General features: G+C 40.3%; 1 protein-coding gene and 1 non-coding gene across 2 annotated transcripts; one reads left to right on the top strand and one right to left on the bottom strand.

Moving 5' to 3' along the window:
- Positions 1–16,747: 16,747 nt before the first annotated feature.
- Positions 16,748–16,888, top strand: LOC126107008 (U4 spliceosomal RNA). The gene has a single exon (XR_007523439.1). It is a non-coding gene; the product is annotated as a U4 spliceosomal RNA (small nuclear RNA).
- Positions 16,889–43,178: 26,290 nt separating this feature from the next.
- On the bottom strand, positions 43,179–123,855 carry LOC126106627 (GILT-like protein 1). Its single transcript, XM_049912982.1, has 6 exons — positions 123,702–123,855; positions 90,016–90,207; positions 66,122–66,295; positions 65,541–65,687; positions 54,555–54,617; positions 43,179–43,480 (listed from the first exon to the last, which is right to left on the bottom strand). The coding sequence occupies exons 1-6, from the start codon at positions 123,759–123,761 to the stop codon at positions 43,430–43,432; spliced, it is 687 nt and encodes a 228-aa protein (XP_049768939.1). The 5' UTR covers positions 123,762–123,855; the 3' UTR covers positions 43,179–43,429.
- Between the last annotated feature and the right edge of the window lie 1,059 nt (positions 123,856–124,914).

The following is a 124,914-nucleotide window of genomic DNA, read 5'->3' as shown; positions in this document are numbered from 1 at the left end:
TTTTTAACCAATTCTTTTATTAATATACATAATTCAGTTACCAGTGTCTAGACAGCATCAAAGCCATTTTACATATCCATAATAATAACTTAATTTTCACGCTCGTGCCGCGAAATGAATAACAAAATTACAAATTATAACTACATCTACATCTACATTTATACTCCGCAAGCCACCCAACGGTGTGTGGCGGAGGGCACTTTACGTGCCACTGTCATTATCTCCCTTTCCTGTTCCAGTCGCGTATGGTTCGCGGGAAGAACGACTGTCTGAAAGCCTCTGTGCGCGCTCTAATCTCTCTAATTTTACATTCGTGATCTCCTCGGGAGGTATAAGTAGGGGGAAGCAATATATTCGATACCTCATCCAGAAACGCACCCTCTCGAAACCTGGCGAGCAAGCTACACCGTGATGCAGAGCGCCTCTCTTGCAGAGTCTGCCACTTGAGTTTGTTAAACATCTCCGTAACGCTATCACGGTTACCAAATAACCCTGTGACGAAACGCGCCGCTCTTCTTTGGATCTTCTCTATCTCCTCCGTCAACCCGATCTGGTACGGATCCCACACTGATGAGCAATACTCAAGTATAGGTCGAACGAGTGTTTTGTAAGCCACCTCCTTTGTTGATGGACTACATTTTCTAAGGACTCTCCCAATGAATCTCAACCTGGTACCCGCCTTACCAACAATTAATTTTATATGATCATTCCACTTCAAATCGTTCCGCACGCATACTCCCAGATATTTTACAGAAGTAACTGCTACCAGTGTTTGTTCCGCTATCATATAATCATACAATAAAGGATCCTTCTTTCTATGTATTCGCAATACATTACATTTGTCTATGTTAAGGGTCAGTTGCCACTCCCTGCACCAAGTGCCTATCCGCTGCAGATCTTCCTGCATTTCGCTACAATTTTCTAATGCTGCAACTTCTCTGTATACTACAGCATCATCCGCGAAAAGCCGCATGGAACTTCCGACACTATCTACTAGGTCATTTATATATATTGTGAAAAGCAATGGTCCCATAACACTCCCCTGTGGCACGCCAGAGGTTACTTTAACGTCTGTAGATGTCTCTCCATTGAGAACAACATGCTGTGTTCTGTTTGCTAAAAACTCTTCAATCCAGCCACACAGCTGTTCTGATATTCCGTAGGCTCTTACTTTGTTTATCAGGCGACAGTGCGGAACTGTATCGAACGCCTTCCGGAAGTCAAGGAAAATGGCATCTACCTGGGAGCCTGTATCTAATATTTTCTGGGTTTCATGAACAAATAATGCGAGTTGGGTTTCACACGATCGCTGTTTCCGGAATCCATGTTGATTCCTACATAGTAGATTCTGAGTTTCCAAAAACGACATGATACTCGAGCAAAAGACATGTTCTAAAATTCTACAACAGATCGACGTCAGAGAGATAGGTCTATAGTTTTGCGCATCTGCTCGACGACCCTTCTTGAAGACTGGGACTACCTGTGCTCTTTTCCAATCATTTGGAACCTTCTGTTCCTCTAGAGACTTGCGGTACACGGCTGTTAGAAGGGGGGCAAGTTCTTTCGCGTACTCTGTGTAGAATCGAATTGGTATCCCGTCAGGTCCAGTGGACTTTCCTCTGTTGAGTGATTCCAGTTGCTTTTCTATTCCTTGGACACTTATTTCAATGTCAGCCATTTTTTCGTTGGTGCGAGGATTTAGAGAAGGAACTGCAGTGCGGTCTTCCTCTGTGAAACAGCTTTGGAAAAAGGTGTTTAGTATTTCAGCTTTACGCTTGTCATCCTCTGTTTCAATGCCATCATCATCCCGGAGTGTCTGGACATGATGTTTCGAGCCACTTACTGATTTAACGTAAGACCAGAACTTCCTAGGATTTTCTGTCAAGTCGGTACCTAGTATTTTACTTTCGAATTCACTGAACGCTTCACGCATAGCCCTCCTTACGCTAACTTTGACATCGTTTAGCTTCTGTTTGTCTGAGAGGTTTTGGCTGCGTTTAAACTTGGAGTGAAGCTCTCTTTGCTTTCGCAGTAGTTTCCTAACTTTGTTGTTGTACCACGGTGGGTTTTTCCCGTCCCTCACAGTTTTGCTCGGCACGTACCTGTCTAAAACGCATTTTACGATTGCCTTGAACTTTTTCCATAAACACTCAACATTGTCAGTGTCGGAACAGAAATTTTCGTTTTGATCTGTTAGGTAGTCTGAAATCTGCCTTCTATTACTCTTGCTAAACAGATAAACCTTCCTCCCTTTTTTTATATTCCTATTAACTCCGCCACCGGTTGCATGCAATCTATCCTTTCTAAACACCGTCTGTGCCTTTGTAAAAATTTCGGCAGAATTTATCTCTGGCTTCAGCCAGCTTTCTGTACCTATAACGATTTCAGCTTCGGTGCTTTCTATCAGCGCTTGAAGTTCCGGTACTTTACCAACGCAGCTTCGACAGTTTACAATTACAATACCGATTGCTGCTTGGTCCACGCATGTCCTGACTTTGCCCCGCACCCGTTGAGGCTGTTGCCCTTTCTGCACTTGCCCGAGGCCATCTAACCTAAAAAACCGCCCAGCCCACGCCACACAACCCCTGCTACCCGTGTAGCCGCTTGTTGCGTGTAGTGGACTCCTGACCTATCCAGCGGAACCCGAAACCCCACCACCCTATGGCGCAAGTCGAGGAATCTGCAGCCCACACGGTCGCAGAACCGTCTCAACCTCTGATTCAGACCCTCCACTCGGCTCTGTACCAAAGGTCCGCAGTCAGTCCTGTCGACGATGCTGCAGATGGTGAGCTCTGCTTTCATCCCGCTAGCGAGACTGGCAGTCTTCACCAAATCAGATAGCCGCCGGAAGCCAGAGAGGATTTCCTCCGATCCATAGCGACACACATCATTGGTGCCGACATGAGCGACCACCTGCAGATGGGTGCACCCTGTACCCTTCATGGCATCCGGAAGGACCCTTTCCACATCTGGAATGACTCCCCCCGGTATGCACACGGAGTGCACTTTGGTTTTCTTCCCCTCCCTTGCTGCCATATCCCTAAGGGGCCCCATTACGCGCCTGACGTTGGAGCTCCCAACTACCAGTAAGCCCACCCTCTGCGACTGCCCGGATCTTGCAGACTGAGGGGCAACCTCTGGAACAGGACAAGCAGCCATGTCAGGCCGAAGATCAGTATCAGCCTGAGACAGAGCCTGAAACCGGTTCGTCAGACAAACTGGAGAGGCCTTCCGTTCAGCCCTCCGGAATGTCTTTCGCCCCCTGCCACACCTTGAGACGACCTCCCACTCTACCACAGGTGAGGGATCAGCCTCAATGCGGGCAGTATCCCGGGCAACCACAGTCGTAGTCCGATCGGGGGATGCGTGGGACGAGCTGGCCGTCCCCGACAAACCCCCATCCGGACCCCCACAGTGATGCCCATTGGCAACAGCCTCAAGCTGTGTGACCGAAGCCAACACTGCCTGAAGCTGGGAGCGAAGGGATGCCAACTCAGCCTGCATCCGAACACAGCAGTTGCAGTCCCTATCCATGCTAAAAACTTGTGCAAAGAACGTCTGAACTAATCTACAGAGAGCGCAAACAAAACGACACAAAATTGAAGCGGTTATTAAAATACAAGATTGCCTAGTAAATGCAGTAATGCTGCCACTTGTGCACTGCTGACACACTGCTCGGCGGCGGAAGGAGACTACGCGATTTAACACTATTCGAGTACTAAAACGTGATGCTACAACTCTCAAATACTATAATACGCCCGAAATTTATGAATTAAACAATGCAAGTACCAAAAACACGCAAAGAAATTAAGAATTAAACTATGTAACAAATGAGTGAGCTAGGAGTATACGACTTGCTGCTGCAGCTGCTTATCCAACGGCGGCAGGGAGCACACTGACTGTGACCAACCGACACTGGCCGTTCAAAACAAAAACAGTTGACAGACAACTACGCGAATTTACACTATTCAGGTACTAAAACGCGATGCTACAACTCTCAAATACTATAATACGCCCGAAATTTATGAATTAAACAATGCAAGTACCAAAAACACGCAAAGAAATTAAGAATTAAACTATGTAACAAATGAGTGAGCTAGGAGTATACGACTTGCTGCTGCAGCTGCTTATCCAACGGCGGCAGGGAGGGAATCAGTTCCTGGTGTCTATACTAGAATAAATAAAAGTCGATAAAATGCTGCACTGAACTATGTACTTGCAGTGAGACAGTTGCAATTCCTGAAATCCATCGCCCGTCACCTCTGGCCTGCCGAGGAGCACCGCAGTCCTGGGTCCTTGGATAAACCATGAAAATCCACCACATTATGCCACACACAAACGGACGCAGCCTGTGGCCAGTTCAGTGAGACCAGATTTGACGGGCAGGGCTTGCAAATTAGTGGGAAATGATGGGCTTCAGATTGGCAGTCCCAATCCATTAGACATACCTGCAGAAAAGGCCTGCAGTTTTAGCCCATCATGGAAGTCCACTCATGTGGCCAGCTATTCAAGTGTCACAGACACCATGTTGATTAAATGAGACCTTGGTGATCAATCCATGCAACAGATAACTTATGCAAATACACTGAGAATCAATACTAATGAGGAAAGGTAGCAACTCACCATAAACATGATTGCTGAGCAGCAGACAGGCACGCAGAAAAGATAATCACACTCTCACAACTAAATTTTCCGTCATAGCCTTTCATCAGAAAACAAGAGCACACACATATTCACACAATCACTCAGACACAACTCATGCACACATAGTCACCACTGTGGCCGCTGTATCAACAATCTCTGAGAATCAGATCCAAACAAACCACTCCTCAACACCTCCCTGCCTCTCGTTCGCAGCTGATAGACTAGCAGGAATAAGTGGTGGCAGCACTGACTGCAAGCTGAGGTGAGAAGGAGGAAGTGGAGGAGCAGTAAGAGTAAAGGAGTAGGGACGCTGTGCAGATACTCGGCTGCGCCCAGACAGTGACAATGCGTGACATCTCAGCAAACAAACCATTTCATTTACTGAGACAAAACAAAATTTTTCCAGTGTTTCTTGTTTTTCCAAATTTCCCTCATACGTTTCAAATACCCTGATATTCCCTGATTTTCAGTACTTATGGCAACCCTGCAGACTGACAACATATGGCAAATTTTTGGACTTCGAATGCGGTCATGTGGTTTGGTGTCATACGAGCTCCTAAACATCCTTAGGTCCATTGTTTCCGATGTGACAGTGAAGTGGAAATGTGAAGGGACATGTTCAGCACAAAAGCGTACAGGCCGGCCTCGTCTGTTGACTGACAGAGACCGCCGACAGTTGAAGAGGGTCGTAACGTGTAATAGGCAGACATCTATCCAGACCATCACATAGGAATTCCAAACTGCATCAGGATCCACTGCAAGTACTATGACAGTTAGACAGGAGGTGAGAAAACTTGGATTTCATGGTTGGGAGGCTGTTCATAAGCCACACATCACACCAGTAAATGCCAAATGACGACTCGCTTGGTGTAAGGAGCATAACATTGGATGATTGAATAGTGGAACAACGTTGGGTGGAGTGACAAATCACAGTACAAAATGTGGCAATCCAATGGCAGGGTGTGGGTATGGTGAATGCCGGGTGAACGTCATCTGCCAGCGCGTGTAGTGGCAACAGTAAAATTCGGAGGCGGTGGTGTTATGGTGCGGTCATGTTTTTCATGTAGGGGGCATTGCACCCCTTGTTGTTTTGCATGGCACTATCACAGCACAGGCCAACATTGATGTTTTAAGCACTTTCTTGCTTCCCAATGTTGAAGAGCAATTTGGGGATGGTGATTGCATCTTGCAATACGATTGAGCACCTGTTCATAATGCACGGCCTGTGGCAGAGTGGTTACATGACAATAACATCCCTGTAATTGACTGGCCTGTACAGAGTCCTGACCTGAATCTTACAGAAAACCTTTGGGATGTTTTGGAATGCCGAGTTTGTGCCAGGCCTCACTGACTGACATCGGTACCTCTACTCAGTGCAGCACTCTGTGACGAATGGGCTGCCATTCTCCAAGAAACCTTCCAGCACCTGATTGAATGTATGCCTGGGAGAGTGGAAGCTGTCTTCAAGGCTAAGGGTGGGCCAACACAATATTGAATTCCAGCATTACAGGTGGAGAGCGCAACGAACTTGTAAGTCATTTTGAGCCAGGTGTCCGGATACTTTTGATCACATAATGTAACGTTCTCACAAATATGGCTGACGCAAAGGTGGTGAACATGACATTTGTGCATCACACAATTGCATTACATGCCTAGTATTTTTATACAATAATTTACTATACAATATGCAAATCTAATTTTATCCTTATCCTAATGTCCCCAACCTTTAATATTTTGCTGTTGTCAAGCCAGGTATTTAAATTTAGTTACAGTTTCTGAATATTTAATTAGCTGTCTACTGGAAAAAGATTTTAATACTGCCCCTCTTGAATGCGAGTCCATACTGACCACAGCGCAAATACCTCAGTGTGACACACCTGAGCTGGTTTTGTTTGCATGATGCGGACTTTCAGATTTTGTTAGCAACACACAAAATTACATTTTTGCACATTGTTTAGTAAATGACACTTCGTATATAATGTTGCACACTCAGCCATAGGTGGGGGGAGGAGGGGACAGGGGGCAAGGTGGGTGAGGGGGTATGCTTAGAGCAACTGAGTTCAGTCACAAAGGATGCTCTAACAACAGGACTTTATCAACTCCTCTACCCTCTTCTTTCTTAATAGTTATAAGACGTGTTCATCAGTGCCCGGACACCAGTTATTTATTTCCTAAAGCATTACGACATAATTCTCAAAAACACTCAAAACTCTCAATTCTGAAGTTTTCCAGATACTATTAAATACATGACATTTCAACTTATGTAATTACATTGTCCAGAGCTTAGTACATAGTGCTCTAGCCACACAATCATTAGATCAGTGGTTCAATTTCAAGTTTGATGCAGACTTTCGAAACGATTATTTGAATTACTGAGAAAGGTAAATTAACAAATATGTATATGTGAATCATGATTTTTAAAGCAAACTAGCATTTTCATTATTAATTAATAACTATATGAAATGGTGAGTATTCAAAAATGGTTCAAATGGCTCCCAGCACTATGGGACTCAACTTCTGATGTCATCAGTCCCATAGAACTTAGAACTACTTAAACCTAACTAACCTAAGGACATCACACACATCCATGCCCGAGGCAGGATTCGAACCTGCGACCATAGCGGTCGCGCGGTTCCAGACTGGAGCGCCTAGAACACTCAGCCACACCGGCCAGCTGGTGGGTATTCCTAAAGAATTAAAATTCGGTACAAAAATGGGAAATATAAAACAATAATTAACATACTCCGAAAAGTGCACGTACAATGCTACTATTGCTAACTATTAGCATGATAAATGATGGAGAGAGTTGGTTGTCAGTACATCAAAATGATTTTTTGTAATTCCCTAATTATGATACATCCAGTATACAACTTTTGCACAATGTGCAGATGGTAGCAGTATAACTGTCCACACACACACACACACACACACACACACACACACACACACACAACCACACACACACACACACACGCACACAGGATGGCCGTACGCGAATGCACACTTCCAGGTCATGGGGAGACAGATCAAATCTGCCTCGCTGATTCATGAGGGATGGAGGGCTGGCCAGTTTAGATGTGGTTTTTAGATGGTTTTCCACATCCAGCTAAGTAAACAACTGGCTGGTCCCCATTTCCTGCTTCAGCCACATGCTACATGAACAACTAGAAAACAGATCTGTGGCAGATGTAGACAACTGAGGTACACAGATCCTTCCTGGAGGGGTTGGTGACATCAAGAAGGCAATTGGCCACCATATGACAAAACATTGCCAACTCTATAGGAAAACAGGAAATTTCAAAATAATAAAGATTTGGGGGAAAAAGTTAAAAATAAAACAAATTTATAGCAGTGACAGAATATGTGCATAGGCACAAAAGAAATTATCAACAACATTGCATCTCATGTCAGTTTACATGTAGGACTGCACATACCATTCTGTGAAATATTCTCTCCTGGAGGATTGGGAATCCAATGGTGAGCTTCCACTTTACGATGCTATGCTCACATACAAGTGTTTTCTTTTCCACTTTTTTATTTAATTTAACAATGTACACAGCCAAGCTGTAGAACTGGAATCTGCCATCAACACTGTTCACCTGTGAACTTTCATTCCTACTGTGACATACTAAATACCCATGCTCGGCTTCATTATAATAATTTTATGCATAAATTGATTTATATGTAAATTGCGTGAATTTCTGCTTTCATTTTACACAGACAGAAAAATTTTGCAGTTAATTAAGGAAAAACATAAATACGTTAATTTTATAAAGTTAAAGTATAATGTTCTCACTAAATTTTGTAATATTTACATTAAAAATTTGTTTAAAGAAAAATTTAAATACTTTAATTGCCAGCTTTGTAAAGGATTAGGTCCTTTGCTATAGTTGCAGTATCTATCTCATGCTTGGTGGGAAGAAATGTTGTAAACATGGGTTATTTGGAATCGCAGGGAAATGTATTTCTGCGAAAGTTGGTTTATCGTTGTGAGTCACACTGCTTACTTACTAACACAAATACAGTAGACAAAAACTTATTGGAAGTCTTGTTATATTCAAGCAGGAGCTACACTGGTAATTGGAATTAAACTTTGTAAGTAATTTCTTCCAACTGACAAAGCCTGTGCCAATACTCATACTCCGAAAAAGGCAATAAAGCCGATGTGTTGCTTTGTCTTGACTGGTAGAAAATGAGTTGGCATTACACCACTCTTCGATTTTAACCGTTGTTCACTCTTAATTCATACCACAGTATCTCGTTGTTTCTGGTGTTACACAAACAAGATCACCTGAAAGTAGTTAATACCAGATTTATAATCCATCAATGTAGACAGGGCTACTGTCAATTTTACACAAAGTGACAAATATATGTAAAAATTTATTTGTAATTTGTAAATATAATCCCTATTAAAAGATCACGTCACACTATGAAAGTTTAACTGTGATCAATGTTTGCACTCCTTTAGTGACCCAAACAAATTTCACAAGATGGTTAAAGACTGCATATCCAGGCATAATAAGCAAAATTGAGAACAGGAGGACTAACACAGAGGTCTAGTTTCCTCAGAGAGAGTTACCCTTATTCATTTTCCACATCACTTCCTCGTTACAATTATCTCAAAATAGTTTGGAATCAATTGTTATCCCAAGGACATTAATAGCACTTACATCCTTTTCCAATTGCATGTTACAATACCACACAAACACTTTGTCTTTACTGGTAGAAAGGGAGTTCAACTTTAACAGATGTTCATTCTTAATTCATATCACAGTTCCCCCGTTGTTTTTGGTGTTACACAGGCAACAAGATCACCTGAAAGTATCTGGTTCAGGTAAGTTATACAGCAAGTCATTAACATATACAGGCAAGGCTGGACCGCGGACAGACTTGTGAGGAGAGACACCAACTTGCACTGGTAGGTACTAAGAATGTGCCATTAACTTATGGCATCTGCATTTTATTACTTAAATAAAACTGCATTAATTAAATAGAATCTCCTCTAAATTCATAGATGGAGGTCTGTGCAGTTCATGACATAAGTTCATGGCTTGTAGAAAATAAACTAACTCTTCATACAGTAAGACTCAGTTTTTACAGTTCACACAATTCAACAAAACCTGACATTTTAAATTTCACAGAATGGGCATTTGATCAGTGAAACTGAACAGTTCAAATTTATAGGTGTTCACATGGATAGTCAACTGTCATGGAAAACCCATGTTCCAGGTCTTGTTCACAGGTTTAATGCTGCCATTTTTACTATTCAAACAGTATCTGAAGTAAGAGATCGTTCGACATGAAAATTAGTCCACTTTGCTTGTTTTCATTCGCTTATGTCATATGGTATTATATTTTGGGATAACTCTTTCCATTCTAAAAGGATATTTTTGGCTCAGAAGTGGGCAGTTTGGCCAATAAGTGGTGTAAGTTCGCAAATCTCTAGTCGACCCCTGTACCATAGTCTGGGTATTCTGACACTGCCGTATCAATATTCTTTACTGTCGTTTCTTGTTACCAATATCAGCTTATTCCCAAGAATTATCAGCTTTCACTCAGTTAATACTCGGCAGAAATCTAATCTGCATTTGAATCGCACTTCCTTAACTCTTTTGCATAAAGGTGTGTAGAATACTGCTGCATTCATTTTCAATACGCTACCACAAGAATTCAAAAATCTTAGCAGTAATCCACGCACTTTCAAATTGAAACTGAAGAGTTTCCTCATGGTACACTCCTTCTATTCTATTGACGAGTTCCTTGAAACATTAAGCTGATTATTATGTTTTATTGTTTGAGTGCATTTACTTACTTAGGGCTTGACTTTTTTTAGGTTCATAAACATAGGTTCATAAACATTTTATTTTATCTGCTATTACTTTTATGTTGTAATTTCATGTATGGACACATTCCATCACCTTAGAAATTTGCTCCTCAGTTTGGTCCTACAGAACTAGATGTGTAAATAAAATAAAATAAAAATAAGGGAAATGAGATTTGTACATATCCTCAAGTCCTTTATCCCATATCTGCACTTACATCTACAAGTCTTTTAACCACATATGTGAATATTAAAATGTCATAAAACATTTTAACCTGTTTGGAATGTTGGAAGTCTGGCAATAGAATTGAACCTGGTCTGAAGTTTTAGTGAACTTGCCACTCACAATTTAAATTCCATAGATTAAGAAGTCAATTATGAATACATTTTAAAACAACATAGCCTGTCTTATTCTTGATACATTTCATAAGTTAGAAATTTCTGTTGTACAAAGGGCGTTAAAAAAGTTTTGAACTCTCCTCTCTAATTTTTTTTTTTTTTTATTTTTCACAGGAGGATAATGAATTTTTTTTTGAACACACTTGGAACTTTTAGCTAGAAGGTGGCATATAAAAGAATTTCTTTTTATTTACAGGTGAGCCATATCGGATCATGAAGTAGATGTCAGGTTGTGACAATGGTCGGTGATGGAGTTCCTCTTCAAGACTGACGATGACTCTGCCACCTCGATTCACAGGAAGTTGCTCCCTGTTTATGGGGAGGACACAGTGGATTGCAGCAGTATTCAGAAGTGGTTGCAGAGGTTTAAAGAAGGTGATTTTTCTCTACTGGACAATCCACAATGCGGTAGCCCATCGATGGCAGTGAGTGATGTGAATAAGGAGACCATTGATCAAATCATCCACAATGACAGACATGTGACAACACGACGGCTTGCTGAAATAACTTGTTTGTCACTGGGTAGTGTAATATCACTGGTACAGTCACTAGGATACAGAAAAATCTGTGCAGGTTGGGTGCCTAGATTATTGACAAGAGAAATGAAAATGATGAGGAAGAATGTGTGCAAGGGTCTCATGAAGACCTTTACTGAAGAGTGGAAACCGTGTTTTGATGTCATTACCCAGGATGAAACATGTTTTTTTTGTCCAAACCTGAGAGCAAAACCCAATCCATGGAGTGGCTCATCTGGGTTCCTCAAGAAGAAGAAACCAAGACTTTCACGAACAGCGGGCCAAAAGGTGATCGCCTCCTTCATTGCCTTTTTTGGAACCTGGCTCCACAATTAACCAGGACCATTACTGTTTGTCACTGGACAAGCTGCGACGCGCCATCAAGACCCACAGACTACAGCTTCAGGGTCATCTCATCAGACTACACCATGACAATGCCAAACCCCTCACAGCCCTTATGACACAGGAGAAAATCAGACTTGGCTCCATCTGATTTTTACCTCTTTGGTCGTCTGAAGGCCCACCTGCACAGTAAAACATTTGATAGTAAGAAAGACCTTATTTCCTGCGTCAAGCGATGGTGTAAAAGTTAATCTCCAGAATTTTACCACAAAGCATTTACATCATGGAAAGAACATTGAGCCAGATGCGTCACAGTTGATGGAGGCTACATTGAGTATGCTCAATGTATAGCTAAATGTTCCAAGTATGTTCACAAAAAATTTCATTCTCTTCCTGCAAAAAATAAAAAAATGAGAGACAACTGTGCAAAACTTTTTGAACGTCCTTTGTAATTACTGAAATCAGTTTTGTGAAATTTTCTGCCGAACATTTCTTTAACATTGAGAAGCCAAATGGAGTTGTGTTAGAAGTTGTCATTGTACCTGGCATACAATTACAAGTTATTCATATATTATTCGTGTAGTGTGTTTACAAAATTCACCACAATGTTACATCAAGTTAATGCGCTACACTTCTCAACATAATAAGCACTGCTTTGTATACTTCTAAACATGTTTAAGAAGTATTTTGATAGATTTACTGATTTTACGCTGAATATCATTTGTAATATATGTGATGCACAAACAGGGATCGGACTATGACACAAAGATTCCATTGGATGGATAGTCCTCACACAGCCTTCATGCCCATTCGTGAAAATTTGGTAACTGCATAAGTGATCTCTGTTAACTAAAAACAAACTGACAGATCTAAAGTAGCTGCTGGTATGACAGAAGCAGGATGCAAGTCTGACTGTGTGAAAAATCAGGAATAGAGTGTGTCGCCATCTTCAGTGTTTGCCAACATAAACAAAAAATCTATCATCTCATGGGCACCGCTCAGTCAAGCAATACAGCTATGGCGAAAAATAAAAAATAAATATCCATTTGGGTTTTGTTCGTGTTAGTTCAGTTCAGTTTGGTATCATAGGTACTATTTCACTTGCATCCTGTAATGTGAGTCACGGTGTTCTGTTAAAGGATTACCTCTTTTCCAATGAATTTGGCCTGTACATAATTTCAGTCGTCGTGTAGAATTTTGTGGACCAGCTATGCTGTGCCACACCCATGCGAACTCCTCCGAAGCATCTTCTCTGCTGCAGGAAATTGCTAACAACTTACACCACATTACAAATGAAGACTGAACATGTATTTTCACTTTTAACTTCCATTTCCAGAAGTTTAGTGCATAACTGCATTTACAATTCAGTCCATTAACTTGATGTTAATACAATCTTTCTCTATGGGAACTCAAACAAGAGTGCTGCTGATCCAACAGCAATACAAAAGCTTTCTTACATTACAATCAAAAAACATATTTTTGTTTTTCTCCTAAGAGATTCAATAATCCCGTTTCTTCTGTGTGCGTCTTCTGGGTCCATGGACCACATACCAGATGCCCAGCAAGTAATCAACATTCTCCTGGCTTCCACACACTGTAGCTATATCTTTCCTCATACGCCCTCTCTGTAGGAACAGATACGGTATACACAGTAGGTCTGTGATATTTAACCCCCCTACTTTACTTAAACATCTCGAACACCTTTAGCTGACACAAAAATTGTTCATATAGCAAACAAGAATTTACCCACATCGTCCTGTTCACTACGCAGTGTCACTCCTCCCCAAATGGATAATAATAGTGTGTTATTCCTATCGATGGAATGCAACACATATATGTGTGGATATGAACATGTGTGTGTGTGCGCGCGAGTGTACACCCATCCCTTTTTCCCCCTAAGGTAAGTCTTTCCGCTCCCGGGACTGGAATGACTCCTTACCCTCTCCCTTAAAACCCACATCCTTTCGCCTTTCCCTCTCCTTCCCTCTTTCCTGATGAGGCAACAGTTTGTTGCGAAAGCTTGAATTTTGTGAGTATGTTTGTGTTCGTTTGTGTGTCTGTCGACCTGCCAGCACTTTCATTTGGTAAGTCACATCATCTTTGTTTTTAGGTGTGTGTGTGTGTGTGTGTGTGTGTGTGTGTGTGTGTGTGTGTGTGTGTGTGTGTGTGTGTATATATGTATATATATATATATAGAGGGCAACATTCCATGCGGAAAAAATATATCTAAAAAGAAAGATGATGAGACTTACCAAACAAAAGCGCTGGCAGGTCGATAGACACACAAACAAACACACAAAATTCAAGCTTTCGCAACATAACGGTTGCTTCGTCAGGAAAGAGAGAAGGAGAGGGAAAGACGAAAGGATGTGGGTTTTAAGGGAGAGGGTAAGGAGTCATTCCAATCCCGGGAGAGGAAAGACTTACCTTAGGGGGAAAAAAGGACATATATATATATAAAATGTGGTTTTTTAAAAAATAAATCTGAAAAAGACTTTGTCAGATAGCTTAGTTTATTTTAACTATGCTGTTAAATGTCCCTGTCTGCTGCTGAATACCTACTATATATAATGAATGAATATCAATCTATCCTACTTCATATTGTTATTCCATCACAGATTTTCCACTTTTTTAACATAATATTACAGGGCATGACGTAGCTAACAGGTTACCCAGTAAAATCAGCACATAACTTTCTGAAAGAGGCAAGATCTTGTTGAATACCCTGCCACCAGAATACATCTCTTCATTCTGATCCCAAGACAATGTGGCACAGTGTACATGAATAGCTCCTTCTTTGAAACTGAATTTAAGTTTTTTGAAAGTATCAGCTTGTTAGCACTGAAGCACGAATGTGTGGACTGAAGATTGGGATCAGTAGCTGTACACGCAAAATGATCCATGGAACATGTAACAAACTAGTAGCTACACAAAGATTCCTTAACACCACTTATACTTACACTACTGTCATCAGAGAACAGCATGATATTGGTTTCATTGTCCGAGGTCTGGAGGTTGTATCATCTGTTAAAATGGAATTTGAAATAATTGTATCACAAGATAGTGTGGTATTTATATAATGTGGTAAGACTTTTTACCTATCTTAATGTTATCTCTGCTTTCCCAATCTCTTGGCGTAATGACAGTGCCAAGCATGTACATCTATAACTGTCTAATATATGCCAGAGAAAATCTCAAAAAATTGAACATGAGATGTGATGTGCATGCACCTGCTGGACTTGCCTTCCACAAGACTTGCTGTAGTCCATAATAACTATAAGTACTTAAGCATAAAGTTTTTCAATAAGTTACCATGCTCAGCTCGTACAGTACCACTAAATAAATATAAGAATACATTGAAAACCTGGCTAAAAAACAACGAATTCTATACAACTGAAGAATTCTTAGAAACTAATCACCAAAATATATGTTTTACCTAAGTTATGAAGAAAATGTTTTGATATTATATAAGCTAGTTATTTACTGCGATTCTTTTCTTATGTGTCTATTTAATTACTGTATAAAACATTGTTTTACATAATGCTGAAGAAAAGGTCTTTAGTTCCTTTTCTCCCCTTTCTATAACTATTTGAATATCGTACTGAAACTATACCCTCTGTAAACTTTGACAAAGCCAATTGTATGAAAAATACTGAAAGGCTAATAAAAACATTCTATTCTATTCTATTCCAACCTTCACATCTCTCATCTCTTCCACTTTTTACAATTTCTCAGGGAGATTTTGATTTGTTGTCTGATGGTTTTATTACGCTATCGTTCCTCAAGATATTGCCTTTGCTAGTATCCTTCAGTGTATATTTTTATATGTCTTTACTTATTCTACAAAGGTGAGACTACATTGACTTTTTCGTCAGAGAAGTCGTTTTTGAGCATCTCAAGAATTTTTAAAGCTGTTGTAATCTCGATTCATGATTTGGTGACACTACATTTAGATGGATAATCTCCCACTCAAGTCTTCCTAATACATATACCAAAAAATTTGTGTGTCACTGTGGAGTTTTCTTCCTTGCCAATTTGTAAAAACAGGCATGAAGACTCTAGTTTTTGTCAAGGACACTAGGCCTACCTAAATGTCACAGTTTATTATGCCCTATTACTTCTGGACAACTCTATCAACCTTTACATTACCATTGTGTTTCTGTAGATTATGTTCGTCAAGGATTTAATTACATTTGTGTCGCCTGGCAAAGGTACGGTATCGGCAATTTTGGTGTCCTTTTGGATACCAGCGCTGATTAAAAAGCCCAATGGTTGTTCCACTACAACAGTCTCTACGCATAAGAAAAATGGGGATAACTCGGGATACGAATGTGTATACTGAGACGCAATCCATGATACCAACATAATTAACACTATTGCGGCTGAAAATGAATATATTCATAGTGACTTAATTTACTACACCAGCTTCTTAAACTAATCACATTATGTGCGAGAGTAGCGATAATGAATCGGGAAACGTGTGTCCGATGCTAAATTAATTGGGCGCTAATAACTTCGGTGTGAGCGCCCTAACCTCAAATGAACCAGCCAATACATTAGTTACTGGGAGCAAATTAACAGCATGACACTGTAAGCCCAGACGCACCACTGACTATAACGATCTTTGTCATAATTCCACACACCATCAATAACATATTAATTAAAAATACAAGATGTTCATGCATTCCAGCGGACGATAGTTTTCTAAACCCGTTGAATGCCGGGAAATGACGCAAGCGCCTCTTCCGTACTGTCACTGAATCACGACTGCAACACTACAGTTTGCTACACCAGATGGCAGGACACACCTCAGCAACATTGGTCTCTATTCATTCCCTTATAGTTTATTGTTTACAAACTAAAATTTCATTTTAGTAAATTAAAAACGATTTTTTTCCAAAAGCTTACGAGCTGAGATGGTTTTATAATCCTCGTTGCATATATCCAACAAATTTCTGAATACTGTACTCGTCAAAAATAGGTATTGCCTTAGGTCATAAGTAGTGGACAGCAGTAGACTTTGATTACCTTTGCGCAGTGGCAATATCGTAACCAATGAGGTTTATCCGAGGTGCGATTATTGCTAGTTGAAAACTTTTACCAATACCCCGCCTAGTGGACGTGAAATACCGTCCGCTACGGCAATTTTTGCACACTCCTCCGGGAGTATAAATGTAACTCAAACATATGTCTTGCACCATGCAAAAATGAAATACTGCGGCTACTAATAGTTATTACGACTTATCGCCATGTGGAAACGCTTAAAAGAAATGATTTGGGTTCATTTCTTTCTAATATGTTGCCGTTTAAGATGCGTCCAAACGAAGCCTTTTTTCTGTTCGACGTTGCGCGTACGTATTCATTTCCAACAGCTCAACTACGCATGCGCATTTGTGTATGCGTTATTTCCTCTAAATGTAGGCCGTGCGTAAGGGCCTCCGTTCTAGTAGAGACTGGAGTCTGTGGCATTACCGCATTTGATGGGTACGAGGACGTTAATAACTAAACAACGTTTTATAAAATAAAATACCATGAAATAACCTTTACAGAACGACTTGGCGCCTCACGTAAGTATTTCTATTCCAGGAATAATCACTGAGATGCTTTATTTCGAGAAACGTATTAAATAGGTCCACCTCGTATACAGGGAAATTTTGAACAGGAACCAATGTCGGTACAATGGTTTCCATTCAGATGTTTTAACTCATGCACTTTTGCTTGAAGAACTGAATTAGGTGTAACGCAGTACAATTATTAGTTATTAATTCAAATGGAAACATAACGAAACAGCCATTTATCACTTAAGTGTATTAACACTTCAACATTATGTGTTTACATTATTCCAAAACAAAAAAAGACCCAGCGTACTGTACGTACAGAACAGCACTAATGCATTAGATCAGGTGACTGTGTGACGTAGTGCGCGTCAATTTGTCTACCCTACTGCATACCAGGACATGCAACTTCTCTTTTTCTCTCAACAGACGCGTAACACATCTGAACTGAGACATGAGTTCCTATTCAAAATATTATATACTCACTCCTCTCTACAAGTCCTAGAAGTTTGTAACGGAAATTTCCGAACACCCTGTATAAGTCGCCGGTTGCTAGCTAGCGAATTGTTATGGCCAGCCTTATCGTTGCAGTTCCCTAAGGAGTAAATATACAATATCGCAGTGAATTACATCTGAAATTTGGAAACTAAACGTCGCCATCACTTTTCGTTTGTCGTATCTCTGTTGTTTTGATACAGTTTTACACATAGCCACATTGTGTTTTCTTTTGTGGCCTTTCTCATCACAATAAACGCAGCACAAATTGCGGAGCAAAGAAATATATACATACCACACTGCTTGAACAATGAGCAAAGTGTAAATACGAATACCCAACTCGCGTTCATTCTACAATTTTTGTGCCTGCGCTTGCGTTCATGAGCGTCAGCGATTGCTCACAAGGAAAGGGGCAGCATGTTGAATACGACTGTAACTTTACACCCGACCTCATTTACTAGAATTCTATCATCGGAGCACGCAGTCAGTCATAATTTAATTTTTAAACAGGCAAAATACGGCGCTGCGATCGGCAACGCCTATATAAGATGATAGATCGGTTACTGCAACTACAATGGCAGATTATCAGGATTTAACTGAATTCTATCATCGGAGCACGCAGTCAGTCATAATTTACTTTTTAAACAGAAGAATACGCCGCTGCGATCGGCAACACCTATACAAGATCGGTTACTGCTGCTACAATGGCAGATTATCAAGATTTAAGTGAATTTGAACGTAGCGTTATAGTCGGCGCACGAGCGATGGGACACAGCATCTCCGAGATAGCGATGAAGTGGGGATTTTTCCCGTACAACCATTCCACGAGTGTACCGTAAATATCTGGAATCAGGTAAAACACCAAATCTCCGGCATCGCTGCGGCCGGAAAAAGATCCAGCAAGAATGGGACCAACGACGATTGAAGAGAATTGTTCAACGTGACAGAAGTGCAACTCTTCCGCAAATTGCTGCAGATTTCAATGCTGGGCCATCAATAAGTGTCAGTGGGCGAACAATTCAACGAAGCATCATCCATATGTGCTTTTGGAGCCGAAGACCCATTCGCGTACCCTTGATGACTGCACCACACAAGACTTTGCACCTTACCTTGGCCCGTCACACCGACATTGGACTGTGATGACTGAAAACATGTTGCCTGGTCGGACGAGTCTCGTTTCAAATTGTATCGAGCGGATGGACGTGTACAGGTATGGAGACAACCTCATGTCAGCAGGGAACTGTTCAAGATGGTGGAGGCTCTGTAATGGTGTGGGACGTGTGCTGTTGCAGTGACATGGGTCCCTTGATATGTCTAGATGCAACTCTGATAGGTGACACGTACGCAAGCATCCTGTCTGATCACCTGGGCCCATTCATGTTTAGTGTGCATTCCGACGGACGTGAACAATTCCAGCAGGACAACGGGACATCCCACACGTCCAGAATTGCTACAGGGTTGTTCCAGAAACACTCTTGTGAGTCTCTAAACCAGGGCTTAACAACTGGCCGGTTTTGAGCGCGAGTACTCGAGTCTGCTCAGGCACGTGCTCGCGAGCAGGTGCAAGGGGGAGGAGTAGGGAGGGAGGGGAAATGCGCGCGCACGTTTGTATAGGGCCGCAGCTTGCCTATTGAATTCGCGCCGACTGTGTAACGTTTAAAGTACTACGATCAGCTCTAATACTCGCTCCGCTGGTTAAGAATCATGTCAAGTCGCCGTTGTGTAACCCCAACCATGCTTTCGAAGTTCAACACCCATTGGGAGGAATTGTATCTGTTTACAGAAAAAGAGGGTGTTGCAAAATGTTTAGTATGTCACAAAACGCTGAATTCTTTCAGGAAATTTAAATTGCAGCGACATTATATGTCGTACCACGCGAAAGACTACGGAAGTGGATAATGTGATGGACCATATCGTGCACAGGAAGTTATTAAACTTAAAAGGAAGCTATCCGAAGAAGATCTGGACGGCGAAGAAAAATCAACTGAAGCAGCTCTCAGAGTGAGTTACAAAATTGCTTTGCTTTTAGCAAAATCCCTGCGCCCCTTCACTGATAGCGATTTAATAAAAGAATGAATGGTAGCTAAAGCGGAACATTTGTGTCCATCTCAAGTTGAACAGTTTCGGATTGTGCCATTATCTAACATGACCATTATGCGTCGCATACAGGACATGACAGACGACGTCCAGAGCCAGCTTGCAAATATCTGTAAAGATTTTATGGCGTATTCTCTAGCTCTGGACGAAAGTGTTGATATCACTGGAACAGCGCAGCTTGGCATATTTATTAGAGGTGTTAATAGAGATCTTCAGGTGAGGGAGGAGCTCCTCGATGTAGTAGCCATGAAGAACACTACAACCGGAGGTGATATTTTAACTAGTGTTGAAAATATAGGATTGTCGTGGAATTATTTAGCTTCAGTGTCCACAGACGGTGCACCAGCGATGACAGGGAAAACATCAGGTTTCGTTGCGCTGTTGAAGGAGAAAATGCAAAAACTGACCGTGCCGAATGAATAAGGGGCGTTCACTGTGTGATCCATCAGGAAAACTTATGTGCAAAGAGTATCACTCTAAAAATGTGATGAGTCTTGTTGTTCGTACAACCAATTATATAAGGAAGCATGGGCTACAACACAGGCAATTTAAAAGCTTTCTTGAGGATGTAGAAAGCCTGCCTTGTTACAGCGAGGTCCGCTGGCTTAGTCGTGGCGAATTATTAAATCGAATTTTTTTGCCTATTAGATGAGATAAATATGTTCATGGAAATAAAAAAAAACATGTGTGTTCCTGAATTGAAAGAGCCTTCATGGAAATGTGATCTCGCGTTCTTAGCAGATTTAATTAGCCATCTGAATGCTTTAAACATTTCCCTACAAGGTAAAGATCTGCTAATTACTCATTTCATAGATCGAATACGAGCTTTTAAAATGAAAGTGACACTTTGGGTGAGTCAGCTGGAAACAGGAAATCTAGCTCATTTTCCTAAATTATCATCCATGCAAGATGTTCACAAAGATTGTGAACGTTATTCACATAGTTTAGTTGCCCTTAAGGAAGAATTTGATCAAAGCTTTCAAGATCTGACAGCACTAGACAGTGATTTTTATCTGTTCTCCTCTCCATATTCAGCGAATATTGAAGAGATTCGTCCTGAGCTGCAACTAGAAATTATTGACCTGCAGTGTGACAGAGAATACAGAGACAACTTTCAGAACAAGAAAAACATTTTGGAATTCTACAGACACTTCCCTCAGGATAGATTTCCTCGTTTGCACACTGGCGGCTACAATAATATCAATGTTGGGTTCCACGTATGTTTGTGAACTGTTCTCTGCAATGAAATGTAACAAGACGCGCATGAGAAACGCATTGTCTGATCGAAATTTAAACTGCACGCTCCGCCTACAATGCACAAGAACAATTACTCCGAACATAGACGCAATTGTAAAGGGCAAAAAGTACAAGATAACCGAGAATACCACACTTCAGTGACACCTTTTATTGTGTAACAATTCACAAATTAATACGAATGTAGAGGCATACACTGTTGTTGTTGTTGTGGTCTTCAGTCCCGAGACTGGTCTGATGCAGCTCTCCATGCTACTCTATCCTGTGCAAGCTTCTTCATCTCCCAGTACCTACTGCAACCTACATCCTTCTGAATCTGCTTAGTGTATTCATCTCTTGGTCTCCCACTAAGCTAATAAAATTATGTGGCACGTGTACATTCTCCTTTACTTGTTTCATTTGTCGCAGTAATAATTCGTGAGTGATATCCCTGCAGGTGGCCGCGGATTTACATTGACTGACGGCAGCTGTTGTGTGCCTCACGTGACTCTCCCCACTCTCCGCTCTGGTCCGGTAGTGGGGGTAGCGTGCTCGCACTGTTCCGTGCTCGCGCCTTGCTGCTCACAGCTTGCTCCGCAAGCACTTATGTTGTGAAGCCCTGCTGTAAACTCTTCCGCTGGCCACCAAACTCCCCAGATATGAACATTATTGAGCATATCAAGGATGCCCTGCAACGTACTGTTCAGAAGAGATCTCCACCTTGTCGTAGCCTTGCGGATTTATGGACAGCCCTGCAGAATCCATGACGTCAATTCCCTTCCGCATTACTTCAGACATAACTCGAATCCATGCCGCGTCATGTTGCGACATTTCGGCGTGCTCGCGGGGGCCCTACAAGATATTAGGCAGGTGTACCAGTTTCTTTGGCCCTTAAGTGCTTCGATAAGGGCCGAGGTTATAAGGAATACCACTCAATCCAGGATAAGAAGATTGCAGCACTGCGTTGATACCAGTGGTCATCACTCCGAACACTTTCTGTAAATGGACGTTCATGCCACCTTTTTGATCTTCGTTGACATTCAAAGACCTTACTGTTACACATCACTGGATTCGTCTCGATAGTCGCTATCAGAAAATTGGTACCAAACTATAGTATCCCATTTATAAAAACAAAGTTGACCTTCATGCCTCTGAAGTGACCCCATCAAGCAACAAAAAACCAACATCATATTATGGCCCCCGTTGTCCCATGCAACTTTTTCTGCTCCTATCACACTTTCGGAGTTATTCTTGGTGGCAATAGTTAGTGACTCACACTGTACAACAAATTTGAAACTGTTCGAACAAACTTGTACTGGGTCCATTTATGATGATGTTAGGATGTCCTTCGTGCACCGGGGAGCATGTGTGGTCGTGCATATATATCATAGACTCGCTGTACAGAAAAATGCTACCGTCTTTTGGGGTTACTTGATAAACTTTTAAACTTGGAAGCCTTCCTGCATCACAATGAATGGAAACACAATAAAATGTACTCCAAACTTTGAGGCATGCTCCCAATTGAGCTTTGCAAATGGTAGTAGAATTTTAGTTCAATATTAATGATTACGAAAAAAAGGGAAATATGAGCGTTTCTTTCATGTTAACCTTGGTAGGGAATTTCATGTTTCTGACGTTAGAGCACACGGTAAAAACATCACGTGTACCTAGTAACGTTGTAGAAACTTTTTGAAAACTTACACAAATATTTAGCTGTAAAGTTATTAATTACTGTACTTGAAAGTTTGAGAAATCTAAGAAAGTAGCGATTGCACACTTCAGTAATTCTGTCTTATGTGGTGGTACGGCTCTTTAAACTGCTCCATACCGCTGAAGACAAGAAAGTGGGAAGTTCCAGTCCGCAAATGTTATGAAAGACAGCAATATTCTTGTCTGAGTAGTACCTGATCCACACCCTGATCTGATTCTACGACCAGCAGTAAGTCTTATTTCTGTATCCTACTTCCATTTCGCTTGTCAATCGCAAATAATGAAGTAAAAGACTTCTACCGAGTTTCACTAGAATCTTGCAGTAATAGTAAAGCGATTGCCTCTGGTCAGTGTCAGCGGGGAGATGGTGTGAAATGCGTAAATTCGTGTTCAGTATAAGGAGACCCCCCCCCCATGAACCGTGGACCTTGCCGTTGGTGGGGAGGCTTGCGTGCCTCAGCGATACAGATGGCCGTACCGTAGGTACAACCACAACGGAGGGGTATCTGTTGAGAGGCCAGACAAACGTTTGGTTCCTGAAGAGGGGCAGCAGCCTTTTCAGTAGTTGCAAGGGCAACAGTCTGGATGATTGACTGATCTGGCCTTGTACTGCTGTGCTGTGCTGGTACTGCGAACGGCTGAAAGCAAGGGGAAACTACGGCCGTAATCTTTCCCGAGGGCATGCAGCTTTACTGTATGATTAAATGATGATGGCGTCCTCTTGGGTAAAATATTCCGGAGGTAAAATAGTCCCCCATTCGGATCTCCGGGCGGGGACTACTCAAGAGGATGTCGTTAACAGGAGAAAGAAAACTGGCGTCCTACGGATCGGAGCGTGGAATGTCAGATCCCTTAATCGGGCAGGTAGGTTAGAAAATTTAAAAAGGGAAATGGATAGGTTAAAGTTAGATATAGTGGGAATTAGTGAAGTTCGGTGGCAGGAGGAACAAGACTTCTGGTCAGGTGACTACAGGGTTATAAACACAAAGTCAAATAGGGGCAATGCAGTAGTAGGTTTAATAATGAATAGGAAAATAGGAAAGCGGGTAAGCTACTACAAACAGCACAGTGAACGCATTATTGTGGCCAAGATAGACACGAAACCCACGCCTACTACAGTAGTACAAGTTTATATGCCAACTAGCTCTGCAGATGACGAAGAAATTGAAGAAATGTATGATGATATAAAAGAAATTATTCAGATAGTGAAGGGAGACGAAAATTTAATAGTCATGGGTGACTGGAATTCGAGTGTAGGAGAAGGGAGAGAAGGAAACGTAGTAGGTGAATATGGATTGGGGCTAAGAAATGAATGAGGAAGCCGCCTGGTAGAATTTTGCACAGAGCACAATTTAATTATAGCTAACACTTGGTTTAAGAATCATGATAGAAGGTTGTATACATGGAAGAACCCTGGAGATACTAAAAGGTATCAGATAGATTATATAATGGTAAGACAGAGATTTAGGAACCAGGTTTTAAATTGTAAGACATTTCCAGGGGCAGATGTGGACTCTGACCACAATCTATTGGTTATGACCTGTAGATTAAAACTGAAGAAACTGCAAAAAGGTGGGAATTTAAGGAGATGGGACCTGGATAAACTGAAAGAACCAGAGGTTGTACAGAGTTTTAGGGAGAGCATAAGGGAACAATTGACAGGAATGGGGGAAAGAAATACAGTAGAAGAAGAATGGGTAGCTTTGAGGGATGAAGTAGTGAAGGCAGCAGAGGATCAAGTAGGTAAAAAGACCAGGGCTCTTAGAAATCCTTGGGTAACAGAAGAAATATTGAATTTAATTGATGAAAGGAGAAAATATAAAAATGCAGTTAATGAAGCAGGCAAAAAGGAATACAAACGTCTCAAAAATGATATCGACAGTAAGTGCAAAATGGCTAAGCAGGGATGGCTAGAGGACAAATGTAAGGATGTAGAGGCTTATTTCACTAGGGGTAAGATAGATACTGCCTACAGGAAAATTAAAGAGACCTTTGGAGACAAGAGAACCACTTGTATGAACATCAAGAGCTCAGATGGAAACCCAGTTCTAAGCAAAGAAGGGAAAGCAGAAAGGTGGAAGGAGTATATAGAGGGTCTATACAAGGGCGATGTACTTGAGGACAATATTATGGAAATGGAAGAGGATGTAGATGAAGATGAAATGGGAGATAAGATACTGCGTGAAGAGTTTGACAGAGCACTGAAAGACCTGAGTCGAAACAAGGCCCCCAGAGTAGACAACATTCCATTGAAACTACTGACGGCCTTGGGAGAGCCAGTCCTGACAAAACTCTACCATCTGGTGAGCAAGATGTATGAAACAGGCGAAATACCCTCAGACTTCAAGAAGAATATAATAAATCCAATCCCAAAGAAAGCAGGTGTTGACAGATGTGAAAATTACCGAACAATCAGTTTAATAAGTCACAGCTGCAAAATACTAACACGAATTCTTTACAGACGAATGGAAAAACTAGTAGAAGCCGACCTCGGGGAAGATCAGTTTGGATTCCGTAGAAATACTGGAACACGTGAGGCAATACTGACCTTACGACTTATCTTATCTTAGAAGAAAGATTAAGGAAAGGCAAACCTACATTTCTAGCATTTGTAGACTTAGAGAAAGCTTTTGACAATGTTGACTGGAATATTCTCTTTCAAATTCTAAAGGTGGCAGGGGTAAAATACAGGGAGCGAAAGGCTATTCACAATTTGTACAGAAACCAGATGGCAGTTATAAGAGTCGAGGGGCATAAAGGGAAGTAGTGGTTGGGAAGGGAGTAAGACATGGTTGTAGCCTCTCCCCGATGTTATTCAATCTGTATATCGAGCAAGCAGTAAAGGAAACAAAAGAGAAATTCGGAGTAGGTATTAAAATCCATGGAGAAGAAATAAAAACCTTGAGGTTTGCCGATGACATTGTAATTCTGTCAGAGACAGCAAAGGACCTGGAAGTGCAGTTGAACGGAATGGACAGTGTCTTGAAAGGAGGACATAAGATGAACATCAACAAAAGCAAAACGAGGATAATGGAATGTAGTCGAATTAAGTCGGGTGATGCTGAGGTAATTAGATTAGGAAATGAGACACTTAAAGTAGTAAAGGAGTTTTGCTATTTGGGGAGCAAAATAACTGATGATGGTCGAAGTAGAGAGGATATAAAATGTAGACTGGCAATGGCAAGGAAAGCGTTTCTGAAGAAGAGAAATTTGTTAACATCGAGTATAGATTTAAGTGTCAGGAAGTCATTTCTGAAAGTATTTGTATGGAGTGTAGCCATGTATGGAAGTGAAACATGGACGGTAAATAGTTTGGACAAGAAGAGAATAGGAGCTTTCGAAATAAGGTGCTACAGAAGAATGCTGAAGATTAGATGGGTAGATCACATAACTAATGAGGAAGTATTGAATAGGATTGGGGAGAAGTTTGTGGAACAACTTGATCAGAAGAAGGGATCGGTTAGTAGGACATGTTCTGAGGCATCAATGGATCACCAATTTAGTATTGGAGGGCAGCGTGGAGGGTAAAAATCGTAGGGGGAGACCAAGAGATGAATACATTAAGCAGATTCAGAAGGATGTAGGTTGCAGTAGGTACTGGGAGATGAAGAGGCTTGCACAGGATAGAGTAGCATGGAGAGCTGCATCAAACTAGTCTCAGGACTGAAGACCACAACAACAACAACATATAAGGAGACAATCTGTATATTGTTTCAATGTCCTGCCATACTGGTTCTGATGGTAGATGCCGGAAAAAGTGTCTACGTTCGTACTGTTTACAGGTTCCCGGTTAAAACTGACAGCGAGACACAAAACTAAAACCTCACAGTGTCATAATTTTATAATATTTTAAATGTTTTTTTCCCCAAAATAACCACATCATGTATAATTTACGTAATACACAGTGTTTTTGAATACATAAAACAGTTAAGTTTATCCATGATTAATTCCGATTTATAGAATATAATGAACCCTCCTCCTTGTGCGACGACGTGCACAGAGTGGAAATATTCATGGCTGACTAGAAATACCTATACTTCGTTCATCATAAGAATAAACCTAATGTAAATACACACAAAAGCGATGACGGTCAACAGCTGTAGCTCTCGTGCACAGATGTTCCGTTCATGGAAGTAGGTCCAACTTTTATGTATTGGATATCTTATTACTACGTCACTGTGAAAGAACCTTTCAAAGACATGCTGATGAGTTAACGCCATCAACGTGTTTCTTAATCATACTTAAGCAAGTAATTTTACTTAAAAAATACCGTACAGTCACAGTCTCTGTAAACGCTACTTCTGCTCTGATTGTCTCGCTGTTCATGAAAATGATGACACTACTTCCTGCTGCGTACTGAAACACGCGCGCCGAACACTGTCAATGGCGAGAAACAAGGTGTTGTTTACGTTTTTTACAAGGATGCAGCGAAAGATCAGCGTTGTTTTTAAACGGCATAACTGGTAGCGTCGTAGAGCGATATTCGTATATGCTGGCGGGCTGCGGTTCGAAGCTCGCTATGAACTATAATTTTTGTTTATTCGGTTTGAATACCTATATCATTTAAATATGAAATTCATCAAATATATGTTAACTCACTTTACCATCATTTTTGAAGAAAAATCCATGTTTTCTAGTTTCTAGTTACATATCGCACGCGAAATTCTGGTTTTCATTGCAAACATACATTCTTAATTATCGATATTTTATGAAAGATTATTAACATTACACAACATTATACAATTAATATTTTTGGAGAAAAATGAAGAATCAAATACTCTTTATCTGAATATGCACATTGTTCTTCGACAGACGTGGTGATACACGTCGTAGAAACATGGAAACTATTTTCGCGGCGTCACTGTACAAATACTGCATTTTTACAGTCGTCGCCGTAACACTACAATCTGAACCCAACAGAATTGATCTGGAACCAAATTAAGGAATTTGTCGCGAGAAATAACAAGACACTTAAACTGCCAAACGTACTGGAACTAATGCGCGAAACTTCGTGGCACGTCACTGCCGAACGATGACGACATGCAGATCAGCACATCATGAAAGAGGAGGAAATGTGGATTTTTTTTTAGTGGCAGCTGCTGATTGACTCGTTATCAACGTAGCTGTACTGAAATGTACCCTATTCATCGGAGTCCGATATGGAATGATGTATGAGATTACCAGACGGCTGACTGTAGTACCTTCAGTGGCTTCAATATTTAACTACATGGGAAATCTGCAGTGCGGTTTTACGCTATACATACCTCACGCAGAAAAATTACCCTTGTTAAAATCAGGAATTTTCATCACTCTTTCTTTTAGTTACTATACTATATTAGCTATGATCGACAGCATGTTATGTTTTCCGTCCGGTCACCTAAGCGTAACGCCTGTTTTGCCATGTATTATTTCCTTCTGTTTGACAATTAAATGACATTTAAAGCTATATTGTTTCTCGGTTCGTCTCTTTTCGCGTCTTTACTGCAGCTGTTCACATCATTGCAGGTTAGGTGATTAGTGATGGGGAGCTCGTGAATGAGTCGTTCAAATGAACGCTTCACTCCAGTGAAGTGTGAACTAACCACTCAATTTCAATGAACTGGTACTTCAAACTCTTCACAGATAGCACACTCTACACTTTTTTCTAGTTCACTCACTCACCCCTCTCCCTCCCCCACTACATCGGCTCTACGTCACTCACCCTCCCTTCACTTCAGTCAACCTTAAGTCCTCCTCTACTGCCTGTCGGACGAATCGCGCGGTGTTTGTGGGGAACGATAGGTTTACAAGGGGTTGGGTGGGTGAGGGGCGAGGGGAAGGCAGCGTCAGCTGCTTCCTGTAGTGCCGACATCATTACCCGTGACTATTTGTGCAGTTAAACTTCGCGTCTACGGGTAGCCTACAGTTGGCTGCGCTTTCAGACAAATGAATATTAAAGATACAAACGAAGAGGGTGGCTGTGTGAGCACGCACAGCCAATATGAAAATAAAAGGTTTACTAATAACACTAAAAGAGGGATTTTACCTGAAATCGTACCAACGACTACAGGTGACAGTTTACGTTTTGAATCTGGAGGATTATTATTCTCAACAAAAATAAAATCTACAGGAATACTTCTGAATAATTACTTATCTTAGGTATATAGATTTTGTGACAGTGGTGAACATACTCATTCTATTTTGGATTAAATTTTAAAACGAACATAAAATTGTACTGCATTTCGTTGGTAGCCCTAGTTTTCAGTCCATGAATACAACAAATAATATTTCATTTGGCAGATGAAGACTATTTTGGGCGCTTCATGAGAAAATGTCGAGCAAGATTAAATATAATACCTTCTTTATATGTGACAGGCTTCTCTGCTTATCTTTCCTTTGTCCCCTTCGACCATGCTCTATTTAAGTTAACTCAGACGCTATAAGAGTGTACAACGTTGCGTGCACGTTACTGCATAGTTCAGCCATCTGTTGGTAAAATTATGAAGTATTACGAAGCTTTATTGTATGAGCGAGGCGAAGCGAGCGTAGCCGCGGCGAACTGGGCAACTTCGCCAGGTCTCCGTACTTCATGAATGAACTACTTCGTTTGAACGCTTCACGGCAAAGAGTGAAATGAATGAAGTAGTTCACGGGAATGAACGAGTTCGACCCATCTCTATTAAGGTGATCACTTGCCCGGCTAGCGCTGTCCAAGTTAAATGCGCCGGTAAAGCTGTTGTCCCGTATCATCGCTGAGTCGATACACGCGTAAAAAAAAAAAAAAAAAAAAGACAGCCTAAAAAGGATCCTCATTTTGTACTTACTCGAGACAGCTTGGCTTCCACGCCACGTGAAACGAAATCCAATGAGGTTTCAGCAAACGCGGTAGAATGCATAGAGTAACGTTTACATGAGGTTTATTCTTATGATGAACGGAGTCGGACAATGGGAAATATCCATGTGATGCTATAGCTACCCGTATGGAAGTAGTATCCGCTGCCAAAACTGATGGCAACACTCAACGCTGTGGCTGACGGGAGCGACCGTAAAGACATTTCCCAGTGTTTTTTTTTTTTTTTTTCAAGTGCAAAACAAGTGAACTGGCTTTTTTATTATATTTCTGAAATTTTTAGTGCAGTACCCCTAGTGCTTCGCTTCGTATAGGATTAATGTCTATTTCTGCTACCTGTACGAATATATTATTTGAATCAGCGTAATGTTTCTGTGAAGTTGTCAACGTGTTCAGCTACCTTATTTATTACTCTAGGACGGTTTAGTTTGCGTTCTGTGGCACAAACGTTCACTCTTTTTCTTAGTGTCTCTGTATACCCAGCTGCGTAGATACAATGGTCATGGACATGGAACGGAAAGTCTGGACTTTTAATTTAAAATCCTAGGTAGATAAATGACCTGCAAATGTATTTCTGCCATTCCATGGCGATAATACAGCCTGCAATAAGGACTAATTGGCTGTCGTAACTCATTGCTTTCTAGCCGTGTCTTGTAGGACTACTCTCAATACACCTAACTGCGCGAAGTATCTAGTATCCTGTCAATGTCACGCTATGAATTATTACTAATTTAGCCTAAACACATAACAACACATTTATGGCTATTTTGGGTCCACGTATACCACAGACGCCTCAGTGCTGCAGCACCAAAAAAGTTGCTACTACCAGACAACAATATAATGCGACGCTTTTCTGCACTACATAATCGAAATAAAGTCAGTTTGCTGCTTAGATGCGCAATATAACTTTTGAATGCCCTGTTAAATAATCGTATTATTTACACCATTCTTTGCGGTGCTACAATTTAGGAAGGAATGTGAGATTTTAAGATCTCGACTACATTGAGGTCATTTGTTTGCAGATTAATACAAGGAAGTTCTAAATTTGGGTATAGGGTGCAGACACATTCTAACATTCGATGAGGTTTTGGGATTGCAGCCGGAACATGTTGACTTCTTGGCAATCGTCCAGCCATCTTCAGGTGAATGTCCGCCAACAGAAATATTGTGGCAAGAAGACAACATGATCCGGCTTCAATCCCGAAACCTCATCGAATCACAGTCTCTAACATATATGTTTTCTGATTGCGGTGCAGATTTGACCTAGATACGTAAGATGATCCACGATAATTACAACATCGACAATGCGTATAGTTACGACGTTTTTGAAGCATAGTAAAATCGACGTTGAAAATAACGTAAGGGCCATGAATGTAAAAAAAAAAATAAAAATAAATAAATAAACTTATTACGACTGACAACTATTATCTGCAGTTCAAAGTAAATAAAAGCATTTGCGCGTAATACCATTAAATCGCATGCCGAATAAAAAAAATCTGGCACGCAATCAAAAAGTCAGTACGGTAAATAACTGAATAATTAACCTAGTTCACAAATGGCAAATACCCAATACTACGGAAATGGAGATAATTAGTTACGAGTTTAGGAATGAGTAATACAAATTAGTTATAAGTGTAAATGTGAAGTGTTTACTGTTGTAAAAATAGTACAACTGGAGCCCCTATTATAAACTGAGATGTTCGCCTGGTAAATATATATATGCAGCCTGAAGAGTAACACGATTACAAATTAAAACGCACTTACTACAAAGTGAACATTATAACATTTTAGCCATATCAAGACTGCTCGATCACACATTCACGAACCCTAAAGGTGCCTCAGCAAGTTCAAAAGCAACCAAAACCATCAATGAGCTGCTTGTTGCTGTTGACACACTATTTGCAAGGATTAACAATCTTATAAACACTACACGAGTAAATTACATGTTTTATTGAAAACAAAAGGCTGGATGAGAAATTGTACTCTGTGTGGTTGAAAACGAGTTAGGTCCTCCCAGCTTTCCACCATTTCTTGGCTAGTATTCAGTACTTCGTTTTCTGAATTTACCTCGCAGCTGTTTTGCAACCTTAAGCACGTTACATATGCCGCGAATGTAGACACCGGTGGCGTGTTGATATTCACTGAATACTCTGTGGTCCAACATTAATGATAGGGTGGTACACTGCACACTTAATAATTAGTTTAGCTTCGAAATTGATGCCGAACGCTATACTGTATTCAATATCACGTTTCTTCTTTGAATCTTACCTCAAACTGACGGCCGACACAACACCAGGGTATGTTAGCGTACTAAATTGAGATAAATGTGGCCGTCCCGGGCACGTTCCTAATGTTATGTGCTACGAAACTTACCTCAACCTGACGACCGACGCAGCATCAGAGTACATTGACCCAATAAACTTACGTAAATGTGGCTTGTTCTTGAGCAAGTTCTTTAGAAACAACTGTGCTGTGTAACTCTCACAATACCAAATACGCAACAATACACGCCAATCAAAACATTGCGTATTAGCCGCAACAATAACCAAACTCCCGTTTGCATCCAGTTGTTCGCTGTACTTTTCAGTGATCAGGCTTACCAACCACCGCGAAATTATTAGCAACGCGTGCAATTGTGAGGCGAAAGATTACTAGCTCCGGCCCGACGCTCAAGAATTTAAAATCAGCAGTGTACTGAGGTATCGTCAGCAGAAGAAATTTCAGTACTGCTCAGTTAGGAAAATAAAGAAAATCACAAAACCTGCTGTAACTACTGTGAATGTCGTGACAGAAAAATAATTTCTTTATGTTCGAGTTAGTGTTTTTTTGTCTGTGGGCATCGGCTTCACTAGAGAATAAAACTGAAAATTCATTTCGAAATTTTTGAAAGGAAATACGCACAATGAAACGTGTGGACCTTTCTAACGCTAATTTGTAGCGTTGAGGGCAAGTGAGTGCATTATCTTTCACGTTGACGATTTACTGTTTGCCCTATTTGGAAGAAACGCATCGTTTTTACGTAGCTTGCTGTGTTAATGGTTTCGTCCTGAGACGTTTATTGTACCGATAACTTACATGTATTTTCCTCAACTGGTAGCCCAACTTACGAACAAAACTGTACATCTGCATGTGTATCCTGTGAATTCAGAATAATTCAGGTGACTCCGCCCATCGGAGGGTTGGAACCCCTAGTTTTTCTCTAGGAGTGGTTAGCCTAACTGCTCTCAGATTGCTGTCATTGTTTGGGTAAAGTTTTTGCGTTCCCAATTTTCCTCTGTCGTCTTTCGTGCCACCGCCGCCGTTGCACGTGTCATCAGTTCAGTTGCCGCTTCTAACGTCTCCAATGGCGTAATCGTTAGCTGCAGTCTGCACTGTATAGCGGTACCGATATCTTGTCACAGTCATTGCTTCTGATTACCAGGTACCTTCAACATCATTTTCCACCAAATCTTTCAACAACTATTCCTCATCGCCATAGTTGAGTCTTCTCCATTGTCAAATCATCAGCCTATCAACAACCACTGTAACACCGTATCCCTTTATCCACCTATTCCCTCTCCATTAGTTTTTCCGCCTCACTGCAGTGAACACTTCATGTTGTCACGCGACAACTACTCAGACATCATCCACCATCAGTCATACTCCTCATACAATACGGGAATGGAATGGGAAGAAACCTTTACAACTTTTACAATGGGATGCACCCTCTGCCACTTACTTCATGGTGGATTGCAGAGTATGGTGGATAAAAATGTTGCATGTTGTTAAACTAGCAGCTTCCTACAGCAAAAGCAATGTGGAGAAGGAAGGAGTTGTGATGTCTGTGAACAATAATCACAAATTTAAGACTATAGAGACAGACAGTTTGGGTTAATGAAGTCTGCAATTGTACTTTGCCAACTTGTGTCAGTGACCTTTCAACCTAAACTAGACATGGGGCTACCGGTACACTATGCATCAGTTATTCTTTATGTCTCAGGATGTGTCCTAGGAATGTATCCATTCCTTTAGTCATAATGTGATGTAAAACCCTTTTCTCATCAATTTGTTTTGGCGCCTCTTCCTGGTTCACATTTGTGTGCAGGCTAACTGGGTATCATCCTAGAAGTCTGCACCACAGAAATACGAAATAAAAGGTCTTTGTCTTGAAAGTGTAATTTGTGTTCTCTTATAATCGTGAAAAAGTAAAACAACAAGAAAGATATGAATGTTCAGTTAACACAACTACACAACCAGAAAGATTTGTAAGTTCAGTAAACTAGATAAAAAAAATAGAGAGTGTTGTATGTCAACGAGAGAATTAAAACTTTCAGCACAGAGCAGGAGCATGTAGAAGAACTATGGCTTAAGTTTAAAAGAATAGTTGAGCAGTGACTGAACAGATATGTACACAATAGAACTGTTCGTAATGGTAGGGACCCTCCATGGTATACAGTCACTGTAAAGAAATTTCTAAAGAAATAGCGATTACTGTGTAATACAAGTGAAACCAAGCTGTAGGACTATTTACAGAGAGATGCTGAATGAAACACATTGGGCTGTCAAGAGAGCAATGTGTGGTGTCTTCAGTGACTACTGTAGCAGAATATTGTCAAAATGATATTTCACAAAATCGAAAGAGATTCTGGTCATAAGCCTATGTAAAGGATGTAGGTGGCACCAAAGTTAGTTCCCAGTCCCTATCCAATAAAACAGGAACTGAAATTGAGGGTAGCAAAGCAAAAGCTGAAATGCTTTACTCTGTTTCAAATGTTCTTTTGCAAAGGAAAATCCAGGAGAATTGCTCCATTTTAATCCTCATACCACTGCAGAGATGAATGAAATAAGAATTAGTGTCAGTGGTGTTGAGAAACAGCTGAAATTGTTAAAATTGAACAAAACTCCAGGGCACAATTGGGTCTCTATCAGGTTCTATACTGAATTTGTAGCTGAGTATCCCCTCTTCTAGCTATAATCTATCATAGATCCCTTGAACAAAAAAAAAAAGCAGTGCTTAGTTCTTGGAAAAAAAGCATAGGTCACACCTGTCTGTAAGAAGGGTAGTAGAAGTGATCCACAAAACTACTGTCCAGTATCCTTGACATCATTTTGTTGTAGACTGTTAGATCATATTCTGAGCTCAAACATAATGAGGTATATTGAACAGAATGACCTCCTTAATGCCAACCAGCTCTGAAATTATCAATATGTGAAACCCAACTTGCACTTTTTCTCATATAATGTACTGAAAGCTTTGGATCAAGGCAGTCTGGTAGAAGCAGTATTTCTTGGTTTCTGAAAAGCATTTGGCTCAGTACCACACTAACATTTATTGTCAAAAGGATGATCATATGGGGTATCAAGTGAAATTTATGACTGGAGGAGGAGATTTTGGTAGGAGGACGCAGCAGACGGAGAGTCATCGTCAGATGTAAAAGTAACTAAAGATGTGCCACAGGGAAGTGTGTTGGGACCCTTGATGTTCATGTTGTGTATCAGTGACCTCGCAGACAGTATTTATAGTAGATTCTAGGAATATACACTCATAAATTAAGGATAACTGCAGAATGTGGTGCCACACAACGTAGCACGACACCAAACTGGCACTAACAGTATAGGCGCATAGGGAACACACGACACAGATCTGTAAGTCTACAGTATTGGTGATAAGTTGAGAAAACCATCATGAAACGCATGTGCTACAAAACGCCACTCTTTCCTGTGCATTTACCCTGACATCAATATGGTATACGATCACCATGCACACATACACAGACCTCACAACGGGTTGGCATACTCTGGATCTGGTGGTTGAGCAGCTGCTAGGTATAGCCTCCCATTCTTGCACCAGTGCCTGTCAGAGCTCCTGAAGTGTCTTAGGGGTTTGAAGATGTGCAGCGATATGTCGACCAAGAGCATCACAGACGTGCTCGATGGGGTTTAGATCTGGAGCACAAGCATTCGCCTGATATCTTCTGTTTCAAGATACACCTCCACAATGGCAGCTCGATGGGGCTGTGTGTTCTCATTCATCAGGAGGAAGATGGGACCCACTGAACCCCTGGAAAGGCAGACATACTGGTGCAAAATGACATCCCGATACACCTGACCTGTTACAGTTCCTCTGTCGAAGACATGCAGGGGTGTACATGCACCAATCATAATCCCACCCCACACCATCAAACGATGACCTCCATACAAGTCCCTTTCAAGGACATTAAGGGGTTGGTATCTGGTTCCTGGTTCACGCCAGATGAAAACCTGACTAGAATCACTGTTCGGACTATACGTGGACTCATCCGTGAACATAGCCTGGGACCACTGTTCCAATGACCATGTACTGTGTTCTTGACACCAGGATTTATGGACTCTCCTGTGATGAGGGTCAGTGGAATGCATTTTGCAGGTCTACGTGCGAATAAACCATGTCTGTTCAGTCATCTGTAGACTGTGTTTCTGGAGACAACTGTTCCAGTGGCTGCGGTACGTCCCGAGCAAGGCTATCTGCAGTACTCCGTGGCCTTCTTTGGGCACTGATGGTGAGATGTCGGTCATCTGGTGGTGTTGTACACTGTGAACGTCCCGTACTGTAGTGCTTGGATACATTTCCTGTCTGCTGGGATCGTTGCCATAATCTTGAGATCACACTTTGTGGCACACGGAGGGCTACGACCTGCCGACCTGCTGTGTTTGACCAGCCTCCATCCACCTTAGTATTCTACCCCTCATAACGTCATCAATATGTGTTCTTTCAGCGATTTTCAACACACAGTCACAATTAGCACATCTGAAACTGTCTGTACACTCACTCGCTGCACCGTACTCTGACATGCACCAACACACCTCTGCGTATGTTGACTGCTGCCAGCACTACTGTGCGATGACCTCAGGTCAAATACACCGCGTGGTCATACCCCAAGCTGATTTAAATGCGCAAACCACCCACCAGAGCATTGTTTCACCATGTATCAGTATTATCCTTAATTTATGAGCATAGTGTACTACAACTGGCAATGGCAAGGAAAACGTTTCTCAAGAAGAGGAATTTGTTAACATCGAGTATAGATTTAAGTGTCAGGAAGTCGTTTCTGAAAGTATTTGTATGGAGTGTAGCCATGTATGGAAGTGAAACATGGACGATAACTAGTTTGGACAAGAAGAGAATAGAAGCTTTCGAAATGTGGTGCTACAGAAGAATGCTGAAGATAAGGTGGGTAGATCACGTAACTAATGAGGAGGTATTGAATAGGATTGGGGAGAAGAGAAGTTTGTGGCACAACTTGACTAGAAGAAGGGATCGGTTGGTAGGACATGTTTTGAGGCATCAAGGGATCACAAATTTAGCATTGGAGGGCAGTGTGGAGGGTAAAAATCGTAGAGGGAGACCAAGAGATGAATACACTAAGCAGATTCAGAAGGATGTAGGTTGCAGTAGATACTGGGAGATGAAGAAGCTTGCACAGGATAGAGTAGCATGGAGAGCTGCATCAAACCAGTCTCAGGACTGAAGACCACAACAACAACAACAACAGTGTACTACAATCCCCTATGTATCATGCACAAACGGATCTTGAAGGTAAGAGGCATGCAGTCATTCTTCCCACACTCCATATGTGAATGGAATGGGAAGAAATACATTGGCACATACCCTATGTCATGCACCTCACAGTGGTTTGCAGAATATAGATGTAGGTGTAGGCGTAGACAATTGTTTTCTGTGGGTGTATTCAGCTGGGTTTGTCAGTGGGAAGCTGATGTGAATTATGCCAGCACTCACCTCTCATCCTCATGTTCCCTTCCATCAATTTTTTTAAAAGAATGATGCATGGAACTGATTTTAAGGAAAGTCAGTTTTATCCACCCATGATTCAATCCAAACCAATAGTAATAACAGCTTTTACTCCCTGTAGCCACACAAGGATTCTTGAGTACTTGGAGCTGGGTAAAATTGCACTCTCTGATCAAAAGTATCTAGACACATGCTAGTAGACATTAACACAGAGTGTGTCCACCCTTTGCCATTATGATGAGGTGAGGACACTGAGTGAGGTGTCTGAATGTCTTTGCGGGTAAGGCAACCCATTCTTCCAAAACCAGAGATGGTAGTGATATTGGACTCTGCTGTCTGGAGTGAAGCTGATGTTCTAGCTCAGGGATTCCCAACATTCCCATCTGGCAGACCTCTTCTTCAGTTGAAAATCCATGGCGGACCCCTAGTCAGTCAAGAGTACAGCAACTTTAAATTTCAGAGTGAAACCCATGGGAACTGAAAGCTTCTTAATGCAAGTGCCACGTTCCGTGAGGAATTTGATTTTCACATTTTTATTCAATAATTTTACTCATTATTTTACACGATTTGGTGAAAGGTGGCCGCGGACCCCCTAGAAAGAAATGGCGGACCCCTAAGGGATCTGCGGACCACACATTGGGAAGCCCTGTTCTAGCTCATCCCAAAGGTGTTCCATTGGGTTCAGGTCAGTCCTCTGGGCAGGCCTCACCATTTCAGGACACGGTGCATTGTCAAGGTGACACAATCAACCATTTTCTCTAAACCATTACTCTGCTGCACACATTACACAGTAGTGCATAATGTTTTCATATATTTTACATGTAGTACAGGATGTTTATAAATGAATATCAGGGTTTTAATGCTTTATAATTTTTATTACATTAAAAATGTTATAAATGATATGTCAAATGAAAGAGCAACTAAAACAGTTGTGTTGGGCACCAGTGCGCATGTACAGCATGCAATGTTTCCACCGCAGTCCGCTAGACAGCTGTAGTAGCGAAGATGGTGACTAGTGAACAAAAAGTGTTTTGCGTTTTGCAGTTTGCAAAGGTCGAATCTGTAGATACTGTGCAAAGTGCGTTCCGGCTGAAGTTCAGTTGAGATCCTCCAAGTGATAATAACATTTATAGATGGTATCATCAATTTGAAGATACCGGCAGCCTTTGTCAAGGGAAGAGCACAGGATGACCAAGAGTTAGTAAAGAGACTGTTGAGCGACTGAAAGAGTCGTTCACCGTAGCCCAAAGAAATCAGTCCGGAAGGCTAGTCGTGAATTACAAGTTCCCGTGTTGACTGTTTGGAAAGTTTTAAGAGAACACATACAACTACGTCCGTACCGTTTACAGTTATTACAGGCTCTAAAGCCGGCAGACCATGGATTATGTGCCAACTTTGCAAACGAAATGTTGTTTCGTGACGAAGATTTTCTGGATCATGTTATCTTCAGTTATGAATCGACCTTTCACCTTAGTAGACATGTTAACACTCACAATGTGTCTATCTGGGGCTCAGAAAGTCCTCACGAGGTGGTACAAATGCAATGACATTCCCATAAAGTGACTGTCTTTTGTGCCGTATCCCGGCGGAAGGTTTATGGGTCTTTCTTTTTTGGTGAACCTACTCTAACTGGCACTTCTTACCTTGATACACTAGAGCAATAGTTCTTCCCTCAGTTGGAAGAAGATGAGCCAGAGAACTTCATTTTCCAGCAATATGGTGCGCCACCTCACTGGCATAGCACAGTACGCAATTGGTTGACCTTCACTGTAGCCAAGCGCTGGATAGGCCACAAGGGGCCCAATGACAGGGCTTGCTTTGCACGGTGTCCACATTCACCTGACCTAACACCATGTGATTTTTTTCCTTTGGGGCTTCATCAAGGATCATGTGTACATGCCTCCACTACCAGCAGACTTCCATGAATTAAGAAATTCGATTGAAGCAGCTGTTGCTACAATCACTGAAGACACACTTATCAACAATTGGGAAAAACTCGGCTATAGACTTTATGTGTGCCGTGTGACAAACGGTGCTTACATTGAACATTTATAAGGTTCTTGGTAAAACTGTTTTACTTGCTCTTTCATTTGACATATCATTTATAACTGTAAGTTTAATATAATAAATATAATAAAGCATTAAAACCTCGATATTCATTTATAAATGCAGTCATTCAGTGTGGATAGTTTCATTCACTCCATGTTGCAGACATGTTTAGTGTTCCAGTTTAGTGTCTAGTGGACTATTTTGTATGACTATCTTTTATTTGTTTACTGTAGTCTCTTAGTGTATTGTGAATTAAGTTTGCAATGGATAAATTTGTTACCAAAAAGGCATGCTTGGAAGTTGATGATACTGCAAGTCAACCTCCAACAATTATTGTGTTGTCAATTGCTTCGTCGTCTTCACGCACTCACAGCTGAAACCTGGACAGTCCAGTAAGGGAAGATCATTTCTGAAGTCTTGGTTGCTCAAATATACATGGTTAGAATATGAAGCATCTACTTTAAAAGTTTTTTGCAAAACCCTCAAAGAGGCAGATGTTAAAAATCTATTACAATTTTCTTCAAAAACAGAAGATGCATTTACTTCTGTAGGGTTTTCTAACTGGAAAAATGTTTTGGAAAAATTCTGTCCTCATGAAAATACATTTACGCATATAGAAGGTGTTTTGAAACTAAATTCTATCACTAAGCGAAGTGTGGCTTCCCAATTGAATGAACAGTTAGGTAGTGATATGAAGAAAGGCCGTTTAGCTCTTGAGACAGTTTTTACTTCCGTGCAATTTCTGTGCTGACTAGGACTAGCAATTAGGGCACAAAGATGTAAAGTAAAATTTTTTTTCAATTGTTGGAACTTCGAAAGAATTACATACCTGAGTTTAAAGATTGGATTGGGCATTTGGGGTATAACTAGACATCCCACGATATTCAAAACTAGATCGTTGATCTACTAGGAAAGTCTGTGTTGAGAAAGGTATTGGCTTCAGTCAAGAAGACTGAATATTTTTCTATTATGGTTGACAAAACAAGTGATTCTTCTATTGACGAACAAGTGTCATTTTGTATTTGTACTGTCGATGATTCCTTAATCGTCAACAAAAACTTTATTGACTTATACGAGACCCCCCAACACTGAATCACAAACTCTGTTTAGTATTTTAAAAGGCGTTTTTGCTCATCTTCATTTGTCAATGGATAACTTAAGAGGACAGTGCTATGATGGTGCCTCGAATATGAGAGGTACGTTCAAAGGACTAAAAAAGTTATTTCTGGATATACAACCAAAGCACGTTATGTGCACTGCACTGCTCACAGTTTAGACTTGGTAGTTGTAGACAGTCTTCGCCATCTTATGTCTATGAGGGATATTATGACTTTAGCCAAGGACTTAATAAACACCGTAAGGAAATCCAACAAAAGGATAGAACTTTTCAGAAGCATACGCTGTGAGAGCACCAGCGACCAAGCTGGTCTACGACCCCTTTGCCTGACTCGATGGACTATGTGAGCATCTAGTATCTTGAGAATATTGAAAAACTTTGAAGAACTTGTAGAGGTTTTTGAAACATTTTCTGCAGATGACAAAACAGAGGCAGGTTACAAATGTTCAGGCTACCTTGAGTCAATGTTACAATTCAAGACTTATTTCAACGACCCAGTAGAGGATGTCAATGAAAAAATTGAATGCCCTCATCTAAGTGTTGCTGATTTGGAAAAAAATATATAAGGACTTGGTTTGCACATTGAATGGAAGGCGTGACAGTTTTGAACACTTTTGGGAATCGTGTTTAAAAGAAAAACCTTCAGAAGTTGATGATCCTTTGCTTCCTCCGAGGAAGTATACCAAAGAAGTATGAAAACAATGAAGCCAGCTCATCGCACACTTTCAAAACCCCAAAGGAATACTACAAAGCTATTTACAGTGAAGTTTTGAAACAGTTTGCTTCAACTGGACTTACAAAGGACATTGCAGGAAAAATCAACTGAGTTTTTCAAAAATGACCTAGACATTGAGAGACAACTTACACTAGCATATGTTGGCCAATATTGTTAATGAAAAATAGCTGGTCTTAAAAAACATGCATGATGTAAAAAAAAGTATGTTACACAAGAGCCTGCAGTTGGAGAAATGTGAAGTAGTGAAGTGCATTAAGCTTCTCCAAATAGTCCCAATTATGACAGCAACAGCAGAACGGTCATTTAGCGCCCTTAGATGTCTGAAGTCATACCTCCAATCAACAATGGAACAGAAGCGACTGAACAGCTTGGCTGTTCTTCATGCCCACCGAGATGTTTTGGATGAATTGGATATCCGACTAGTCATCAATGACTTCATATTCAGTAATCCAGTCATATGGTCGACGTTTGCACCTTTCTAAAGACACTCTAGCCCTAATAGTGGCATTTAGAGCAATATTAAAAATCTTTATAAAATAGAGAATTAAATACATACATAATGTTAAATTTTCAATTTTGAAATATTAGTACAAGTGTAGTACTGTATTACTATATTACTATAGCACTGTATTACTTATTTTCAAATACTTAAATATTTTTAGGTCGTAAGACCCAGTTGAAACCTGATATTTACATACTTTTTGACTGAAAGTATTAGGCATACTGTATTAACTTTATTAACTGTATTAAAGCATTAACTTTGAGATATTGTTTTTATTTAATGAACCCTAAGCCTTATTCAAAGTAAGCTTAATTTAGTTATTTCACTTGTTATTCAAAGTGCTATTACTGTGCAACAGCAATAGTTTATGTTTTAGTCTTTTAATGATACTTTAGGATTTATTTAAATATAATTTCAGTCTTTTCAGAGCTATATATTCACTGTTCTGTAATAGTCTATAAGTATGATCATTAGTGTAAATGAAATTAGCTTTTTAGAAAAATACCATCTGTGTTTACGTTTTGTTTCTTTTTTTTTCAAAGCCAAAAAATGTGTCAGGCTTCTCGAGTTTCCCGGAGTGTCGAGTTATCAAGAGACTAGTTTTCTGGGTTCTAATGTTGATCATATGACCCTCAAATGCTTAAAAATACTTTAAAACTCACTATTTTTCATCTAAAATTTAGAAAATTACCTGGATCGAGACCCCCAGTTTGCTCCCTCCCCCTCCCCCCCAATAGTTTTCATAAGGACATACATCTGCATACCAAATTTCATCCAAATTGGTTGAACAGTTTAGTTGTGAAAAGGAAACAGACAAACACACTTTTGCATTTACAGTATGGACTTACAGTTCAGTATGTGAACTCTACAACATATTTATTTATGTAGTACACACTGTATTTGAAAGAGTGTGTTGAATGGGAAAAGTTCTGTCTTACCATGGTATTTTTGCCTGAAAATAAATAACACAAATGGCAGGAAAGTTTTAAAACAAGTTGAACATTAAACATTGCTCTTTGATTGAATAAATGATGTAGCACAAAGCTAGCTTACACTTAAAATGGGGCAAAACAATATGGCTATAACTACTGTTTATGACAAATCTTAGTGAATGAAACCATCATCAAAAACAATGAGACTCCAGAATGTTCTGTCAGCAAAAATGTGGGAGAGAATGGAACTATCCCTTTCTGCTTTGACTTTTCGCAAATAAGATATATCCTTTTAGTCTCTCTGGTATTTTCATTATTGCCCAATATGAAATGCAACTAAAAAAAAAAAACTTATGTATATCACAAAGCTCTGGTGTTTGAGTAACAGTGCTTTTTCCAGTTGTAACACTACTTAAAAAGCAATAAATATTAACACAGGTATAACTTTACTTTTTAATATTAGAACACTTTCCCACGTGTTCCGACCTTACACTTTACAAAGGTTGTTCAGGTTGTTACATTATATACAAAAATATAAAATGAATTTGTGGAAGGTTAAAATCTCCAAACATTGTCCAATCATTTATATTTGTTATTTATGGTCCACAGATTTTAATTTTTCACAGCACTGACATATGTGAACCCTGTCAAATCATTTCTAAACCACTTTGAGATGTAAATTATATTATTCAAATATCCTATAGTACCAAGGGACACACTGGCTTGGCTTGGGTGACTGAAAAAGAAAACAATTTTTCCATTATTTGTACATTCTGTAATTGTATGAAACGAGTATTTATCAAAAACACACACACACACACACACACACACACACACACACACACACACACACACACCAAAACAAACAAACAAACAAACTTGCTGTTAACCCCCTTTTAACATGCTAAATATTCCTAGGATTTCAATAACAATAATAAAATAAATAAAATGTTTAATGTTATAATAATAATAATAATAATTATTATAATAATAATAATTATTATAATAATAATAATAATAATAATAATAATAACAAAAATTACTTTACTTGCATCAGTGCTTCATACATCACTTTAGCATAATTTCCAAGAAAATCCAATTCAGAGAAATACAACCCAAAATTTCAGAGGTAATGTTTAAGGCTCTTCATTTAATGCAGGGTGTGCATAAAGTGCGGGAACACTTTCAATTATTTATTGCACAAGAACCAAATGTTGTACAGATATCATACGTATGTCATTTTGAAGTATACCCCCACAGCATAGTTTGGTAATTTGCTGATAGTCAGCACTAGTCGCAAACATGGTGAGATCAGGGTGCAGAGCAAGCTTTTTGTGCGTTGGAGTTCGACAAAAGCAAGTGTGCTACAGCTGTTCAACAGATGTTTAGAACCAAGTACAGTAAGAAGCCACCAACAAAGAAGGCCATTTACCACTGACACAACAAATTCGTTATGACAGGTTGCTTGTGCCCGGCAAAGAGAAGTGGACATCCCAGTGTGAGTGAAGTGAATGTGGAGCACGTACAAGAGACATTCATAAGGATATTCTTACTTGGACATGTTGCAGCAATGGCTGATACCTCAAATACAATCGGACTTTCTATTCATCTTTCAGCAGGATGGGGCTTCACCCCACTTTCATCATGAAGTTCATGGCTACCTGAACACAGAGCTGCCGCATAGATGGTTCGGCCATGCCACAGAAAGGGAGAGCTGTTTCATGAAATGGCCTCCCCGATCACCAGATCCCACTCCATGTGACTTTTTTCTGTAGGGGAACAGTAAAGATCTGGTGTATCTACCGCCTCTACCACGTAATGTAGCAGAGCTCCGGGAGAGAATACGGGAAGTGACTGCCACAGTCGACAATGCCATGTTGGGATGGGTATGGCAAGAATCTGATTACTGTATTGATGTCTGTCGGGTCACTCGTGGTTTGCACATTGAATGTTTGTAAAAAAAACTTTCATAGTTTCCCTTCAAAATGCAATATGTATGACATCTGTACAATGTTTAGTTCTTGTGCAGTAAATAATTGAAAGTGTTCCAGGACTTTATGTACACCCTGTATTTACAGTTGTGAATACGAACAACCTTCAGTTGTGAATACGAACAACCTTCAGCTGTGTCAGGGAATGACGAAAATGCAAATAGTGCTGGAATTGGACTCGAACCCAGATTTCTCGCTTTGTGTGAGTGATCAACTTAAACGCTTCGGCTATCAATGCATGGCTAATGACAAGACCCAAGACAATCATCAATCTTGCATCATAACCTGTACTCGTACACACGTTATGTAATTCCCATGCATGGGAGGACATATTAATTGAAAGTCGCTGCATGATATTGGCAGATGCATTCATGTCCAAAGGAACGTTGTGTCAAACTCCTTAACACAGGCACTGCAGTATCGTATTTATCCACTGATACCAGGCAGCAACTTTAAATTAAAATGTCCTCCCTTATACAGAAATTACATAATGTGTGTACTAGTACATGTCATAATGCAGGAACAATGACATATGGAAGTTTAGGTATGGCCAGGAGTCATGCACAGATAGACCAACCATTTGAGTCAACAGCTTGCATAAAGCAGGAAATCCTGGTTTGAGTCTTGGTACGGCACAGATTTTCAGTGTCTTAATTCCCTTATACAGCTGTTGGTTGTTCACATTCGCAACTCCAAATACATTTCATGTACGCATGCCTGTCTGAAGGTGCATTTCATTATTCTTCTTAACAACACAGGCACTGCAATATTGTTCTGATTTAATAAATACAGTGGCAACAAACTCTCACAAATTTATCATCATAATATGTATGATATGAAATCAAAGTGTGCACATATCATTATCAGGAAGTCTTTTAGTACTATGCTTGTGAATACAGGCCTGTAGTCTACGAGTATGCAAACATATAAGAGGTGGGGGAGGAATGACATTTCTTTCTGTCACTTCCAGTGGATAGTCATTCCCTTTTCATATTGCTTTTTTCAACTTACTGTGATTTGCTTGTTCTACCTGTGCGCTTATAACCCTTGTTGGATTTGTTATTGACAACAGATACAGTTAGTCTGCAAATGGGCATCTTTATCTGCCTGGCATCTTTTCTGTAGGCAGTCAGGCCACAAACCTGTACACATCCTCAGACAAGCAAGTGAAAAGTATCCTGTGCAAAACTTTAAGCTTGTAATTTTTTAGTTGGTCCAGTGTGTGGAGCAACAAAATAGCATTGGCCCCAATGTTGGTACATCTCTTGCTTGTGGGTATTTTGACTGTGTATCAAAGGACGTTGGGCCCAATATCGATATGTCGACCACACATTTGCACCATTGTTGTTTGCTTTGGTTGTTGTATCTAAACCAGAGTTTGCCACTTGTATATTTAGGATGGATTTTTGAGATCACATTGTCTCAGGAACTGTGGAGTAACGTGGAAATTTTTCAGTTATTGCAACTTTACCAGCAAGAGGTACATTTGTGGAATCCTGTTACAAGGGACCACAAAAATCGCAATGCCACTGTGGACACATGGAATGCATCCAGCAAAAATTCAGTATGGCGTGTGCTATTGTCAAATGAAAAAAAAAGAGAGAGAGGGGGGGAGATAGAAATAAACAGTCTGTATGTCAGCTTATCAACCATAACAGAAGAGGACAAAAGACTGTCAGTTCAGGGGCCTCAAGTGATAAAATATATATATAACTATAACGTTTGTCTTCAGCCTCGTACCTTATTTAAAACTTACTGGTTTTGAAATGTGTGAAGTGTTATAGTCCAGTATCTTATTTTACATTTTTTTCTTTTTGCAATGATAAATCAATTATTCACACTCAGAAACGCAACTGCACCTACTTCGATCTGTGCGTCAGGCACCTACTTCGATCTGTGCGTCAGACATGTTTAAATTGTCTCTACATGAATTCAACTGGATGTTGGCTAGAATGTGTGGATGCTGTTCTGTAAACATTGGTACCAATGTATGGATGAAGGGTAATGGCAGAATAAGCAGCACACACACTGTTGGGTTGGAGACCATGCCCCCATTGCACCCGTGGATCAAAATGGAGGCAGTGGCAGGAGCATGCAGGTTCAAAACTGGAAATCTTTAGGATATCTATGTGAGATGGAAAGTGAAAAGAGACCTCATGTCAAAACTTTTGGATTTTGAGTTGCTGTAATTTATACATTCAGACAAACTCTGAGCGTTTGTAAAAAAAGTAAAAAATTAGATTTCTATCTCTAAATTGAAGTGAGTTACAGGTGGAATATTGGTGTGCATGCACACACCCACCAAAGTGCGCCCCCCCCTTACTCCCCTCCCCCCAACACACACACACACACACACACACACACACACACACACACACACACACACACACACACACACACACACACACACACACACAACTTGTCGCACATTGAGAGAAATGAGTGAACCGGGTGCGGTTTTCTTTTGGCAATGTATTGGCATTTGTATTCCATGTTATGGCCAACTGCAAATTGGCAACATCAGTAGATATTTATAACTCTCATATAAAAAGGGACCACTTGTCTTGTTTGGTTTCACTGTAATCACAAAGTAGTGTTCTTTTATAGAAAACTACTCTGAGCTCATTAAAATGCTTCTAAAATTTGAGGGGTTATTTTCTGAAGCACTGCATACACAGCTGCGAGATTTTGAAAAGGGACATCTTGTCAGACCAATGTTATTTCCCCATAACATCAAGAGGTCCATTTTCAGAAGACTGATATTGATTGCTTTTAATGTCATTGATTCCTGTTGTATTCAAACAATTTTCAAATCAATATAGGCATGCAGAATAAAGCAAGTTGTTATAATAAACAGAAAGATGAAAATGGATATTGTTGATGTTATTGAACATGTTTGCTTTTACTGAAAATGTTACTTCTCGAACAAAAGGCCGCTTTTCGCTTTGTAGTTCACATATAATGCATGTGGTAAATATAGAAATGGTCAGGGAAATTGTTTCACTATGTGATAGCTTCCAACTGTTTGAATAAACCTTTCAATGAGACAATTGAAGGTAGGGTGCAGGGTTGTGACAGAGTGGTTTACTGACTAGTGGAAAACAATGAAAGTGTTGTTGCCAGGGTGTACAGGTGCAACCTTGACTGGAGAGTGCAGTCTCACTAAGGAAGCTGTGAATTATTCCAGGTGGAGGTATTTGCTATTAGGCTGTGCACAGAGGAGAACCCACATAGGCGTTACAAGAATCATAGCATCTGTGAGGGTTGTTTCTCTCTCTCTCTCTCTCTCTCTCTCTCTCTCTTCTCTCTCTCTCTCTCTCTCTCTCTCTCTCTCTCTCTCTGTGTGTGTGTGTGTGTGTGTGTGTGTGTGTGTGTGTGTGTGTGTGTGTGTGTGTGTGTATGTGCGTGTGTGTGTGTGTGTCTCTCTCTCTCTCTCTCTCTCTCTCTCTCTCTCTCTCTCTCTCTCTCTCCCCAACCTCTCATAGGCTATAAATAAAAGACATGTTCATAGAAAACAATTATTTTATTGCCAAAAGTTTTTTACACTTATGGTTACTTTTCAAATTAATCACCGAAAAGATTGAGACATTTGTTGTACCTGTGGACAAGCTTTGCAATACCCTATTCAAAAAATGTTTCCACCAATGATTTCAAATGAGCATTGATGTTGTTTTGAAGATCTTTGTTGGTTTGAAAGTTCTGCCCTCCAAGCCACGTCTTCAGTTCAGGGAAAAGGTGAAAGTCACTGGGTGTCAGGTCAGGACTGTACAGCGGATGATCGAAAATGTCCCATTGAAATTGTTCAAGGAGCCGTTGGGTTGTACCAGCACTGTGTGGACAATCGTTGTCACGGATCAACACAATTCCTGAAGTCAGCATTCCTCTTCATTTGTTTTGAATGGTTCTCGGCAAACGACAAAGTTCACAATAAGCAGCTGCAATGATATTGGTTCCGGGCTGCATAAACAAAGAGGAATGCTGACTTCAGGAATTGTGTTGATCCATGACAACGCTGGTCCACACACTGCTGGCACAACCATTTGATATCATTGACGGCAACATTTTTTGAAGAGGGTATTGCAAAGCTTGCCCACAGATGCGACAAATGTCTCAATCTTTTCGGTGATTGTGTTGGAAAGTAACCATAAGTGTACAAAACTTTTGGTAATAAAATAATTGTTTTCTATGAACTTGTCTTTTATTTATAAAATATTAGAGGTTAGGGGGGGGGGGGGGGGGGGAGAAAAGGCCCTCGCACATTCATTCAGACAGCCAAGAAGCTCTGACATCTCTATCAGGCCCTACAAAAACATCAAAAATCATCACAGAATGCCGTGAATCCTTTGTGAGGCTAGGGGAAAGCAACAGTGTAAACCTGTTGTGGGTCCCTCATCACACACGTATTATGGTAACAAACAAGCTGACAAGCTAGTCACAACAATCCCATTTATTGAGTTGGACCACAACCTATCCTCTCAGTACGGTGGTGATAAAATTTAACTATGCATCTGGATCAGTAGGCAGCACACAGAACTTTATACTAAGACCCAAAAACGGAAACTTGGCATGCTAATGATGCTGAAAGTTCTGCCATTCTGGGCTTAAAGAGGAGGCAGATTAAAAAATGGTTCAAATGGCTCTGAGCACTATGCGACTTAACTGCTGTGGTCACCAGTCGCCTAGAACTTAGAACTAATTAAACCTAACTAACCTAAGGACATCACACACATCCATGCCCGAGGCAGGATTCAAACCTGCGACCATAGCGGTCGCTCGGCTCCAGACTGTAGCGCCTAGAACCGCACGGCCACTCCGGCCGGCAATTCTTGAAGAGATTGGGTCTAATGAACCCCAGTAAAGGGCCTCTCGCTCCTCTTCTAGAGTACTGCCTAACTTTGCTAGAATGACAGCAAGAAAGACTGCACAGTAAAGTTAGTTTTGGTGTGGGCAACAGGGGATTAACACTACTGCTGTTTTGTCTTCCTGCTAAAACCAAATTGGAACTGCTCTTTGGATGGGAGGCTGTAATGACTGACTGCTCCCCTCACCTCGTTCCCTCTTGTATCCACGCCTGCACAGAAACACAGGGTTTGCAAGCATCACCTCAAATGGTATTCTGTTGTTACGGAAGGCAACTGCCCAGTGGGAAGAGAAAAGTTTCAAGAATCAATTTAGAGCATACAGGGTCAGGTACAAAGGTGTGCATGTTAACACATCCAGAGCAGTTAAGGGGTTAATACAGTAGTCAACCACAGAACAGTAATAACGCTAAAAGCTAATGTCGCCATTATGCATATCAAGAAAATCATTAACATTGTAAACATCTTGTTCAACTTAGAAAAATGTTACTGGTATACACCAAGTAAAGAGTGGTAATTGATTTAAGATTCAAAGTCAATTCAGTTAATGAAAATTTCTAGTCCTTGCTAACTTCCTGCTTGGTATGTCCACATATTCAAAAATGGTTCAAATGGCTCTAAGCACTATGGGACTTAACATCTGAGGTCATCAGTCCCCTAGACGTAGAACTACTTAAACCTAGCTAACCTAAGGACATCACACACATCCATGCCCGAGGCAGGATTCGAACCTGCGACTGTAGCAGCAGCGCGGTTCCGGACTGAAGCGCCTAGAACCGCTCGGTCACTCTACATATTCCTTAACTCTTAATATTATGAGATGAATGTCTCCCCCACATTTCATGACTGGATGAATAATGATAATATATGAGAGCATGCTGAAAAGTGATGCCTCTGAATTTTTTATGTGAAAACTTTTAAATCTAGTGAAATAAAACAAACTGCATTAACATTCTACATCTTTATCCTTCATGTCTACATATTCGTTTCACAATATAGTCATCCTGGCGCAAACATTTCCCCCAAACAAAAGACCAGTTTCTTGATACCGTCACTGTAGAATGTTTGACTTTGTTGACAGAGCCACAATCTCACCTCTGCTTGTGCTTCACCATTATCAAAGTGAAGTCCTCAAAGGTGTTTCTAAGTTTTAGAAAGAAATGAAAATTGGATGGGGCATAACATTTGTTTTATTTAAAAACTAAGTGTTTTAACATAACAAATTTCTAGGCATTGCTATTCAGCACACCCTCACAGAACTTTTTGTCGTGGAGGAAGTTTATCAACACATGCCAGAGTTTCATTTATTTTTTATTTACATGAAGTTCCGTAGGACCAAATTGCGGAGCAAATCTCCAAGGTCCTTATTGTGATTTGGTGTTAGTTTATTATCTACAAGCCATGAACTTATGTCATGAACTGCACTATTTGAAATTGAGCCAATGTTGCACACAACATCCTTTACTACAAAGCTAGAGTCATCAGCAAACAGAAATATTTTAGAGTTACCCATAGTACTAGAGGGCATATCATTTATATAAATAAGGAACAGGAGTGGTCCCAACACTGATCCTTGGGGTGCCCCTCATTTGACTGTACCCCACTCAGACCCATTCTCAATACTGTGAACAATGACCTTTTGCTGTCTGTTGCTAAAGCAACAGGTGAACCAATTATGAGCTACTCTCTGTATTCCGTAATGATCCAACTTCTGGAGCAACATTTTGTGATCAATGTAATCAAATGCCATAGTTAAATAAAAAAAATATGCCTTGTGTTCGAAACCTTTTGTTTAACCCATCCAGTACCTCACAGAGAAAAGAGAATACAGCATTTTCAGTTGTTAAACGACATCTAAAACTATACATGTGATAGCCAATTGTGGTTTCTGTCAAGGTAGTTAACAACAATGTAACATACCTTATAGTATTTGATGCAAGCATCGTCTGGATTACTTAATGCTTTACACTTCACAATCACGTTATAATGGGTTGGGAATGAAAGGAGTGAGAAATGATGGAGCCTATCCCCCATGTTATGCAATCTGTATGTGGAGCAAGCTGTGAAGTAAATCAAGGACAAATTCGGAATTGGAGTTGAAGTTCAAGATCAAGAAAGAAAAACTTTTAAGTTTGCCAATGACATTGTAATTCAAATGGCAGAAGCAAAGGACTTGGAAGAGAAGCTGAATGTAATGGAGCATCTTGCAAAATGGTTATAACATGAACATCAATAAATGTAAAGCAAGGGTAATGGGATGTACTTTAGTTAAGTCAAATAAAGCTGAGGAAATTGTATTAGGAAGAGAGATTATAAAAACTGTCTAAGCGTTCCTCAAAATAACTGATGATGACTGAAGTAGAGTGGATATAAAACACAGACTGTCAATAGTAATAAAAGCATTTCTGAGAAAGAGAGAATTGTTAACATTGAATACAAGTAAGTTTTAGGATGTCGTACCTGAAGACATTTGTCTCAAGTGTAACACTATATGGAAGTGATATGTGGATGATAAACAGTTCTGAGAAGAAGAAGCTTTTGAAGTTTAGTACTACAGGAGAAAAGTAAAGATTAGATGGATAATTTGGACGACTAATGGAGAAGTAGTGAATCAAATTGAGGAAAAAAGAAATTGGCTGCAGCAAGCAATGTAAAGTTTAGGTAGATGTAGTATTTATGCAGAGATGATGAAACTTGCACTTGATGAACAGCATCAAACCAACCTTCAGACGGAATCACAACAACAATAGCAACTACTGCTACTACATTTTACTATTTGTTACTAAATTCCCAATTATCTTAAATTATACATTCTTCGGAATTTTGACATTGCAGAACCAGGTATTTAAACTTGCTGATGCTTTCTTGAAAAGGACTGACGACATTCACTAGTAAATTATGCTAATCCTTTACTTTTTTTTACCAATAAGTTAGATTTTCTACCCCATTGTTGCTCCAGAATTTGTACACTTTATCAGATTTCTACTATTCTTTTTCATTATGCCTGTGTGACTTAACATCACCTCTGTGCAATGAGTAGCTATCTCTCCTTTCCATATTATTGTTATATCCTGGGCTGCACAAAAAATACATTTGTTTATAGCTCTGAATGCCAGGGCATGAATTTGTTAATGTTTATATGAGCTTTTGTATTAAAATATAAAGGCAGTTCACTAGGTACATCTGTAAGTATTGAAAAAATTAAATTATTTATTAGGCCCCTTTCATCAATCCCTCTCCCTCCCCTCTATTTGTTTTGTGAATTTCAACTCTGATCCCATGAGCTAAAGCATGCCTATTTCTCCTGCAGACTTCATGGGTTAGAATTCATTACTTCTATGACATCAATCCACATAACCTTTGACAACCCCTTCTCTTGTGCCTTTCATCTTCCCCAGCTTTAAGGTCCTTCTCATGATGTGCCTGAAGTAAATCAGTTTTTGTTTCAATAACAGATTTTCCAAGCTACAGTCTGGTTTTATTTGTTGTAATAATGACCTGTTTGTTCTGTTTGTGGTGCATGGAACTCTAAGGAATGCCTTCCAACACCAAAGTTCAAAGGTGTCTTTCCTATGCCGTTCAGCCTTTCATGTAGGTCTCACATATGAACATCGCAACAGAAAGACTGTAGCCTTTACTAAATGGGTCTTTGTTGTTTAAGCTATATCGCTTCTCCTCAAAACTGTGACAAGATTTGACACTGCCTTTCTGCCAAATAAAAGGCATCTCTTGATTTCAAGGCTGCAGTCATCCTCAGCAGAAATCTGGACCCTCCAAATACCTTCGCATCGTGAGTATTCAATATCTGTTTACATACATAACAGTAAAAGTAGAAGGAAAAAAGTTTTATTGCAGAGTGGGTGTATTGGTCAAAAGTTGAGCCTCTGATGAAGCAATCATCAACATGGGAATCACAGCATGATCCCTTTGGTTGTCTTCTGCAGCACAGCAGTATGTTGACAATATTCAATGCCCTGTTTTGTTGCCCTTCATTGCAAGCCATCCTGGGCTTACATTTTAGCAAGTTAATGCTCACCCACACACGTCAAGAGTTTATATTGCTTGTCATCAAGCTTGCCAAATCATTTGTTTGCCTGTACATGTACATCACATCCAAGAATTTCTGTCCCATTTGAATAATGCCTTCATGGTGCATCTTTTCTTTTTGTCTTAGAGTTTATTTTGGCAACTTCCCCTCCCCCACTGCCCGCTCCACTGTCACAGTATCCTCATCTCACTGCTTTGCCCCATGAATCATATCATGGTGACTTATACCGTGCATCAGACTACCAGTTACTGTGCAGTCTCCACATACTTTATTAGTAACAGTCATCTGTGAGCACTTGATTTTACATACCATTATATACCAGTTGCCTTTATACTAGCATTATTGTCACTAAGCAGTCATATGAATGGATGGACTCGTAGTGGTAACAAACTAAAACCCAATAACAATGACACTGGAGCTTCTATCACCACGTGAGCTGTTTGTGTGCATAAATGCAGAGACAAATGTATTTGTGTGTTTATGTATTTATTTTTAAGTATGAGCCACTGAACTAGCTTGAGGAGTTCATTTTTCTTCAATGCATAATCATTTCCAGTGTGAGATCCAAATTGTCAAAAATTTCATTTATGCAAACTGCACCATTGTCCAATAAGTAAACTATTATAAACAGGAATGCTGCTAATAAGATATTAGTTTTGATGAAAAACTGGAGAAAAATAAATACTAACAAAGTTATCAAAGTCTGAGACTAATTTATTTTAGCAGGAACTACACAAGTTAGCCACGTAATGAAGTTGATGTGCTAAAGGGAAACAAGAAAAACAAAGAATTCTAGTTCACTACTAATGAGAGTTGACTTGATTCTGGGCAAAAAACACCTATGAAAAACAGGACTGATTTAGAGGATAGTCCCTAACATCTGTGAGCAATGGCTAGAAATGTACTACTTACTTCAAACATTTTGCAAATTTCTCCCCACAGGTCATATAAGATGGCTGATTGGTCACCCTGTTTCTGAAAATAAACACACAAAAAATTACACAACATGTAAAACAGAAGGTTCAACATATATACCAAGTGAAAACAATCACATACAGAGCTAAGATTAAGGCTTGACATAACACCAATAATGAGGCCAATTAGACATGAGCAGAAGCTCAGATTGTCAAGAATAAGGATGGTAACAGGCTCGTGTAGAACACAAACTGTACTTACAATGCAGTATCCAATACCATGTCGCAAGTATAGAAATAATTTACAACTGTTGTTCGTATTTTGTCACATGTTATTCGGTGCTGTATGAGAGTGTAAATGGTGTTAAACATAAAGAGTGTGTTATTTGAATTATTCATTATAATTATTTTATTTAGAATTGCTTTTGGAATCAGTTTAAAGGTATCTATGTCTACACCTACCTGATAAAGTACTGGAAGAAGCAGTTATACTAAATTATTTAGCCATTCTATGACATCACATAAAAATGTTAATAATTAAAATTTAATTCGGAGTTATTTGGAAATACATTTTCGACAAACCTGTTATGTGTATTTTTGTATACAAAATGCACTCTGACTAAAAGTGCACTTGCTTCAGTTATATTTGTGTATGTTGTAAAGCAGGGGTGACCAACCCCTTAGCTTACCTACACCACAGTGATAGAAGATAGTGTAGTATTTTTGGGCCCCATATAATACACTAACACTAAAAATCATCCATGATTAAAAAGAAAAGTGGAAGGGGGGGGGGGGGAGATGGACACAGTCAGAGTCATAAAGTTAACACATTTAAGTAATTTAGAATTTACGATTCTTTATTTAAAAAAAACAAATGGAATTAATTCAACATTTTATATATGAGATTTTGTTATTTTGTGTACAATAAGTAATTACAACTCATACAATTAATGTGACATTTGACTTTGGACTTGGTAAAAGAGTGTGTCAGTATCAGGTTTAATTGAAATGGTTGTGATTCTCTTCAACCTGTTTGGCCCAATGAAGGATGCACTCCACAGAAGCAGTACACGAATGATGGGGAGATTATTGATGCAGCACCATTTTGGCTGTGACATCAACCAGTAAAGTGATACAATGCAGGTATACATGCCCTCACAGTAAGGTGGTGTAAGGCCACTGATTTGGGTATGGTGTGTTGGAGTGTTGCAGTACTTATTTAATGCCCCTCACATTTGCTAATGTCAAATAATGCTTTTTATTATTTAGAACTATTGTACAGTACACTAAGGTGATAAAACTAATGGGATACCTCCTAATGTCTTGTCTGACCTCCTTTTGACAGGCAAAGTGCAGAAGCACAAAATGGCACGGTCTCAACAAGTTATTGGAAATTCCCTATGCAGATATTGAGCCATGCTGCCTCTCTAGCTATCTATAATTGCAAAAGTGTGCCAGTGCAGGATTCTGTCCATGAAATGATCTCTCGAGTATGACCCATAAATGTTTGATGGGATACATATCGAGTGACCTGGTTGGTGTAATATTTCACTCTATTGTCCAGATTTACACAATTGTTTGGGAACATGAAGTCCACAAATGGCTGCAAGAGTCTCCAAGTAGCCAAACATAACCATTTCCAGTCAATGATCAGTTCGGTTGGACCAGAGGACCCAGTCCATTCCATGTAAACACAACCCACAACATTATGGAGCCACCACCAGCTTACACAGAGCCTTGTCGACAACTTGGGGCCATACATCACACTAACCGTACCATCAGCTCTGAGCAACTGAAATTAGGACTCATCTGACCATGTCACAGTTTTCCAGTTGTCTGGGGTCCAACTGATATGGTCACGAGCCCAGAGGAGGCACTGTAGTTGATGTCATGCTGTTAGCAAAAGGCTGCTGTCATAGCTCATTGACACCAGATTTCATTGCACTGCCCTAATGGATACATTGCACAGGGGTTTCATGCAGTTTTTCTTGTCTGTTAGCACTGACATTTCAATGCAAATACTGCTGTTCTCTGTCATTAAGTGAAGGCAGTCAGCCACTGTGTTGTCTGTGGTGAGAGGCAATGCCTGAAATCTGGTATTCTTGGCACACTCTTGACACTGTGGATCTCTGAATATTGAGTTCTGTAACAGTATTTGAAATACAATGTACCATGCAACTAGCTCCAACAACCACTCTGTGTTCGTCTGCTAATTCCCATAGTGCGGCCATAATAATTTCAGAAATATTTTCACAGGACTCACCTGAGTACAAATGACAGCTCTGCCAATGCACCGCCCTTGTGTTAGTGATACTACAACCCTCTCTACAGGGTGTTACAAAAAGGTACAGCCAAACTTTCAGGAAACATTCCTCACACACAAAGAAAGAAAATATGTTATGTGGACATGTGTCCGGAAACGCTTAATTTCCATGTTAGAGCTCATTTTGTTACTTCTCTTCAAATCACATTAATCATGGAATGGAAACACACAGCAACAGAACGTACCAGCATGACTTCAAACACTTTGTTACAGGAAATGTTCAAAATGCCCTCCGGTAGCGAGGATACATGCATCCACCCTCCGTCGCATGGAATCCCTGATGCGCTGATGCAGCCCTGGAGAATGGTGTATTGTATCACAGCCATCCACAATACGAGCACGAAGAGTCTCTACATTTGGTACCGGGGTTGCGTAGACAAGAGCTTTCAAATGCCCCCATAAATGAAAGTCAAGAGCGTTGAGGTCAGGAGAGCGCGGAGGCCACGGAATTGGTCCGCCTCTACCAATCCATCGGTCACCGAATCTGTTGTTGAGAAGTGTACGAACACTTCAACTGAAATGTGCAGGAGAACCATCGTGCATGAACCACATGTAGTGTCGTACTTGTAAAGGCACAAGTTCTAGCAGCACAGGTAGAGTATCCCGTATGAAATAATGATAACGTGCTCCATTGAGCGTAGGTGGAAGAACATGGGGCCCAATCAAGACATCACCAACAATGCCTGCCCAAACGTTCACAGAAAATCTGTGTTGATGATGTGATTGCACAATTGAGTGCGGATTCTCGTCAGCCCACACATGTTGATTGTGAAAATTTACAATTTGATCATGTTGGAATGAAGCCTCATCCGTAAAGAGAACATTTGCACTGAAATGAGGATTGACACATTGTTGGATGAACCATTCGCAGAAGTGTACCTGTTGAGGCCAATCAGCTGCTGATAGTGCCTGCACACGCTGTACATGGTGCGGAAACAACTGGTTCTCCTGTAGCACTCTCCATACAGTGGCGTGGTCAAAGTTAACTTGTACAGCAGCAACTTCTCTGACACTGACATTAGGGTTATCGTCAACTGCACGAAGAATTGCCTCGTCCATTGCAGGTGTCCTCGTCATTCTAGGTCTTCCCCAGTCGCAAGTCATAGGCTGGAATGTTCTGTGCTCCCTAAGATACCGATCAATTGCTTCGAACGTCTTCCTGTCAGGACACCTTCGTTCTGGAAATCTGTCTCGATACAAACGTACCACGCCATGGCTATTGCCCCGTGCTAATCCATACATCAAATGGGCATCTGCCAACTCCGCATTTGTAAACATTGCACTGACTGCAAAACCCCGTTCGTGACGATGCTACGTACTGCTGTGCTTGATGCTAGTACTGTAGAGCAATGAATCACATGTCAACTCAAGCACCGAAGTCAACATTACCTTCCTTCAATTGGGCCAACTGGCGGTGAATCGAGGAAGTACAGTACATACTGACAAAACTAAAATGAGCTCTAACATGGAAATTAAGCGTTTCCGGACACATGTCCACATAACATCTTTGCTTTATTTGTGTGTGAGGAATGTTTCCTGAAAGTTTGGCCGTACCTTTTTGTAACACCCTGTATATGTGCTAACTGCTATCCCATGACTAGTCACCTCAGTGTAATGCTAGAATGAAAATCAGCCCTTTCCCTTCACAGGGCCATCCTGGCATTTGCTTTAGAGAAACGATGGAAAATCTAAATCCGGATGATCAATTGGCACGTCTGAAACCTGCTTCTCTTGAATGAGAATTCAGTGTCTTAATGAGCTGGAAGACAGAGTGCGTGTCTCTGTGTGTCCTAACAGTGCTTGGAAGGACCAACAGTACCAACTAACTACTGTGTCTTCCTCGGCTGATAGCGATAAGTGTCACTGGATGTGGATATGGGAGGGCAGGTTTTCAACATATTGCTCTCCTGGCTGTTACCAGTTTTCGTGACCAGAGCCACTACATCCCAGTGAAGTAGCTCCTCAATTGACCTCACAAGGGCTGAGTGCACCCTGCTTACCAACAGCATTCAACAGACCAGACAATCGTCCAGCCAACTGCAAGGCAAGCACAACAATGCTTAACTTCAGTGATCTGATGGGAACCCATATTATCAGGATGGCAAGGACTTTGGCAGTGTGACACCACATCTTGCTTTGATAATAGCTTCGAAGTGGTGAGAAAAGAATGGTCAAGTTTCTTTCACGGTGCTAATCCAGGTAGCCATAGTCATCTAGTGGGTAGACTCCAGTGCTGGATGTCCCAGCTTCAATCCAGGATGGGGGTGGACATTTTTCCTTGTTCCATTGACACTAAGTCCATTCGGCATGCTGTCAAAATGTCTACCAGGGATCTTTCCCAGGAATAAAAGGCAGGTGTGGCAAGAGACTTAATACCAGTGTGGATGGAAGGGCTGCACCCTGCCTACAGTCAGGCCAATAGTCCAGTTGGAGGCTTGAACCACAAACTTTGTCCTTATTTTATGCCCTATCACACCAATACACAAGGAAGGAAATAGGAGTAATCTGCTGCATGAGACTCGTATCACTATTATCTATTTGCAGCAAAATTTTGGAACATATACCATGTCTGAACATTATTAATTACCTCGAAGAAAACAATTTATTGAAAAATGGTTAGCACAGATTCAGAAAATAGTGTTCTTTATTCTTACAAGGTAATAAGTGCTATCAACGGGCGATGTCAAATTGATTCCATATTTTTAGATTTCCAGGAGGCTTTTGACACTGTTCTTCACAAGCAACTTCTAATTAAATTACATGCCTATGTAGCATCATCTCAGTTTTTGTGACTGGATTCAAGATTTCCTGTCAGAAAGATCACAGTTTGTAGTAACTGACAAAGTCATTGAGTAAAACAGAAGTAATATCTGGCATTATCCAAGAAAGTGTTACAGGTCCTCTGCTGTTCCTGATCTACACAAATGACATAGGAGACAATTTCAGCAGACCTCTTAGATTATTTGCAAATGCTGCTGTAATTTACCATCTTGTAAACTCACTCAGATGATCAAAACTAAGTGCAAAGTGATTTATACAAGACTCCTGTATGATGTGGACAGAGGGAATTGACTCTAAATAATGAAAAGTGTGAGGTCATCCACATGAAATCTGCTAAACTCTGGCTGCATGATAAATCCCACAAAGCTAAAGGCTGTAAATTCAACAAAATACTTGGGGATTACAATTAAAAATAACTTAAATTTGAACAATTGCATATACACTCCTGGAAATGGAAAAAAGAACACATTGACACCGGTGTGTCAGACCCACCATACTTGCTCCGGACACTGCGAGAGGGCTGTACAAGCAATGATCACACGCACGGCACAGCGGACACACCAGGAACTGCGGTGTTGGCCGTCGAATGGCGCTAGCTGCGCAGCATTTGTGCACCGCCGCCGTCAGTGTCAGCCAGTTTGCCGTGGCATACGGAGCTCCATCGCAGTCTTTAACACTGGTAGCATGCCGCGACAGCGTGGACGTGAACCGTATGTGCAGTTGACGGACTTTGAGCGAGGGCGTATAGTGGGCATGCGGGAGGCCGGGTGGACGTACCGCCGAATTGCTCAACACGTGGGGCGTGAGGTCTCCACAGTACATCGATGTTGTCGATGTGGTCGGCGGAAGGTGCACGTGCCCGTCGACCTGGGACCGGACCGCAGCGACGCACGGATGCACGCCAAGACCGTAGGATCCTACGCAGTGCCGTAGGGGACCGCACCGCCACTTCCCAGCAAATTAGGGACACTGTTGCTCCTGGGGTATCGGCGAGGACCATTCGCAACCGTCTCCATGAAGCTGGGCTATGGTCCCGCACACCGTTAGGCCGTCTTCCGCTCACGCCCCAACATCGTGCAGCCCGCCTCCAGTGGTGTCGCGACAGACGTGAATGGAGGGACGAATGGAGACGTGTCGTCTTCAGCGATGAGAGTCGCTTCTGCCTTGGTGCCAATGATGGTTGTATGCGTGTTTGGCGCCGTGCAGGTGAGCGCCACAATCAGGACTGCATACGACCGAGGCACACAGGGCCAACACCCGGCATCATGGTGTGGGGAGCGATCTCCTACACTGGCTGTACACCACTGGTGATCGTCGAGGGGACACTGAATAGTGCACGGTACATACAAACCGTCATCGAACCCATCGTTCTACCATTCCTAGACCGGCAAGGGAACTTGCTGTTCCAACAGGACAATGCACGTCCGCATGTATCCCGTGCCACCCAACGTGCTCTAGAAGGTGTAAGTCAACTACCCTGGCCAGCAAGATCTCCGGATCTGTCCCCCATTGAGCATGTTTGGGACTGGATGAAGCGTCGTCTCACGCGGTCTGCACGTCCAGCACGAACGCTGGTCCAACTGAGGCGCCAGGTGGAAATGGCATGGCAAGCCGTTCCACAGGACTACATCCAGCATCTCTACGATCGTCTCCATGGGAGAATAGCAGCCTGCATTGCTGCGAAAGGTGGATATACACTGTACTAGTGCCGACATTGTGCATGCTCTGTTGCCTGTGTCTATGTGCCTGTGGTTCTGTCAGTGTGATCATGTGATGTATGTGACCCCAGGAATGTGTCAATAAAGTTTCCCCTTCCTGGGACAATGAATTCACGGTGTTCTTATTTCAATTTCCAGGAGTGTATAATGATGCGGGGAAAGCAAACCAAAGACTGGGCAGAACACTTAGAAAGTACACAAGGTCTTCTAAAGAGACTGCTTACACCGCACTTGTCTGCTCTCTTCTGGAGTATATCTGTGTGGTGTGGGATCCACGTCAGATGGGGCTGACAAAGGACATCAAAAAAGGGTAGATCATTTCTATTATCGCAAAATAGGGGAGAGAGTGCTACAGACAATACATGAATTGGGGTGGCAGTCATTAAAACAAAGACGTTTCCATGTGGCAGGATCTTGGTGTGAAATTTGAATCACAAACTTTCTCCTCTGATTCCAAAAATATTCTATTGAGGCCCACATACATAGGCAGAAATGATCATCATGATAACATAAGAGAAATCAAAGCTCATACAGATAGATTTAGGTGCTCATTTTTTTTTTCCATGTGCCGTTTGAGAGTGGAACGGTAGAGAAATACCTTCAAGGTGGTTCGATGAACCCTCTGCCACACACTTCGTTGTGAGTTGCAGAGTAATCATGTAGTTATAGTTTCAGATCAAACTGAAGCCACCTACTGATGAATACATCCCATAAAGCCACCAAATTGCAATGATGTTGACTGCTATGTTTCACCTGCTGTTCCAAATAGTCCCAGACATTTTATGCTGAATTAAGATATAGGTGATTTAGTGAGATAGCTGCCCAAATCCTATAAATATGGCTGCTGTCACCTTGGAAGACATGAGTGTCCACTGCTTCTCTTCATGCAGATATGGAAGGAAGGGCCAGACTTGGTCACAAAGAATGTTGAAAAAAGCATCTTGGTTCATATTCACATTAACCTGAATGAGCAAATGCAAGCCATTGTTTGTACATTTGTTGGTCATAGATTTGACCAGTGTGTGAATGTTACAGAAATACTCTGTGAATTCAAATGGGAATCTATTTGGATGAAAGGATATTAGTTTTTTGGAAAACATTAATTAGAAATTAATCATATGAAATTATATCTTCCAGAGACATATTAAGCCCCAACTTCACCTATGAAAATGAACACAGTTCAGATCAATCAATTAAAATTTGTACTATGGCCAGGATTTGAACCCAGGTCTCTTGCTCACCAGCCAAATGCCCTAACCACTGCACCACCCTGGCATGGCAGCTAAAACAGCTGCTCAGATTGCCCAAGTATGTCCCCCACCCCCTCACCCCAATACAAAATCCAATTCAGGCATCAGCCCATCTTGATATCAAGACTTGATATGTCTCTGGAATAATTGGATATATTGATATATAATAATAATTTTATATACTGAGTTGCAGATAGGCACAACTGAGCAATTTTCCTTCTCATAATATTGTTTCAGTTCATCCTGGATTTTCCATTAATTGCATGTATTAATATGTATGACCCACAACTGAGGTACAGCCAGAATTATCTCCATTTTGCTCTCTGCTGTGGTACTATTCCAATGTTGGAGAGCCTCTGTAATACTGATAAAAGTTAAGAAGAGCAATATCAAGGTGGGCTGAGGTTTGAATTGTAGTTTGTAGTAGGGGAAAGGTGTACTAAGGTAATCCATGCAGCTGTATTAGCTGCAGTGACTGGGTGGTGCAGTGGTTTAGTGCACCTGCCTGCCAGGCAGCACACCCAAGCTCAAATCCCGGCCTTGGTACACATTTTAATTCATTGCTTTGGCCTGTATTCACTATCATACTAATGAGAAAGTTGCAACAGCTAGAATTTGTGACAGACTGCAGAATGACCTTACTGAAACCAACATACATTTTGCGTAAGGACTGTGGAGACAAGACAAGAAAAATCAGGACTCATGCAGAAGCATATAGACCATCATTTTTCATTTGCTCCATTTCGAAGTGTAACAGGAAATGGAGCGACTAGTAGTGGTACTAGGTACCCTCTGCCATACACCGTATGTCATCTTGCAGAGAATGTATGTAGATTTAAGAGTAGATGTAGACCCAAGTGCACTGATACACATCTCACTGATTCATTGCCTTAATCTTAGTTTTTGAAATCTTTCAATATTCTTTCCTTTAAAGTTTGTCTCAAGTTCCTTGCATAATTTTTGACAATCACCATAGAGTTCACCCACTTTTTATGTCCAAATTTGTGTCCAAACAAAGCAGTGTCCATTCTACAGATTCTTCTCTAATCATTTATACAGATTTTGAATAGCAATGGAAACCTAATGTTTTTCTGCCCAATTTCATGGCCTATGTAAGTGTCTAGCACTACCTACTTTCCAGTGTCTAAAATTATTCTGGTGTTTTTATACAAACTCTGAAACATGACTGTTTTGTTGTTGTGGTCTTCAGTCCTGAGACTGGTTTGATGCAGATCTCCATGCTACTCTATCCTGTGCAAGCTTCGTCTCTCAGTACCTACTGCAACCTACATCCTTCTGAATCTGCTTAGTGTATCCATCTCTTGGTCTCCCTCTACGATTTTTACCCTCCACGCTGCCCTCCAATACTAAATTGGTGATCCCTTGATGCATCAGAACATGTCCTACCAACCGATCCCTTCTTCTAGTCAAGTTGTGCCACAAATTCCTCTTCTCCCCAATTCTATTCAATACCTCCTCATTAGTTACATGATCTACCCATCTAATCTTCAGCATTCTGCTGTAGCACCACATTTTGAAAGCTTCTATTCTCTTCTTGTCCAAACAATTTATCATCCATGTTTCACTTCCATACATGGCTACACTCCATACAAATACTTTCAGAAACGACTTCCTGACACTTAAATCTATACTCTCTGTTAACAAATTTCTCTTCTTCAGAAACGCTTTCCTTTCCATTGCCAGTCTACATTTTATATTCTCTAAGTTTTTATTTTTTCTCCATGGATTTTAATACCTACTCCGAATTTTTCTTTTGTTTCCTTCACTGCTTGCTCAACATGGTTACTATTTACATTTATCATTAGCTCTCTGTAGCCGACTAGCCAACTGTAAATTGCTAATTACAGTTTATATTATAGCCTGTTAAAAATTAAGTCTGAAGAATGAGAAAGTGAGCAAGCAATCATATTTATCTAGCGTGCTTTTAAAGTATGAAGTTATCACTTTGTGAACATTCAATACCACTTGGATATAATCTGATTTTATTGCTCCTGTAATTTACATTCCTCTATCATAGTTATGACTCAAGAAGGAAAGATGGCATTCAGGAAAGAATTCACCCCACTGCAACTGCAGTGGTGCACAACACCATGACGTAGTCCACTTCACCCCTCCGCCGCCCCACACCGAACCACTCTTTCAGGGTTATTGTGCAGTTTCTCATACGTGTAGGTGCTCTGATCATGTCTCACTGCACTGAATACTTGCCTTTTTGAAGAGATGATGATGATGTTGATGATGATGATTGGTTTAGGGGGCACCCAACTGCGCAGTCATCAGTGCCCAATTTTTACACAGTCTAATTTTTTTTACACAGTCCAATCTACTCACTGTCATGTATGAGATGCTGCTGCTGCTGCTGCTGCTGCTGCTGCTGATGATGATGATGATGATGATGATGGTGATGATGATGACAATGACAACACAGACAACCAGTCCCTGGCAGAGAAAATCCCCAACCTGGCTGGGAATCGAACCCGAGACCCTGTGATCCAGAGGCAGCAACGCCAGCCACTAGGCCACGAGCTGCAGACTTTTTTCTGAAGAGTAATTTTGTGCTTAGTAGGATGAAAAGTCTAACACTTGTAATCTTTCTTTAATAGCCTCCTTTTACCCTTAATTTGCGTGATCAATAAAACTACTACCCCCTGGAAGATTGTACCTTTTCCTCTACATTAGTTTAACTGCCATTCTATTAATCTGAACAATCATGAGAATTAGTGACTAGCTCCATCAGGTGTATTCAGTGTAAAATATGCTGTTCTTTAATTCAAACATGAATCCTGCTTGCAGTTAATATAATGCAGGTGTGTTGTTGACAGAGAGACAACAGCGCTAAAGAATTTTTTAATTGTGTGAATTGCATATTATTGAGTGTAACTGGTACTTACTCCATTTAATGTGACAGTTGGGATGAAAGATACTGGTGGATCCAGAGCTTTGGTTGCTTCTCCATATGCTCGCAGGAGCTCAGTGCCTCTGGTTCCTCTCGAACACCATAAAATTGGATTCCAGTCGATGCCCAACTGTTTTGCACACTAAGAAAGAAGCAAATATAGTATGTAGACAATCAGAGAATCATTTGAATTATATGCATTGGCTGATGGGAAAACTTTAGTTCTGGTAAAGAACGAGATGTGTTTGTAAAGCTTATAGGAAGAAATTGAATATTCACTTTACAGCTTTTTCCTGGTAAAATACAAACATACAACATGAAAAGATTTTAGTTTCCTCATAGGGACCAGTTGTGTCAAACTTGGACCTTTCACAGCACTTACAATTTTTGCCCATAAAAAGGAATGATGAAATGTTAACATTGTGTTATTTATGAACTGCTGCAGTGCTTCCACACCTTTTGCCCAAATAAAAACAAGTCAGTTACACAGCAAAAGGACACAAAAGTATCTGTAATGTTACATATTTGTTTCCATATTGACTTCAAACTGGTTTTTACATACTTAAATAATCTTACCTTTTGGCCGACTAATTCAGGATAATCATAGTCACTCATTAAACAACCTATGTACTTGAGCTGAATATCTATTTCCTGCAGAACATCAATAGCACAAGCATGTATTTTATTGCCCTCACACTCTGATGGTCCATGTTGGCAAACAAATTCATACCCTGTTGGTGTTCGTATTGTCTGTGAAAAATAAAAATTATTGATAATAATGAAACAACTCATTTCTTTCACTCAAAACATGAATCAAAATGAATACTACAGACATGGTAAGAGGTTTTATGAATCTGATCTTTGTATCATTACTTGGTACATAAATATAATGTGGGCGTAATAACATCATATTGTATTAATGCTAACACTCACAATTACATCAAATATAAATAAATAAGTGATATAAATGGAAACTTCAATAAAATTCTTCAGGGTATCAGACCGCATCATCATAATTTAAAATGCGCCAACGTTTCGGCCAGCGTTGCAGCTAGCCTTCATCAGGGCCTTACGTTAACGTTTAAGGCCCTGATGAAGGCTAGCTGCATCGCTGCCCGAAACATTGGCGCATTTTAAATTATGACGATGCGGTCTGATACCCTGAAGAATTTTAATGAAAATGACAAAGGCCGCGGAAGCCTACGCTTACATAAATGGAAACTGTTTATTGAGTAAGCAGTAAATGAAACAAAAGAAACATTCAGAGTAGGAATTAAAAGCCATGGAGGAGAAATAAAAATTTTGAGGTTCACCGATGACATTGTAATTCTGTCAGAGATAGCAAAGGACCTGGAAGAGCAGCTGAACAGAATGGACAGTGTCTTAAAAGGAGGATATATGAAGAACATCAACAAAAGCAAAACGAGGATAATAGAATGTAGTCGAATTAAGTCTGGTGATGCTGAGGGAATTAGATTAGGAAATGAGACACTTAAAGTAGTAAAGGAGTTTTGCTATTTGGGGAGCAAAATAACTGATGATGGTCGAAGTAGAGAGGATATAAAATGTAGACTGGCAATGGCAAGGAAAGCATTTCTGAAGAATAGAAATTTGTTAACATCGAGTATAGATTCAAGTGTCAGGAAGTTATTTCTGAAAGTATTTGTATGGAGTGTAGTCATGTATGGAAGTGAAACATGGACGATAAATAGTTTGGACAAGAAGAGAATAGAAGCTTTCAAAATGTGGTGCTACAGAAGAATGCTGAATATTAGATGGGTAGATCACATAGCTAATGAGGAAGTATTGAATAGGATTGGGAGAAGAGAAGTTTGTGGCACAACTTGACCAGAAGAAGGGATCGGTTGGTAGGACATGTTCTGAGGCATCAAGGGATCACCAATTTAGTATTGGAGGGCAGTATGGAGGATAAAAAACGTAGAGGGAGACCAAGAGATGAATACACTAAACAGATTCAGAAGGATGTAGGTTGCAGTAAGTACTGAGAGATGAAGAAGCTTGCACAGGACAGAGCAGCACGGAGAGCTGCATCAAACCAGTCTCAGGACTGAAGACCACAACAACAACAAATGGAAACCTTAATAAGCTGTGTTTTATATGTGGCAAAGTGTTTTCATTCCATCTTATACCACCATATGCAAATAATTAGGAAGCTACCTAAAGTTAAAGTATTCATTGTATATATAGGAAAGTAATCATGAACACTGCTTAAATTTTACCTCAAGGAAATAGGACCTAATTAATTTATACTTATAAATGTTTATGAATTGCTGAGAGCTGTAAGTTTAACTAATAGTTTCATAAACTGTATGAAAGAACCCTGTTTAACGAATTTTTGAATAACTGTTGTAAATATGCTTAACTTGGAAAAATATATAGAACCAACAACCAAGGTGGAAGTGGTGTCCAAGTGGAATCAATTGTTGAGCTGTTAGATGACTGCGGTTGTGAGCTGAAAGTTTGATACATACAGTTTTGTTTCAATGAAAATAATCCAGTTTTGAAAATATAATTGGATGGATAAAAATCTACTTACTAAGTTGTGGCAGGAGAAAAAACATATAAAAGTTACAGAAATGTGTAAGCTTTTGGAGCCAGGGGCTCCTCCTCCTGGCAGAAGAGTGGAAAAGAAAGGAAGTGGGATGAAGGACACCGACTGACTTATCAGTCAATAGGTACTAAAGATGGAGAAAACCCACCATGATTTAATAACAAATGTCAGATAATGCTGAGAAAATGGATATTGTTAAATTCTCAATTCAAAACAGAACACCAAAATGTTGTCAGGAAAATGTTAATAGAAATTCTTGACTAAATGAAAAATTAATACGTGAAGCATACAATAACTTTTATCATCATATTTATAAAATTTTAGTGAAAGTGCATGCCAACAATTATAGAAAATTCTGGTCCTATGTAAAAATAAACCAGGTGTCTCTTACACCCCCCCCCCCCAATCTCCCAGTGTATTGTGTTGTTGTGTGTTGTGGTCTTCAGTCCTGAGACTGGTTTGATGCAGCTCTCCATAATATTCTATCCTGTGCAAGCTTCTTCATCTCCCAGTACCTACAGCAACCTACATCCTTCTGAATCTGCTTAGTGTATTCATCTCTTGGTCTCCCCCTACGATTTTTACCCTTCACACTGCCCTCCAATACTAAATTGGTGATCCCTTGATGCCTCAGAACATGTCCTATCAACCAATCCCTTCTTCTGGTCAAGTTGTGCCACAAACTTCTCTTCTCCCCAATCCTATTCAATACTTCCTCATTAGTTATGTGGTCTACCCATCTAATCTTCAGCATTCTTCTGTAGCACCACATTTCGAAAGCTTCTATTCTCTTCTTGTCCAAACTATTTACCGTCTATGTTTCACTTCCATACATGGCTACACTCCATACAAATACTTTTAGAAATGATTTCCTGACACTTAAATCTATACTCGATGTTAACAAATTTCTCTTCTTCAGAAACGCTTTCCTTGCCATTGCCAGTCTACATTTTATATCCTCTCTACTTCGACCATCATCAGTTATTTTGCTCCCCAAATAGCAAAACTCCTTTACTACTTTAAGTGTCTCATTTCCTAATCTAATACCCTCAACATCACCCGACTTAATTCGACTACATTCCATTATCCTCATTTTTCTTTTGTTGATGTTCATCTTATATCCTCCCTTCAAGACACCATCCATTCCGTTCAACTGCTCTTCCAAGTCCTTTGCTGTCTCTGATAGAATTACAATGTCATTGGCGAACCTCAAAGTTTTTATTTCTTCTCCATGGATTTTAATACATACTCCGAATTTTTCTTTTGTTTCCCAATGTATTAGGCACACTTAACCCACACTTTATGCTTTCACGAAAGCAGACGTCATGCACAGAGGTAAAAGTCACGTGAGTAATTTTTGTAATCCAGAGTGAAACCGTCTTAAATATTGACAACTTTAATAAGTATCTTGACTGCAATTATTACAAACACTAATTAGAAGGACAGGAAACAGCATGATACAGAGATGTATCAAACAGTGTAACATGGCAGACAACACTGGCTAACTCACTCAGTACTGTCAACTAGGTAATCTTGGCTTTGCCCAAAAACAAAGGAGTACTAGACAAAGCCTTCTGACTTCTAACATTTCAGATCTAGGCAGCCAAATGGCCAACCTACAGTCAAGACATAGCATATTCCTTGACACAACATGTTCTGTAAAACAAGTGGGAAAAGCCTCTGGGGATATGGAAGCAGTCAAGTCATACAGGGGGCCTGGGCTAGAGATATATAAAAATATTTGTTTATCTTTCAGTATGTATTATTGTTTATAACTTTATTGTCGAGCACTGTAAACATTTTTGTGTTCATTGGTACAGTTCAGTGAGGACACAGTGTGTAACTCGACACATATTGAAACAGTACTCCACTTCTCACCAAGCATTCATAAGCACGACAGGTGTTATGGTCCCCAATGCTATATATCTCCATTGTCTCAAATCTACCAGATCTCGAACCTTTGTTCTGTGAACAGTGTCCTCGATAAACCCCCATGCACTTAAACCCAGCAGCAGAGTCAGATGGAGCAGCAGAGTCAGATGGCAAGGCAGTAGGGCCAACGCCCCCTGCCCCCTATGCCCCTCCGATCCAAAGCTCAGGATTCATCTCATGGAGAAATGGGGTAACATCCCCATAATAGTGGGGCACCATCCTACTGGTAAATGACATCAGGAGGCATATGTGGAACTGCATAGTTCACCAATATGTCGAGACTTGTGTGCCCTGTCACTGTAGCCTCCATAAAACAAATGGACCTACCACTCCATGGTTATGCCATCCCACCAAAGATTATCTTTTGGCATGTTCCTTTTTGTATTCAATAACTTCTCCTGTAGTCTTACTTCCAAATCAACAGTTATTTCAGTTAACTTTGCCACGTGCGTAGAAGATAGATTCATCACTGAACAGCAGTGCATTGCTGTAGTCATTTTTTTGTGTATATGATGCAACGTCACAACAGCAAAATCACATATGTGGTTCCCCTCAGGATTAATGTGATGCAAAAATTAGAGTTTATAAGCACATAACTGGAGACATTTTTGCACACTTTCGTGCCAATCTAATAGGTGACTGCTAGTTCCCTGCTAGCTTGTCTAATGGATTTACATGGGTTTCTGGTGAATGTGTCATGCACACATTCTACAGTCTTCATTCAAGTGCATTTCAGGATGTTTTCCAGCATTTGGAATCCACCTTCCCGTTTCCTAAGAAGTTTGTTTTTCAGCATTTGAAATCAAACCTCCTGTTTCTCAAAGAGTTCTGTCCGCACTGATAAATGGATTTATCTGTGGGTGGGATCCACGTTCCATTATCTTCTTGCACACCACTGAGCACATATTGCAGATTTTTAGCTATGCAAACCGTAGCACACTCTGCATCTTTTGTTGTGGTATCCACATCTTTACTGTCAGAAGTATGTCTGCCTCTGCATAATAAACATTTGTGCAAATGTGCATAATGAAATGGTGAGGACAATATTTTTAACAGTTTCTATCGATTGCATGTTTATCCAACAACATAAAATGTTGAGTTTTTTCATTACAAGCTTTTTTTTTTTTTTTTTTTTTTTTGTTTCCACCTCCAACTTGAATACACTATATGTTAACTGGCTGAAGCAACCACTGTAGTCAGCTTCTGTAAAGTGTAATAATATTTATCCAAATCAACTCTTTCTGAGAACAGTGAAGTGTGCTTCTATGAGGGTGTCCTGAAAAGTAATTCCTCCAAGTTTATTATTCTGTTTTAAATATCAGTTGAGATATTACATGTCATGCATATTATTTGGTTGACGTTCCCCTACACTAAAGCAAGTTGCAAAGCTCTGCTGCTAAAGAATTGAACTGAATTGAATGAAATTTTATTGTTGTTTAGTTATTACAGCAATTGACAAAGTCAAGTTACATATATACAAGTTATACAGCATATATGCATGGGTTGAAGATTAATATGTCACTATTGGTTTTTTCCATAAAATACTGTATTTAAAATCAAATAATATAAAAACATTGCATCATAAATTAATCAGTTAAAGAAATTATGCTGTACTCTCCAAACCGATACCACTATGATACGAGGGCAGTTCAATAAATAATGCAACACATTTTTTTCTCGGCCAATTTTGGTTGAAAAAACCGGAAATTTCTTGTGGAATATTTTCAAACATTCCCGCTTCGTCTCGTATAGTTTCATTGACTTCCGACAGGTGGCAGCGCTGTACGGAGCTGTTAAAATGGCGTCTGTAACGGATGTGCGTTGCAAACAACGGGCAGTGATCGAGTTTCTTTTGGCGGAAAACCAGGGCATCTCAGATATTCATAGGCGCTTGCAGAATGTCTACGGTGATCTGGCAGTGGACAAAAGCACGGTGAGTCGTTGGGCAAAGCGTGTGTCATCATCGCCGCAAGGTCAAGCAAGACTGTCTGATCTCCCGCGTGCGGGCCGGCCGTACACAGCTGTGACTCCTGCAATGGCGGAGCGTGCAAACACACTCGTTCGAGATGATCGACGGATCACCATCAAACAACTCAGTGCTCAACTTGACATCTCTGTTGGTAGTGCTGTCACAATTGTTCACCAGTTGGGATATTCAAAGGTTTGTTCCCACTGGGTCCCTCGTTGTCTAACCGAACACCATAAAGAGCAAAGGAGAACCATCTGTACGGAATTGCTTGCTCGTCATGTGGCTGAGGGTGACAATTTCTTGTCAAAGATTGTTACAGGCGATGAAACATGGGTTCATCACTTCGAACCTGAAACAAAACGGCAATCAATGGAGTGGCGCCACACCCACTCCGCTACCAAGAAAAAGTTTAAAGCCATACCCTCAGCCGGTAAAGTCATGGTTACAGTCTTCTGGGACGCTGAAGAGGTTATTCTGTTCGATGTCCTTCCCCATGGTCAAACGATCAACTCTGAAGTGTATTGTGCTACTCTTCAGAAATTGAAGAAACGACTTCAGCGTGTTTGTAGGCACAAAAATCTGAACGAACTTCTCCTTCTTCATGACAACGCAAGACCTCACACAAGTCTTCACACCCGAGAGGAGCTCACAAAACTTCAGTGGACTATTCTTCCTCATGCAGCCTACAGCCCCGATCTCGCACCGTCGGATTTCCATATGTTTGACCCAATGAAGGACGCAATCCGTGGGAGGCACTACACGGATGATGAAGAAGTTATTGATGCAGTACGACGTTGGCTCTGACATCGACCAGTGGAATGGTACCGTGCAGGCATACAGGCCCTCATTTCAAGGTGGCGTAAGGCCGTAGCATTGAATGGAGATTACGTTGAAAAATAGTGTTGTGTAGCTAAAAGATTGGGGAATAACCTGGTGTATTTCAATGCTGAATAAAACAACCCCTGTTTCAGAAAAAAAATGTGTTGCAGTACTTATTGAACTGCCCTCGTATTTTACAGTCATAAAATTCCTGAAGTGCGTATCAAGGATTTGCAACTAACCAACTGAATAATTTGTCTTTAAATAAATCAAATGTAACTTCTACCCATTCTACCCATTGTTAACATCTTCATACCCACCACTTCGTAGCTGTTCAGTGACTTGGATAATCTGTAGTAAGGTATGTCAAGATGGCTACTATTTCTGGTTCCATGAGTATGTACATCTCTTCTACACTGGTATTCTTATAAGTACCAAAATGTCCTGAAGGTGTGAGCTATTGCCCCATATTAAAAGCCCATAAGATATAATGCTTTTGAAAAAAGCAAAGTAGGCCGATCTTACATACGCCACAGGGACATGGTTTTTTTTTTAAATTCCTTGACAAATACACCACTCTAGACAGCCTTGTACTAATGTATTTAATATGTAGCTCCCAAGTCAATTTACTATCTATAACAATACCAAGAACTTAACACTATCCATGAAGTCTGATACTGGCAGATCTCTTAAACTAAATAGAATCTTTTGAGTTTTACTCTCACTAAGCAGGAACCCATTAGCTCGAAACCAGACTGATGCTTGTGATATTGTGTCATTTGCCACAGTTTGAAGCATATCCATGTCTGAGCTGATACTGAAAAATGTGGTATCATCTGCATAGAGAGTGGAGTGAGTATTTATGTAAGATGGTAGATCGTTTGTCATTAGGATAAATAGAGCTCTGAATTTTGCTGCGTAACGTAACTATGTCGATGTGTGAGAAACAGTATACTGCAATCGAGTTTCTGACCACAGAAGACATGCCTTCCATTGAATGCACAGAAGAATGAAAGCTGTGTACGGTGAGGATTGTATCTAAATCAGTTACGCGCGACGTTGGGTTGGTTCAAATGGCTCTGAGCACTATGGGACTTAACATCTGAGGTCATCAGTCCCCTAGAACTCAGAACTACTTAAACCTAACGAGCCTAAAGACATCACACACACCCATGCCCGAGGCAGGATTCGAACCTGCGACCACAGCAGTCGCGCGGTTCCAGACTGAAGCGCCTAGAACCGCTCGGACACAGCGGCCAGCGACATTGGGTTGTTTGTGCTTGTAATGTAGGGAATGATGGTGCTAACCTCAGCGTGTCTGACAGAGCTCAGTATGTTCCCAAAACTTAAAGAATACCTATGAGGACTTTGCTTTGGTAGTGATGAAATGCTGCAAACAAAGGTGAAGTTGTGGCTCTGTCAACAAAGTCAAATGTTATGCAGTTTATACAGTGACAGTATCAGCAAACTGGTCGCTCATTGGGAGAAATGTGTGTCACTGGATGACTAAGTTAAGAAATAAGTGTTTAGACATGAAGAATAATGTAGTAGAATGATAATAAAGTATATTTTAAGTACCTAACTTTATGAGTTTACACACAAAAAATTTGGAGGGATTACTTACAAGCATGCCCTCTTAGATTACTGTAGTACTACATATTTACGAGGGGACCACCAGGCCTGTGAATCACAAATTTTGATGAGTCTTAGGTATGTTGGAGAGGGATCTATCCTGAGTACCTAGCTGGCTGCTTTTCATGTGATGGCTCCTCATTTCCAAGAAAATCAATGTTGAAATTTTATGCATCTCTTCTATATCTGTAACATTGGTCATGCATTAATCAAGTGTATGTAGTGCAGCAGCCAAGGATCATGGCTACCATCCTGATGGAACAGTTCAAACCCTACTGAATATTACTTTTTTTTCTCAATTTCATTTTACAGAATTTCATTAAATGCTGCATCAAACCAGTCTCTGGACTGAAGACCACCACCACAACAACAACAACTATATGTCATTCAAAATTACTCGAAAATTGTCATTTTCACATAGTAATTTCATTAGAAATTAACAACAACAACAACTTTACACATGTAGGAACAGCATGGTAACAGCAAAACTTGGACACTGTACTACACATGCCTGCTTGAAACACAAACAAAGTTGCAGGTGTAGGAGGTACGCATAAAACTTCGACAGTGATTGCCTTGGGAAATAGGGGCCATTGCATGAAAAGCCGCTAACCAGGCACTCAGGACAGCCGCTCTACAACATACCTAAGACTCCATCCCATCCATCATTAAAAGGTTTGATAGTCCCCATGTTAGCAAAAAACGGCTACTTTAAATAGCCACTGCTCTTTCACTTACACGACTCAGCTGCTGCTTTTATCAGATACTTCAAACAAAGCATTTGTGATTGAGAAAGGTGGTGCAGTGGCTAGCACACTGCACTCTCATTCAGGAGGGCAGTGGTTCAAATTCCTGTTTGACTATCTAGATTTATATTTGCAGTTGTTTCCCTAAATTGATTAAGGCAAACACTGGGATGGTTCCATCGAAAGGACATGCCCAGTTTTCTTCTCATCCTTGGCTAATATAGGCTTGTGCTCCATCCCTAATGACCTCTTTGTCAATGGGACATTAAATATTAATCTTCCTTCTTTCCATAGAATACTGCAAGCTATCTACATACGGGGAAAATGTAATATGAACATTAGTGTTAATTAGAATTTACTCCATTCTGAATCCTAGATAAGAATACATAGCCTGTATGGAAATTATTTTTACCTCTATTGTTGTGAGTGTGGGTTCGGGTTACCTAGTTACCTATTTTTACCAGGGACCAAGTGTGTTTTAGACCCTGCCCCAACCCCACTCAGTTTTTGAAATTTTTGCAAAACCACCCGTTTTTAGTATACAGCAAAACTATATTATTTATTTATCACTTCCACTTATTTTGAACTCTGGCTCTGGCAACAGTCACCCTGGAAATGTATCATATTTTTAGCATTTTTTTTGTAAATATATTTTTATATGACATATCTGCTCTATAGCTGGTCTTTGTTGAACTCTGCTTAAAGTTAACAACACTGCATACCTTTATTCTTTTTTTTCTCTCCATATAAGTGGAAATGTGGTAAACAAGAGAAGCTTCACATTTTCAGTGGACTTAAATATTCTGGACCCTCGACCAAGTACTCTATTATAAGCTATACAATATATATTATACAAATCAGGATACAAAAATATAAATATAAGAACAAGTTTAAATAATAAACTTGTTTTCCTTTTCTGCACCAGGGTACAACAGATGTAGAAGCAAAATGCACACTGTGCAAATGAGTAATTTGTAAGTGAGAAGCAGTGCAAAAAAACTGTTTAATTTGAGAGGTGTTAACATTGTTATTGATGTCTGTATTCTCTTTGATGTGGGTGGGTGGGGGGTGCCTACAGTAATTGGTAGGATAATGCATTAAAAAACACCTCCATTTACTCAGAGAATTCGGAAATGGCATGATGACACACAATCTGTATGATCTTAGAAACCCTCCGACAGAGCAGGATCCTAGATATGACTCTGCTTTGACGAAATACGTGTTTTATGAACATACTACATGGCAAACTCTGCAACTTTTGTACAGAAAAGTGAAATGGTACCAGTGCATGAATAGCAGTGTTGATTGCATTCAATTTTTGAAAGTGGCACAGTACTGTTTTGGCATACCTACACGTAATGCAGCTGTATACAGAATATTTTTGCTGCTAAATGTTCAGTGGATAGATGAGAGCAATATGCTCACTTTTGCACATTTAAATCTGTTGTTAAATGTAGTGTACAACATGAAAAATTTAACGTGTTCACTATTATGACAGAATTTTCAGTAAAAAAAGATTCCCTAAAAGAGATCCAAGGAAAAGAAAAAAATACATAAAATAAATCACATTATCTGAAATCCCCCAGTTCTCCAACATTATTATTGTTGTTGTTGTGGTCTTCAGTCCTGAGACTGGTTTGATGCAACTCTCCATGCTACTCTATCCTGTGCAAGTTTCTTCATCTCCCAGTACCTACTGCAACCTACATCCTTCTGAATCTGCTTAGTGTATCCATCTCTTGATCTCCCTCTACGATTTTTACCCTCCACACTGCCCTCCAATGCTAAATTTGTGATCCCTTGATGCCTCAAAACATGTCCTACCAACCGATCCCTTCTTCTAGTCAAGTTGTGCCACAAACTTCTCTTCTCCCCAATCCTATTCAATACCTCCTCATTAGATACGTGATCTACCCACCTGATCTTCAGCATTCTTCTGTAGCATTACATTTCGAAAGCTTCTATTCTCTTCTTGTCCAAACTAGTTACCGTCCATGTTTCACTTCCATACATGGCTACACTCCATACAAATACTTTCAGAAATGACTTCCTGACACTTAAATCTATACTCGATGTTAACAAATTCCTCTTCTTGAGAAACGCTTTCCTTGCCATTGCCAGTCTACATTTTATATCCTCTCTACTTTGACCATCATCGGTTATTTTACTCCCTAAATAGCAAAAATCCTTTACTACTTTAAGTTTCTCATTTCCTAATCTAATTCCCTCAGCATCACCAGACTTAATTTGACTACATTCCATTATCCTCGTTTTGCTTTTGTTGATGTTCATCTTATATCCTCCCTTCAAGACAGCATCCATTCCGTTCAACTGCTCTTCCAAGTCCTTTGCTGTCTCTGACAGAATTACAATGTCATCGGCAAACCTCAAAGTTTTTACTTCTTCTCCATGAATTTTAATACCTACTCCGAATTTTTCTTTTGTTTCCTTTACTGCTTGCTCAATATACAGATTGAATAACATCGGGGAGAGGCTACAACCCTGTCTTACTCTTTTCCCAATCACTGCTTCCCTTTCATACCCCTCGATTCTTATAACTGCCATCTGGTTTCTGTACAAATTGTAAATAGCCTTTCGCTCCCTGTATTTTACCCCTGCCACCTTCAGAATTTGAAAGAGAGTATTCCAGTTAACATTGTCAAAAGCTTTCTCTAAGTCTACAAATGCTAGAAATGTAGGTTTGCCTTTCCTTAATCTTTCTTCTAAGATAAGTCGTAAGGTCAGTATTGCCTCACGTGTTCCAACATTTCTACGGAATCCAAACTGATCTTCCCCGAGGTCGGCTTCTACCAGTTTTTCCATTCGTCTGTAAAGAATTCGCGTTAGTATTTTGCAGCTGTGACTTATTAAACTGATAGTTCGGTAATTTTCACATCTGTCAACACCTGCTTTCTTTGGGATTGGAATTATTATATTCTTCTTGAAGTCTGAGGGTATTTTGCCTGTCTCATACATCGTGCTCACCAGATGGTAGAGTTTTGTCATGACTGACTCTCCCGAGGCCATCAGTAGTTCAAATGGAATGTTGTCTACTCCCGGGGCCTTGTTTCGACTCAGGTCTTTCAGTGCTCTGTCAAACTCTTCACGCAGTATCTTATCTTCCATTTCATCTTCATCTACATCCTCTTCCATTTCCATAATATTGTCCTCAAGTACATCGCCCTTGTATAAACCCTCTATATACTCCTTCCACCTTTCTGCCTTCCTTTCTTTGCTTAGAACTGGGTTGCCATCTGAGCTCTTGACATTCATACAAGTGGTTCTCTTCTCTCCAAAGGTCTCTTTAATTTTCCTGTAGGCAGTATCTATCTTACCCCTAGTGAGACAAGCCTCTACATCCTTACTTTTGTCCTCTAGCCATCCCTGCTTAGCCATTTTGCACTTCCTGTCGATATCATTTTTGAGACGTTTGTATTCCTTTTTGCCTGCTTCATTTACTGCATTTTTATATTTTCTCCTTTCATCAATTAAATTCAATATTTCTTCTGTTACCCAAGGATTTCTATTAGCCCTCGTCTTTTTACCTACTTGATCCTCTGCTGCCTTCACTACTTCATCCCTCAGAGCTACCCATTCTTCTTCTACTGTATTTCTTTCCCCCATTCCTGTCAATTGTTCCCTTATGCTCTCCCTGAAACTCTCTACAACCTCTGGTTCTTTCAGTTTATCCAGGTCCCATCTCCTTAAATTCCCACCTTTTTGCAGTTTCTTCAGTTTCAATCTGCAGTTCATAACCAATAGATTGTGGTCAGAATCCACATCTGCCCCAGGAAATGTCTTACAATTTAAAACCTGGTTCCTAAATCTCTGTCTTACCATTATATAATCTATCTGATACCTTTTAGTATCTCCAGGATTCTTCCAGGTATAGAACCTTCTTTTATGATTCTTGAACCAAGTGTTGGCTATGATTAAGTTATGCTCTGTGCAAAATTCTACAAGGCGGCTTCCTCTTTCATTCCTTCCCCCCAATCCATATTCACCTACTATGTTTCCTTCTCTTCCTTTTCCTACTGACGAATTCCCGTCACCCATGACTATTAAATTTTCGTCTCCCTTCACTATCTGAATAATTTCTTTTATCTCGTCATACATTTCATCTATTTCTTCATCATCTGCAGAGGTAGTTGGCATATAAACTTGTACTACTGTAGTAGGCATGGGCTTTGTGTCTATCTTGGCCACAATAATGCGTTCACTATGCTGTTTGTAGTAGCTAACCCGCACTCCTATTTTTTTATTCATTATTAAACCTACTCCTGCACTACCCCTATTTGATTTTGTATTTATAACCCTGTAATCACCTGACCAAAAGTCTTGTTCCTCCTGCCACCGAACTTCACTAATTCCCACTATATCTAACTTTAACCTATCCATTTCCCTTTTTAAATTTTCTAACCTACCTGCCCGATTAAGGGATCTGACATTCCATGCTCCGATCCGTAGAACGCCAGTTTTGTTTCTCCTGATAACGACATCCTCTTGAGTAGTCCCCACCCGGAGATCCGAATGGGGGACTATTTTACCTCCGGAATATTTTACCCAAGAGGACGCCATCATCATTTAATCATACAGTAGAGCTGCATGTCCTCGGGAAAAATTGCGGCTGTAGTTTCCCCTTGCTTTCAGCCGTTCGCAGTACCAGCACAGCAAGGCCGTTTTGGTTAATGTTACAAGGCCAGATCAGTCAATCATCCAGACTGTTGCCCCTGCAACTACTGAAAAGGCTGCTGCCCCTCTTCAGGAACCACATGTTTGTCTGGCCTCTCAACAGATACCCCTCCGTTGTGGTTGCACCTACGGTACGGCTATCTGTATCGCTGAGGCACGCAAGCCTCCCCACCAACGGCAAGGTCCATGGTTCATGGTACTATATGGTAACCTTATTGCTGGTATAACAGCTCATTCTACAGTGCGGTGACAAAAGTCATGGGATAACAAAGTGCACATATACAGATCACAACAGTATTGCATAAACAAGGTATAAAAGTGCAACACATTGGCAGAGCTGACATCTGTCCTCAGATGATATCTGTGGAAAGGTGTCCCACATAATTACAGTCGCACGACAGGAATTAACGGACTTTGAACACGGAATGGTGATTGGAGCTAGACACGTGGGATATTCCACTTCTGAAATCATTAGGAAATACAATATTCTGCAATCCACAGTGTCAATAGTGTGCCAGGAATACCTAATTTCGGCTATTACCTACCTCTCACCATGGACAACCTAGTGCCAATGGCATTCACTTAACAACTGATCAGCAACATTTGCTTAGAGCTGTCAGTTCTAACAGACAAGCAACACTGTTGAAATAACCACAGAAATTATTGTCAGATGTACGATCAATGCATCTGTTAGAATGGTGAGGTGAAATTTGGTGCTAATGGGCTATGGCAGCAAATGACCAACTTGAGTCCCTTTGCAGCACAGCACATCACGTGCAACACCCCTCCTGGGCTTGTGACCATATCGGTTGGGCCCTACACGACTGCAAAATGGTAGCCTGATTTCAGTTGGTAAGAGCTGCTGATAGGGTTTGAGTGTGGCATAGACCCCACAAAGCCACGGACCCCAGTTGTGAACAAGACACTGTACAAGCTCATGATAGCTACATAATAGTGTGGGCCCAACTGAACTGAGCATTGTCTGGAAATGGTTGTGTTCAGCTACTTTGAAACCGTTTGCAACCATTCATAGACTTTATGTTTCCAAATAATATCGAATATTTGTGGAACATACTCTAAGGACAATTTTTGCATAAAATCCTGCACCAGCAATACTGTCACAATTATTGATGGGTATAGAGGCAACATGGCTCAATATTTCTGCAGGGGACTTCCAACAGCTTGTCGAGTCCACGCCATGTCAAGTTGCTGCCCTACACCAGGCAAGAGGAGGACCGACACTGTATTAGGAGGCATCCCATAACTTTTGTCATCTCAGTGCAAGTTCATGAGATGATTCTGTGAAGTGCTTACACAATTTTCTTATTGCACAGATCTACTTATTAAATGCTTTTAGTAGACTAAAAATGATTGGTTGGCTGGTTGCTGATTTGGGGGAGGGGACCAAACAGTGAGGTCATTGGTCCCATCGGATTAGAGAAGGTTGGGGAAGGAAGTCGGCTGTGCCCTTTCAAAGAAACCATCCTGGCATTTGCCTGGAGTGATTAAGGGAAATCGCAGAAAACCTAAATCAGGATAGTTGTATGCAGATTTGAACTGTCGTCCTCTCGAATGCGAGTCCAGTGTGCTAACCATCGTGCCACCTTGCTTGGTACTAAAAATGACTTGAGAGTTAATTTAAATCATTTGTGTACTTGAGTTTCATAAATCCAGTTATTAAGATTCTCTAGGAAAATAATAATAATAAGAATAATAATAACAATAAATTTTCAAAGATTATTACAGTGATATGAAATATAGGAAGTAATATATAAGGACTATTCAGGCAATAACAGTGCAGAACTATATTTGTTGAAGATTGTTAACATAATTCTAGTACAATACTGAAAGCAAAATGAGTAATTAAGAGAAATTACAAGATATTTCCAATAAAATAGGGACCTCTAAAGCAAGGCTGTCCAGAATTTTGGCTCTCAGGCTGCGCTCTGCCACAAATGCCAAAGCGCACAGCCTCACTGCATGTTTCCCCCACTGCCAAGTACTTTGACAGATGAGGAGGAGGAACTGAGTGCATCACATTTAAATGTCAATGCAGTCACACTGTGTATGACTTTGCTTCATGTTTCACATTTTTCAAAAACAAAACTAATATTCAAATGAAAGTGCTGGCAGGTCGACAGACACACAAACGAACACAAACATACACACAAAATTCAAGCTTTCGCAACAAACTGTTGCCTCATCAGGAAAGAGGGAAGGAGAGGGAAAGACGAAAGGATGTGGGTTTTAAGGGAGAGGGTAAGGAGTCATTCCAGTCCCAGGAGTGGAAAGACTTACCTTAGGGGGAAAAAAGGACGGGTATACACTCGCGCACACTTTGTTTTTAGGTATATTTTTCCTTCGTGGAATGTTTCCTTCTATTATAACCAAAACTAATATTCAGTATTATTTAATTATTTTCAGTATACTTGGGAAGCATTATAATTTTTCTCTGGTACAAACCATCAGCATATGGACAGACGCAGACTATTTCACACATTTTCACACTCAAGTTGCTACATAATTATCACTGACTTAGTTTCATACTTGGAGAAATGGTTTTCACACAAGTATGTCAATTGAAATACTGTAGCACTTTTGCAATTTCATTACAGAGACATGGACACTCTACCTGAGGAAAGTACTGTAAACATCCTGTACAGTTTGAATGTAAAAGAACTTGTCATTAAAATGAGAATTATGTTGCAGGTCAATCAGTTCCATCTATACGTGCATAGGGGTGTTTTCAAGCGAAACAGTATACTGTCTCAAAAATGGATGTAAGATTGACAGCATCCTCAAAACATTTAGGAAACTATCCTCTTAATTCTTTCAAGGCTACAATGAAAGCCTCAGACCTCCCATTTTCCTTAACAGCTGTGAGCTTATGGGACAGGACTGTGTTTGTTAGAATGTGGCTCTTCTATAATGTGATTTTCTTTTTAAATGAATTACCATAAAATCAGAAAGAAGTCATTTCCCAGTGTCTTACTGTGCGCCATGTGCAGTCAAGTACACTTTAAATGCAAGATCTGCAAACCACTCTGGGTGTTTTAATTTTTGTTTCTGCTCTCCTCTTTCCTTCATAAATTCAACAATAGTGAGTTTGCAATCAAAACATCATTCCAGGCATGTTCCTTAACTTTGCCAACATACTTTTCATGAATCATAGTCTCCATACTCTTTGTTCATTTCCATCAAAACTGTTGCAACTGACAATGAAGTAATGCATGCAACTTCAGTAATTTTACTCTTCATACTGTCAGTTTCTTAACATGCAGCATGCGTGAAAATTTAACACGAAGTCAACTAAATCCTTAAACTCACCCTGCACGATATATTGTTCATAGCAAATTTGCCATACCTGTCACTTATGTGATTGCATGATAGATGTTGAGAATTCTCATCCATATCTTCTGTCATTCTCTTTCATTTTTAAATGAGTGTGATGCTTCTGGGAATGAATGAGCAAAAACTGAGACAGGCTGAACTGTGGCCCGCACACAGTCTGCCCCCTCTAAAGTAATGAATGATTCATTATCAAATATATTTATAGATAATTAATGAATTCTACTCAAACATGTCCAATTGCATTGTTGGCTGAGATATCCTGTAAGGTGGATTCAACTCCATGTCCCCTTAATCGATTATCATTTACCCATTTCCTTGTGGATATGTGAAGGTTGTGTTGTTTGTGTGTTTTTAGAGGGAAGGTGAGTGTAATGGATGTTTGTATAGTGTAGTGTTATATTTGTGTTGGATGACGACGATGATGATGATAAAAGAGAATGAAACCCAATGCTGGCACATAGTGTACTCCTGCCAAACAGCTACAATGGGGCCGCACAGCTTAGTATGCCCAGTGGATTTCCAGATCACCATCGACAGTGTCAAATGCCCTCATTACATGAGAGACTATGATCAGGAACTTTATGCCACTGCCTCTCCTCACCAGCCAAAAAGTGGCAGTGAAAATTTTCCAGCACCAGGATTTGAAACAGCTTACATCCAAGTAGCCCTACCCCACAGTCATGCATTAGTGAGCTCCGCTATAGAGATGGGCGCAAGTTTTACTGAGTACAGTAGACTGTGTTGCATTAAACAATTGTGTGGGTTACAACCAAAAGGCATAATACTGTTCACACATCCAAATAAGAAAACAAAACTGCTGCAGATTTATCAACAAGAAAGAGAAATATGCCTGCTAGTTTAGATATTAATCTGAAACAGAGATGGATTTTTCTATTAGGAATGCTTAAGAATCAGTCAGTGTTCAAATGTTGTCATTTCATTGACAGCAGATTTACACTGATCAGCCAGAACATTATGACCACCTATCTAATAGTTGATATGTCCACCATTAGCATGGATAACAGCACCGGCACATCACGACATGGAAGCAATGAGGTGTTGAAACTTCCCGGCAGATTGTAACTGTGTGCTGGACTGAGACTCGAACTGCACTCCATGTGCTTGGGTAGGTCAGTCAGTAAAGCACTTGTCCACAAAAGGCAGAGGTCCTGAGTTCGAGTCTCAGTTCGGCACACAGTTTTAATCAGCAAGAAAGTTTTGTATCAGTGCACACTCCGCCGCAGAGTGAAAATTTCATTCTGGAAATGAGGTCTTGGCAGACTGTGGTAGGAAACTGGCTCTACATTTGCATACACAAGTAACATAATTCCCATAAATCTGGGGAGGGAATGATGAGCTCTGATGTCAAATTCAATCACATCCCAGATGTGTTCACTCGGGTTCAATTCTGGCAAGTTCGAGAGGCCAGCACACCAACTGGAACTTGCCACTGTGTTCCTCAAACCACTCAGTCACACTCCTGGCCTTGTAACATGGTGCATTATCTTGTTGAAAAATGCCACAGCTTTCAGGAAACAAGGTTGTCAGTAACAGGTGTACGTGGACTGCAACCTGTGTACAATACTCCATGGCTGTCATGGTGTCTTGCACAAGCTCTACTGGATCCATGGATGCCCACGTGAATGTTCCCCAGAGCATAATGGAGCTGCTGCCAACTTTTTTATGTCTCGCAAAGGAGGTGTTCCCTTTGAAGATGACAGATTTGCACCCTCAGACCGGCATGATGAAGATATTGGGATTCATCAGACCATGCATTGCTCTGCCACTGCACCAACATCCACTGCCATTGGTCACGTGCCCATTTCAATCTTACTTGCCTATATTGCGGTGTTAACATTAGCACACGCATGGGTCATCGGCTGCAGAGGCCCACTGTTAGGTGTGTTCAAAAAATTGTGTGTTCACACACACTTTTACTCTGTCCAGAATTAAAGTCTGGTGTTAGTTCTGCTACGGTTCACTGCCTGTTCTGTTTTACCAGTCTGCCCAGCCTATGATGTCCAACATCTATGAGGGATGGCCACCAACCCTACAATGTATGGGTGTGGTTTCACCACCATGTATTTAGGACACTCACAACAGCACTCCTCAAATGCCTGACAAGTTGTGCAGTTTCCAAAATCCCCTTGCCAAGCCTCTGGGCCGTAACAACCTGCCCTCAGTCAAACTCCCCAGTCTACACACAGATAGCATGCTCACTGATACTACATGCACCTTGCATTTGATTAGCAGTCATTCCTTATACGTAATGCTGCCATCGCCTGCACAGGTTTATTTCTATAGTAGGTCAATGATCATAATGTTGTGGCTGATCAGTGCAATTCCTGAAAGGCTTCAGTATGAAGTTTTGAAACCTCTGTACTGACAAGCTTTTGCAAGGTTTTAGAGAAACTAATGCATTCTAAAGTTGTTAAGCATCTCAGTCAACATAATATTGTCAGCTAAAGTCAGTCTGGATTCCAGAGGAGGTTATCACCAAAAGATGCAGTATTTGCATTTGCTACCAATGTTTTGGAATCCATCAACAAAAAGATAAAGATGTTTGTAATATTTTACAACCTATCAAAAATTTTTGGCTGTGTCAGTCACCAAATACTTAATGTAAAGTATCTACGAATAAATGGTGCAGCAGGGAAGTGGCTTTATTCCTATCTTTCAGAAAGTAAAGTTGTACTGGATAGTTGAGAAGGTGTCTCATCTTTGGGCTGGGCTACCATCACACATCAAGTGCCTCAGGGCTTTGTTCTGGACCCAATACTTTTTATTATCTTTTATTAATGATCTTCCTATTTTTACAGTTTATCTTTTATTAATGATCTTCCTATTTTTACAGAATATTGTAAATTCAGCATATTTCCTGATTGCACTATGCTGCTTATTGATAATTCAACAGACGACTTGAGTCAGCTAATTATGTTTTTATGAATATTGTGAACTTGTTTAACATAGGTAGTTCCTGTTAATTACAGTAAAACAAACTATATCCAGTTTTGCACAAACTTGAAAGATGAAGAAACAGGACAAAAACCTGGCAACCTGCAGATATGGTAGCTAAGGTAGAAAGTTCAAAATACCTGGGGCTTACATACTGATAGCACGCTAAACTGGTCAAACCACATCTTGGATGTATGCAAAAGCATGATTTCTGCAACTTATGCTCTTATAGAAATGTGGAAAATACTAAATCAGCTTGTTACAATTATTATCATGGCATTTTGGGAATTGTATTTTGAAGTTAGTCACTTGCTAGGGAAGTGCTGTGGGTGGGTGCAGAAAAGAGCCATAAGAATCATGAGTGCAGTCCATCCTAGAGCCACATGTAGGAATCATTTTAAAGGCTGCTTTTCAAACCTAATAGTGCATATCATAGACATGATACTAGAAGGAAAGACTATCCACTATGGGCATGCAAACATGACTATGGTTGAGAAGGGAGGCCCATTTCAGTGGCTGTAAGATTTTTAATGCCCTCCCATGAATTAAGTGTTTAGTAGCTAATGAGTACTGGGTTAAAAATCTTCATTTGTGAACCTGTCTATTTATTATTGTAAACATACTTATTTATCTATAATACATTTTCTTTGATATTTCTTTTTCTGTAATATTGATTTAACAGCAAAATTTATTTTTCTGTTATAGAATCTAAGCTGCAGATACTTTCATGAGAATAATATACTACTTAAATAACACCATAACAAATTTGTAAAACTGACACATTCCATATCCTGAGATATATTCACAACATGGAAATAAATAAATAAATAAAAGTAAATAATTTGAGGAGTGACAACACTGAACACTTTTGCACTGCTGTAATGCAGTCTGTTTTGCACAATGCTGAGGTTCTTCAGCTCACAGTGTAGGTCAAACTTTTTTCTTATATTATATTTGTGATGTTGAGTTGTTTGGTTTGTACAGAAATTTAAACTTACAAATAAAATAATCTGTGGATGTGTGCATCTTTTTGTCAGAATTCCTAGCTTTCTAAGCATGTTCCTATACAAATGTCTATGCTGTATCCAGCATTTTACTCTAATTACTTCCTCCTTTTAGCAGTGAAAACTTTTTGTTTCCAGTATGTGGTTCTCCCAAGATATCATGTTGCAAGGTAGTATTTTATTGTCTCTCGCATCTACAAAAGCAGCTTATGTGATGCTTTATAAAGCCAAGAGAGTGGAAGTGACTGCAGTATGCAGTACTGACATCAATATCGAAATAGAAGTAACTATATGGATAGTATAAGAGTCCAAACTGAGTTTCGTACATTCAGATATTCAACACTAGATCAACATGAAGAATATGATCAGTCCACATAAGATTCTTGTCGATATGAAGAACTTTGACGACTAGGTCATGATCATTACCTGTCTCTGAATTTCTGACAGTTGAGAGACTGAATGCTGTATTCCCCAGATGATAAGGACAGCCACACCATACATGGTTTAAATGGGGGGCCTGGGTCTAGACCTAGGGGTATGGAGTATTTTTAATATGAGGTTGGTACATTTTTCATGGCATTTTTTTTATGCCAGTGTTGATTGCTAAGAGTTTATTTATTGATTGTCATTTTTATTTGTAGTTTATTGTTTCTATTTGAGTTTACATATTCTCATTTTGCCATTTGGAGTTAGTGACTCGAGCTGTGGATGCAAGACAATGGAGTGCCAAGTGGAGAAATCTGAACATTTCTGATATATTCTTATATTGGAGTCCAATACAGACATGACAGCATTGGAGGCAGCCAGAAACACTTGCATTGTGCATGGAGGTAATGCCACTGGACAGAGCACGGCAAGAAAATAGTTTTCTTGTTTTAAGGAGGATCGTTTTGACATTAGTGACTCTCTGCATTCAAGAAGACCTTTGGGGTTTGATGAAAATAGTTTAGGTGCATTAATCCACAATGACCCATGTCAGTGTATTTGAGAACTGACAAATATGATTATGCCAATAGCGTGTGACATTTTCAAAAATCGTGTGTATGGATTATGCATGCTCTAACTCAAAATCAGAAAAATTAAACCAGTGGCACGTGTGCATCTCTGCTTGATCATCATCAATTGGTCATGAACAATCCTCACAATCCTATGCTGTATTGTTTCTGTTGATGAAAAATTGTGTCTTTATGCTGGTATGAGGAATATAAAGGAATGGTTGAGCCGAACAAATCAGCAATTGCCCATACAAAGACCTTTGTGCACCCAGAAAAGATAATGTTATGCAACTGATGGAACAGCAGTGCTGTGGTGATTATGAATTGCTTCCTGAAGGTTTAACCATCACTGCTGACACTTATTTTGAACAACTGATACGTCTTGCAGATGCAGTGAAGAACAAGACTAGGGAGACTCTGTGAAGTGATGCTACTCCATGATAATGCCCACCCACGCTCTGCTAGAAAGACAGAAAATACTATACAAGAATTGGGTTGTGACATCATTGTGCACTGCAGCCTTCAAGGAACATTTGGATGAAAATGTGCTCTGAACATGTCTTAACATGTTCTTTGTTTCAAACTCATGGTCGTACTGTTGTAAATGGTGAAGGAGAATATATTATTGATGATTAAAGTTTCTGTTATATGTATCTGTTGTGTTTATTAAACTTAGAGAAAAATGCTATGAACTTATGCACCAACCCAATATTATGGAAGACAAATGGCAACTTAAGTAGCCATGAAAGGTTCCAGTTCCGACATTGTACCTGCACAGTACCAACTTTTAAATGATTTTTTTGAAAGAAAATTACCTGACTGCATTATAATTCTTTCCTTTCCTTGGTAGGTGGGGGCGGAGAGGGCAGCTTGACTCCCTTTTTCCCTGAATATGGGTGCCCTTGGGGCTGAGGCCAGACTGACTTTATTAGCAGTTTCTGCTATGGTGGGTAGTGGAGTTACGAAGAGGTGTAGGGAGGCACAGCAGGATGGGGTTGGGAGAAGAAGCTATTGTGCTGCCTTTGGGAGCAATCAGGGACATGGCAAAAACAGGGTAATAGCCTGTCAGATGCTGCACGAGGAGGCTGTGTTGGAGGGGGGCAGGAGGAAGAGAGGAGGGGTCCAGGGAGATGTGCAGTGGGGGGGGGCAGGGGAGGAGGAAGAGGGAGACAGTAGTTGTCTGCAGCTGGAGTGGGAGCAAGGAAGGGTGTAGAGGCAAGTGAAGGACAGGGAGTAGTGAAGATTGACATCAGTGCCGGGTTTACAGCAATTCAGAAAAGCTGGTGTTGTTGGGAAGAATCCAGGTGGCATGGACAGGGAAGCAGCCAAGGCAACTACAAGTGAAAATGAGAGGGAAATCCATTGATGGTCACCTTACGATAAGAATTGACCAAAATGATAAACAAATGGCAGATGACAATTACAGAAATGTCAGGAATAGAGCAGACGATGAAATATGCATAATTATGATGACCAGATATGCTACATTGTTATACTACACTTTATCTTTATTTAAATAACATTTACGGGCTTCAAACTGGTACTTTGACCTTACAAAATCCACATTGCACATTCAGTTACATAAACTTTTTCAGTATTAATTTCACTAAGAGATATTGGACCATATGTAAATTTCAAGTATGTCACTCTGCTAAATTATGCAGTTGAAGGTTCTATGTATGAAGGAGATTATGACAGAATGCTTAATATTTACAAGAAATAATTTCCGTCATTGATTTTGGGAAAGACAGTACACAGAGAAATACTTGACTAAAATGTGTATGTGAATGTATTTTTACTTACATGTGCCTTCCCATATGGGATAAAAATAGGTTCTATCAGATTTGGGGCCTTTTCATATGCTGGAAGTAACTGGTCGATAATGAAGTCCTGAGAGTCTGGACATTGTGCTTCGTAATAAACTCCCACCTCCACTGGTGTTGTGTATGTCCTCCTCCAGTGAGTGTAGTGGTATTTATGCACTGGAGACCATTCCTGAAATATAATTAATGAATTACAAGGTGCACCAGGAAGTAAACCACTTGACACACACTAGCCAATAGTATCATTCTACCACATTTATCCATTGAACATTTACCTTTGTTTTTTGTTGTATTGCACATATGATGGTAGTCTTGCCAATGTAGTTTATGTTATAGGTGACACAAACATATGAGAGCAGTTGGATGCTTGAATAAAAAGATGGACTGTGTCCATTTTTGGACTTTTGAGAAATACATACTTATGTACTTTTGTTTGTTTGTTGTGCATAATACAAATAACACACTTGAAAACATTATGTTAGTTAGAATATCATTAACATTAAACCCCCGGCCCCCCATGAACCATGGACCTTGTCGTTGGTGGGGAGACTTACATGCCTCAGCGATACAGATGGCAACCACAACGGAGGGGTATCTGTTGAGAGGCCAGACAAACGTGTGGTTCCTGATGAGGGGCAGCAGCCTTTTCAGTAGTTTCAGGGGCAACAGTCTGGATGATTGACTGATCTGGCCCTGTAACACTAACCAAAACGGCCTTGCTGTGCTGGTACTGCGAATGGCTGAAAGCAAGGGGAAACTACAGCAGTAATTTTTCCCGAGGGCATGCAGCTTTATTGTATGGTTAAATGATGATGGTGTCCTCTTGGGTAAAAAGCTAAAAGTCCCTCATTCAGATCTCCGGGTGGGGGCTGCTCAAGAGGACGTCATTATCAGGGAAAAGGAAACTGGCGTTCCACGGATCGGAGCGTGGAATGTCAGATCCCTTAATCGGGCAGGTAGGTTACAAAATTTAAAAAGGGAAATGGTTAGGTTAAAGTTAGATATAGTGGAAATTAGTGAAGTTCGATGGCAGGAGGAACAAGACTTTTGGTCAGGTGAATACAGGGTTATAAATACAAAATCAAATAGGGGTAATGCAGGAGTAGGTTTTACTAATGAATAAAAAAAAAGGAGTGCGCGTAAGCTACTACAAACAGCATAGTGAACGAATTATTGTGGCCAAGATAGACACGAAGCCCATGCCTACTACAGTAGTACAAGTTTATATGCCAACTAGCTCTGTAGATGATGAAGAAATTGATGAAATGTATGATGAGATAAAAGAAATTATTCAGGTAGTGAAGGGAGACAAAAATTTAATAGTCATGGCTGACTGGAATTCAAGAGTAGGAAAAGGGAGAGAAGGAAACATAGGTGAATACGGATTGGGGCTAAGAAATGAAAGAGGAAGCTGCCTGGCAGAGTTTTGCAGAGAGCGTAAGTTAATCATAGCTAACACTTGGTTCAAGAATCATGAATGAAGATTGTATACATGGAAGAATGTTAGAGATACTAGAAGGTATCAGATTATATAATGGTAAGACAGAGATTTAGGAACCAGGTTTTAAATTGTAAGACATTTCCAGGTACATGTGTGGACTCTGACCACAATCTATTGGTTATGAACTGTAGATTAAAACTGGAGAAACTGCAAAAAGGTGGGAATTTAAGGAGATGGGACCTGGATAAACTGACTAATCCAGAGGTTGTATAGAGTTTCAGGGAGAGCATAAGGGAACAATTGACAGGAATGGGGGAAAGAAGTACAGTAGAAGAAGAATGGGTAGCTCTGAGAGATGAAGTAGTGAAGGCAGCAGAGGATCAAGTTGGTAAAAAGACGAGGACTAATAGAAATCCTTGGGTAACAGAAGAAATATTGAATTTAATTGATGAAAGGAGAAAATATAAAAATACAGCAAATGAAGCAGGCAAAAAGGAATACAAACGTCTCAAAAATGAGATCGACAGGAAGTGAAAAATGGCTAAGCAGGGATGGCTAGAGGACAAATGTAAGGATGTAGAGGCTTATGTTACTAGGGGTAAGATAGACACTGCCTACAGGAAAATTAAAGAGACCTTTGGAGAAAAGAGAGCCACTTGCATGAATATCAAGAGCTCAGATGGAAAAACAGTTCTAAGCAAAGAAGGGAAAGCAGAAAGGTGAAAGCAGTATATAGAGGGTCTATACAAGGGTGATGTACTTGAGGACAGTATTATGGAAATGGAAGAGAATGTAGATGAAGATGAAATGAGAGATACGATACTGCATGAAGAGTTTGACAGAGCACTGAAAGACCTGAGTCTAAACAAGGCCCTGGGAGTAGACAACATTCCATTAGAACTACTGACGGCCTTGGAGTACCAGTCCTGACAAAACTCTACCATCTGGTGAGCAAGATGTATGAGACAGGCGAAATACCCTCAGTCTTCAAGAAGAATATAATAATTCCAATCCCAAAGAAAGCAGGTGTTGACAGATGTGAAAATTACTGAACTATCAGTTTAATAAGTCACAGCTGCAAAATACTAACACGAATTCTTTACAGATGAATGGAAAAACTGGCAGAAGTTGACCTCGGGGAAGATCAGTTTGGATTCCGTAGAAATATTGGAACACATGAGGCAATACTGACCTTACGACTTATCTTAGAAGCTAGATTAAGGAAAGGCAAACCTACATTTCTAGCATTTGTGGACTTAGAGAAAGCTTTTGACAATGTTGACTGGAATACTCTCTTTCAAATTCTGAAGGTGGCAGGGGTAAAATACAGGGAGCGAAAGACTATTTACAATTTGTACAGAAACCAGATGGCAGTTATAAGAGTCGAGGGGCATGAAAGGGAAGCAGTGGTTGGGAAGGGACTGAGACAGGGTTGCAGCCTCTCCCCAATGTTATTCAATCTGTATGATGAGCAAGCAGTAAAGGAAACAAAAGAAAAATTTGGAATACGTATTAAAATCCATGGAGAAGAAATAAAAACTTTGAGGTTAGCCGATGACATTGTAATTCTATCAGAGACAGCAAAGGACTTGGAAGAGCAGTTGAAAGGAATCGACTTTGTCTTGAAAGGTGGATATAAGATGAACATCAACAAAAGCAAAATGAGGATAATGGAATGTAGTCTAATTAAGTCTGGTGATGCTGAGGGAATTAGATTAGGAAATGAGACACTTAAAGTAGTAAAGGAGTTTTGCTATTTGGGGAGCAAAATAACTGATGATGGTCGAAGTAGAGAGGATATAAAATGTAGACTGGCAATGGCAAGGAAAGCGTTCCTGAAGAAGAGAAATTTGTTAACATCGAGTATAGATTTAAGTGTCAGGAAGTCGTTTCTGAAAGTATTTGTATGGAGTGTAGCCATCTATGGAAGTGAAACATGGACGATATATAGTTTGGACAAGAAGAGAATAGAAGCTTTCAAAATGTGGTGCAACAGAAGAATGCTGAAGATTAGATGGGCTGGCAGATCGATAGACACACAAACAAACAAACACAAACATACACACAAAATTCTAGCTTTCGCAACCAACGGTTGCCTCGTCAGGAAAGAGGGAAGGCGAGGGATTTGGGTTTTAAGGGAGAGGGTAAGGAGTCATTCCAATCCCGGGAGCGGAAAGACTTACCTTAGGGGGGAAAAAGGACAGGTATACACTCGCACACACACACATATCCAAATGTCTGCTTGTGCCTGTATATGTGTGGATGGATATGTGTGTGTGTGCGAGTGTATACCTGTCCTTTTTTCCCCCTAAGGTAAGTCTTTCTGCTCCCGGGATTGGAATTACTCCTTACCCTCTCCCTTAAAACCCAAATCCTTCGTGTTTCCCTCGCCTTCCCTCTTTCCTGACGAGGCAACCGTTGGTTGAGAAAGCTAGAATTTTGTGTGTATATTTGTGTTTGTTTGTGTGTCTATCGACCTGCCAGCGCTTTTGTTTGGTAAGTCTCATCATCTTTCTCTTTAGATATATTTTTCCCACGTGGAATGTTTCCCTCTATTATATTGAGTATGAAAACTTTTTTATTCGAATGCACATAAATGGTAACCTAAAATACTGGAGTGTACAAATAGGTGACTGGTGTGTTTTTACTTACTTGCATTGCCTCCAAAATTACTTTAAACATGAAACTCCAGATCACAGCCCATAATATTCAGAACTTCTTACAGAGGGACTGATCTGTACCAATCCTCTCCCCCCCCCCCCCCCCAAATTCCCCAAACACAGATGCAGTCATCAAGATCAACACAGGCATGGTATGCAATGTGTAGAACGTCTTTTCTCGATCAGCTCTTGCTGACTGTGCATTATTCCATCATAGATCTTAAGTCCCGTTCATGGACTTTAAAATAGCCATCATATGCTATGCCAGTGTAGCCTGGATATCCCCTGCACCAAAGTACTCTCACTTTTTCCAAATTGTTGAATGCTCCACACTACACCTTGCATTCTGCAACTATTTACCCTCTCCCCTTTACAAATCCTTTACCAGCCCATCAAACTCCCCCTCTCCCCTCTCCATTCACACATTTAATACATCAGTATCTCCTATGCGCCCTTCAATCTCTGCTCCAACACACCTACTGTTTACCATCTGTTTTCCAAATTTGGTCTGGTGACGCACTACAGTGCATGCCCACCTGCCACACATCTGCTTCAGCAGAAAACATGGATTGGACGCAAGCAAAGTGTACTCCAGCACACACTACCTTGTGGCAGCCCTGGAATTTTCCAGGAGAGAAGCAGGTAATGGAAAGATCTTCCCGACCAGCACTTTCCGCACCAATGCCAAATGATTGACATGCTTACCCGAGTGATACAGTGTTCGATAGTGAGTGTTTTTTGTCCTGTGTGAGCTTGAAGAACGGGCTTGCCACAAGGTCCAGTAATGGTATTCTGGACATGCATGGGTGTAGAGAAGATGAAACCAGTGAGTCTATACCGCAAGCTTTGACTGCTGACATCTATAAAACCCCGATGAGTACTAATGGTAGTGTGTTAGAATTTTGTTCACATTGATCAATTTGAGACTGCTGTTTCTGATTCCGCCCACGGCAGTTTCACGAGATTGGAAGACTACTTCTGCATCACATGAATTCTAAGTAGTGGTTGTATCATAGTCGATAGTGTGCCGGATGTTGCCCAATTGCTGAAGTGTACCTTGTGCGTGCCTGCAAGTTTTTCTCTCTCATATTTTCTAGGTACAGAATTGCTGAGTATAATTTATGACATTTGTGATTCACTACTTGCCACTTGCTGGAGCCATCAGTTCTATGAGGCTACTGTGTGCTATACAAATTATTTCCGCTGTGTCCATTTTTATCGCTATGTAATTTTACTGTGTTGATTATCCCCTGTTAATTTTTATGTAATTGTGGCCTGTTCCTATGGAGGAATTTAAAAATCCAAAGCACTTTTCATGTCCTGTTTACTAATTTCCCTGCTGACACCCATATGTACTAGTGCACATAGGGCTGTGTGTGTGTGCAAGGTTAGTGAGGAAATTATTTCTCACAGCGGCATGCTGCCTCACTTACACATCTCACCAACCCTACTTACATCCACACACTCTATACCCTCTCCCTAGGCCATTCTAACAGGTTTCCTCTCCCAGACAACATAATTTTCCCTGACCTTTACTTGTACTATCAGATGTAATCTGCACTCTACCCTCTGCCACATCAGGGTTCCCCATCCCCTTCTCACTCTCTACTGTTCTTCCCTCCTCATTATTGTACCATCGCCCTCGTCCTAATTACAGCCATCCATATCGTATGTTTCCCTATCATCCACCCATCCACAACCACCAGTCCTTGTGCTTTATTGCTGTTCCCCGCCTTACACCATCAGAACCACTCAAACTCTTTGCTACCGAATTATCCTCTACCAGTGCTGGTTCTTCTTGATGAAGTGGACTCTATCACCAGTTTTACTAGTATTGTAACCATCATTTTAAACTCACTTATAAATATTTTACCAGTTTTAATATTTAAAACATATTGTATTTACATACATGTTGATGGCTGAAGAGTAACATATACAGGGTGGTGTATGAAATGCATTACCACTTGTTTCATACAAAATTTATGAGTGCACTGGATATCTCGTTGAGCAATAGTAGTAAAACCAGGAGAAAGAAAGGAGTTAAAAAATGACATGTAATTCACAATACTGTCACTATGAGACCAGTGTTTACAATGTGGTCAACAATGGATGACTCATACTGCAGCAACGATTGGGAGTTGTGTTAATTTTTCACAAAACAAAAAGTCTTGTTGCGACAGACAGTTTTGACAACGGTTTGCAGAAAAACCATTCACAGTCTGTGTGGTCAATTTGTATGGGAAGAATCAATATTGGAAGCAAAGCTAGCTCTGCTGAAGCCAAACCCCAGCAAATCATGCAGAAAGCCAGTATTGTAACTGGGCATATCTACATGCTCCATTCAACAGATTCTTAAAAGTGAGCTCCAAATGTACTTGTATAAGGTAATCTCTGCTCGGAAGCTCACTGCAGAACACAAGCAGCAAAGAGTGTCATTTGCCTGCTGGGCAGAGGATAGGCTTTTCAGAAAAGGCACATTTTAATTTGGATGGTGTGGTTAACAAACAAGATGTACATTTTTGGGCTATTGAAAAACCACTAGTGCTTCATGAACATCATCATGCTTCAAGGATTACTGTGCGAGTTGCAATTCCCAGTCACAGGGTTACAGGCCCTTTTATCTTTGAAGAAACTGGACAGTGCGCGTTATCTGGGTGTGCTACACAACAACCTTGTTCCACAGCTTCTTGCTACTGCATCGCCCCTCAACACACAGTTGTTCATGAAAGATGGGACAAGGCCAGATACTGCAAATACTATGTTTATTTCTTACATGAGCATTTTGACATGTAAATCATTTCACTGATTTCCAGGTAATTTCAATGAAAGACAATTTTGGTCCACGAACAGATGGGACCTCAATCCATGTGGCTTCTTTCTTTGAGGGTACCTATATGAAACAATTTTCCTGAAACATCCACATGATATAATGGTGCTCAGATGCCTTATTCTTCAAGTTCACAATGATATCACAGAAAACATGTGCCATAGGGTTATTGCTGATATCAGTGTTTGTGTTAAGGAAGTTAGGAATCAATAGTGGACATACTGAGCACGTGCTGAGTTAGAACTGTACTTCATAAATCGTTTGCCACGGTAGTATTTGTTCCACTGAGTTTGTCTTGACAGTAAACTGTTCATTCAAAAACAAAGCAGTGCATTTCATGTACCACCATTTAGTAGCACTGGTAGACAAACCTCACTCACAACAGTCAAGGGAATGTATGAACAAAATGTTGAAGATGTCAAATGATGTGCATAGCATTTAGATCCAGCTAACATTGAGCAGCTCCATATATCTATGTTCAAACAATATTACATATGATGAAAATAAGGATTTGGGCAATATTCTGAGCCAGAGTATTATAATATGCTTTATGCTTCTCAAACTTGTCTGATGATTTACACCATGTTGTGCCATCTCCTATGATGCTGCTGAATAGGTCTTTAGACAAGTGGAGAAAGGTAATTATTGTCTCTCTTTTACTGTTTAGTACTGTACGTAAAATAATCAGATTTACTGACACTTCATGACTATATGTGTGTTCTTTTTAAAGTAGTTGTAGTAGAACATAAATTTCATATAAAATAAATGTAAAAACATCATTGTATGGATAATATTCTATCTTCTGTCCATGGATAGAGGAGGAAATCCCTCATGCTGATGCAGATCCAGCTTTTCCTAATATCTCCTCCTTCCACCCCTCTCCAGACATAACTTCCTGCCATAGCCATATCTAGGATTTTAATAATAAGAGCATCAAACCACATAAAATGATTTAATATAGTAAGAATTTGTTTACATCATGGCTTAGTATAATACTTTAGTATAACTTTCCAAAAAACTGGATATCAGATAAATGAAATTAAATCTGCGGCAGTGTTCACAATTAATCAATATGTAATAAATTAACATTGAACATAATGAAAACAAACTGTACACACTTCATGATAAAGAAGAAAATGACTGTTGCTTTAAGTGTAGATGGTAAATATATTGACTGTACATCAAACACCAAGTTTTTAATGATGAATACTGGTTGTCATTTAACACTGAATGAACATACAGAGTCAAAAAGATAAAAAGAATGTCATCAGCATGTTATGTTCTTAGAGTTCTGTCACCAGTTTGTAACAGGCAGTGTCTTGGAATGACATAATATTCCTATGTACACTCAGTTCATAGCTATTAGATTCTTTTGTGGGTATCAAAAGCACAAAACATGCACATAATTTTTAAACTGCAGAACTGACCCAACTAGAAATAGTTCTTGGTCTCGTTGTAGAGAACTATTTAAAAAAAAATTTGGTATCCCTACTGCATCAGGTGTGTATATCTATTAATTTGTAGTCGTGATGGTGATGATGATGATGATGTACTATACTCCAAGGAGCGTAGGGGATGATGCAGGCGACCCGCACCGCTGACTAGGCAAGGTCCTAGGGCAGATTGTTTGCCACTGCCTTCCTCTGAACGTAATGGGGATGAATGATTATGATGATGCAGATGACACAACAACTCCCAGTCATCTCGAGGCAGGGAAAAACCCTGACCCCATCAGGAATCGAACCCGGGACCCCATACACGGAAGCGAGAATGCTACCACAAGACCAAGAGCTGTAGTACATATCAGCAAAAAACATTAATAAGTATTTCGCTAATATTTCTAAATATAGCCATGGTATCATGGAACAACAGCCAGTTTGGAAATACATAATTACCAAGGAAAACCAAATAAAAAACCTCAAAATAGCATTTTCTATCAGAGAAGAATATTGCATCAGAAACTGCCCAAGGAGATTACAAAGATTATAAAATACGGCCGTTTAAAAAGGTAGCCAAAACAGTCTTCATAAGTGATGCATACTACACAGATTACTTGGAGGACTCAGATGCAGATGCCAATGTAGAGTTAATAGGTAATGAAAAGGGACAACTAAAGTACCTTATCATATTAAAATACACGAGTGCAGTGTAATGCTTTTATAAGAAAATCATGTACCCAGATGCAAAGAGCATGGTTGTAATATCTTATCATTCTCCTGAGTTCAACACCTCACTCATCATGGGGGGGATGCTGTCTCAGTTTTTCAGGTGGACTGAGGGTAGGACATGAAGATGTGTGTGGGGCACAGCTGCATGTTTATGGGCCTGGAGTCAGTTTTCCAAACAGACTGGAGTTAGTGCAAGTGGGATAGAAGCATGTTTTTGATTAAAAACCCTATTCATTGTGATGTGATACCTGGAAGGATGAATATACAAATAAATTGGAGTAAAGAGATATACATTTTATTATAATTACAAAAATATGCATCTGAAAATATGTAATTCTATTTATTGAAGAACTGTAATTGCGACAGTCTTTCAAAATTGAAAATATAATTTACATGATGCAAAATCGAAGTGTACAGTCACAATTATCATATTTCACTTAACACTATGCACGCGAATACACGTCGGCAGACTACAGCTCTGTTAGCATGTAAATAGTGGGATACCATTTCTTTCAGACCTTTCTGCCTACATTCGGAAATTATTCTTCTTTTCTTTTAGTTGAGCATCTTACCCTTTCTGTCATGCCTTACTCAGATTCCTGTAGTTTGTCGGTTCTATCTGTGGACTCGAAATCTGAATCGGGTTCGATCTTGCCAGCAAGCAATTGGGAAGGGCACTGTACTGAACATGTCTCATAATTTTCTAGAATTATTTCCCATTTTCAAACACTTAGCTGGTCAACTGATTTTTATTTGGTCCCATCGGATTACAACATGTACAGAGCGTACATTTAATATAGGATGAGTCAATGCCTACACATTACGAGGGTGTGCCAACAAGTAATGCCTCTGTTTTTTTTTTTCCTCTCTCTCTATGTTGGATGAGGCCTACCACTGTCATGCATGACCCAAGCTGCAACCCTCTACCACTAGAGGGCTGTCAATTGTTGTAATATGGCGCCTTGCGGGCACCTATGCCTCACCTTCAGGAAAATTCTCAGCACTGTCGATAATATAAGAAACAAGACATACACACTGATTAACATGCATGCGTTGAGAGATGACTACAACTCTAAAAACCCATGGGGTAGAAGACTTCTGAAAGAAATCACAAACAGAATTCCCAAATATCAGACCAAGATTCTGCTAGGTGATTTTAATGGTCCATTAGGGAATGAAAAGAAAGCAGAATCACATGACCATACACTGAGAGTCCCAATAAAAATGGCGAACCCCTCAGAAGATCCTGCCAAAATTTTAATCTAGAAATTATGTCAACACAGTTACAGAAACCCACTCATAAACAAGACACATGGAAAATCCACAATAAAAAAAAAAGAATTGGAGATTCACCACATTGATATTTACAGGAGGAACATCAATGAAGTCCCCAATGTAAAAACCAGGCAAAGCGTCTTTGAAGCAGAGCATCACTAGCTCAAATATCAAGGCCAAATTGTTACCAACAGAAAATGGACAAGAGTAACCAAGATTATCTGGAGTGGTACCAAATATTTAGAACTCAATGAGAAGAATATCACTGAATAACTCTCTAGAGTGGATACTGTGAACTGATCTGAACTCTCAGAGAAATTGAAGCAAACAATAAAATAATTACATAAACTGGTGACAATGAAGGACATGTTGTCAGCAGAACATCTGCAATCAATCTGTGGAATGTACAGTTAAATCATAGGCTTACAATACATCTGGGATTAGTTCAGACAGCCCTGGATTATTAGTGCTGTTGGAAGTTGTAAAAATGAGTGAGGTTCAAGACTTTCATAACTTGCAAGAATTTTTTTTAAAATTTGGAGCTATATGTTTGATGTCACATTTTTAAATATTCCCTTTCTCAGCCAGACATGGAGCACCGACAGAATGGCAGAATGGCTATCAGTTGGCCACAACTTTTCACTTACTGATGGTCATTTGGCAACACAACTGGGGCAGAGGCATAGTGAAGGGGAAGTGAGGCCCTGGGCGCCACTTGCAGATGGGTGCCAAATGGTCTCCAAGATAGACAAGCTTTTCCGGAAATAATTATCAGAGTAGATCCTCTACATTATATCACTACATGCATTACTCAAGGGGGAGTGGGTTCCAATAAAGTCTTGTGTTGTATCCCAGGCTCCAAGGAGAGAGGTAGCATAATAAACTTTTGTGGCGATGGAGGTGGACGGGGGCTGCCACAACAAAGCATAGTCCCCCACACGCCAGTTATATTAGCTGTGCCACTGAACTGTGGTAATGGGTTTGTTGTTATGTGTGAAACAACTTTTCTACAGGTTTTTGTTCATTTTATTTCTATTCGTTGGGTATATAAATTTCTGACACTGTGTAAAGACAGTAGCATGGACTTCCTTATGGCACACTATGTAGAGTGCACATGGCTGGCAGATGCACAATCAGCAAGGCAAGTGGGGGGAGAGCGGTAGTGATGGGGTTTATGCTGCATTTACAGAGGCACCAACAATGGTCGCCAGACACCATCGTCAGAGGTCACCCGATACCATCGGTCGACAGCAAGGTCATAGTGCGTCAGACCTATGCATAGAATAACCGAACATCAACCACTGAGATATTTTGTGATCTCTCAAAAGCTTTTGAATGTGTGAATGATGAAATTCTTCTAGGTAAGATTAAGTATTGTGATATGAGTGGTTTAATTCATTTTTAACTGGAAGAATGCAGCAGGTTGAAATTAACAGTACAGATAGTCTGAAAAAAAAAAAATCATCAAGAATGATGTCCCACAGGGTTTAGTCTTGGGTCCCTTGTTGTTCTTAATATACAGGGTGGTCCATTGATCGTGACCGGGCCAAATATCTCACGAAATAAGCATCAAACGGAAAAACTACAAAGAACGAAACTTGTCTATCTTGAAGGGGGAAACCAGATGGCGCTACGGTTGGGCCACTAGATGGCGCTGCCATTAAGTCAAACGGATATCAACTGCTTTTTTTAAAAATTGGAAACCCCATTTTTATTACATATTCGTGTAGCACATAATGAAATATGAATGTTTTAGTTAGACCACTTTTCACTTTGTGATAGATGGCCCTCTATGAGGGTCTATACAAGGGCGATGTACTTGAGGACAATATTATGGAAATGGGAGAGGATGTAGATGAAGATGAAATGGGAGATACGATACTGTGTGAAGAGTTTGACAGAGCACTGAAAGACCTGAGTCGAAATAAGGCACCCGGAGTACACAACATTCCATTGGAACTACTGACGTCCTTGGGAGAGCCAGTCCTGACAAACCTCTGCCATCTGGTGAGCAAGAAGTATGAAACAGGCGAAATACCCTCAGACTTCAAGAAGAATATAATAATTCCAATCCCAAAGAAAGCAGGTGTTGACAGATGTGAAAATTACCGAACTATCAGTTTAATAAGCCACAGCTGCAAAATACTAACACGAATTCTTTACAGACGAATGGAAAAACTAGTAGAAGCCGACCTCGGGGAAGATCAGTTTGGATTCCGTAGAAATACTGGAACACGTGAGGCAATACTGACCTTACGACTTATCTTAGAAGAAAGATTAAGGAAAGGCAAACCTACGTTTCTAGCATTTGTGGACTTAGAGAAAGCTTTTGACAATGTTGACTGGAATACTTTCTTTCAAATTATAAAGGTGGCAGGGGTAAAATTCAGGGAGCGAAAGGCTATTTACAATTTGTACAGAAACCAGATGGCAGTTATAAGAGTCGAGGGACATGAAAGGGAAGCAGTGGTTGGGAAGGGAGTAAGACAGAGTTGTAGCCTCTCCCCAATGTTATTCAATCTGTATATTGAGCAAGCAGTAAAGGAAACAAAAGAAAAATTCGGAGTAGGTATTAAAATCCATGGAGAAGAAATAAAAACTTTGAGGTTCGCTGATGACATTGTAATTCTGTCGCAGACAGCAAAGGACTTGGAAGAGCAATTGAACGGAATTGATAGTGTCTTGAAAGGAGGATATAAGATGAACATCAACAAAAGCAAAACGAGGATAATGGAATGTAGTCGAATGAAGTTGGGTGATGTTGAGGGTATTAGATTAGGAAATAAGACACTTAAAGTAGTAAAGGAGTTTTGCTATTTGGGGAGCAAAATAACTGATGATGGTCGAAGTAGAGAGGATATAAAATGTAGACTGGCAATGGCATGGAAAGCGTTTCTGAAGAAGAGAAATTTGTTAACATCGAGTATAGATTTAAGTGTCAGGAAGTCATTTCTGAAAGTATTTGTATGGACTGTAGCCATGTATGGAAGTGAAACATGGACGGTAAATAGTTTGGACAAGAAGAGAATAGAAGCTTTCGAAATGTGGTGCTACAGAAGAATGCTGAAGATTAGATGGGTAGATCACGTAACTAATGAGGAAGTATTGAATAGGATTGGGGAGAAGAGAAGTTTGTGGCCCAACTTGACCAGAAGAAGGGATCGGTTGGTAGGACATGTTCTGAGGCATCAAGGGATCACCAATTTAGTATTGGAGGGCAGCACGGAGGGTAAAAATCGTAGAGGGAGACCAAGAGAACTGGTGGCCAGTTCGTACTTCTTGCTGAGAGTCTTTTTAATTACATTCAATGCCGGGTCCCAAGCCTTGCTGAGATTGTAGCCGCAGTCTCGGTTGATAAGATCTTCCCTGGTGCGAATTTCGATAGTCTTCCTTATAACACGGTCCCAATATTTAGAGGTCTGAGCCAGGATCTTGGTACGCTCATAATCCATCTCGTGTTTCTCAGACAAACAGTGCTCTGCTACCGCCGACTTATCTGGATATTTCAGTCGAGTGTGCCTTTGATGTTCTCGGCAACGATCTTCGATGGTGCGTATTGTTTGTCCGATATGTCTTCCCACACTCACAGGGAATTTGGTATGTGCCGGCCTTCCTCAAACCGAGGTCATCTTTCACACTCCCCAGTAATGCCCATGTTTTATTGGGCGGGCAAAGGACGGTTTTAACTCGGTGTTTCTTTAATATACGGCCGATTTTCCCCCGATAGTGCGCCATTGTACGGAATAAAGGCAGTGGCTACCTCTTCTTCCGTGACTTCATCCGTCTCCACAGGTATTGCTGTGATGGTGGGACGGAGAGTACGTCTAATCTGCCATTCCGAGTACCCGTTTTTTCGGAACACGGTCTTGAGGTGGTTTAGTGTTTGGTGCATATTAAATAGGATATTGCTGTATATGAAATTTAGCTACCATACTGAATTTTCTTTAGGCTTGGGTAGAGGTCTCTGTCACGAATCTTGAGAAAACTGATCTGATGTACTATACTTATTAGCGATCGCGCGCCCCAGTGATATAGACAAGAGTGAAATATCCACAACATTCCTCATATTTCATAAACGATTTGAGATATAAGAATGAGATTTTGACAAATAATAGTATGCAAAAAGGAGAGTATTTCACCATATGATTGTTAAGCAAAACTTCATACGTTTAATTTGTACCGAGGATGTGCTCCTTCATAAGCTATTGACCTTACTGTTCCTCAGTTCTGACTTAATAAAGTTTACATAACACTGTTTCAGAATTCTCTTGCAGTTGCTTCTGCTCACCATGTTAGTGAAGTGAGACAGTGTGAACACCCGTTTCTTGTGGCAAAAGAAGCAAATATTAACAAAGCTACAAGAGGAATGTGTAGATTTAACTTGAAGTTCGCCAGTCTTGACACTTCTCTGAAACAAATGGTTAACAAGCCAGACGAAAATTAATCCTGCGTTTTCGGTGGAATTCTATTTAGACACTAACCAAAAAAGCAGGTGTAAGTAGACCTGTAAGTGTAGGCGTTTAGGAGCTCCACTTAATGTTTACAGAATATGTGAGTGTAGGCTTCGTATGTGAGTGTAGGCTTCGGTTCAGAACGGCATTTCCCCTACAGCACCTACCAGTGAGATTGCAGTCACAGTGGCTCTCATATCGGTGGATCCCGCCGACGGCCCATCTATTCAAATCAATACGCAAGACTATAGCCGATCTTATCCCCCCCGAATGTATAGACTTCGGACGACAATCAATGAGATTCAAATCAGTTTTTCTTCGGCCAAATCGACTGATATTCTCGCACACTAAATATAGAGCGTGAGAAACTGGAAGGTTTAGTCCAAGAAAGAGCGAGTTTGTGGCATCCTGAGGGCGAAAATATCATCGGGATATAAGTCGAAATATATGGACTGAAATCGCAGGTTTATTCGAAACTTCAAATAGGCAAAAGCTTGATTGGAAACTTTAGGTATAGACTATAACCTCAAAAAATAATTTGTTCAAATGAAAAGGGTGGCGTATCTTATATGATAGAGTTTTTGCCATGTACGCAGGAGGTCCTGGGTTCGTGTCCCGGTCGGGGCACTCATTTTCAACTGTCCCTGTTGGTGTGTATCAACGCCTGTCGACAGCTTAGAGTCTTGATTTAATTTAATTCTAAGACAGCTGCATGGTCGCGGATAGTATCTGTTCTTTCTGACATGTCCGAAAGAATAGATACAATGTTTCTTCCAGGAGTGCTAGTTCTGCATGGTTCGCAGGAGAACTTCTGTGAAGTTTGGAAGGTAGGAGACGAGGTACTGGCGGAATTAAAGCTGTGAGGACGAGGCGTGAGTCGTGATTGGGTGCTCAGTCGGTACAGCACTTGCCTGCAAAGGCAAAGGTCCCGAGTTCGAGTCTCCATGCGGCACACAGTTTTAATCTGCCAGGAAGTTTCATATCAGCGCACACTTCGCTGTAGAGTGAAAATTTCATTCTGGAATGTTCATATGTTCAGGAGCGAGCGATGCTTTCCCACTCCGTGGTGATTTGTGGACAGAAGCTACCTGTGGAACAAGTGTCTCCTCCCCCACCCCACTGGAAAAAGTAACGGCGAGAAATTTGTTTCATATTAATACTTCCGACTACAACACTAATGAAGATAAGCATTCATTGTCTTTCATTCCGAAAAATATGGTAGTTAGGGTTAAACTCATCTTCGAGCGGTATATACGCGATTGGAACAGAGATTAACTACGAAGTGCGACAATAAAGTAATGAAACTGATGTGAAAAAATGTTGCTTACTGTTTTAATCAAGTTTAGTGTTGTCTCCTTCAAAGTAGTTCCCTTCTGATTGCACACACTTTTTCCAGCGCCCTGCCATTGATGGTAACATTTCTGGAACTAGTCTTCTGTAATATCCTTCAAGATCCTCGTCACAGCTTTTTCGACATCTTGTGTTGTTTGAAAATGGTGTCCCTTGACCGTAGTTTTGACTCTTGGAAATAGAAATAAGTCGCACAGTGAATAAGGTGGCTGTGGTAGTACTGACATTTGTTTTGAGGTTAAAAAATGGTGTACTGACAGAGCAGTATGGGATGGCGCATTATCTTGATGCAGAATCCAATTTTCAGCAATGTTGCACGAGCATGAAGAACTCTTTTACGAAGTCTTTCTAAAATTTGTTTTTAGTAATATTGGTTAACAGTTTGCCCAGGAGGCACCCACTCTTTATGAACAATTCCCTTGGTATCAAAGAAGCACACAAGCATGCATTTCACTTTTGACTTTGACATGCGAGCTTTTTTTGGTCTGGGTGGTCCCTTTGAGCACCATTGCGAACTTTGGCGTTTTGCCTCTAGATCGTACTGAAAAAAACAACTTTCATCACCAGTGATAACACGGCTCAACAATTCTGGATTGATTTCCGTTTTGCTCTAACAGATCGGCTGCCACATTTTTCCGTGTTTCTTGCTGTTGTGATGTGAGATTTTTGGGAACCATTTTTGCACAAATCTTTGTCATACCACCCCATCTTCAGTTATTAGACGAACTGTTTATCGATTGATGTTCATTTTTTTCTGCAATCATTTTCAGGTATAATCTTCGATCAGATCGTACAAGTTCACGCACCCTGGCCAAGTTGACATCTATCCATGAGGTTGATGGTCATCCATTGCGGTCTTCAACATTCGTTCTGCCTTCACTAAACACTTTATGCCAACGAAAAACTTGAGCTCTTTACATAACCTCCTCTCCAAAACCCTTCTGAAGCTTACCGTAAGTTGTCGCGTTTTCACCCAATTTAACGCAAAAAGAAATGGCATACCATTGCGCAATATTATGCGGTTCCATTTCCGTGACGAGAGACACAAACACGTGTTAACTTATTACAGCACAACTTACTATTGAGCAGTTGCATCGATGTGCTGCTTGGACTAGAAGCAGCTTATAGACCTAGGTCAAAGATATTGTGCCTACGCAAGCCTGCAGGGTTGCCACATCTTGCAAAGAAAATCAGTCTCATTACTTTATTGTCGCACCTCATAAAGCATGTCTTTCATAACCCCCTCCCATGAACTTGACCATGGCTTTTGGTGTGTTTATGTAGATGATTGTCAGATTTCCAGACTAATGCTCTTCAAATGATCTACGTCTCTGATTTGCAATTTTTTGGAAGTTATATGCTAAGGCAATGTAGTAAGACCTGCTGTAAGCAAATTACTACTCCTGCTGCTACTTTAGTCATGCATGTGCAACACGTTTGACACGTTAATAGTGGGTGATGATGGAAAGATATTGGGAGGGGGGGAGGGGGGAAGGTAACAAATTGTAAAGACATTCATACCCCCTTGTTGGATTGAAAGTAAGCATCAAAACCAACAATAATGACGTGTTCTATACGATCAAACGATGTGATGCTAATTAGTGCTGCAGACGAACTATTGTGTCTACCTAGTCAACATTTAGTCTGACGTGCCTTACGCAGAGGTCCAAGGTCAAAATTTAAAGAAATCATCTGTATTATTAAACTTAAAACGGTTACGCTGTTCAAAGGCTCCCAGAGGCAACAAAAATTGGGATTTTCAGTATTTCATCTAATTACTGGCCGAATTTAAAAAATTTAAAATTCTGTCGTAATCTACTCATTAAGAGGTATAACCTTACGCCAAGGATTTAATACAACAGGGCTTAAGTCAAGTACTGAAGTTAGAAACTGTGTATAAGTTTTGCGGCAGTGTAACTCGTGGCACGCACATTGCCCATACTATAGTCTTCCAGTAGTTGAGATTGAGTGCGCTTAGCGAAATCCATATAAATTTCAAACCTTTTCTCGCTGACAGCCCCCACAGAACAATGAAAGGAAAAAAGTTTATCGCGTCCATTCAGTAAAAATTCAGTATTACGCAAGACGTTTTAATTCATTACTTCTTTACGACCAATTCTTGCCGCAATACATTTTGCAGACAATATCCACAGTACCACTGAATGTACCTGTAAAATTGTATCATTGTACGACACAAAGTTCAGCAGATATGACGTTAAAAACCCAGATGCGTGGGAAACCGGCTTCTGCTTGAAATAAGAAAATGGCTCTGAGCACTATGGGACTTAACAGCTATGGTCATCAGTCCCCTAGAACTTAGAACTACTTAAACCTAACTAACCTAAGGACAGCATACAACACCCAGACCTTCCATTGAGCTACGGACCCCCTTGAAGATGTCTCCCGCAGTCGGATACGAAACGTTGGGAATCGACACAGAATTCATCAACCGACCACGGCATAACAGCCCGGATAATTATAATGGACATAACACCCAGTCATCACGAGGCAGAGAAAATCCCTGGTCCCGCCGGGAATCGAACCCAGAAACCCGGGCGTGGGAAGCGAGAACGCTACCGCACGACCACGAGCTGCGGACTTTGAAATAAGAGCTTTAATTACCGACACTACGCTCACCCATTGTTTGGTAATGAGAGTACTTAGCAACTTGCAACAAACTTCAAACATAATTTCATACCTTTACTAAACTTTTACTCGCTTACGTGCTTAACATCAAGTGCTAGCACGTTTAATCGTTTGTAATCAGAAGTTTGAACCGTAATACTTACGATTCCTTAGATTCGGAGGTTTACTGGTCAGTATTCATAGACAGCTAAAAGTGTAACCCACCACAGTTGCAGACTGAATACGTAAAGTCTTCGAGGGGCAATAAAATTTTTGTTGGCAGTGTTTAATGCAATTCTTGATCGCATAGAACTTTGTAATGCGGATAGCCGCTGCCGTTGAACTTCATAATGAATGGAAGTAAAATGGACCGCGAGACAGGTGTAGTTGGTGATTTCTTCATCGTTACAACCGGTTTCGCTGCATTAAAATAGCATCTGCAGGTTAACTACATAAGAAGGAAAGAATCTCATGTAATACTTACGATCAAAATACTATAAGAACCTTAAAATTATTTTTAAATTTAAATTTCGAGAATTTTAATAAGAATTTTGGTAGATTTTTATAAAATGTGTGTAAATTATTTGAACATGCAGAAAAAAATCAAAACATATTTACTTATAACAGTGTCATATTAGCGCATCACGCCGCCCCCAACTCAAAAATCAAGTCCCTGAAGAGGGGAAGTCATCAGAATAAATCTGGACGTCAGGGCGGATTGTGGGGCGGTGCATTACGAGGAAAAAAGAACATATCATTACTGTGAATGAAAATGAAAGACATATATAAGGAAAGATCAAAATTGGGGCCTCCGGCGAGCTAAATAACCACCCTCCCCCCCTCTCACTCACCATCACACTATTATGAATAAGACCGTAACGATTATTGAGTAACAAGCCGATAAACGTAACCATGTGTAATCTATGAAATGCGGAACACTAAATTAAAACCACAACATACTGACATAGTTACTGATGCATCAAAAACTTTTTGTGAGGTGGTCTGTATCAAGTGAAAGGGCACCTGACCATGACAGAAATTTAAGATAAGATACCAAAGCACTAAGATAACTTGAAGTTATCTGTACATACCTAGTAGAGTCTGCAAGGGTACAGCACGGAAGCACAGAAGGCGGTCAGCTATGTATTAGCAGGGAAGTTTGACATACGCTAGGCGGCGCTAGTGAGCGGCGGTAAGACCACGACATAAGGTAAACGCGGCGGTGTTCTTGAACACGGAAGGCTGGGGAGTGTCCGAACAGTGAAAGAATATATCCAAAGATAGAATCATAAACAAAGTTAAACTTAACGATCGCTCATTCAAGGAAAAGTAAATATAATGATGAAAAAAGCGATACACGTGACAATAAATAGAATCACAAAGCAGACGAGATTAAATCCACTTTTAAGGTATATGAATTGCTCAGGAAAGGCAAATATAATGATGAAAAAAGCAAAACACCTAGAAATAAGTAAAGTCAAAGTAGAATAAATGAAAATCCACTTTTGAGACAGTTAAAGTATTCAAAATACCACAGCGCATTAGTTCTACCTGGTTATGCAGAGTGTGCAATGGGAGGGTGTTCCTAAAGCGCATGATCTCCATCTCCTGGAGGGCGTCTTTTTCTTGACTGTGGAAAAATAGATAAATTGGAATGTAGTTTATCAACTGTATGTCCCGTTTCGAGTGAAGGTGTGCACTTAAGAGACCTCTTGGTGCGCTAATGTGGCACTGTTATAAGTACGTTTTAATTTTGATTTTTTTCTAGCTCTTTAAATGCTTTGCATAGGATCTATAAAAGTATTGTAAATTTTTTTCTTAAAATTCTCGAATTTTAAACTTTTTTAAAGGATTGTTGTAGTATTTTGACCATATGTATTACAGGTGTTTTTTTCTGTTCTATGTAATTCATCTGCAAATGCTGTTTTGATGCAGCGAAACCGGCTGTGACGTTAAAGAAATCATCAATTACAACTATGTCGCGGTTCATTTTACCTCTGTTGATTACGAATTATTGACCGAATTTAAAAATTTAAAATGCTGTCACATTCTTCTAATTAATCGGTCTGACGTTATAAGTTTAACACAGTAAGTTAAATACTACCCAGTATTTGAGACTTAGCGACGTCACACACAATTTCAAGCCTCTTTGAAAGCTTTCCTCCTTGACAACACCCTCCCCAAAAAAAGCATAAAAGCAAAAGGTCTGTCACTTACCATATTTTGACTCATTGCTTCATTTTGAATGTAAAAAAGTGCACTGTTACCAGTCATGGGTTTTTAATTCCACAATGCGTTTCAAAGGTTTAAACCTCCATCATCAGGTGGCCTTGTGTGTATTCATACGGCACGTGTGTGCTGTGTTACGACTTGGGGCAGCCTGCGGCACTGTTTAGTGGAGAAAAGCAAAACACTGTTTCAGAACTACGATGGTGAGTCAAATGAAAACCTTAAATTTGTAATAACAGATCGAAATTTCGCGCCATTATCCTGTAAGTTGGTAAGCGTGCTACAAACAGCGTGCAGAATGGCTTGTAGGTGGAAGCATAGTGCAGATGCACACATATAGTCGCAGTATCAGTATAAAGATGACCGCCCCAACTGCGACTTTCACCAGGGAAGAACAGCGTTCTGTTATTCGGTTTTTGCGTAGTTTAGGTGTGAAACCTATTGAAATTCATTGACGAATGAAGGTTCAGTACGTCGATGCATGTCTGTCACAGCAGCAAGTCTACGAATGGAGTAGGAAGTTCGCAAATGGTGTGACTTCAGTGGAAGATGCTCCTCGTCCAGGTCAGGCACAACGAGTTGTGACTCCACAGAACATTGCAGCAGTTGAAGCCATAATGAAGGAAAACCAACGAGTGACACTGAATGACACTGTAGCATGTTTACAGATTAGTCATGGGTCAGCACACCACATTGTGCATGATGTGCTCTGGTTTTACAAACTGTCTGCAAGATGGGTGATATGGCAGCTGACTCATGAAATGAGAGAACGTCGTGTTGATGCTTGTGAAGAACTTCTTCGGCACTTTGAACGAGAAGGTGATGGCTTCCTCGCAAGAATCGTTACTGGGGACGAAACATGGGTTCACGACGAAACATGGGTTCACTTCCACCAACCGAAAACGAAGAGAACGAGTAAGGAATAGCGCCATTCCTTATCACCAAAACCAAAGAAGTTTCGACCAGAACCATCAGCACGGAAGGTTATGATGACTCTCTTTTGGGACGAAAAAGGCATCATTTTGGAGTATTACATGCCTGGAGGGACCACTGTCACCAGTGCATCATACACAGATCTCCTAAAAATCATTTGTGGCCTGCAATCAAACCAAAGCGACGTGGATTGCTGTCAGCAGGTGTCCTTTTGCGACATGACAATGCAAGGCTCCACACTGCCCATACAACAGTTGCAACAATCACAGACCTGCATTCTGAGTGTCTTCCTCATCCACCATACTCACCAGACCTTGCCCGATGTGATTTCCATATGTTTGGACCACTCAAAGACGCAATGGGAGGAAAGAGGTTCCTTTCTGATGAAGAGGTACGCGACGCGGTGCATGAGTTGTTGCGCGGACTACCAAAAGAATTTTTTTCTAAAGGAATTTATGCACTTTGTAAGCGCTGGAGGACTTGCATTGAGTGTGGGGGAGATTATGTTGAAAAGTGATACAGCTTTGTACTACTTCTGCACAATAAATAATATTTAAAAAAATATTTTAAGTTTTTCATTTGACTCACCCTCGTATGAATGCCCTGTGAAGATCTTTAACTAATGGCTGAAAGTAGCCACGTTCAGATACTGCGTTTTCTTTCTCTCCATGAGACAGTGCCGCAGATTACTCCCAATGTCGTAACACAACACATGCATGTCATGTTAACACTTACAAATCCACTTCATACCAATCATAATTTAAATCTGTTAACTGTATTAAAAGCTTTCTCATAGTCATTAAAGACCATGTATGTGGGATGATTGTATTCTCTGTGTTTTTTTTTTTTTTAAATAATTTGGCAGACTGGAAAAACACTGTCTAAGCAAGATCTTCCCATCCGAAACAGGTTCTGTTCTTCAGTAAGAAACGTTTCCGAAAGTATCTTCAGTTTATTTGTTATTACTTTCGCATGTATCTTGTAACCAAAGTTCACACGACTAATTCCCCGTTAACTACCACATTATCTCTGATTCACTTTTTTAAATTATGGGATAACAACTGCTGTTTGCCAGATGTCTGATGTGTTGCTGTATTTCCAACAAGTATTTACAAAATTCAATAGCTTTATGAGTAATAACTACGAAGCTTACTTAAATGATTGCACACTGACGTTTTCCCCAAGGGATTTCCTGTTTTTAGATATTTTTAAACCAACCTTTACTTTCCATCCCTAAAATGTATAGTTTCCGTTATTTGGGATAGAGGTAGAAATTAATAAAAGAATTAGCAGTGGAAGGGAGATCATTGGGATGCTCAACTCAATGTTATGGAGCAATAAATATAATAAACCGAACAAAAAAAAAATCATATATAAATCGATACCAATAAGCATAGTTACGTATGGAGTGGAGACATGGTCTCCTACTCCGAAACACGTAAAAAACAAAACAAAAAAAACTGCAAGCAGTAGAAATGGACTTCCGGATAAAGTCAGCAAGAATTTGTAGAAAAGAGGAAGTAAGAAACGACGAAATAATAAAGAGAATGGAAGTAAGAGAAAGAATACATGACGTGATGGATAGAAGAAAGTTATAATGGTACAGTTTTCAGATTGCACGTAAGAACAATGGAAGAAGCCAGTACTCCTAAAATGATCCTGGAATGGGAACCGGAGGGAAAGAAGAGAAGAGGACGCCCTATGACCGCGTGGCTCAAAAATGTACTATTAACAATGAGAAGACTTGGCGTAGAGGAAGAACATATAGAAGATCGGAACACGTGGAGGGACATACTGAGGAGATAAATTAAGATCTTACGTAACAGATGTAATAATTTCCAGTCATTTGTTATGTTGGAGAAAAACCTTTGTATACGGAAAATCTCAACAAATGAAAATAAAACAGTTCCACCATTAAGATCAACATCCTCGCCACTAGCTGCAGTTTTCAGATTTCCTTCATCACTTGTCCATAGTTTTTGGAAATAATCCAACCATTTTCTGAAATGGGTTTAATTTGAAGCATATCTGTTTCATTTTTATTAAATTGTTTCAGCGTCCTATAGGCTCTAGTTTCTTTCCCATATATATTTCTCTTCATTTCACTCAGAAAATGTTCCCAGGCTTATGTGATTGATTTTTCTTGTGTCTCTTTTGACCACTGCTGGGGTATGGTACACCCCAGATACTAACAAGTGTAATTCAGTGTAAGTATATACACAACAAAATCAAAGTACAAAAAGGAAGTCCGTTTGCGAGAAACGTCTCAAGGAGTGAGACAAGAGGTCCTTTATCGCTTACATTCTTTAATTTACAGGGCGAAGAAAAACTGGCACACTCTGACAAAGCAGCGCGATTTCTCTGATATTGGCGATACAAAAATGTCTCTCACAAAGTTTGGTCCTGTGCATATTTCGTGCATTAAATGGACGTTAAAGACTGGCATTTTGGCAACACTGTAATCACATGTACGCTTACTACCGCCGCCAGTAGATTCAGCACGCCTATGCAGTTAGTGCAATAGATAGCATTTGTGCGTTAGCATGCAGGAGGTCGAGGGTTCGATTTTGGGTCGAGGCTTAGTTGTTTTTATTTGCCAAAAGTAGTCTGCGTGGTATGGTACCTGCCGTCCCAATCGCCATACGGCGATTACAGTGGGTCTTCTATAAAACATTTGCAATTACATACTACGAACACAGAAATGGAAGTACAAACGCTTACATTGGTCAGCTTTTAAAGAGGCCTTTTCCATGTCGTGGACGCGAGTTGTTTGCACCACTGCATCTACTAGATTCCAAACTAGTTTTGTGTGTACCCTCCCCCAATAGCCCCATCGATTAATGGGGGGTTTAAACCTTTGAAACGTCTTGCGGAAATAAAACACAGTAAACCTGTTGATTCATTCGATATCAGTAACAGTCACGGTAAAGCCTAACTTAGAATGTTCGCACCTGAAGTATTTCTACTTCATTATTCTTTATTACTAGCTCTGTTCGCAATACATTTTTCATACGGTAGCTACATATACCATCGCTGAATGAACAAGCAAAATTATATCATTGTACGTTACATACGTCAGGAGACATGACGTCATAAACATTGAGATGCGTGGAAAACAGCTAACTTGTTATAAAACGGAGCTCATGCTTACTCAGAATATATATTCATCTAGTATTTGAGAATGGGGACACTTAGCGACTTGCAACTTACTTTACGCATAATTTCAAAACTTTTCTAAACTTTTTCTCGCTTACTGCTCTACAAAATACTGAAAGGAAAACAGCTTATCTCTTACTTAAAAGTTCATTGTTCAAGCGGTTAAACGTTAGCACCCGGTTCTACGTTTCAACGTGTTGGTTCTATACTACTAGCTATGATCCGAAATGTGTTACGACAGTATCCGCATATACCAGCGAATGTACCTGCAAAATTATATCACTGTACGGAACATAATTCAACAGATACCACGTGATAAATATTAAGAAGCGTGAAGAAGTAGCTTCTGCTTAAAACGGAGCGCAAATAACCCAGAATATACTCCTTTACTCGGCCAGTTGAGGGACATGAAAGGGAAGCAGTGGTTGGGAACGGAGTAAGACAGGATTGTAGCCTCTCCCCAATGTTATTCAATCTGTATATTGAGCAAGCAGTAAAGGAAACAAAAGAAAAATTCGGAGTAGGTATTAAAATCCATGGAGAAGAAATAAAAACTTTGAGGTTCGCCGATGACATTGTAATTCTGTCAGAGACAGCAAAGGACTTGGAAGAGCAGTTGAATGGAATGGACAGTGTCTTCAAAGGAGGATATAAGATGAACATCAACAAAAGCAAAACGAGGATAATGGAATGTAGTCGAATTAAGTCGGGTGATGCTGATGGAATTAGATTAGGAAATGAGACACTTAAAGTAGTAAAGGAGTTTTGCTATTTGGGGAGCAAAATAACTGATGATGGTCGAAGTAGAGAGGATATAAAATGTAGACTGGCAATGGCAAGGAAAGCGTTTCTGAAGAAGAGAAATTTGTTGACATCGAGTATAGATTTAAGTGTCAGGAAGTCATTTCTGAAAGTATTTGTATGGAGTGTAGCCATGTGTGGAAGTGAAACATGGACGATAAATAGTTTGGACAAGAAGAGAATAGAAGCTTTCGAAATGTGGTGCTACAGAAGAATGCTGAAGATTAGATAGATCACATAACTAATGAGGAAGTATTGAATAGGACTGGGGAGAAGAGAAGTTTGTGGCGCAACTTGACCAGAAGAAGGGATCGGTTGGTAGGACATGTTCTGAGGCATCAAGGGATCCCCAATTTAGTATTGTAGGGCAGCGTGGAGGGTAAAAATCGTAGAGGGAGACCAAGACATGAATACACTAAGCAGATTCAGAAGGATGTAGGTTGCAGTAGGTACTGGGAGATGAAGAAGCTTGCACAGGATAGAGTAGCATGGAGAGCTGCTTCATACCAGTCTCAGGACTGAAGACCACAACAACAACAACAACAACAACTCGGCCAGTGTTTGATAATGAGAGATACTTCTAAGAAACATTGCAATTAATTTCAAACATTTTGTAAGCTTTATCCCGCTTAACGTCACTCATTCGTAAAGTGACAGACGTTCGAAGGTGTTTTACACATAGAAGTGAGAATCTTTAACCTTCCGTTATTGGCGAGCACCTGACGGGTGCACGAATTTGCACTGGTTGGTTCTGTGCACTATGGGACTTAACTTCTGAGGTCAACAGTCCCCTAGAACTTAGAACTAATTAAACCTAACTAACCTAAGGACATCACACACATCCATGCCCGAGGCAGGATTCGAACCTGCGACCGTAGCGGTCGCGCGGTTCCATACTGTAGCGCCTAGAACCGCTCGGCCACTAGAGGGAGTACTCTCGGGACCTAGTCAGCTGTACAAGAAATGTATTCACAGTGGACATGGACAACTATCAGCTGTATAATGGAATGAAGACAATGAAAATTTGTGCCAGTCTGGGACTCGAACCCGTATTTCCAGCTTATAGCGAGCGGTCGCCTTACCATTTGGCTATCCATGCATAACTCAACGGGTAGACGTCGTCAACCTGTGTCTACAACCTGTGCTCCTACACCCATTATCTATATCCCCATACAGGTGGGACATCTTACTTAAAATTCACTTGCCCGTTCTCGGCAGACAAATACGATATTGCAGTGCCTGTGTTATTTGGAATTACGATGTAAAGTTTCTTCGGACATGCATGCAAGCTTAACTAATTACAAACACTAAAAGCTCTTGTGCATTAAAAATTAATGGTTTGCAGGATTTACTAATGTACCAGTAAATCAAATCTAGTTATGTTATTCACTAAAAAGACAACATTTGAAGTGTGAATGCATTGTGTTGGTACGACTGCGAGTGACGAAGGAGCGACGTAGGTAAGCACACATCTGCTTGGTTTTGCTGTCAAGTTTTTGGGAGAAGTGGCGAGGAGACAAGCGGCTAACAGTCGAACGCCAAGTGACAATCACCTACAGTCCGGTGTTAGTATAATAAAAAGTTATAGTCTGTGCCTGTGTCAGGAGGAACTGTTATGAGGAGAGTTGAAGGCAAGTCACCCAAACTGTGTGTTTTTAAAAGGCAAAGGAACGAAGTAAATATTTATCACAAAATATATTCCAGTTTACTGAATGTAACCACTGCAATGCAGTAGAACACCTACTTCACAGGAATTTATCAACTGTTTTTAGGCTGTGACTCTTCAAGTTTTCTGGGCGGAGTTTTTTTTAGGCTGATCTAAATATAGAATATGGGCCTATTAAGTTCTATACATATTTTTCTTTGGACCTTTCTTACAAAAAGGTTTATAACAAACTAGCAGTTTACCCGTAACAGCTTTACCCTCGTCACACAGTGAAAGAAAACGAAGTAATGTGAATCTTTTGAGGGTATATTTGTAAAATTATACGTTTCCAGGGTTCTCCATGTTTCAAAGTGTAGGTCTGCACATTAAACTGCGAAATACATGTGTGTTTTCTGGCCAATATTTTCATTTTCTTAAACAGGTTTTAATAACCAGAATAATACAGTATTCAAAAATGCAGAGGTCTTCGTCTGCCGGTGTCGTGGGTTTTCCTACGAGCAGTGGCGCACTGAACCTGTCAGAGGCCCGGGCCGGCAAAACAAATCGAGGCTGCCCTTGCTGCCCCCTCCCACCCTCCTCGCCACACAGGAGTTCTCCGAGAGTTTCAAACGCAAACGGAAGGAAGTCCCATACTGCTTATCATCTTCATTTTGTGTCGTGATAATTTACAAGGTATAACGTTATTTTACGTAACACTGAAAGTCACTGCTCTTGTAATCTCGTTGCTATTATTTAATAGCTAAAAATGAATCCCTATTTCCCAAACCAAGAGGAAGGTCACTGTCTACATAAAACTTCGTTCAGTGCATGGTGGAGGGTACTTTACTTATGGATTTCAACAAAAGCCACAGTGTTGTTCCGATCTTGATGAAATTTTGTACATTTGATCTTCAAATCCAGGAGAACGTCACCGTCTACGTGAAATGTCATACGGTGTATGGCGGAGGGTACCTTACAACAGAATTACACACCGTTTAACTGATCAGCCTGGGAGTTGGCTCATGTATGCATGTTTTCGTGGTGAAGGCATTTATACAAGCCAACGTATGCTGGATGGTGGAGGGTTGGCCTACCTTTAAATAAATTCAACATCAGGTTTAAAGGTGGCAGATATACGTATTTTTTCAAAGACAGGGAAAGAGAAGATGGCAAGACGGAGGCGGAGAAGGAGATATAAGGAGAGAGGAGAACGTGATGGGGGCGGGGAGGGGGGTAGGAGGTGCATCCAGAGAAGTGAGAGAAGCAGATTAAAAGAGAGAGTGAGCAGCAGATAAACAGAGAAATGTGGAAGGTGGTGAATGACTAACGTAACACTGTAATAAATACACAAATTATGGGCGTTATTGTGAATTTGATGTACTATTAGAAAAAGCAGAGGAGGAGGTGGACAGAGACGGGAAGATGGATGGAGAAGGAGAGGAGGATGGAGAGGAGGAGGAAGTGTTGTGAGAGAGGGGGGATAGATGGAGGAGATGGAAAGAGAGACGGATGGGCGGAAGGAGGAGGTGGATAGAGAGACGAGATAGGACTAAATGGACAAGAGAGATGCGGGAAGAGGGGATGAACTGACATAAAACTGAGATGAATAAATATCCCGGCAACGCCGGGTTTACTGTTTGTAATTAGATAAAGATTTAGCGATAACAGTCGTGTTCATGTGAAAAAAATTACAGAATGTTTTCCTATGGTTAGATGCGGCGTAGAGTGTTGTTCTTGTTGTCTACAGACGATAAAATTCGTTGCTTAATATAGATGACTCCACCAAAGTTCATCTAGTTGGGATTTCATCTTTATAAAATGAACTACATAATAATTAGCTGAAAAATGCTCCTGTTGCAGCGCAATAAAGGCAAATATGATCGTGTTTAAAAGACACTGACAGAAACGTGAGCAACCAGCTGTCTGAGTCCTCATTACACCTTCCTCACCAAAAATTCTGAAAGCTTCACAGGTCGAGTGACCATGTTATCTAAGAAAATTACCAAGTAAAATTTCATTTTTGTTCAGTTAAAAATTCTATAAATAGCAGATTTTGTATTAGAACTTTAGAAATACCGTTAAAAGTGTACTTTTGTGAATGAGATCCGCCAAATACAAATAATTAGTTTCGTATGACATATATGACGAAACTCCAGAATCGGCAAGTTAACTTTGCGAAATTATTGATGCTGGCAAAATGTATGCTGTATTTACATATACCGTTTTGAAACAATATTTTTAAGGCCCACAGCAAATCCCAGGATTTTTCACACAGAACATCGCGGTAAGTTTCTTATCATCCAACTTTTCGAATCTCTAGACCACCTCCGTGGTGACGCTCGTGTTTCCGACTACAAATAAATATCGTAACCGTGAACTTTCCGACTGACATGAAAATAAGAACATCCCTTCACATTTTATCCAGGCTCAGGCCTGGCTAATGCACGTAGTAAATAGGTATGTTTAATTTTTTTCGTTTTTTTTATTCTTATTTATTTTTTGTTGTTATTGTTGTTGTTCAGCATTACAGTAGCAAATTGACAACCTTTTTTCTTATCAATCGCAATTTTTTGTTGTTTCAGATTTATTGAGTAGTTCAGTTTTCTATGCCAACCTTCGGCAGCATTCTGTGTCGTTGGTTAAAAACATTCCACATTTCAATAGGTATATTAGGATTTTCCATCCACTGATCAATCATATAGTCTGCAAATGCTGTGATCTTCTCTCCACTGGGCATTTGTTCCATTATTAAAATCCACGCTTCATCGACGGTGTTAAGTGGAAGATGTGCCACTGCAGCACACATGCGACAAAACAATCGGACTTCCTCCCTATCCCTGTAGTCTTCCTTTAGTCCCAGTTCCTGTATCTTCTTCCACAGACACTGGTTAAAGTGAAAATTACAACCGGAAATTTGTGTTTCAGGGAACACTGAATTCATTGCTTTAATTGTAGCCATTTCAGAATGTAGCACTGCAGTTTTTTGGTGACCACCCAGGCATCTTAGATTTCAATCCAGAAAAAAGTCTTTCATATGAATTTTGACTTTTGTCTCTCAGCAAATCAAATAAAACAGGAAATATCTTAGTTGTCTCTTCTGTACTTCCGATGTCGACATGGATTGTGTACAACTGTTTGAACTGTTTCGAACAGCTGTCAAATGTCCCATCCATAAGCACAGTTCCATTGTCACAAAGGATTTTCTCTGCTTCTTCACAAGCAAATACTAGAAGTCTCTTGCCTGAAACAGAGCCATCATCAATCTTCAAAAAACTATTACCTTCCATTAATTTCAAAAGGTCTTCACTAAGATGAATTTCCAAACTAGAGCCAGGGTTCTGGGTTGTCCCAATAGCTCCTCTTCTCGCCTTACACAATTGAGTCTTGGAGCTGTCATAATTTGGAATATATGCAACGAATTCAAATCCTTTATCTTTCAAATCTTGAAATTCCTGCTTAAAATTTGGGATACAGGCACTGTCTTTTCTTCACGAACTCTTTTTTTGCAATTATGTAGTCTTTTCTTTATCTCCATATCTGTTTTGTCAGGTGGACAAGAATGTTGCTGTTGAGCAACGATTTCACCATTTGCAATTTTTAAACGGCCTTTGCACCTACTCCGTTCATAATTGACGCATATTCAGTTCGTATATTCTTCATTTTTCCTATAAATACGGTAGTGATGACAATTCTTGATAAGACACGGCCTCCCTTTCGTTGTTATCACTTCCATCGTGTACACTGCATAGAAAATAAGTCGTATAGGAAAACACACGGAACGAAAGCTATCGACGACGACACAATCTGAGAAACGGTGACAACACCTGTACTGAGGGTGAGCGACTGGGGTAGACAAGCAGTGGGGGAGCCTCAGTTCGCAAACACCTCGTTAGTGAACCGGTTGCTCGCGACAGCTTCGCTACCTGCTACCCCACGATAGGAAACCCCACGTAGCCCGTCTGCCACTGTTTCACTCAGCCAACTGAGCCGAAATCTTGGACGGACAAAGCTTTTATTTAGTTTGAGAAACGAGTCAATTTGAAATAGTTTCGGTTGTGTAGGACGCAATTTCAATCCATAAAAGGCAATTTCCCGAGTGACTGACTCACTCAGCGGATGATCATCGCCCAGCCCAAACCACTCATGATAGAAACATGAAATGTGGAGAGTGTGTTAATCTTAATACCGTAGGCGTCGTTTAAGAAGGGATTTTTCGAAATTCCATCCATAAGGGGGTGAAATAAAGGACGAAATGTGTTATGGAAATATTTCATTACGCAAGAATTTTTGAAGCTAATCTCTGAAAATTTGTTTTTGTGTTTGGCTTCTTTGTTAGAAAGAAAGTATCTGTTTTTGATATACAGCCCCTAAGTGGCTCAAACAGGGAGTGAAATTTTTTATGAAAATATTTCATAGTGAAAACATGTTTAAAGCTAAATCTTTGAAAATTGGTATTAGGGTTCTGTGTTAGAAATGAAAAAATACGTGTTTCATTGTTTTTGGAAATTCAACCCCTACGCTGATTCACTGACTCATCATGGCTCAGGTCAAACTGGTAAGGATAAAATTTGGAGACGGTGTGGATCTTATACTGTAAACATCGAATAAGAAGTGACTGTTTGAAATTCCACTGCTAAGAGGGTGAAATAGTGTATGAAAGTTTTTATGAAAATACGTCGCTGTTAAGGCAATTTTTAGGCTCGAACTACGAAAACTGTTATTTGGTTTCTCAGTCAGAAACACGTTTTTCAGCATTTTTGGATATGCAATCCCTAAGGGGGTAAAATTGTGGGTGAAAGTTTATTTGAAAATAAATCATTAATAGAAAACTACTGCAGGATTTTGATAGCTACGTCTATGAAAATTGGAATTTGACTTCTCGGTCAGAAATTAAATAATACGTATTTCAGTGTTTTTGAAAACTGAACCCCCTAAGGGAATGGAATAGCAGATGAAAACATTTATGAAATTATTTCATTATGAAAGAATTTTCAAAGCAACATCTATGAAATATCTGTATCGTTTCTGTGTTAGAAATGAAAAAATACGTGTTTCACTGTCTTTGCGAATTCAACCATTAATGGGGTGAAATTGGGGATGAAAACATGTAAGCAAATATTTCATTACATTAAAAAAAATTTTAAAGTTGTGAAAACTGGTATTTCACTTCTCGTTTGGATATAAAGAAATATGTGTTAGGGCATGAAAGTTTCAGTGGAAATATCACCGCAAGAACGCAAAATGCATGATTAACAAAAGCGTTGGACTCAAGCTATCAGAATCTCTTTTGGTCAGAAGTCATTCGGAAAAGACCATGTTTCTGTGGCTTAATTAGCGTGAAATTGTTGCAATTCGTAAGAATAGAAAAATTCGATAAAAGAAAGAAATCTGTGTGGACTACACAGCTTCCGTGAGCGGAGCAGCAGGCGCTAAGCTGGTACACAATAATCATACACACAGTGTCATTAATTTAAATAATAATAAAAGTATATATTTTTTTAACCTCGCTAATCAGAAACTTTGTTTTAGTCCAGGCTAAAATTGGCACGCTTTGGGTGTTTTAAGTGCCACTTAAGTTTATGGTCTGAGGCAGCCATAATGTTTGAAAAAGTAGTTTTAGGTCCTAATTTTTCCTACTTTTTCAGAGGGGTCTCTCGTTTGGATCCCTTGCGATCTATAGTCCCCTGTTGAGTCCCTCCCCAAAAATTTAGTGTTGGTAACACCCATGTACAAAGTGTCCCGGCGCTTGGGAAATATGTTTACTAGTAAAAATTGATAAAGGAGGGGAAAAAACAAAGAAATGTGAATGGGAGTGAGTCCCCATCTGAGTAAATTTACAATTGATGCCACGTTGGGTGCATTATGTGTCGGTGGTGTAAAGACAATACAAAGTTCGGCCCCCGAGTGGAAAAAAAATCTCCGACCCGGCCGGGAAGCGAACCTGGTCCCGCTGCATGGCACCCAGATGCGCCGACCACTTAGCTTAGGACGCCGACGGATGGAAGAAACAGGTGCGCCTATCTGAGGGTAAAAGAATAAGGGGAGGGGGGTTCGGGTATATAAAAAAACTGTGTTCTAATAAGCTGGATAAAGCCCACGACTTACCTCCTCGTTAGAGGCACTCAGTGCGGTAGCTAGCAGCAGACCGATCAGCAGCGCCCACATGTTGACAAGTACCGCGCACACACGCGCGCCTGTGTTACGTCTGGTCGCCAGGTGGGTTTACCTATCGGCAGGTGCGCAGCGACTGGGTACACTTGACTAAGGTTCAGCCTCACCGACCAATGGCGCAACTAGCCCCGCGTCTATGTCTGAAGTCACAAAACCGCCGCGCCACTGCCGGGTGCTTCCGATAAGGTCCACCGCTCCACCGTGTAAGTCGGACGTGTGTGCACAGTTGCTGGACGTTTACAGGGCCAAGTCCGTTGTCCTTATAACGGTCATTGTCCCGCGGCTAACAAATACTCCCAGAACAACACACGCCGCTGCTCGGGCATTGTGACCGCATTGTTCAGCCGTGTTTGCTGAATGACTACCCGCTGACTGTAGCGCGCGCTGACGCTAGCATTCCGCGACCGTGCAGGCGCAGCAAGGCGGGCAGGCGGCTCCGGAGGACGAGGGCAGCGCTGAATGGAATCAGTTAACTGGTATCACACGATATTTTAATACGAGGGCTATCCACAAAGTACATTACGTTTTGGAATTAAAAATAAATAAAGTATTGGAATTTTTTTTTATTATATACAGACGAAAGCCACACTTAAATACTGCTTTTCTACATAGTTGCCATTTAAAGTAAGGCATTTATCGTAGCGATGGACGAGCTTGGAAATTCCTTCGTCGTAAAATTCGGCCGCCTGCGCCTTCAACCACGTGGTTACCTCTTCTTTTGGGACAGAAAAGGTGTGATTTTTTTGTGGATTTCCGGGAAAGAGACCCTACAATAAACTCTCAAAGGTATTGCCAAACTCTGCACAACCTCAGAAGAGCAATACAAAACAAACGCAGGGGAAAGTTGGGCTCAAAGATCTTGCTGATTCACGACAACGCTCGGGCCCCACACGGCAAATGCCACTCTTAAAGTTTTCGAATCTTTTAAGTGGGAGTTGTTTCCTCATCCGCCATACAGTCCCGACCTGGCAGCGAGCGACTTTCACTTATTCCCAGCAATGAAGAAGTGGTTGGCTATGCAGCGTTTTGATGACGACGCACAGCTTCAAGAAGAGGTAACCACGTGGTTGAAGGTGCAGGCGGCCGAATTTTACGACGAAGGAATTTCCAAGCTCGCCCATCGCTACGATAAGTGCCTTAATTTAAA

This window comes from Schistocerca cancellata, chromosome 10 (genome assembly GCF_023864275.1).
Source record: "Schistocerca cancellata isolate TAMUIC-IGC-003103 chromosome 10, iqSchCanc2.1, whole genome shotgun sequence".
In the NCBI taxonomy this organism is placed as follows: Eukaryota; Metazoa; Arthropoda; class Insecta; order Orthoptera; family Acrididae; genus Schistocerca; species Schistocerca cancellata.
Note: the sequence above shows the minus strand (reverse complement) of the source record. Positions and strands in the feature narration are given on the sequence as shown.

Coding starts and splice junctions, on each gene's coding strand:
- LOC126106627 (XM_049912982.1), bottom strand. CDS start 123,761: ATGTGGGCGCTGCTGATCGGTCTGCTGCTAGCTACCGCACTGAGTGCC. Junction 65,688..66,121: donor CTGAATTAGTCGGCCAAAAG/GTAAGATTATTT, acceptor CTTCTTTCTTAG/TGTGCAAAACAGTTGGGCAT. Junction 43,481..54,554: donor AAATTTGCAAAATGTTTGAA/GTAAGTAGTACA, acceptor TTTCTTTTTCAG/TCACCCAAGCCAAGCCAGTG.